The sequence below is a fragment of the Lagopus leucura genome, unplaced genomic scaffold, assembly GCF_019238085.1.
Source record: "Lagopus leucura isolate 7727_CA_CO unplaced genomic scaffold, USGS_WTPT01 Super-Scaffold_100001, whole genome shotgun sequence".
Classification (NCBI taxonomy): domain Eukaryota; kingdom Metazoa; phylum Chordata; class Aves; order Galliformes; family Phasianidae; genus Lagopus; species Lagopus leucura.
This window is the reverse complement of record NW_024962262.1, coordinates 4,633,042-4,760,467: the sequence shown is the minus strand read 5'-3', so window position 1 is coordinate 4,760,467 and position 127,426 is coordinate 4,633,042. Positions and strand designations below refer to the sequence as shown.

The window sequence follows — 127,426 nt, the reverse complement described above, 5'->3', positions numbered from 1 at the left end:
AGCTACAAAGGTTGGCTGCCCTACTTGCAGCAGGGGTTTAAAGCTTGGTGATCCTTGAGGTCACTTCCAACCCAAGCCGTTCTATGATTCTATGATTGTTTGTCCTGGTAGAGGAGCATCTACACTGGTGGCTGACCTTAGAGAACATACGCAATTTTGCAGAGACAATGAACAGAGCCAGTAATCCTCAATGTTATGGAGATACGACGGAGTAGATTTCATGCATACTGAATAATTATTTCAGGAGGAAGTTTCATTCCTAATTCTGGACACATGAACTGCATCTACACAAAAGGGCAGAGTTAAGGAAAAAATACCAACATGGTTGAGATTTAGAGGCATGTTGTCTTATAAATCAGTTCAACAAAAAATTACACACAGTGAAGAACTGAAGCTACCACCAAGATTTCAAGAAGAATAAAAAGTTATCAATGATTCAAAAAAGCATAATTATTTCCTATCATAATTGGTACTTTCCCATGTTAAAAATGCTACAAAAAAGTAAGTAATAGAACTGTAGGCAAGAGCTCTCAATCTTTTGAAGTATTTTATTGACTGCCAGCTTTGAGCTAACAGGAGAGCCCTGGTGGAGTATTTCTTTACTGTTCGTTAAGACTATAGCAGCACCCGAGAGCACAGCTCCCCCGGCAGTAGGCATGGCACAAACATAGAATTAGGGAAAAATGCTGCAACAAAATGGGTAAAGTGTCTAAAAGTGGGTAAAAAGATGAGAGCAGCACAGAGGTGAAATGATTTATCTGAGTTCACAGGGCACAGTAGCAGAATTGCAACCATAACTCAGATCTCCTCCCTCCCATGCCAAACATCACCCAGCCTACTCAAACATGAGGCAAAGGATGTCGGTGAAAATTAGGCTGTGTGGATCAGGGCTCTTGGGGTCATGCTAACTCTTCTTCCTTGCTGCTCCACCATTTGAAAAAAGCCACGTTTGGTGAATTGTAATGAACAAATAACCTTGCTCTGGAGGGTCTGCAGTTTCCATCCACATAACTTACTTTGCGGTTCTTCTGCCCAAGCTTCCCCTCAGCCTGTGCCATTTGATGTCTGCTGCCTTTGTGCAACTTTTGAAATTATAGCTTTAAAGCCCATAAGAGCAGCCCAGAAGGAAACAAACGGCAATTTTGCATTTTTCAAAGAGATGTTCTTACTCTACTCACAGCTGAGTTTTGGCTGCAGCTTGTGAGCAGAATAGTAAGTGAGAGATCCAGTCATGTATTTCCAGGACAATTTGTCTGGGTTCTGAGAGCCATAACTTTTCTCCTTTAGTTGCTTGGTTTTTTCCTATTCCTTTTCTGGTCAAGTATCTATTCACAGGTCAATACCATGTGTCTCTGAACTCCTGCTTTGGGACCAAAAGCCACCAAGAGGTGTTACGCCAGGATGAATAGACTTTGTGAGCCAAATATACTTCCTCCAGAATTTAGTCTACATTGACAAAATTCACACTGATTTCAGAAAGAATAACCCCAGAACTGTCCAAGTGATTACATGCATGTCAGAAGACAAATCCACCCTGCTAGAGAGCAGTCAGCTTTCAGCATACAGCCAAGAACCCAGAGCAAATCTGAGTTTGTGCCCCCCAGCCACAACCATTCGATGACTCTGTGAAGTCGTGTGGGATAGCAAGGCAATCCATACACATACTGCCTGGTTAGCCGGATGAAATCTCTTGCCAGAACGAGACATTAATTTGAGGCTCTTTCCTTTGTTTAAATACCAATTATCACAATTTCTCTTTTTAGAGATGTGTATTTACCGCAATTACAAGCATACTGGAGCTTTGGCGGCCACCATCTCTTCACCAAACTGGGCAGAAGTGTCTAAGAGATGAAAGCTGTACTGAGCAAACCTGTAGTAAGACAGATAGATAGGTAGGCACAACAATCCCACAAGCTTATTTTTTTTTTTTTTCCTTTAGGAAAACACATTAAAAATAAAAAAAATAAAAAATAGTAAAAAAGGTCATAGTTTGCACTTCTGAGTTCTTATCAGAGTTAATTAAACTGTTTTCAGATCTCAGTTCTTTACTTTGTACCAGGATAAAGCAATAGTAAACCATAGTTATCTTACGAATTAATTTTGAAGATTGATTGGCAGAAGATAAGCTATTGTGCAGAAACACGAGGAAAATCCTCCTGAATGTATTCTTTGTTTTCATTTTTGCTGAGTAGTTTTCAGAAAGATTCAAACTTTCCTCCCCTTTGCAGTCCAAGAAGCAGAGCGAAGGCTTTCCAGCAGAGCTACCCACCAAGTGCATCCTGTAGCTTACTCTCGTTTACTGAATTGGGAAAAAAAAAGCAACCAACCAAAGAACTAGCATGATGTGCTCTGCACTAAAAAGTCTTGATTATCGAGGCTGTCGTCAGGGGCATTTCACTTTGATCATCATTAGAGTGAGATTAAAAAAAAATAAATAGATCACCTTGGGAAAAAAATACATACAAAATCAGTCTGGTTGTAATGCGTTCCATAAAGCACTACTATTGGCAAGAAAACTCCAAAGGTAAAAACCAAACCAAACCAAACCAAAAAACCCAGCTCCTCTGTCCATAACATTTTTTTAACATTTACAAATTATTTCTGACTTAGCCACGCAGGGAGCCTACTTTCAACCCTCAATTTGAAAATCATGGAGGCTTTATAAAGTCTTCCACCTGCATCTCTTTTTTGCATCACGGTTCTTTATCCTCTAAAGGATGAAAACCCCGGCATATAAAAACTTTGTTAAGCTGTCACTATCAATAGGGTAAAAAAAAAATAATGGTTGACAAAGAAGAAACAAATTGCATCTTCGAATAAGTTTCCTTCATGCTCTTGTTAAAAGCTATAACCTCTGATGTTAACTAAATTTAACCCATTCTGACCCTGGCGCTGGCCCTTAACCTCTTCTTTATTCTGCTTCCTGTGGTTGCTGAAGAAAACTGGCCCAGCGCTTGGAAAAGCGCTCTCTGTTGCACACAAAGAGGCAGCCTTGCTGCTAGGCTGTCAGGAGGGATAGAATAGACGGGGAGGTCAGCACCTGTGCTGAGAAGCAGGTGACAGGGAACTGCCTGGACCATTCTAGGGCAAGTTGTAATAGTTTCTACCCTTTAAATATCGCACTGTAGTTTCGGGTATTCAAGGCAGCGAAGTTCACGTTTTCTTTGTGAATGCAGACTTTAAACAAATTAATCTATTGCTGTTCAACTGACTGTAAAATTAGTAGATTTACTGTTGCAAAAAAAAAAAAAAAAAAGGGAGAGCTTTCACTTCCACTTTAATAAGGTCACGGATGTGTCCTAGGCTGCCAACAAAAGCAGCTTTTAAAATCTTCGCAGCTGAACCCAGCAACTTGCAAAGGCTGTTGAACAATGTCTTAGATGTACAGTGGAAACTCCTCTCCCTACAGTCAAGACGTAAAACGAGGCATTTAAAAAACTTACAGCACTGGGTAGTTTTAACTTTAATTGTGCCTCGCCACAGGGACCTACAGGCTGGCTTTATGATTACCATTTTAATAAATTCAGCCAGCCTCGCTTTTCAGGGAGCAAAATCAGTTCCTTGCCTGGATTCTTTAAATCAGACTAAGCAATTTAATGACGGCATGCATCTTCAAAAGAATTGTTTTAATTCACAGAGTAGAGGCAGACTCTTGGAACCAAACAAAACTGTGGCTCTTTGGCTATTACATTCTGTGCAGGGCTCTGCTAGCAGTGGCCATTCTTACCACCCAACAGAATTTCTGGGATTACTTTTACTTCTTGCTGCCTTGTTAGAGTGAAAATAGAGAAGTGTCTGTATTAAGCAGCTTTCAAAAGCTGGAGATGTAAAGAGAGTAAGTGAGCTACTGCAGAACAAGGACCATGTACCTGTGGCTCACCCAGAATATCTGTATCCTTTAAGCATGCATTAACTCCAGTGTGTTCTGCAGTGTGTGGCAATGCTCAGCTCAGCACAAGGGAGTTTTTATCTGAGTTATGTGATAAAGTCTTCATAGAATCATAGAAGCCTGGGTTAAAAAGGAACTCAAAAATCATCTAGTTCCAACCCCCTGCTATGTGCAGGGTCACCAACCAGCAGACCAGGCTGCCCAGAGCCACATCCAGCCTGGCCTTGAATGCCTCCAGGGATGGAGCATCCACAGCCTCTTTGGGCAACCTGTTCCAGTGCGTCACCACCCTCTGTGTGGAAAACTTCCTCCTAATATCTAACCTAAACCTCCCCTGTCTCAGTTCAAAACAGTTCCCCTTTGTCCTATCACTATCTGCCCTTGGAAACAGCCATTCCCCCTCCTGTTTATATGCTCCCTTCAAGTACTGGAAGGCCACAATGAGGTCTCCTCAGAGCCTTCTCTTTTCCAAGCTAAACAAGCCCAGCTCCTCCAATCTTTCCTCATAGGAAAGCCCTCTGATCATCTTAGTAGCCCTCCTCTGGACCCATTCCAACAGCTCTGTGTCTTTCTTGTGCGGGGGCCCCAGACCTGGACACAGTACTGCACATGGGGCCTTACAAGAGCTGAGTAGAAGGGGACAATCCCTTCCTGCTGGCCACCCCTTTCTTAATGCAGCCCAGGATATAGTTGGCCTTCCGGGCTGCAGGCACACACTGGCTCATGTCCAGCTTCTCATCCATCAGGAAAGGTCTTTGGCCAAGGTCTTAGGCCAAGAGTTTCAGGTGTTGCATTAGCCCAACAGTATCAATAACTGCTTGGCACTTGAAAAGTTTTGCACTAGATGTTGGGAATCAGAGCTCCAGTTCAGGAGTAGGGGAGTACTGTGTCACCCCAGTTCACAGCCGCATCTTTGCTCTCTGCCAACTATAAGCACAGATCCAGCCCAACAGAGCAACCAGAACCAGCACACACCTTCTCAGGGACAACTGAACCTGTAGACCCCCAGAATTGGGCTAAGAATATGGAGGAAGCTTCGCAGTAGCATCCTAAGCATGTAAGGTAATACCCACACCCCCAGGTCACTGCTGCTCAGGGAATTGCTGCAGAAAGCAACAGTGCCTCAGAGCATTTCCCGTGTGAGGAAAGGCTGAGAGACCTGGGACTGTTCAGCCTGGAGAAGACTGAGGAGGATCTTATTAATGCTTATAAATATCACAGATTGCCTTGGCTTGGAAGGGACCTCAAGAATCATGAAGCTCCAACCCCCCTGCCAGCCACCAACCTCCCCATTTAATACTAGACCAGGCTGCCCAGGGCCCCCTCCAACCTGGCCTTGAACACCTCCAGGGATGTGGCATCCACAACCTCTCTGGGCAGCCTGTTCCAGCACCTCACCCCTCTCATAATAAAGAACTTCCCCCTGACATCCAGCCTAAACCTTCCCTCCCTCAACTTAAAACCGTATCAAAAAGACAGGAGTCAAGTGGCAGTGGCTATCTTCTCTGGAGATACTCAAAACCCATGCAGTCACTTTCCCATGCAACCTACAGCAGGGAACCTGCTTTAGCAGGGGGTCACAGTAGGTGATCTCCAGAGCTCCCTTCCAAGCCCTATGGCTCTGTGATTCTGAGGACAAGCAACCTCCTGCCGCCATCCCTGCTGCTTTTAAATGCTCTGGATTATCTACGTGTTGGTGCACGGACTGGCAGAACAGGCCTTGATTTGGCACGAAAGAAAAGAAAGCTTGAAACAGGGAGCGGGAATGCGAGCACTCTTTTGTAACACCGCCCAGCACGGCGCGGGCACCGAGGAGACCAACAACGCCGCACGGCGAGCCGGGTGCGTGCGCAGCCCTCGTGGGGCCGGGAGGGGGAGAAGGAGGAAGAGGAAAGGGAGGGGGAGGAAGAGGAAGGGGAAGGGAGGCCGGGCTCCACCCTCCCGGCCGGCCGGGGCAGGTAAGGGCGGCCCGCGGGGCGCTGCGGGCGCGGGGCGGGTCGGACGATGTGTTCCTTCGGAGCCGGGTTCCGCTGAGATAAATGCGGTTTTGGTGTTCTGTGCCCCAAGGGGCTTGCGGTGACAGCACGAGGGGGAGTGGCTTTAGGCTGAAGGAGGAGAGGTTTAGGTCAGGTTCCAGGGGAAATCTTTTCACTCAGAGGGCGGTGAGGCTGTGGGTGTCCCATCGCTGGCGGTGCTCAAGGCGAGGTTGGATGGGGACCTGGGCAGCCTGAGCTGGAGGGGGCTGGGTGGGCCATACGGTCACACAGAATCATTTGAGTTGGAGGAGATTTATCAAGGTCATCTGCGCCAACCCCCTGCAGTGGATGGGGGCACCTACAGCTAGATCATGTTGTCCACAGCTTCATCCAGCCTGACCTGGAGTGTCTCCAGGGATGGGGCAGCCACCTCCCGGGGCAACCTGTGCCAGTGCCTCACCACTCTGATTGTAAATAACTTTTTCCTTATAACCAATCTAAATCTTCCCTCTTTTCATTTGAAGCCATTCCCTCTTGTCTTATCACAACACACTCTGCTAAAGAGTCTGTCTCCTTCTTTCTTACAGCCCTCCCTTATATATCAAAAGGCCGCTCTCAGGTCTTCTTGGAGCCTTCTCTTCTCCAGGCTGAACAGCCCCATCTCTCTCAGCCTGCCCTCACAGGGATGTGTTCCATCCCTTGGGTCATTTCTGTGGCCCTCGTCTGGATGCACTCCAACAGCTCCATGTCTCTCCTGTACTGAGGACTCCACATCTGGATGCAGTACTCCAGGTGAGGCCTCACAGCACAGAGCAGAGGGGTAGGATCACTCCCTTGCCCTGCTGGCCACACTGCTTTGGATGCAGCCCAGGATACGGTTGGCTTTCTGGGCTCCAAGGGCACATTGCTGCTCGTGTCCCGCTTCCTATCCACTGGTACCTTCAAGTCCTTTTTGTCAAGGCTGTGCTCCATTCCTGCATCCGCCAGCTTGTACTGATGGCAGAAGTTGCCACAGCCCAGGTGCAAAAGATGTTGCACTTGGATTTATTGAACCTCAGGAGATTATCCTGAGCCCAGTGCTTGAGGTATCTCTGGATGACATCCTGTCCCTCGATGTGTTGACCACACCATAACATACAGCTTGGTATCATCTGCAAACTTACTGAGGGTGCACTCTTTATACTGATCTTTTTGCAGCTGTTAAAAAAAAACAACAGATGATTTCTGAAGTCTGTAACAAAATGAGAGGAATGGTCAGGCACTGCATGTTTTCCATTCCTTGTATTGCAGAAAAGCCTTACTGGTGCCTTTATTTTTTGCCTTTTTTCTGCACACTTTTGTCGGTATTTGAGAAAAAAATCTAATGATCATGATTTTTACCAGATGGTCTGGTGGAATGCCTACCATAAACTGTGCTTTCCAAACAATTCATGCTGCATAGGAGTATAGCTGTATGTAAGAAATTGTACTAGTTTTGACAACTGCAAAAAAAAACCTGCTCAGCTCATTGTAATTATGCCACCCTAAATTTAATGTTTGTGTAAAACTGAAAAAGGCAATAAACACTTAAAATGCCTGATAAAATAGGTGTATAATTAAGGTATTGTTTCAACTTTGGGCCATGGCTGAATGTGGAATTCAAGTTTAGAGACAGGAAGCCCTTTTTGCTTTTAGGTTATAGAAATAATGCTGGTGCTTCATCCATATAAAATCAAGTAACCATCTGGACTACTTGCATGAAATGATCACTGGAAAACTTGTCTGAGAAAGACACACAATTTGGGGTTAGCTTAATGAGAAGCAAGTTGCATGTATCCTAGGAAGAGTTTTCAGTGCTGCAATAAAACATACTGTCAAGTATGGTAGTGCTTGCTTTGTCCCACACCATGGTGAATATTGTGCATGTTAATCTTGTACTGTATGGTTAAAGCTTATGAAACTTGGCAGATGTTGGGGCGGCTGTTGATGGGCATTGCATGGATCACCATTTCATTCACTGAGTGACTGAGGCAGATCTGAAGCACCATGGCTTAAATAAAATGCTTCCCAAAGGTGCTGAAAGAAGTCCCAGTGTTGTGTATTTCATGAAAAAAAAAACCAAAAACCCTGCACTGAAAGTACACAGCTTTAAAAGTGAGACATGTCTTTTTATTTGACAGCGCTTCCTCCCATTTAACCACTGCCTAATCTCTGCACAGCTGTGTTACAGTAGATACTCACAAGGAGAAATGAGCTGGAAGTTTTGGAGTCTCTGAAAGGATTCAGGCTCAAATATTAAGATATTGAAGATAATGTCAACTCAATACATTTTCTTTCATTGTAAGATTTTCTCTCTGGATTAAAGCCCTCTATGTTACTGGAAAGCTCCTGTTGGTTGCTCGTTTTATAGAGTAACACTGCATCTTTTCCAAAGAGTGGTTTTAAGGATCGGGGCTTACTGAACCAGAGTTGGTCTTTCTGATAATGCTAACTAGAAGAATCTGACAGTTGGAGGTAACTTGTTTTCTTATTCTTCCTGTTCCTCAGAATGACTTCCTTTTGTGTGATGAAACTTTTATGCCAAACAACCAGAAGTGAGACTGGATATGCAAAACGATTCTGTGGTACTCTCCTGTCACGGACAACACAAAAGGGAGTTTTCCCTCCATTCTGGATGGTGGTACCTGACCCTAGAAAGACAAATGTGCTTGTTTTTGCTCAGCCATTTTGTACAGCTGAAAAATCTCACAAAGATCCTAAAAGGAAAGCAGCATTTGGAAGCGTTGGGCGAAGAATTCCGTATCGGATTTTGCACGTAATCAACCAGGATGGAGAGAGCTTAGGAGATATGCACCGAGCAGAGGCACTCAGACTGATGGATGAACATAACCTGAAACTGGTTCTGCTTCGTGAGAACGCAGAACCTCCTGTGTACAGACTGATGACTGGGCAACAGATTCATGAGGAGAAGCTGAAACGTGCAGAGAAAGAAAAAGCAAGTCCAAAAACAGGTACATACATTGTTAATGTTACAACACTGAGCACTTCGAAAAATGATGTATTAAAAGTGGTTTCAGCAGATTAAATCCTCTTACTTGCATTTGTGTAAATCCTGCAACGTCACTGCAGTCCATGCTATTAGGGATTTGCACTGGTGAAAATAAAATTTTGGATTAGTTTAGGCTTCTCCACAGAAGCCTACTATTGCCTTCTCAGGATTTACTACTTCGGCATCTGCTGGCTTTTTTTTTTTAAAGCTATTTTTATTTAAGTTAATACAGCTAGACTCTGGTTCTGTAAGGCTCACCGAATTTCTCTTTCACTAAGGCATAAATGACAGACACTTTTTACAACTCTGTGTACCACATACACAAACTTGCCTCCAGTGATCACAAACGGTGGTTGTGAAACTTTCTCTTCATAGCCTGCTGCTAGGAGGAAAAAGTCTGGAGCCCTTTCTTTTAGAGAGGAAGCAGGCTTTTTTTTTTTTTTTTAAGCCAATCTGCTCGAGCAGTTGAACAAATTGAGTTGGGCAAGGATATTTTAGAAGACATCTGACCTTGTTTGTTGACCTCAGGTTGAGGAAGGTATCTGTGCTCTGGGCAGAGTGCTCATTTTAGAGAGCGCACTGTGGTAGGGAGTTTTCTGTTCCAGAGACTACAAAAAGATCATGCACATGCTAACTAATTGAGAGAATTCTTAGGAAGAGGAAGGGAGCATAATTGTACTGTACTTCCAGCTGGATATTTTACTGTGCAAGAAAGCAGGCTTGAGATGAATAGATATTTATTTTTAAAGCTTTCACCTTCAGCTACATTATGTGCAAGATGTAGGAGTTTCCACACTAAGTCTCAAGTCCACATCCAATGCTTGCCTATTTATCTTTGTTAGACCTGCGTTGTGGGTGGTATGAACAAAACTGCAGTGAAAGCAAAAATACTTAAAGCACTCTGAACCTGAAGAGACTTCCGTGCGTGCTCTACACACGCAGTCTGTCTCCCCTTCAGAGCAGTGACTGAAATACCAATTACCCCTTCTAAGGTGAGAGTGCTATGTGCTGACACAGTGAGGCTGGGATACTCCGTGTATGAGAAAGCAGCATGGGAGAAAGGGAGTTAAGCAAAGCACTGGAGGCTGCTGAAAGAGAGCAGATAGATAGCTTCTCTCATGCTATGCTAACACAATCTTAGCTCTGTTTTAAACAGTGCTGGTTCAGAAGGAGTTATCCTTCTCTTCAGCTATTGCCAAGAATGACTTGGAGACCAAGACTAAACAGATAACACACTGGATTGAAAAGAAATACCATGTGAAAGTGACTATCCGACAGGGAAGAGACAGCAATACAGACACGGTAAGTGGACAGTCCATTTCATGAAATAGCTGTATTTGTATTTACTTCTCCCATGCCGTTCTGTCTTCTGATTTTAATGCATCACTTGGTTTTGATGTGAATGTCTGTGTCCCATGAAGTTAGCTGTCGCTTCACACAGTCCCATAGAGACAATTCAAGTACTATGCTCTATTAAGAATGCAGGCAGAATAGTGGGCTTCTTTGTAGCATCAGCTTATGAAGTGGGCTGTAAAATTGTCCCATCTGTACCTTAAGCCAGCTGAGATATTTTGCAGTAATGTTTATGAAATACTTTTACGTTTCAATTGGATAACTTAAATAGCTTACCTGTTCTTCTGAAATCACTACCGTAGAAAGCTACTGGAATTGTTTCAAAAGTGGCAAAGTAAATATCTATAAAGATTTTAGGGCTTCATGTCTTGTCATGTACGTAAATGGGGAGGGTTTGGGTTTTTTTTTGTTTGTTTTAAACCAAAACAGGATGAATTAGTAATTTAGCCTAAATATTAGGAAATGGCATAATCCTGATGACTTTCCTAAACCTCCTTTAATGAATAAAGAATAAGTGGTTGGGAAAAGACAAGCTGAAGTGTTCAAACCAAAACTAGCAAAACAGCCTGAAATATTTTTCTAACCATTGTTGTGCATTTTATTCTATTCTTGCCTCTTTTCAGTTCACGCTTTTTGATCAGATTTTGGAGGCTATATCTGACAAAGCCACTTATCTTTCCAAGCCTAAAGCCATTAAGGAAGGAACGAGTATGTGCATTCTGAGACACATGTCTGACAAAGAGTTGAAAGCATACCAGAAGATGGAAAAACAGAAAAACAGTATGGTAAAGAAAGATGAAAATGAAGAGCCAAAGTCAAGTGAGCTGCATTAATGACTTTATGAGGAGGTACAAACAATGCTATTACAAAAAGGACTATAAAATAAAGGTTTTTTGCTGGACATTACAGTGGTCATTTCATGAAGAAAATTTGCAGTTAACTTTTACTGCAGAGTCAGAATTTCAACAGTTGGCATTCCGTTTTCCATGGGCGGATCTGTTGTCGTGCATTCTGTCACAGCCACATCTTTTCCTGGCTGTGTTTTAGGGGGAATGTACCCACTCAGACGAGAGGCTAAGCTCCTCTTAGGGCGAGAACGCTTTGCCTGGCAGAAATAAGTACAGCATTAGTGACTTCACGTGTGTACAGCATAACAGTGGAGGTGCAGAAAAAAAGTAGGGAAAAGGCCAGCATGTTATTTACAAGACCTTCAGATAACAAAAATCTCCCAAATTAAGTAGATAGCTGGCTTGCTTTCCTACATTTCCACGTTCTAAAACACTTAATACTAACCCTCTCAACTGTATTTTGTCAACTCACAGGGGAGGACTTTAAGAGTATGACTTACTTTTAGCTTTTTCTTTTCAGGATCGTGGTGAACTGCGTGCCTTGCTAGGCTCTGCTACAGTTACAAAGAAGAAAAGAATGTTGTTATTTCAGATTATGCAGTTCAGGGTAGGACAGTGTGAAAATACATACCTTCATTGCAAATACTTTTCCACAGCCAGGATGATCACAAGAGAATGGTTTCAGCTCCTCGTGAAAAGAGAGGATATGGCTTTGAAGGTTGAACAGAGTTGTGTAAGTTCTGTCACATCCTTCTCGTGGGCAGCGGCAGACTTCTCTCTCTGCAGCATGTATTTTTTTATGCTGCTTCAGGTAATCTTTGCGTTTAAAAGTTTTAGAACACTCTGTACAAACAATTGGCTCTGAGTCAGGGAAGGAAAGAGAAGCAGAGTATAAGTTAACAGCTTCTTGCCAGGAGTTCAGAATTAAACCCTAGCAGTCCTCTAGAAGACAGCGAAAACTCACATGAACAGTAGGGAATGCAGAGACTAGAAAAGAATGTGAATTATCCAGATCCCAAATCCTACATTATGCAATTATTCATTAATTGAGTCACAAATCAAAGTTAGTATACTAACGTTTTCATCAGTCAAAAGTGACAACTATTTTGCCATTAAGTGCTAGTAAACAGTTGGTTTAGGCACAATGACAAAGTGAGTTCAGCAAGGCCTACTCTTCACATATGCATTTTGTTTCTTGTTGCTTGCTAATGCATATGAAGCTTACCTGCATGGCTTTCTTTATTATGTTTCAGAAGCTCAGTCCAAGTTTTTCCAATATACGAGCAGTTTTCTTGCTTGCACGCATAGCCTGTTAGGGACAACAGATGATTACAGTCACAAATGCTCTGGCAAACAGTCTAATTTTACAAGGGTGAACTGCATTTTCAGTGTTTGAAAATTAGAGGTAAGTATTCTTCATCTTCCTCCCCATACTAGGTAGGACAAAAGGCAATAGACACAAGTTAGAAGATGAGAAATTCCTAATGGGTTTTATGAAGAAACCTTTTTATCACTGACATGAGCTGTCCTGAGAGGCTGTGAAATCCTTGCCCCTGGAGACATTCATTACATGACTGCATGCAGCCCTGAGCAGCTTGGTCTAATGAAGCAGATTTAAACCAGATGACCTCCTTTCCAAGCTAAATGGCTTTATGGAACTCTACCTCCCCCTGTCTTAAGTAAAACATATATCCCACCAACCATACACTTTCAGTCAAATATATAACCATAATAATGTATTTCTGTCTAAATATTTGTATTCCAGGAACTTGACTATAAAGTAATGTTCCCAAGCCTAAAGACACTACCATTTTATCAAGCAGACAAGATGACTTTTAAATGAACCACAGAGACTTAATGCTATTTAAATACCAAGACTGAAAAGACCAAAGAACTATATGCAAGTCTTAAGAAAAGACCACAATATGAGTCACGGCTTTTGGGATACTCTTTCTAGACGCACATTTCCTTGCTTTCCAGTGTTAGTTCGTAACAAAAACAAAGTTAGCTGTCAAAGAATACTAAAAGAATGGATAGCAGTGTAGCAGAATAAGCTCAAACACCTACATGACCACCTACTGACAATTCTATTTAAATACCTCTCACGTGATAACAGTAAAAATGCTTCCGTGGTTTTTGCCAACGTTACATAAGAAACGTGCAGCAGAACTGGCAATTAATCTTCACTTGTAGACATCTAGGCTAGAGCCTTAACCATTAGCTGATCTTCTCTCCAGAAGATAGATTATTGACAAGGAAGCACTTCAGAAGTCAAAAATGACTTCTAGGGGAACTGAGCTGGGTTTAGCTGGCCAGAAATAAATACATTGTAACCTGAATGATGCAATGTCCTGAAACTGTAACCCAAATGGCAACTCAGAATGGTACTCTGGCTTTGCCTGTCTGAATCACTGGTCACAGAACACTTCCATCATCCACATGGGAAAGATTACCTTTTCCTTTGCCAAAACACAACTGAAGCAAAAAGAAAAACTGTGTTACCTTCATGTATCTTCTTGTGCCGCTTTAGACTATTTGGAGTAGAAAAATTCTTCCCACATCCTTCGTGATTACATCTAGGTAAAATTACACTGGTTTAACTTCTCTCATCGCACCTGCATAGTTTTTCTTCAAGTCACAAACAATTAAAGAGGGCAAAATAACCCAGACTTCCCTTGCCCAGAGATTTGTTCTGCTTCATCCCTTGTACTCATCTTCCTCCCTACATAAAGAGCTGTCCAGATACACAGAAGGTGGAAGCATCAGGTGACTTGTACAATTCTAGCAGCTAGAGCAGCCATGCAAGCATTTACGTTTGTGTTTCAGACACCTTCAATGTTTGTTTGTTTAATTTTTCCATGAACCTGTAATAAATACTAGGAAAAGTGCCCAGAGAGCTGAAATTACAGTGCACTGTGACTGCTGTTCACTAGCTAAAGAAGTGTACTGGCAACCATGACAGTATTCCTGCAAGTTTATTTTCAGGTTTTAAATGCCCCATCAATGAAAAGGTTGAGAGAAGGCACGTGTTTTCAACTGTAGTGTTTAAATTGTTGAAGTTCATCAGCAAAATTATCTACCTACTTGAAGGGCGGTTCATTGGTGTGCTGACACAGGTGAACTTTCAGTTGCTGATGTTTCCTGAAGGACTTGCCACAGCCTTCAAAGTTGCACTGTTTAGGAAATCAAGTTATTATCAGGCCAAATGACGACAGCCCAGTCCACCCATGCTGGCTGATATCCCAGTCACACGAACTCATGCGAATTCTGCATAACGAGCCCAGGTATGTCCTTAGGTACCACAAGAGGAGCTTGTCTAGCCTCACTCTGTAGCGCCAAAGGTCATCACTCACCGAATAGAGTTTCTGCTGATTTTCATGCTTGCGTTGAACGTGTTTCTTTAAGTTTGACTTTGTTCCAAACTTCTGATTGCATCCCTCAGCTGTGCACCTGCAAACAAAGCAACTTTTCCTCACCGCACACAAAGCACGTACCCCCATCACCGGGCAAGAGGACGACCAAGACAGCCGCGCTCACAACGCAAACAGTCTTTTTAAAGACATGAAAAGCTAGTGGGAAAGTCCCTATCGAAAGCCGCCGGAAGCCACGTAAGGGGGAGCTTCAGCAAAGCTCACGGCTTTGCTGCCGCCCCAGACGGCGGCCGACGCCCCTCGTCACGAATCGCGCACCGCAGGGGCGGCCCTGCCCGCTCCCACCAGGGCAACGCCGCAGACGGCCGAGGCCGGGCCTTACTCGAAGGGCCTTTCCCCGGAGTGCGTGAGGAAGTGCCGGGCGCGGTGGAAGTCCCTGGTGAAGCTCTTGCCGCAGCCCTCGTACTGGCAGACGTACGGCCTCTGAAAGAGACGCGGCGGCTCAGCAGCGGCGGCGGCCGCAGCTCCCGGTCCGCCCCCGGCCGGCACGCGGCCCTGCCCCGCTCACCGCGCCCGTGTGGCGGCAGAGGTGCGCGTCCAGCCGCCAGCCCTTGTTGAAGGCGGCATCGCAGCCGGGGAACGAGCAGATGAAAGAGCGGGCGGGGGCCGGGCTCCTGACGCCGCTGCCGGTGAGCGCGGGCGCGCTTCTGCCGCTGCCGCTGGCCGAGGGCGCGCTCCCGACGCTGCCGTTGCCACTGCCGACGGGCGCGGGCGCGCCCCCGACGCTGCTGCTGCCCCTGGGCGCGGGCTCGCTCCCCGCCGCGCCCTCCACGGCCATGCGGGAGGTCACGTGGCCGCGATTCCAACCCCGGGCACCGCAATGGCCGAGGCGGCGGCGCGCATGCGAGGTTTATCGAGGGCTGGGCCTCGGGGTGGAGAGGGCGGTACGCCGTCCTTACCTATAGGCTCGCGGCTCGGATGTCGGTGATCTCTCGGTCTGTGATTAAAACCGTTCCTCTAAGCCGCAGCAATCCAGGCAGCAGTTATTAAGCAGCAGTCTCAGGCAGGCTGGTGCTGGAGATACTCGTTTTCCTCTGTAGAGCTTCCCAGGAATGGGCCGTGCGTCCCTGTCAGGAGCTGAACGGGGTGGGCGGATGTTACCTACCTGGGCTCCTGCAAAGCCTTTGGCGTGGTCCCCCAACACGTCCTGATCTCTGCAATGGGGAGATGCAGGTTTGAGAAGTGGGCCGTTCGGTGGGTTAGGAATTGGTTGGAAGGTCACAAACTTTGAATTTTTTATTAGCAGAAATGTGACAATATTGCTGTGGCACATGTGGTTGTATGTGGTGATATGATCCATCGTTGCTCCTGTGGCCTAGTAGGTAGTGAAAGCAATGGTGTCATTGTCCCAGATGTAACCAATAAAACTATTTGTCTTTCTACAATGAAAGCTCACTGTACACCAACACTGTATTCAAACCTCTCTCACAGAATCCCAGAATGGCCTGGAGTTGAAAAAGACCTCAAAGATCATCTAGTTTCAACCCCCTGCTATGTGCAGGGTCGCCAACCACCAGACCAGGCTGCCCGGAGCCACATCCAGCCTGGCCTCGAATGCCTCCAGGTATGGGGCATCCACAGCCTCCTTGGCAACCTGTTCCAGTGTGTCACCACCCTCTGGGTGAAAAACTTCCTAATATCTAACCTAAAGCTCCCCTGTCTCAGTTTAAAACCATTTCCCCTTGTCCTATCAACCATTCCCCCTTCTCCTATTGAAAAAAAAACACACATTTGGTTGAAAAGGGCTTTTTTCATCGCTGGGACATGGATATTTGAAAGCATGGAAGCAATAAACTTGCTTTTTTCTTTATGTTCTCTGATAAGAAAATTCTCAATTTCCTGATCATTGCCAAGGTAGTAAGTAAGCTGGACTAGCAATATTTGGAAAGGTGAAAATAATGGATTGCAATCAAATATTTTGACTTCAGCAGTGTATGGATATTTGCAGCCAGCAAACTTAGAGGTCTGTGAGAAATCAGAACAAGTATTTCCTCCTAGATATTCCTTCATCTCACCTACAGCGTATTGCAGGAGGTGTTGCAGATAATTCACTGCTGGGCTATCAAAGCTCCATTTTGGTAATATGTGAACACATAGGAATGTTGAGGCTCACCCCCACAGGATGGATATTTCCATAGTTTTCTGCTGAGTGGATGTCAAAACATTATCCAGATGCTGAATGTGAATGCCTGGTTGGAACCACTGCATCCTTGAAAGGGAGATGATGAGGAGAAGCTTGCAGTGAAGCAGTTCTCCTTACATCTTCCTGTCAGGGCACTGACACAGTCTGAAAACCAGAGCAATCTGATTCCACATCTCAACGTTATGGCCATGAGTTAGTTGGAAGGCAGTTTATGGGAAATGTGACAACTCTTGGAGGCTATAGACTTGATGAGAGGCAGAGCTTGCATAATGCAAACAGAGCAGTGTATGCTGAGTGCTCAGTCAAACTCACGCTTCAGGAGCCTGACATTAGGAAATTAGCTACATCACAAAGTAAATTCTGATACTTGAAATGTCTTAAAAGTGATGGGATTAACTACTTTGACAGTCCAAAATGCAAAAGTGAAAATAAAGGTTCTTTGGGTGAACAGGTATGGGAAAGCTGAAGACATTATTAAATGTCACGCTAAACTGAGCTCTAAGTTGAAGTCATTTTAACTGTACAAATAAAATATAAATGTTACTTAATTTAAATGCATTAAACAGTATCCAAGTTGCTTAGTACCTTTTAAAATAATACATTTTCAATTGTTCTCACTTAGCTATGGATTTATGTACTGTAGAAAAGCAAGCCAGCCCTCTTTTCCTCCTCACAACAATATCGGTTTTATTCTGTTCTTCATCACAGCGTGGGCCCTTCCTCTTTTCCTAAATTAAAGCCTGTCCCACGGCTAAGGGAGAGCAGATGAAGTAGGTGTGAATTACGCAAACTGGATGCCAGAGGTAAACTGCAGTTAGGATAATGTGTCCTTGATCTCTCTGTTTACAGAATTATGGCTGGCTCCTAATGATGCCTGTGTCCTCAGGAGCCCTTTCTGGGGATTTCTGATCAGCACAAAAACATGCTAGGAGGAGGATGGAGTTAATCAGTTGGGCTTTCCTGCTGCTATATTCAGCCTAGCAAACTGACTCCAACAGATGTTTCTGCTTTTAGGCCATGAGGAACTTTACTGACTAGCTTTCCCTGTGTCAAGAAGCACGTCAAAGTATCAAAGACTTGGTTTCTGTAAGAGCGTTGTCTCTTCAGGTGATGATTTTTCTACCTCTGGCCTAGCAGATTTTAATGCATTTCTTGAGGGGCTGATTCCCCTGACAGAAGAAATAGAGGAAATCCTCATTACTCAATTTTCTCTCATCTGCAGGAGCCATGGGTTGCATTTCACTGAAGTTGCAGAGCAGAGCCGTGCAGAGCAGAGCTCAGAGCCCCCTGTTTCCAGCCAGCTTGCCATCAGTTGTCCCAACTTGCTGACTTTGTGGGGTAAGGGCCAGGCCTTGAACAAAACCCCTTGCACAGCCGTTAGACAAGACCAGATTAAAGCAAAATGGACCAGGTTTTCTTCTCAGTTGCACCACTGTATTTGAAATTGTGCCAGGACAACTCCAGGAAGCAGTTTCATGCCCAAACGAAGGACATCTCAGGGGGTATGAGGTTTTCCTGACTCATGGCATTGCTGATTTTCAAAGGGACACAATGTCTGGAATTGTGTCTGCCTGTCCTGCAAATGGTGCCTTTTTAAATCAGACACAGTTATTTGTACTCACTACACAGGCATCTCAAGGCATTGAGTTCCATGGGTCAATAAGGAAGGCAGTTATCTGTCCAACCAAAATTGCAGGTGCAAAATTGTGCCTGCAGCTACCCGTGGCCATAAAAACAGGCATCCTCTGAAGGCCGGTTGTAACAGAAGTGTTGCCACACAGCAGATGTGGGAGTCCTTCCTGCCCCAGTTGAGCCCTTGGGGCATTTCTGCAGCACGTAGTCTGTTTGCTTGGAGGAAGGGGAAAAACAATTTTCCCCATCCTCTATGGGATGACTGTTTTTGTGGACTCTGATGTTACTAAAACAATTGCTACTTCATGAATCATTAGTCTGACAGCGACATGTTATGCAGCTGTGCTTGTATGAAATCCCTGTTAACTATCTAAGTAAGCAAGTTTGCTTCCTTTCCTACTATGGATGCTGGTCGTGTGTCTTGTTGGACGCTGCTGTCCTGCAGACAGCCCTGCCAGCAGTTGTCCTTGCAAGGGTTGTCTCCTCGAAGCTGCTGATGTGAGGAAAGACTTGTTCCCCAAGGCCTGATTCAAATCCTTTTGAAATCAGGAGAGAGGTGCTCACAGTCTTTAATGGGTTTGTATTACATCCTCAGATAGTAACTTTTTCCGGGCAGGAATTTTGCTTCAAACGCTTCTTGAAGACATTTCAGAGATCTGTCAACTGATAAAATACCCAGCCTTAAACCAATACAAACAGTGGATCCCCAGAATATGCTGTGTTATGTTGTAGAATAAAGTTGTTTTTTATTTGTTTGTTTTTCTTGAAAAAGCAATAGCCTCATCTTCTTTCTTGTCCAGAATCAGACCCATGCTAGCTTTTCAGTTAGAGACATCCAAACCTGTATGCAGAAGCCCAACTTTGTCTCCCACCTAACAAAGAATGAAGAAAAGGCAGTTCTTCACTCTCTACTGATCTGCACCTGTAGATCACCTAGTAGATGTCCAAATTCCTCTTTCTTTGACTCAAATCTACTGGAGTGTAAGGGCTGCTTGAGGAGTCTGAGGTGAGGAAACTCCAAACTTCATCCTCAGTGGGGTTGTTTCATGCATATCTCAAAACGTGAGATTTTTTTACAACAATCATTTTATTCAAAGGTGTTAGCAAAAACACAATGAAAACCATGATACAAGCCCATTTTTCCATCCACCAGAGATTTACTTTCACTTTGTGTGGCTGCTGACCCTGCAAGCATGCAGCTGCTGATTTGGGATTGTGAAAAGAAAACTCTGTGAGTTTAGTGAAAGCAGATAGAGCCATCTAGTGACATGAGAAATGCATTCTTCATTTCACACAGTGGAAGACCTACAGACCCAAAGGTCAGCATTCACCACCAGCACACAGGAGAGCCCCTCTACCACATCTCCTGATGTTCATGCAGCCAGAGCTTTGCTTGGTTTCCAGCAGCCCAAAGCCAGCAAAGGTTTGGGGAGCTGGAGCAGGGAGGACAGTGCTGTGCAGTAATGGTGTGTCATCAGCAAGGTATGGCTTTGGGCCACAGAAAAGTGGGAGGAGTGTGGGGTGCCAGGATTGGGCAGAGCTTGGCTTCAGCTTCAAAGCATCCTGGCAGGATGGATTGGGCTCACATATTTCTTGGGAAAATGGATTTCCACAGAAATTGATTTTGAGCTGCTTGAACCAAACAAGGGAAAATTCGGGGCACTGGAAATACTACTTAGAAATGAAAGAGTGAAAATATCTGTTTTAAAACAAGGAAAGGTTTGAGTTTGGACTTAACATTTCCTCTGATCAAAGTGAAGCTCTAATAATTATCACTAACATCTTGGAAGATCTAGGTTTCTTGGCAGGGGAAACTAGTTTTTTCCTCTTCCCTTTTCCTTCTATCTTTGTCCAGCATAGTCCCCCATCTCCTCTGGAGAATTCACACCACTCAGTTCACTATCAGCCTAGCTAATTGCATTACTGCACTTCCCAGCAAATTGAGACCCAGAGCCCGCTGTTTTACAGTAAACTCCTTGGATGAAGGGATAAAGAGGTTTTTTCTTCGAAGGTTTTTCTTGCCAGCAATACATACTTTTGGTTTATACAGGGAAGATAAGGCAGCCAGGATAGCTTTTGTGTGAGCCTTCCCAAGCACAGTCCAGGTCTTGTAAAGCTTCTGGGAAGGAAGGCATTCTCCTTGTGGAGGCACAGAGGTGACACTGTTTGCCCCAGGGCAGAGAGAGACCAAATGCAGCTCTGTTCTGTGAATAAAGCTGAAATAAAGGCTGTCTGGGGGCCTGAATCCACAGTGCTGCTGACAAACTGCCGTATCCCCACCATAGAGCCCTCGAGCCAAGGTCTCCTCCTTACCCCATGAGGTTCTCCATACAGGACCTTCACCTTGTGCATGGGTGAGAAGTGGAAATCATTTTTAAAGGATTGAAATGGGTGCACCAGGGTGGTGTTTTCACAGCAAGAGGGTGGGAGCATGGCATGGGGATGGCTGAAGACACCGGGCTGGTACCAAGCAGTGAAGGAAGGAGAAGAGCTGCAGTTCTGGGAGAAGCTCTAGCTTCAAAGTTTGGTTTGACTTAGAGTGGAAACAAACACAACACTGTCTACATCACAGAACACCCCGAAGCAAAACCTTTTGTTTGGGATCAAACTACTTGTTCGGCTTTACCTCTGGTTTCTGATTTTCTTTTGAAAAAAAAAATAAAGAAGCCCAAATGTTCCTTTCCTTGTTACTGCAGATAGGCTTTATTTCTACCAGGTAATGCAGGTTTTTGGATGTTTCTGACCAGTTCTACTTACCAATTTGTTCAGACCCGCAGTCTCAGCCAGGAACTAGGCATCCCAGTCATTTTATACATTCCTAATTAGGTCAAGGTGTAATGACTGGATATAACTTGCTACTAGTATGATGGGTGTGAAAGGAAAATACAGACAATGCAGCCATCGATGGAACAAAAAATGTTTTCATCTAGGTTTATAGTTTAAAAGAAAAACTCTCTTCTGATGAAAACGACTCCCTGCTACACTTACCTGATTATGGTTGAGACTCTACCATTTAACTTTATTCATTTTGGTAGTAATTCCACTTGCCAGATGATCTTTCAGGTCCTTTCCAACCGAAGCCGTTCTGTGATTCTGTGATTCTATGAATGGATCCCACACACCTGGCTCTCTTACCATCCCACATGGCCAAGTCCTACCAAGACCTGCTAGTTTCAGCACTAGAGCCCCTCCAGGCTTTAACAACTACCTCCCCACGTGCTCCCTTCCCCCATGCAACTTCTGAAGCTCGTAGGTGGTTGCCCTGAAATTTTATGACAACAACTAGGGAAAAACAACTTTGGGAACTAAAACTGCCCAGCAAGACACAGCCTGCAGAGTGCTTTTTATGGCCCAGTACTCTCAGCGTTCCTGCCTTCATTTCCTAAATGCTCACAGCACTCCCTCTTTATTACAGGCCTGCACCCCCCCCACCGCTTGTGGCAGTGGGAACTGGCTCAGGTGTGATGAAGCAAATGGCTGGGGAAATGCAGAACAAGAGGGATGTTTTAAAAATGACATGAATTACTGCAGATGGGCTAGGCAGCAACTGGTATCTTTCACTTAGAGCCAGAGTCACTGGGGTTAATCCCCATTGCTTTGACAGGATACCAGTAGCTTTGTGATACTCCTTCTCCATGTGCAAGTTGAGACCAGGATCTAGCAGAGATGTGCTCCAAAGGTATGGTGTTGTACAGGCTCTACTAAACCCTAAAAGGTGAAGCATGGCCCTTTCTGATGTGTCCATTGATACAAAGTCACCAAAAATCACTTTATTTATCCCTGGGAGGAACCCTTCTGTGTCCTTCCAGAGCAGGACCATGCACTGCAGACTGCAAGCTGTAGCCATCCCAATGGCACTGACTGAATCATAGTAGCTCAGCTTCCAGCTGAACAATCTTGTCCCAGTCTGGCCATTTGCAAATTACCTATCTGCTCCAGACATGAGTCTGTTCTGCTTGAGTTCACAGATAACTTGGTAAGAGCATGCACCAGTCATAGAATCACAGAATCATCCAGACTGGGGATGATTCGTCCATCAGCCTGACCCACCAAGTCCCATCTCCCACCCTGTCTCTTAGTGCCACACCTATGTGTCATGTGCCTCTTCAGCAGGGATGAGGATTCCACCACTGCTCTGGGCAGCCCATTCCAATGCTTGACCACACTCTCCATGAAGAAATTCTTCCTTATGTCCAATCTTAACCCTCCGTGTCACAACTTAGGGCCTTTTGCTTTCATCCTATCACTTGTCGTATGAGAAAACACACCCTTGATAATGCCTTCCCAAACTCTGCATGCTGCACAACCAAAGGCCAGTCAGTAATATTTGCCTTTGAGCATAAAGGGAGGTGCAGAACCTCCTTGGCTATCTCATGCTGCCCACTGAATAACAGAATCACAGGATCACAGAATCACAGAATGGCCAGGGATGGAAGGAACGTCAAGGATCATAAGTCTCCAACCCCCTGCCATATGGAGGGCCACCAACCTCCACATTTAATACTAGACCGGGCTCTCCAGGGCCTTATCCAATGTGGCCTTGAACACCTCCAGGGATGGGGCATCCAGAATATCATAGAATATCCTGAGTTGGAAATGACCCATAAGAATCATCGAGTCTAACCCCAGCCCCACACAGCACCACCCATAATCAAACCCAATGTCTGAGAGCGCTGCCCAAGCACTCCCTGAACTCCAGCAGATCAGGGCCGTGCCCACTGCCCTGGGCATTCTGTTCCATGCCCACCACCTTCTGGGGAAGAACCTTGTCCTGATACCCAACCTGTAACCGTCCTTCCCCTTTTCTCTATGTATAAGCAACAGGAGTACTTTGTCCTCAGTCAGCAGTAATGCCTTGGATCGCAGAGCTGTGTGCAGCTGAGATGAACTGCAGGATGACAGCTGCAGAATGACTTCCCTGCAGGCATCCCATCAAACAACTGCTTTTTCCTGAACATTTTTCATGCAAGATCTCTGGGAAATGACTTTCCTACTGTTACAGGAGCACAGAGGGTCTGTGGTCTCTGGCTCTAAATAGCCCCAAGCCTGTTCACAGCTGAGGTCCATTTCCTCCTCTTTCCCTTGTCACAACACAGGAGCTAACGAGGGAGTGAAAACTGCCAGCCCTGGGCAGAGGCACCATGTAGCGTTGTCCCCTGGCTGCTGGGGCACAACAAGGCAATTTGCCTTCTTCCTCCTCTCCCCTTACCTGTAATTATGCTGGCTTTGTTCACCGCCCTCTGTTCTCCCCAGCCCTGTGATCTAGCAGCCGTTTCGGCTCTGCCACCTACAAGCACTTATTTGTTTGCACAGTTAGGAGCACTTGTTTTCTGCTCTTTTAGAACAAGGTAAACTGCAGGGAATTGACACTGATAATGTGCCTTGCTTGGAAAAAAACATGCTCTGAGAGGCTCAGGGCTGTGGGAACAGAGAGATTCCTCTCTGGGCTATACCCTGGGAGATGCCCATCTCCAACAGATTTAACTAGATATAAAGTTGTAGGGTGCGATATGGTCACTAAATTGTCTTCGGTAAGTGACTGCGCATTTGACTTTGGCACCTTTCTAGTGGTCTAAAAAGCAGTTGTAAGGAACCATAAAAAGTCATTACATATGCAGAACAATTGAACCTCCTCAGCATCTGTGGTAGGAAACACATCTGTCTTCTGTCTGCTCCTTTCCTCAATGTCTCCCTGAATCAAGTTTTAGAGGAGGGCTGTAAATATCCCTTTCTATTTGGATCCAGGAGTTAACAATACCCCCTGTGACCATAAACACAAGACAGTTCATTCAGGAAAGAGGTGCACTCAAGTAAGCAGAGATCTTTGTGACAGTTGCTGCCAGTATGGTCCACATGCACCGCTAATCACATTAGCGTGAGAGCACAGAGGTGGCCAGCAGACAGCGAAATAAAGAGGGAGAGAAAAGCAAGACTAATCTTGTTAAAAGGGAAGCAAAGATAGACGCTACTCTTACACAGAGGCTTATAACGTCCCCGCTTTCCCAGGGCTGGCATCACCTGGATGCTCTGGGCGCACTCAGGAAGGCCTCTCATGGTGCTGCTGAGGGCTCTTTGCCTACAGCTCTCGGCTCTTGGTTTCTGCGCAGGCGACCTCACGTCCTAACTGGAGAGAGTTTCCTTGTCCCCAGATGACCTTAAAAGCATTGGGAATATTTTTAAACCTTGAACACGATCATTTTCCAAACATAATTTTTAGTAGATGAAAGAAGCACCTAAGGAAGCACACCCCTGTGTGTTATCATTTCACCCTAGAGAGGCAATGTTTGGAGTTGCCCTCTACTTAAATTAAGTCTTTCATTCTGACTGTGTGAGGAAGATGCTCAGATTTTGCTGCGGCACATTTATTAACTTGGGGGGTCCCAAAGCACTCGCCAATTCCCACAACAAGGCATCAGTGCTTTGCACTTTGCATCCCCTAGCCAGGGTGCCCAAGAATCCTTCAAGAAGGATCCTTCAAGAAGGGGAGTTTCAATTGGATATCAGGAAAAGGCTCCCAGCAGGTGGTCAGGCGTGGAACAGGATCCCCAGGACAGTGATCATGGCACCAAGCTCATCAGAGTTTAAAGGAGCATTTGGACAACACTCTCAATCATATGATCTGATTTTTGGATGGTCCTGTGTGGAACCAGGAGTTGGACTTAGTGATCCTTGTGAATCTGTTCCAACTCTGGATGTTCTATGATTCTGCAATTTGGGCAATGCCCAAACCCATGAGCTTCTCATTCACTAGGCCAGATGTGATTTTTTGGGAAAAACTATTGTCCCTTTCTGAGAGAAACAACACAGGGCTGTTTGAGTGGCCCCCCTCCCACAGAGTGTAATGTTGAAGGGAAAATCATGCCTTGTTATCAGAAAGGTGCCTTAGCTTGGCTTTATACCCGTGGTTGTTTGATTAGTATCATCCTGCAGTGATGAGGGTGGAAAAACAAAGTGCTTGCATCAGCGGATTAGATGTGTGCTGCTGTGTATGCCCATGGCTCAGCAATTAATCAAACAGGGTAGGGAGGGAAGATTCAATGGGCAGGAGAAATCCCGAACAGAACATGTCCCTCAGGTTGCATTAGGTAGCAGGGAGAGATTAAGATGATTTTATTGTGCACTGGTTTCTGGAAAGGCTCAGTGAGCGACCTGGATAGAACCAGTGTTTCTGAGCTGCTGGGAGCAACCTATGGGCAGTGAACCAAAGCATGGGAAATGCAGAAAAAGGGATGGAGATGGCTGCAGACACTGGGTAGAGGGACAAAGGGAGAGAACACCATGTTTTTCTCTCTCTCTGTCTCTCCAGCCCTCAAATGCAATTTGCTCATCTCCTTGGCAGAGCCAACATATCGATCTTTCTTCGGGGCTCTGACCCTTTCATGCCTTCTCTGTTTGCAGAGTTATCTGCAGCATTCCGGCCTTCTCGCTGCTGCTCGAGGGCAGCAAACAGTTCAGATAAAATTGATCTGGCGGATACAAGGCAAGATGTGATGGAGAAACCTGGGGCACGGGGCCATTCCCTGCCCTCATGTAAGCTGGCTCATGTGGAGGGCCCTGGATGGCTCCAGGCAACACTCACAAAATGCAAACTGGGTTGTTATTATAAACATCTCTCCTCCTCATTCCCCAGGTCCAGCAGACCATGCTCAGAGGACTGCAGATCCTGTTCCAATGGTGTGTGGGAGCACGGCCCCAGCTGTGCTGTGCTTAGAGGAGGCAGTGAGGACTGTGAGAGGGAAGAACCCCAGTGCACCCAACGGCTCATAGGCAATGAGCCTATCCATCTCTTTCCTCCATCGCTTTGCAAACAGCCAAACCTGTGAGAATAGGATAAATCTGCAAGCACCAACACAAAACACAAAAACAAAGAGCCCCAAACTTGTGTTTTGACCATTCTAGGTGATAGTAGCTTCAAGAATCACTAAGGGAGAGCTCCATTTGCAGCAGCTGTGACCAGCTATTAACTCTCAGAGTCTGAATCAGCAAAGCCACTGGAGCAGCACAGCTGCTGGCAGAGCTGGTCATGGGGCTGCTGACTGGGATGAGGCTGACTCCCCCTTCTGAAAGGAATAAAACGTCTCTAAAGAAGTATAGGAGTCTTTCACTCAGACTTGTTTTCTGTGATTTAGAAGTGTCTTTTTTATGTACAATAATGACTGTATTTTCTATAGCAGTCTTCACCAGAGGAAATGTGTTTCCTGAGGTGTCAGCAAGCAGCGGTTTTGACCTCTGCTAGAGTGAGAGGGAGAGCAGTTTTAAAAGGGTCTTTGTGGAGCCAACTGGTCTTTGCCTACTCCTCAGCAACCTCCAGATATCTTTGGAGCCCTGCTACTGGAAATACAGGAGCATCATTACTAGAGGAAAGGGGAGAGGTAAGGACAATGCTTCCAGCTAGGGTGGGATCTGATCCAGATCACCGTAAATGGAGATACAAGTGACCGAGTATCATTTAATTCACATACCAAATCAAAGTGCACTTTATCACATTGGTAGGAGAGATGTAGATTGAATATAAGGAAAAAGTCTTTTATGGTAAGAGTGGTGAGGCACTGGCAAAAGTTGCTCAGAGAGGTGGTGGATGCCCCATCCCTGGAGACACTGAAGATCAGGCTGGATGGGGACCTGATAAACCTGATGGAGCTGCAGGTGTCCCTGTTCACTGCAGGCAGTTGGACCTGATGACCTCTGAAGGTTCTTTCCAACTCAAACAATTCTATGATTCTACATCAGCTCAAAAGCTTCAAGTTCCTTAATAATGCAATGCTCCTGAGTGTGCAGTTAGAGGATTTTGACTGTCCATGACCTCTCAGATGAGCATGTCAAATGCAGTCTGAAACAGGCTGCCACTCCTTTCCAGAGGAGCTGATGCTTGTGTGGTTATGAGGACAGTGAAGGACAGTCAGGTAATTCTGCAAGGCAACTCTCTTGACTGATTAAGAAGAGTAAGGAGAAGAAGAAAGAAGAGGAGGAGGAAAAAGAAAGAAGAGGAAATAAAGAGAAGAAAGAAGAAAAAGAAGAAGAAGAAGAAAGGAGAAAAAAAGAAAGAAGAAAGTAAAAGATGAAGAAAATTAAAAACAATAGCCTGGAGGAGCAAGGCCTGTGTTGGAGGTCTCCTTTCTTGAAGCAGACACTTTCTCTAGCCAGAAATGCATGCTTTTCTCTCCAGTTCATGCTTTTCTAGTGCTTCAGATAATTCTCTCTGCTTTTTCTGGTCTTTCTGGTTGTATATGTACACATACCTGCATCAAAATAACAATTTCTTCTTTGTATTTGCAATCAGAGCCAGTAAAAATCCTCTGCTTACACGGCTTGGTCCCTGAACAGCTTCTCAATACATATCTGTGTTTTGAGGCAGCTCCCATTGTTTCAGCTATCTTACTCTTGAAGAGCAGCTTGATTACATCTACCATATGTTGTGAGAAGGCAGCAGCTGCACTGACTATCTTCAACAGGTCTCCATGTTATCCTGTCTTACTAGACTGCTCAAGATACTGCAAGCATCCCTCAATGTACCCCAGGTGTCCCATTCCAGCACAAATGAAGGCTTGATGCTGCACTAAAAGCTTTTTGCTGCATTGCCCCGCAGTGATGCGGATGCTACTCAGTGACAGCAGTGCTGCTGTCAAATGGATCAGTGAATCAGGGCTGTGCTGATGTCCTCAAGGAACGCTTTTTATGATGGTCTGCTTTTGGAATTGCTACCAAAATACATTTGGGAAAAAGAAAATGAAGGATCAGTACTGTTTCACACTGAATCATGTGGCATTTCCCAAGTGGTCTGTGGCACATTAGCTGGTGAGTAATTGAAACTGTGATCTTCCTGCAGTCTTACTAAAACAGTAGTCAAAAATGTGTTAATTCACTGTGCTTAGTTTACTGTCCTTTCTGAGTGTATATTTACCAGTGTTTATTGTCTGAAAGCAAAGTAATTGCATGGTAGACATGTTGCTTTTCAGATCCTAGTGTGCCTTGGGCAAGTGGCTTGTGTTTGTAATGGTCCCACTGAAGGATCATGCATTTGACACAGCAAGCAGAGAACAAGGTCACCACATTTCATCCTGGGTGCAGCTCCTGGGGCTGCCAAGTGCCTTCATTCTCTACATCCTTCACTTGGATGCTGCCATGGCTGCTCTGACTATTTCAGGAGGCCCTGCTTCTGCAGTGTTTGCCGCCCCTGCCATGGGTGAGAGCTCCCTTCCCCATGTTGGGGTCAGCTTCACACACTTTTACACAGTTTTACATGCGTGCCAATGGCCAGGACAAGAGGGTGGGCTCTGCAATCTTCTCCAGAAGAAGACCTGGGCACACAGGGCAGGAAGGGAGCCACACTGCACCTTGCTAGCTGCTCAAATGGACATGACCCCATGCTGCCCTGGTGCACACAGTCTGAGCTGTGTTTTTGCATGGTACAGAAAGGACTGTGTTTGATTCCCAAGCACATGATGCATCTCTATGGAGGGAAATCAATACCATTAGTAGGGAAAAACCGTTTGGTTCTCACTGCCTCCCAGAACCAATCAATCTCAGCACGTAGTGTCATCCCATCCACTGACCAGATGGCAACATTTAGTGCCTACATTTTATAAACTTATGTATGGAAGAGAGGAAAGTGGGCTCTTAGATGACAGTCCTAAAAACTCAAACTCCCCATGTGTGTCATTGCCTCCTTTTGGTACCAGTCATCAGATTTCACTATGCAAGCTTGAAATCTCAGACAGAAACACTGAGATTGGGCAGATCTGGGCATAGCAACTACAATTTGTCACATGCTGAGAACTCAGGAAAGCTTTTCCTCTCTTGTAGAAAGCCGCAAAATCCAAAGACAGCCACACTCTTTCACTATCACAGATTAATGCTGCCCTTGTGATGAATCTGAAATTTCCTTTTGTAGCCAATGTCTTTGAATGACATTATTCGTACCAATAAAGGAAAATAATAAAAACCAGCAATGCTTCTGATACTTTCTCTCTTTACCCTAGCATGATGAAAAGTAGCTGCCATTTCCATAGCCAGCAAAGGGCTTTATAGAACTTAAATAAATCTGTGTTAACATTCAGAATCTGAAACTACTAAAATTATTTCATTATAAAAGAGGAAATCTAATCTTTCTTTTTCAAAAATCAGTTTAAAAGACTTCTTCCCAGTATAGAGGTAAGTTCTGCTCTTTTTAAACTGAAAGCTTGTGGTGCATTTTTTAAGCTTTCTGCACCTATGCTGTAAAATAACACCAATGTTGTAGTTCCCCTATATTCTTTTGAATGCTGTCTGCATCCTTCTGGCCACCTAGCTTTAAACTTTGCCATCCACTCTTGTGAAGGGCTTTCTGCGTGCAGACATCACCTTCCATTGCTTTTGTGCTTGTACTTGTTAACACAAAATTTTCATCAATGATATTTATGTGCCATTTTGCCAGGTGCTGTTTGGACAGATAATGAGAGCCATGCCCTGCCCATGTGCATAGATAACCAAGATTACTCAGTAAATACAACTTTCCTAAAGACTATGCAAACAGTTTGTGTTCCATGTTGTACTTCCCTCATTCTTCATTCCCCTTTTCTGGATTCACTGGTTCATTTTAAAGCCTTTCCATGCTGCTGTGACTGTCACCACGTTCCCCTCCTTTCTTCACCATTGACTATCATGTTAAACTGAATTGTTGAGCACAAAGCAAATCCCAGCCTGATAAGAAGCGATAACACAGCAAGCAGGTTTTGTGCCTCTTTCATAGGTTTCTTGATGTAGCTGATACAGCCTTCAGTTAGGTTTGGCTGTTTCCCTTGATTGGTCATTTGGTTATAATGCATTTCCAGTGCTCTGTCAGCTTAACAGGTCTGAATAGTGAGAAGGCAGTGGTAATAAAGCCAGACAGCTATCTCCTTTAATAGCAAACTCAGTCTTCCTTGAAAAGCACCAACTCATGATGAAAATAAGACAACATGTAGTAGAATGTTGTATCTATAGCATGGGAATATATTCCTTGGAGAGGCAACAAGTCAGAGTTTTCCTGCTGTGATAACATTTTCAGTAGAGCAAGAAATGACACATGACTTCTATGCAATCTCACCACACTGCTCCTACAGCATCCCTTGTTGACAGAGTCAGATATATGAACCAGAATAAGCTCTTGCTAACACACTCCAGTCCCAAAGGGTCTCACGTAGGTTTGAGCTGCAGGCTGCAAGCCTCTACAGGCAATGGGCATGTGCTGAGAGATGGCTGGGGCACCTACGAATGCCAGCTCTGATGGCAGACATTTATCTCAGTGCAATTGGATTGAAGTCATTCTGCCTTCATCAGATAGCAAATATTAGCCCTCTTTGTTCACTCAAGTTTCTCTGAATTCTTAGTGAGAAGTTACTCTGGATTCCAGCTCCAGCTTAATTTGATCTATCTAGCTCATCCACACCATCTAATAGGAAGTAAAATCACCATGGTTTCTTCCTATCACTGAATGATCAACGTAAAAAAAACCCTTTATCATTCTGCATAGCTCCACAGACCACAACCCCCACCTGAGATCAGCCTGCAGCCATGGCTTCTTCTGTCCATGGTCCATCTCTCAATGGATCGTAGTCAGGGGGGCTTCCAGGATAATTTTGCCTGTTTCAGAACAGTTAGGATTAGTACTGTTGAACCTGAAAGTAACTGTGAAGTTAGCTGAGTGCATGAATCACTGTTTCCATAGCTTTGCACCTGACTGCTATCAAGAGATGGGGACGTGTCCCCAGCCCAAGATAGGCCAGATATAACAGCTAAGGCCATTGAAGATGAAGTCAAGGACCATTACCGTGCTGTCTTTTCATGTGTGGTTGATGTGTAACATTCTTTACTCATGCAATATTAGCTTAAATGACTTCAGATAGCATTAAGCCAACTCACAGGGAGGGGTTGCTGCAGGCACTTTACAGGAAGAGAACCATGTCTTGTCTTCATGTCCCTGAAGTCTAAAAGCACCCAACTCTCTTTTGCTAAAGGACAGTGGAGATCTCCCATGGCAGGAAGTTTAGAGCAAGGAAAATAACGCGTTCTAAGAACACTGCCTGTATGAGCACTGCCTGTATGAGATGATCATCTCTCACATCCCCCTGAAATCTGGACCTGACCTGAGGGTCATCCTCAAGCACTTCTCTGCCAGGGGGTCTGCTTTTGTTCTACAAGGAATCTGGGAGCAGATAAACCAGTGGAAACTGCTGTACTGTGGACACAGAAATAATCTGCATTCCTACTTTAGGCAACAAATTGACTTTGATTGAGACTCCAACATTTTTTACACACTTATAAGAAACACTGTGAGCTGCCAACTCTGGTTTGGATCAGAAGATACAGATTTGTAGGGATGCCTGCATCTGGAGAACAGAAAAGGACTAAACGTGGACTTAGGATTAGGAAGACAAGAACCAAAACCTGTGCTGAAGCCAGCTGGGGCAGGCTGGCCAAAGTCAGGAGCTCCCCTTGGTGTAGGGATATAGGGAAAAGGTTTTGTACAACAAGGGTGGTCATGCAGAGAGGTGGATGCCCCATCCCTGGAGACACTCAGGGTCAGACTGGACGGGGCTCTGAGCACCTGATGGAGCTGTAGGTGTGCCTATTTGTTGCAGGAAGTTGGACTAGATGGCTTTTAAGGGTCCTTCCAACTCAAACAATTCTATGATTCTGTGATTCTGTGTCACTCCACTCCTCAGTATTGTCACACCAGGTCCCTCATGAGCAGCACGCCCTAATGGGGACTTCATTTAAAACATGCTAAGCACCCCTATTGCATAGCTGAGGGCAATTGTTCCAGAACACAGATCTCAGACATCTGGATCTCTCAGTCCCAAGCTTTAGAGAAACTGGGCAAAGGGTTGCATTAATCACATTTTCCAGCACCTCACCTCCTCTCTCACTGGGTTTCATTCACACAGCCCAGCCACCAGACACAACTATTTGTGGGGAGTGATGATCCTCAAGCCATGAAGTGGGACTAAAGAGATGAAAGTGCAGTCACTGGCTCTGCTACAGGTTCTCCCTAACACTTTGGGCAGGCCCTTTACATCTGCATTTATGTCTTGCTCTTGTGTGTAATGCATGAGAAAGGGGGGTGAGCAGAGCACCTATTTGACACAGCTGAAAGACTGCAATGCACGTAGGGAGAAAAGTGTAAGAACTTCAGTAAGGCATCTGAAGAATCTAATGAGATTCTAGATTAATTTGATGCATCTTATTTAGACAACTTCAGGAATAAGCCTGAAGAAGACTTAACTTTTGCTACAGTGGTGATTAACACTCTAATTAACCCCCATTAGAGCCACCTCCACCCTAGGCTTTGTAGGAAGGAGGTTTCAAGAGATGTTCTGAATTACAATTTAATATGATTTCCACGGGTGATGGAGTGAAGCCTTATTGGTGTTCCCTCTTTGCCCACTTCAAAACCAAAATATTCAGTGGGCATCCATTGGAGGGAGGCATGGTGGGGATCTTTTCTGTTGGGTACCGATTAGGAGCTGGTAACCTTCACATTTGTGCTGGAGGGGATAGGCAGCAGGTGTCAGCAGGGTGTGATCGAAGAGCTTTCACCCAAGAAGGAATTAATAACATCTGCTGCTTTCTTTCACACTTCTGGAAGGCTCACAATTGAACACTGATTGATGGCCATGGCTGATGACATGAGCAAACCCTTGTTGGCGCCGTCTCGGAGGCTAGTGCCTATTAATGAAAGAAAAAAGGAAGGAGGAAGGTGTCTTGCGGGGCTCACAACTCCCCTATCAGTGCTGGAAAGTCTAAGTGAGTGGCTTGTTTAGGGGGGTATATTTGCTGACAAAAGTCTGTGCAAACAAGGACCTTGGGAGAGCGTACAGGGAACAGCTGCTCTGTATCTGGGAAAGGTAAATGCAGTTTGCAGAACAAACTCACTCTAATTCAGGCAAATAGTGTTACAAGCACTGTAGCTGAAAAGAAAACATGTTTACTGGGATGTTAACATGGCTCATATCAAGTGCAAGGAAATGGGGAAAATGCCTGTGTCTGTGCGACTGCTGCCTGAAGCAAATAGTTCCTGCCAAGAACACGCTTCTGCATGAAGCTTCTTGCCTTGGCTGAACAGCCTTGGTACATGTGGGGGGGGGGCCGGGGAAGGGGAGGGGGCAGGGAAAGGTGCCCAGCACCTCCCAGAATCTGACCCTGCAGACCCAGTCTGAGTGCCAGCCTTGTGGTACTTGTATCTACAAAAACACACTTTTTGCTTTGGCTGCTCCTGAAAGTAGCCTCAGGCCACGCTCATCAGATGCACACTTACCTGCTGCTGTCGGCCTCATCAGCTGTTCTAATTAAGGGTTTTATTTCAATGCTGGTGATTCTGAGATCCCCAAGGTGGGTATAAGTGTGGCAGCAGAAACAAGGCTGCTCATGGCCCCAAGGGTGCACAGCACGACCAGCTTGTCATGGAAAATGCCCATGTCTTCCTCTCCCATTTCTCAGTGCCATAGAATCGTTGAAGCTGGAAAAGACCTCTCAGATCATCTAGTCCAACTGTCAACCCATCCCCCCCATACCTACTAACCACGTCCCTAAGTACCACATCCACAGTTCTTGAACACCCCCAGGGACAGGTACCCTACCAAATCCCTGGGCAGCCTGTTCCAATGCATTACTACTCTTTCAGAGGAGAAGTTTTTCCAGTATCCAACCTGAACTTCCTTTGGCACAACTTGAGGCTGTTACCTCTTGTCTTGAGTACCATTGTGTTGCTATTTAAAAGTAGTAATACTTTTTAAAAAACTTTTTTTTTTTTTTTTTTTTTAAGGTTTTATTAATTGCAGCATGTGTATCAAGCCCAGGAATTTCTGTAGATGCAGTGAAGCTCACTTCTGCTCTCAGCACCATGCAGGGCAACCCAGGGCTAGGTGGCTCCCATGCAGCAGCAGCTGCCATGCTCTGTTGGTTCTTGCAGACCGGTCACCATGATGGGACATGGCTGTGAAGCAGGTTGTTGGTTTCCTGACAGCTGCTTGAAGTCCAAGCCATGTGCCTCTTATTGGAGTGAAGAGTAATTAAATGGTCGTTTATGTGATGAGTGGGCTGGGAGTAGGAAGTGGGCAGCAGTAGGAAGGCATTGCCAGGGTAGATACGAACCATGTGAAGTACAGATTGCCCCGTGGCTGGTTCAGCTGTCACAGGAGCTAAACCTTGGGGTTATTACTAAAAGCAAACCTTTTCTGTAACTACCTGCATCCGGCATGCACTGAATTAGACAACTGTAACAGTGGCTGTGACCGGAGGGGGCTTTGGCTGCGTGGGTGACATCTGCTGTCCCCACGGGAGCCCTGCGCAGTGTCACAGCCCGTAAGGAGCTGGAAAACGGCTCGAATTGCCACGTTCAAGGCTTTTCGTGGACAACATCACCCTCAACCGACGGCTTCACGACACAGCGCTCATTGCTGCCACTCGGTCAGCAGCGATCTTCAGCCTCTTGGCGCGCTTTTATGGCTGTAGGTAATGCTGTGCTCATAAAACAATACTCGAGCTGGTGTAACTGCTTGTTTACCTATCCCAAGGTGAGAGCTGATAAATCCTTTTATATCTGTATGAAGAATGTGCGTGCCATGTCAGAAGCCCCTGTGTTTCTGACAAGAGGCCAAGAATGGGCTCCAAATGGAGCGATGCAGGAAATCTTCAGACATGAGCAGAGATTTGCTCCTCCCTAGTTGTGATTAAAACTCAGAGCTGTTCTTTCCATTGAAAATTCGTACCGGGTTGGAGCAAGTGAGCATGTGAAACAAACAGCCATGTTTTGTGCACAGGGGAAGTGCCATTGGTTCCAGAATTTGTTTCAAAATGGCAAAATAATGGTCATTTTCTTCGATGTTTTTTATCTTTTGAAGGGTATAAACTAATATTAACAAAAAACACGTGCTTAACTTCTAAAACAAATAAACCAGAAATAAAAACACCTCATCAACACGTTAAACTAAGCAGTGTTTAAACATCAAACAAAGAGCAAACATCACTTGCTCTTAAAAATGCTGTGATTTTTAAGCCTGTTCTGATTTAGGCATCTGGCCTATAACGTGTGCATGTTTGGGCAAGGTGAGGCTGCTGCACGAGGAGTGCTTTGGCATCCACACAGAGTAACATCACTCACAGCTGCTGCAGTATTTGCAGTGCCATACATGTAGATGGACTCTGCGGTACCACGTCTTTTTCAGTGCTGGCCATTACCAAAAGATGAGCACTTATCAGTTTCTCAGCCTCTCTTCCCACGAGTGTGACTCTCCATTCAATACAGCTGAGCACCACCTTGCTGCTGCTGTTCCTGTCCCCAAACCATCAGTCCTTGCCTTGCAATGCTCCGACCCTCCTGACTCAGAGCATCTGCAGCTGATGGAGCATCTCCCAGTAGCGTCCCCTGTGAATGGGGCCTGTTATCTGCCTTGAGCACCAGGAGAACTTTGTCTAAATCCAGTCCTTGAGGAATACTGCATTTTTACATCTCCACATTCTTTTTTATTCCTGCTTCACGCTCAATTCTCTGGCTCATAATTTCATCTGAGGTTTGGCATGCAGGCAGGTGCAACCTAATAGGCCTGAGGTTTCCCCAATCCTCCCACACCCTCTGAGCACCCTTGACTCAGCCTTCCTTCATTACACCTTCTGCAGATTTATTGGTCTCCATTGCTGCTGCTAAACCCATTTGTTTTGCCTCTGCAAGCTCTGTTATATCTTTTCCTAACCTAAATATCTCCAGATTGCCTCCATCTGATCTCCAGGAAGGCTTCCCTGTGCTCCAAAGCAGGCTGTTAGTTCGTTTATTACTCACTACTCCCCTGCAGTTAGCAGTCAGCACTCTAAACTGGAACACAGTAAGCCAGCATGGTGTGTTTTATATGTGATACAAATGAGTAATGGTATGTCTCATCTTGTGAAATAGAAAAAAAGTCCTTCAGGAGATATAAGAATGGCAATCATGCAGAAAACAATTTTTTCACACTGTTGACCATGCGGAAGAAGAGTGTTTAGTAGCTTTAATATCTGATGTCGAATGCTAGACTTGCTGAAGTTTGACGCAGATTATTTGCAGTGCTCTTCTCTGTTATGTCCTACAAGGAAAGCTCATGCATTTTGACATCCCATAAATTTTATTTTATTTTTTTTGTTGTTTTTTTTTTTTTCCACAGTAAGGTTTAGCTTATATGTCCTTTGGCAACGCTCTCACTTCTATCGTGTTCTGCTCACCTATCCCCAGTGACACCTTCTTGCCCAGAGACAATTTAGAGGTGCTTTAAAATCATTGCTTTTCAACTCCTTTGGAATTTAAAGCTGTATAAATGCCAGGGATTTTCAGTATATGTGAAAATCTTGGACATCTGCCAAGCCTTGATAAAACTGAATTGTGACTGGTTGGGATAGGAAAGAGATTACCATAGAAACATAGAGTTATCTGAGTTGGAAGGGACCCGTAAAGGTCGTCTTGTCCAACTCTACAGTTCAATCAGGTTGCTCAGCCCACCATCCAGCCTGACTTTGAATGCCTCCAAGGACAAGGCATTCACCATCTCACTGGGCAACTTGCTCCAGTGTCTCACCACCCTCAGTAAAGAATTTCTTCCTAATATCTAGTCTAAATCTACCCTCTTCCAATTCAAAACCATTTCGGTGAGTCATTTTTGACAGGTAGTTCCTAATAATGGTGCTCCGAGTGATGGAATATTGTTTGCTCCGGTTTTGCTCTGTCCAGTCCTTTGAAGCGTTTTCCATTCCTGCAGAGGAAGAGACTCTCCGGACGTGGGAATACTTCATCACCTGCCTTCAGGTCTGCTCTGGGATGAGCGCTGGTCCGGATGCCACCAGATGGAGCCCGTGGTCAGGAGAAACGAGGGCAGGCCGTGGCGAGGGGAGCGCGGGTATCCGAACAGCCGGCTGTGCGCATCCTGGGGGCTGCCTCAAGCCACGAGTGCTCTGGCTGGCACTGTCCTCCCGACCGGATCCCTTTGCTCTGCTTATAGAAAGGGACTCTAATTACAAACTCTTCTTACTGCTCTTAAGATATTCCGCATCTTTCTGCACTGCTCTTCCATTGCTGCTGTTAGGATCCAGACCAAGACGCTGGAGGGCGGTTGGCATTCCCTCAAAAACTTTGTTTTTCTAAGAAGGCAAGCACTTCTGCTGTCTTCTCTAGTCCTGAACAATTGTTTAATATTAAGTGATGTGGAAAAAATGTAATGATCTCCGTGTCTTCATTCCTCATGTCTCATTTATTTTGGATTAACACTCGGCTGTGGCAATTTTTGTTAGTCCTTATAAAATCAAACCAAAATCCAATGTTTCTGAGTTCTGTATTTTCATCATGGGTACCTTGAGGGGAAAAAAAGGACAGGGTTCAACAACTGCCCACAGGCTTTGCTCCTACCAGCAGAAATAACACGAGCATTATGGTAGATTGAGGAAAGAATTAGATCACATTTAGATTTGGTGTCCAGGTTTGGGTTCCCCAGCACCAGAAAGATATCAGCCAACCTATGATAGCACACCACTAATATGGTCCACCACGGTGCCACTGGCTTTGCTGGCGCGCACGTATCTGCAGGGAAAACCTCCTAGAGACCAGGAGGATGATTGAGTTCTGAAGTGCCCTTCTCTCTCCAGTGATGACTAAATATCTGAAGTTAGGTGATACAATCTCAGTGCAAGGTCAGTTGCTAAAGGTCTTGGAGGAATCTGCACAACACAGACTGAAAGAACCAAGTTTCTTGAGTATTTACCTGCTACTTGGACAACTCACTTGTTGGCAACCAACTGGTTTTCGGTTTTAAGCTTGCCTCAGTAAATGACCAGTTTGCCAGGCCTTTGTCATTGGTTTCCTGTAAAGTTAACCTACAAATAAGCTTTCATCATGGGTTACTCAATGCGTACAACTCGCCTATGTCTACACCATCTTCTTGCAGGTGATCCAATCATCATTTCAACAGTAATGTTTGTATTGACTTGAAGGAAATAATCATAGACTCATAGAATTGCTCAGGTTGGAAAAGACCTTAAAGATCATCGAGTCCAACCACAACCTAACCATCCTACCCTAACTCTAACAACCCTCTGCTAAATCATGTCCCTGAGCACCACATCCAAACGGTTTTTAAACCATTTAATAGGCTCCATAGGGAGCCTATCCCAGTGCTTAACAGCCATTTCTGTAACGAAATGCTTTCTGATATCCAACCTAAACTTACCCTGGCACAACTTGAGGCCATTTCCCCTCGTCCTGTCACCTATCACCAGTAAGAAGAGACCAACTCGCTCTCGCTGTAACACCTTTCAGATATTGGAAGAGAGCAGTAAGGTCCCCCCTCAGCCTCCTTTTCCCCAGACTAAACAGCCCAGTTCCTTCAGCCTCTCCTCATAGGGCATATTCTCCAAGCCCTTCACAAGCCTTGTTGCCCTTCTTTGGACCTGCTCCAGCACCTCCATGTCCTTTCTGTACTGAGGTGCCCAAAACTGAACACAGCACTCGAGGTGAGGCCTCACCAGTGCCGAGTACAGGGGCAGGATGACTTCCCTAGTCCTGCTCACCACACCATTCCTGATCCAAGCCAGGATGCCATTGGCCTTCTTGGCCACCTGGGCACACTGCTGGCTCATGTTCAGCCGACTGTCCATCAGTGCACCAAGGTCCCTTTCCATCAGGCAGCTTTCCAGCCACTCTTCCCAGGTCTGTTAAATGTCTCACTTGGGTCAGATCTTAATGGAAATAGACTCTGTAGACCAATAGCATCCTATAAGGCTCGTGCACAGCACTGTAAAAGAAAAGAGCATAATCAGCAGTTCCTGCCCTGTGGTTTGCATCTGGGAGCCTTGCTGGCTGGTGCTGTAATGCTGAAGCAGCCATGGAAGCTGATATTTCCTGCTCCCTGGGCTCAGCCCTGTTACTCAGCTAGGCAGTGTATGTAATCACTTGTTTTCAAAAGTGGAAGCTGAGGAGGCTTGGCAGCGCAGGAAATGTAAGCTTATAAATACAGCTACAGTTGCCAAGCTGAAGCAAAGGAAACATACAGCTGCCTTCTCTAACACAGTTGCTATCTTTTAGACTCTTACACCCCATAACACAGCTCTTGTTGGCCGTAATGGTGACAACTGTAGAAGAAAATAAGCACCCTAACGTCTTCCTCACTACATGTGCAACCCACAGAAATGGAGACTAAAGATCATAGAGTCATAGAATCATAGAATTATAGAATCATAGAATGGCTTACGTTGGAAGGGACCTTTTTAATATCACCCTGCCCTCAGCCCCTGCCATGGACAGGATTGCAGCCCACCAGATCAGGCTGCCAGGGCCCCATTCAACCTGGCCTGGAATACCTGCAGGGTTGGAGTATCCACAAACTCTCTGGGCATCCTGTGCCAGTGCCTCACTGCTCTCTGAGCACAAAATTTCCTGCTAACATCTGAACTAAACCTCCTCTCTTCTTTTTTTTAAAGCTATTCCTTGTCCTATCCAAAAAGCCCGCCCTCTCCTGCTTGTAAGCTCACAAGATTTTAAACACCATTTTGATCTCAGGGACATAAAATATGCAGCGATGCTTTTGTTACTATCAAAGAACCCAGCATTCTCCAAAGTTCAAACAGTTCAAAAGCTGTTTGCATGATGTGATTACCTCAAGAAGATTTCAAAAATTTAAAATAATATAAAGAAAATATATTCTTTCTTCTTTTATTCTGCTTAGTTTGCTCTCCTTGCAGCATCTCCGCCCCAACTGGGTGCAGAAAAAAGTGACATTTGGGCAGAGGCATTTAAGAGATCATTTTGTAAGAGTCTCTACCATGGGTTATATTTGATAAGAGAAGAATTGCCTGAAAGTCAGTGACCTTTAGTGTAATAAAGGAGCAGGATAACAAGGATCAAAATCTAAATCCTGAGAACCCACAGGGAGCATGGCTGGTGATGAGCATTGGCAGAGGACCCTCTTGCAACTGTGTGTTACCAATGATTTTGCCACATGAGCATCTTTTCTGTGCTGCCTCATTTCTCTCAGTCAAAGCATCACCAGTGTTGGTGGCATAGAGCTGCACTGGCTCTGTACGATGCCCAGCATGCTGGCCAAAGACAGAAGATAAATACAGGTGCTCTCTGCTTCCTTAGAGACACCTGTAGCATAATTGCCTGTGTCAGCATTTGTCTGAAAACTGGTTGCCCAACATGCCTGCCTCAAGCCAGGGTAAGAGGAAGGGAGAGGAAGGGAGAGGAAGGAAAAGATTCTTTAGAAGCAGTTAAGATACCCATAAGACAGTAGCCACACTACCACTGTAAACCTTGGTCTACAGTTTTCAAGACAGGGCAGTAAAACCTTCTAAAAACAGGAGCTCAGTGTCCTTTAGAAAAAAAAACAAAACAAACAAACAAAAAAAACCCAACCATACAAAACCTCCCTGAGTTATTTTAGAAACCTGAATAGCACCACATAAATACATTTGCCTCCTCTCAAAGGCAGGTCACAGCAGCCTTCATTATCAGAGGCCAGAATGGAAACAACATGAAAATAAATCCTTCCAAAGTTTGCTCTCATTAGCACATTTGGCATATTTAAACACAAACACCATCTGTGTTTATCATGAAACGTAGCAATGCTGTCCGATCTCGTGGAGACATCAGTGTTTATAGAGCGTTACAGTAAGGGGAACATGCAATGCTTCCTCAGAAACTGAGCTTATTTTAAATTATTTGCTCAGACAGCAAATGCTTGTGGAGGCAGAAGGTGCTTTTGCCAAGGAAAGGATTCCCATGGCAGATAAACAAAGCCTCCAGCCTTGCTCTGATGGCAGCTCCTTCTAGCAACCACAAGGAGGAAAATAGCAGGGAAGAGCTGCAGCAATGAATCAAGCTGTAAAGCGATGCTGCCAATGATGGCCTCGTCACAAACTTTTCTGTCCACCATTATTTAGCTAAACACAGGCAATTGGAGTCCTCTCATTGAGAGAAATTGTCCCGTGGGTCTGGATCCAGGGTGTGAGCCATCAACATGCCCTCTGTGGAAGCAAAGCCAGCAGCCACCTGAAACTCAAACCCATGGGTAGCAAAGGATCCATCTTCACACCGCAGCATCGGGACCACAGGGTTTGGTTCTCCCTTGGTGACACTCACAGTTTGGACAGACTCCTCATATCAGGGTCTCCGTGTGTGGTTTGATTCACCACGTGAAAGAGCTGCTTGAACGATCTTGCAAAATGTCAAGTAGAAGTAAATATGTGAAGATACAAGATCTTTGAAGATTAAAAAAAATTACATAGGCATCCAAAATATGTTACATCACCTAAAGCTGAACAGCCTGGAACAATATCTGATCAGGAGTTGGACTCGGTGATCCGTGTGGGTCTCTTCCAGCTCGGGATATTCTATGATTCTAAGGTCACCACTGCTCCAACAGCACTAGCCCAAAACCAGTGAGGGTAATGAAGATGAGCACTGATATTCAGAGCAGAATTTGGCTCATCATCTCTCTTCTTGCAGACGTGACACTGAGTGGTCTGATGTGTAACAGAAATATACTGAACCATGCAAGGACATTTCAATTAAAAACTAAAATGAAAGCAAAAGCCACACATTAGTGTTAATTCGTTCAGTTCCAAACTGATCAGCTCATGAGAATTGGAAGCACAAAAGTTAGCAAAACTACAGGCAGCAGTTTCACCATATCAACTCTCTCATCTAAAATACATTTCCACTGTTTATTTTCAATTTTCCTTTTCTTAATTTCCTCTCATTTACCATTATTATGCTGCCAGCAGGGTTGCCTAAGCAATTTTTCTTTATCAGTGATGTTTACTCTCCTCAGATATCTACAGACTGTTTTCACTTCTGCCCACACAGCGCTGTTTCTTTGACAAACTCTATTTGTGTTCAGGACTCACCAGTCAGTATCCCTGGTCTTCTCCCAGTGTTGTTGCTTTATCCTGGACTCTGGGTGGTGGTGGCAGACCCAAGGCAGCAGAGCAGAGCAGCTAAGGGACCAAAGACAACCAGTCAGCATGTTAAGCACTTTGGCCCACAGCCAGAGAAGCAATTTTCAGCCTGTGCTTAACTTTAAGCACATGAATAATCCTATTTGTTTTACAGAGATTACACATGCCCTTAAAATGAAGCCTTGCTCTGATGCTGCAGTGCTGGAGCAGGACCAGAGTGCTCTGCCTATTCTGCATCAAGCCTATTAGAAAGGCAATTTTCACCTGTTCTTCTATAACAAAATGCATGTGTGAATGGCATTCCAAGCATGTTTTCTTGCAGGTGTTTCTGATTTGCTGCCCACCATCACTCTTGTATCTCCAGGTGCACGCTTCTGTGCTTCTCCTCCCAACAGAAGTTTGGGGTCTATGTGTATTCCAAGCACTGGCTCAGACTCTTCAAAGCTAAGCAACATTTTTTGTTATCTCCTATCCATATTAAAAAGAGCAGTTGGAAAACTGGGGGAAAAGAAGATACCTTTGGCAGTGGGGTTGCTCTGAGAAGTATGACTAGTGCTAGAAATATGGGTGAAGAGGTCCAAGTAGCTGGCAGGAAGCTGGGAAGTGTGGGACTGCATTTCTCAGAGGGTTCTGCTGTGGCACTGGATTATATTGTGCAAACTTCAAAAGTTTTTCCAGTGGTTGAGGAAGCCCTCATTTCCCTCTCCCAAAGGGTTTCCCTGGTATCCACGAAGATGTTAGCCACCTCTTGTCTGCACAGAGCTATTGCACAGGATCTCTTATTTCACTTTTACTTAACCATTTATTTTTGTGAAGCTCGTGAGAAGTGAGCTCTGAGACACATTGGCTCACATTAATTACTATCTGATAGTGTAGAATTAAGGAGGAATGCCTCATACATACTCTCCTGCATAAGCCGTGGCACTGCAAGCATCCCATCTCTGTAGCAAGCTAGGCTGAAAACATATTTGTTTGAGAAAACAAGGATTTACACCAAGGTAATTGATGAGTTATGAAGAGCTGTGCTATGCTAATCCCATTCTGGTTCCTTTCAACTAAACACCTCTGACAAAACCAGGGAGATCTAAGGTGCTAAGTGCCCATAAAGGCCGATCCATCTAAGTGTGGACTGAAGGGGTGTAACATTAGTTCTATAGATCTACTCTTTGGGCCACATTCCTGATGAAAACACGCAACAAAGATCTAAGCCTGTTTGCATGCAGTGGTACAGCACTGGTGAGGCAGATGTAGGCAGCGGTTCCAAGCAGCACAGGTTGAAGACATGACATCTGTGATATGAGGGAGAAACAGTATCAGTATGTTTGAATTCTAGGAGATCATGAGCAGTTGCAGTGCTCACTACAGGCTTCATATGCTCTAGTTAGACAGTGTTTCTATCAGGCATATTTTATTGTGAATTGAAACATCATAAGTCTCATGTATTTGAGAAAGAAAGCCAAAAAGGTTTATTTCTAGTGGGCTCCTACTGTTTCTTTGTTATCAGAACAGGTTTTCTCTGTAACAGGTTTTCTCTGTCTTTAGAGAAACCCAGTGTGAGGAGAGCACAGAAGAAGAATGGATCCAAGTGACTGCAACCTAATGTGTTAACTGAACACGTTCAGAGCATCGCCTTTAGCCTTTGAGTGCAAGTGGCACAGCACAGCTTGCATCTACTTGGCTAATGTGAACTCACCCACAACTGAAGTGTAGATCCTACCGTTTGTTGGGTCTATGCATCCTTTGGGTCTACTGGGAATAGTCCTTGGTCTCCACTGTTCCTTAACTGTGCCTAGAAATTCACTGCATAGAAAAGTAGCTGCCAGAGTCCAAAACCATGCAGGGAATGTGTTGATAAGCATCTAATCAGTACAGCTACATGCTGTGGTCAAAGCTCACATCTTGTTCCTGGCTAGTTTACTTGCACAGATGCAGCCAGAGACCAAAAGGCTGCCCGTAAGGAAATGTGCTGGAAACTGTCTACGATGATAGTAAGAGAGTGTGAAGCCATAGCTGGAGTGACAGGCCAAGCCACCACCCCCTACATTTCATATGATCTGCTGAGAGGCGAGGAGTTGTCAGGTGGGGTGGAGTATGAAGAGTGGAGGAGAAACAGCCATGCATACAAGGGCTAGGTGGATCGGCCATGCACAGGGGCTGGATGGGCCACTTTAAGGAAAAAAACATCCTCTGGCTCAGATCCCAAACCCTCAAATCTCCTCTGAAGCAAGGCGCCCTCACAGCACTGCACATGCCTTACATATTTTTTTCCCCTCAAGGAAGATGTTTACGATGATTAATGAATTATGAAGGTCAACTTTTGGGTCTTCAGCTAGCACCGCGCTCCAAAGAAAACAAACTCCAGAAGAGTTCCAGATAAAAGTGTCATAGCAAATGCATCCAGTTTATTTATGATTATGCTCACAATGGACGTATCATGTCCATTCTTTAAATAAACAGAATTCAGACTGTGAAACACTGCGATTTTCTATCTTAAAACATTTGCTGCCTATTTCTTAAGGATCATTTAGGTAAAACTGGAGCATGTCCTGACCAGTATCCATTTTCTGGAAATTGCTTAAACATTCTTTAAAAATGCAGAAAACTGCGCCTTCACCACCCAAGAAAAACCTCAAGCTAAAACAAATGAAGCTGGGTAGTCTCTAACTGAGAGAAATTCAATAAATCTATACAGCATGTGAACTGTGTTGGTATGTGAGATGGAAAGCTTGTTGACAGAAGACAGAAAAGTTAATGGTAAGTCTGCAGAAGTCCAACAAATGACACAGCTATTTCAGTAGTGTGACTTTTCTAATGACATGCCCATTGAATAAACAACTCGCCTGCATCCTCCCCCACAACTGAAGATGCCCTGGACAGGAATTTCCCTCTGTCTGTCCCACTAGATGGATAAGAATTGATATCCTGGAAGAAACTTCTTTTTCATGCCAAGTTTCAAGAAGCACTAGTAATATCCACACGACAACTTACCCATGAGATGTGATCCTTGTCAAGCATTCATATGAAGTCTGACATGTAACCTTCTCTCTGTCGACAAGAAGCCAACTGCACTTTGATGTCCAGTGTTTTCCTACAGGCAGCATTAGACCTCTTGTAGTCTGGCTTCTTTGGGGCTTTTATTTTCGTAGCTATTTTCTCCTGTCTTGTGAGGAAGTCAGAGAACAAAGACAAACTCAGTCTTAAAGGTTCAGCTGCTGAAGTACTCATGGAAAGTTCTCTATAGCATTTATTGCTGCTTCCTTTCTTCCTGTTCCTCAGCCCATTGCCGCCTTAGTATCCCTCTGGACAATTATATACCCAGCCACAGTTTGTTTAAGCTACACTTATCTAACGTGAAGGATGCAGCTGAAGTCATAAGAACCTCCAATGAACTTTTACTAAGCTGCTGCCATACAAGATGCAGATACATTCATTAATAGTAACTATTAGTTTTCTAGAAGAAAAGTCCAGTGGCTCCAAATGCATACTGGAAACACAGCTGGCCTTCATGAGTACCTGTCTTTAACTCCTGTTATAGATACCATGATATAACCCATCACCTGTGCCTCTTTTGCTGGTTTTTGGTATATCCACTCCATGAGTAGAGCCTGTAAAAGACTGTGAGTTTTGAATTAAAGTTGCCATAGACTATAGTTTGCCTCTTACAAAACTAGCACAGCTCACTGGAGACTAATCTCCTCACAGACCTGAGGAAAAGAGAAGAAATAAGTGCCAGAGCTATAACAAAATGGTTGGCTTGCAAGAGAGGCTTAAGAAAGACATATGAGGAATTTGATAAGGCCACAAATGGGAAAAGCCTTCCCAGCCACCCTTTCTCCTCTTAAATGATAACCACACAATCCCAGAAACGAGCAACCCAGTGTCAAATCTCTAGGATATGCCTTTGAACAACTTCAGAGCCATGGATCTTCTTTATGGCTACTCACATTTGAGCTCACTACGCAGCTCGTGAGTCAGCCAAGAGGATGTACTTCCTGGAGCCTTCATATAGGACCCTTCTGGCTTTGTGCTCAAAGGTTTTGTGTAGCATAGTATGTATGCAAAGAATAAACTTAGAGCCAGATTGTTTTAGATTTATTTAGGGAAATGAAATGCACATCTTTGAAGCACCCAGAATCCATAGCTTCTCTTTGCACTTAGTGGTTTTGATCTCAGCTCTGTGGATTCCTTGGCCTTATCCAGCACTTAACCATTTAATTGAGACACAACAGGCTTCTTCCTTGCTATGCTGGAAGAGACAGCTGTATGCCAAACACTCTTATTCCAGTAGATGAATAGAATTTGTTGCTTGGTCAGCCAGCCAGCCACATGTGCAAGCTAGAAACATCTGGTTTCACATCGGTGATTGACAGAACTTCTTCCTAGGTAGCATTGACTCCATAGTCACCACACTGTATGCCCTCACTGCTGCTGAGCTGTGTCAGAACACAGGCACAGTGACCTCTGGGCATCACTCCAAACACTTCATATCTTGGAAACAGCTGCACTGAGAGCTGTGTCTTGAAAAGCATCATCCCGGATCTTCTGTTGTCTAGATTTGGAATCAGTGAAAATGTGCTGGTCCTACTGAAGTTCCTTTTCTCTAGCTCTTTTATGGCTGACAGGAGGTAAAATCCAGACTATAATGCACAATGACATGCTTGATTATATTAGCTACTATGCTTTCAGGCCCTGATATGTTACTCCTTCTGTTATTCAGGGAGATTTTAAATTATCATCCAAAATGCCTGAATATTCTTAATTCTAGGAAAAGAAGGGCCTCCTCCTCGTGCAGGCACAAATGAGCCATTCCTGTAAGGCAGAAGGAAGGGAAATCTTGGCAGGATTGTTGTCTTCTCTGCTTTACAGAGAGCAAGAAGTCGGAATGATCCAGAAAGCCTTACAGCAATTCTCGTGTGAGCTGCAGACTATCAGGGAAGAGAGGTTGCTGTGTCTTCCAGGAGTCACTGGAAATGAAATTCCCTTGTTGGAGGATCTTCAGCAGCCTCCCATCTGGCAGACTCAGGACTTCCTGGCAGCAAAAGCAATAGTCTGTTCGTGTGGCTTCTGTCTCACCTGTGAGGAGAAATTACTGGCCCTCCCTCAGTGTTTTTTTTTTGTTTGTTTGTTTGGGTTTTTTTTGTGATGGAAGTTGTGTTACAGAGTAGATCAAAGTCAGGAAGCCTGAGCCCTTGCATTCCTCAGATGCAAAGCAGTGTTACTGCATAGACCAACACAGGGATCAATGCTTCCCTTCCTGTAGTCTCACTCCGTGGGCTGACATCATCAAACCATGCCCACAACAAAGTGAACATTCCTGTGAGGGTTAACCAAAAAGGTGAGAGAGTAGGCTGGGCACAACAGCTGGCCTTGTCAAAAAGAACCTTCCAAAAAATCCTCAAGTGAAATGGAAATACAACATCTCGATAACAAAATCAAGACAGATTTTTTTTCAGGCTCATCTGGTTTTACAGGATAGGAAGTATTTGCTGTGCTCTGATTCAGTTAAATAATGATCTGTACCAGCTGCCACAAACTGGCTGAGTTCACCTCTTTGATTCAGTTATGCCTACGCACGCTGCAGTCAGCATCCTTCTGCGCACAGCCATCTTCAGAAAGTTTCTTTCTCCCGTGGGGGAGCTCACATGGGCACTGCTGCTCTGCCCATAGTATGGAGAAAGCACAGATTTCCACAGGCAACAGCCATGGCTTGCAGTTAAGTCTCACTTACAAACTCATCTTTGCTCTGACAGCTTTCTAGCTCAGTCACTGCCTGTACTGCCGGGGGTTGCTTGCTTTCAGCCTATTACCACAAAAATTCCTCTTTTCAAGATTTTCATCCTGTTCTGTTCTTTGTAGACCCTTAGCTGATGGATTGCCGCCTCTTTCAAAAGTGACATAAACTTCCCCAGGGCATCTTTCACCCACAGAGATGTTCATCACATGCAGACAGCCCTCTTCTTTGCTCCTGGAAACAGGATCTCTTAAATGAAGGTTGGTACCAGCAGATACTGCTGGCCCTGGACACAAAGAGCAGCTGCAGGCAGGGGTCATTTCAATTTACTAGGTAGGCTCAGCCATCTAGGCAGGACAATGACATTACTACTGTCAAGACCTATCTATTTTGGGTCTTCTTGCCCAGGTCCCTGTGACATGGTACTGTGAGTAACTGTTGCACTTTGGAAACATTCTGGCCAAATTCACCAACACTGAAGTGGCTTGGGAGGGTCACTGATGATTTAAATTGCGTTTTCCAGTTATGAGTTAGGATGTCTTTTACAAACCTTCAAGGAGAAGGCAGCAAATAACTCCAGCTTCTGGCCTCCTTTTGTTCTTGATTTTAACAGCCCTTGTCCTAATTATAATCATTTGCCATGTGGTTTTAAAGCAATTATGAATTGACTGTAATGCATGCAGATTACTGATCTCTTTGTGATGCACAAAATTCATTCACTCTGCCAGCAATTTCAGACACTGAACTTCAGCTTGTGACTCACAGCTTTGCGTAAATGATTCTACAGCAAAATCTGTGAAATAGTAAAGCTTCGGTAAACAGTTTTCTCTAACAGATTCTTCAGTGTTATTACTCCTTATAAGGACACTTTGCCAGAGGAAAAGAAAACACTCCCACACAAACACGGATAATTAAACTGGAAACTGTTTATGAGGTAGGTTATTGTTTTATACACGAGCAGATATTCATTGAAAATTACACTTAGTTACAGAACAAAAATGAAAAGAAATGAAATCACATGGACAGAGGTGTGCTAGAGAAGCCGAGATCCAAACCTCGCCAAGAGTCGCTGGGACTCCTCCTGAGGTGATGTATGAGGAGTGATGCAGCTCAGCAGCGGTGGATGGAGGATGAAGCCCAGGAAAAGAGTCTGTCAAACTCAGAACATTACTTAAAGATTAGAGGCCTCTCCAAATTCAGAGGCTGTCAACAAACCAGGCCAAGTCAGCCAAAGCAATTACTGGCTTTGCTTTGCTATCAGTAAAATAGAGGGAGTAATTGTGTGACTGCCTCCCAAACACTGGAGTTGTTAGCAAACAGTGAAATAGTGCCATTTTAGCTCTCCACAATCAAGATCTTGCCACAGCACAATAATGGAGAGGAAACACAGAAGCCACTTGGAAAAGAAAAATACTACAGCATGAGTGAAGCCTTCATAGCACAGAGGTCCATCCGAAACAGGGCTCCATGACTAAGATAGAGAGGAGCAACAGCTTGGTAATGCACAGCCCTACAACTCTGTCTCCTCAAAGTCCAGGATGCCCCAGAGATGTTCGCCACAGCTCTTCACCCATACAGCTCCTTATGCAGCAGGACTGTGCACACTGCATGCCTGCACCATCACTCAGCTTGCCCTGAGCACAGGCAGACCTGAGCAGGAGGCAGCAGCACTTGGGCCCTTGCCACACACCCCAGAGCGAAGCAGAAAGGTGGTCCACAGGAGCTCCTGTTTTGTTAAACCCAAGAAGGTGTCCAGGAAAGAGAAGGGGCTACAGAGATGGGGAAGGCTCTGGAGGGCAAGGTGTGTGAGAAGCAGCTGAAGCCCTGTTGTGCTCAGCCCAGAGCAGGGCAGGCTGAGGGGAGCCTGATGGCGGCTGCAGCTCCTCACAGGGAGCGGAGGGCAGCGCTGAGCTCTGGGAAAGGCATAGAGCTGCGTCAGGGGAGAGGGCTGGGGGTTAGGTTTTATCAAGCCAAAGTCAATGGCGTTCATCCCTTCTCCACTGGGAAGGAGGAGTAAGATGAGAAACAGTCGATGTGAATTCTCTAAAACCATTGGATGGATCTTAAGTAATCCTCGCGTAATATTTTCTTCTGTTCACGAGAGATTTTTCAGCAGTGAGCTGATTTTGTCAGGCTCCACTGCCCAAAATGCAGAGCTGGAAGTGACAAACCCAGTTCAAACCCTAATCCCTTCTTCAGAGCCTCAGGCACTGTCTTCAGTGTGTTCCTCAGGAACTGGGACTTGGAGGGTTTTTGGAAGGTTTAGCTCCCAGCAGCCAGTATAACCAGGATGAGCAACTCTTCTGGGTGGAAAAAGCCCTTTGCCTTCTTTCTTTCTTTCTTTTATTTTATTTTATTTTTTTTTTGTATCATCTACTTAGGTTTTCCTTTTTTCCCCACTCCATCCTTTTTGTACTTCCACTATAAAAAGGAGAGCAGTGATGCTTTGCCCACCTCTGTGACATACTTTGGATGACTAAGAAGCAGCATGTAATTTTATGGCTTAAAAGGTGAAGAGGGAAGGGCAGAGATATTGTACTTAAAGCTGTAATTGTGTGTAAATACTTGTAAATATCAAAGCCACCTTTGGGAGCAACTGTGTAATGGCTTTTCTTGCTATATTCCATTTGTCCAGTACAACATAATGGCTAAATCAATGTAAAGTGTCATGTCTTTCTTTTTTCTGCTCTCCCTAGGGCTATTCTTTTCAGTTATGTATGTTCAGCTTCGATCCCCAGAAAAATCAATGCAGATTCAGTTGTTCTAAAAAAAAATCCACAAAAAAAACACCAAAAAAAATCACACACAAAACCCACCAAGCTATACATTTAAAGCATTTTCTGTCATCTTCGCGTGCATTAAGTAATCCTTCTCTCCTTCAGGGTGCCTCAGAGAGTGCCCTGCTCAGCAGGCTCTTCTGAAATGAGCAATAGCATGAAAATAGGTATATACTTCATGGTTTTAAAGATTTTTCTTGGATCTAATTCTTAACTGTAATCAGTTAATTTTTACTGGTAGTCTCATGAAAGAGTCATAATAACTTTGTTCTTTACTGTTTCCAAAAAATAAAGGCTATTAAAAAAAGAAAAGAAAAGAAAAGCTGACCTGTGTATCCATGCTCTGACATTCTCTTTGTGACAAACTGACTTTCTTGTTCACTTTTACGTACAGCTGTGAACACAACAGAGGTGTTCATGTTCATGATGTCAGTGACTGCAAGAAGACACAGCCGAGCTATCAGGCTGCATGTGGGAGTAATCTGAAAATAATAAAAAATGAGAAAGCACATTAAGCGTAACCTTAAACTTATCTTTGTCTATACAAATATAAATCTTTGCAGAAGACACAAAAATGTATTTGTAATAAAACTTTCATTTTGGAACTTAGGTCTTCATAGTAGCACTTATCTCCTGTGCGACTTTCTGTGCTTTGTAAAGGTCAGGTACCTCAATTCAGCAAAATTATGCTTCTCAAAAGGCTTGAGAAGTGTAAGATTTTCTGCTTTTTCAGAGAACGAATTTTAGAAATGATGCAGTGCCATCAGAGCACAGCTCTGCGGAGTGCGTCGTGATCTCTAGGGTGAAGGCATTGCTCTGCATTGTAGCTCAGGGTCCAGCTTCTCAGCCAAGCAGGCAGGGAAGTGGAGCCATGCTGGGTGACCACAGCAATTCCCTACAGGTTTGAAAGGTACTTGCTCCAATTTTGCCAGCTCCTGAGTTGACTGGATGTTGGAAAGGCAAAACATCCATTTAGGAATGTCAGAAACTCAACAAACATAAGATAAATGCTATGAGCAGCACCTTCCCCAGAGCCCCTTGATCTACTCCTTTAATTACTCTTCCTATGGGTTGTTTGGAGGTTTGGGAGATTTTGCTTGGAAACAGCAGCAGAAAGGGGCAGGTTGAACAATTCTTCCAGTTACTTGACTGCTTAGGAGAAGGGAGGAAAGAAGCCAAATCCTCCAGCAGTGTGTGGGTATATGGGCATATCAACTACGTTATGACCCACATTAACACATGGTATGTTTGTGACAGCTCTGAGCACAAAACCCTGTGCCGGCACCCTCGGTCCCACAGCACTGAATGCAGTGCCCGTATGGGGTGTGCTGGGGTGTGATGAGAGGAAAACAACGTGTGGCACTGCTTTTTGAAAACAGCAACAAAAAGCTCCATTTATCTGCAGCTGCTTGACAAGTGATGTCGTCAAGAGTCTGTTTCACTGCTTTAAGTGGAAAATGTTTGTGCCAAGCAGCCTCCCCCAATGCATGTGTAAGGATGCAATGCTGAGGATGGAAAGTGCCAGGAACTGAGCACACCCCCATAGCTGTGGTCACTGATGCCATCATCAGCACTTGCTCTTGGCAGCGAGTGATTCAGCAGAGGACAGCACAGAGGAGCTCTGGAACTGAAGATTTTCCTCAAACCACTCATCCTATGTGATATCCTGGCAGGGCTCCTGTGGTGGGCAGATGAATAAAGAAATTAGGCTAAAAGACAAGTGATGTTTGCCTCTGCTGGGAAGCAGTAGTGAAATGGCCCACAGCAGCATTTCCCAGCTTAGACCACTCTCTCTCCCAGCTTCACTGGCTCAGCTGTGCAACCAAGCATTTGCAGTCACACTTCTGAAACCCTGAGCACCAAAAACCCTCTATCCAGCTGCATCCTGATTGGTGCCCACAAAGCAATCCAGGAGAAGATGAAAGTTAACCCAACAAGTTACTCATATTCTCTCCTCACCTGACCCATAGAAATTTCTGGAGGGCAAAGTGAAGCAGCTGGGATGTGGGGGCTTGCAGGCGCTCCAGATAGAAAAGGAAAAGTTGGGTCTCCACAGGCATGTAACCCTGCCCTGACAAAAATAAGTAGCAGCCATGTGTCAGGGATGCCTCTGGAGGAAGGGGCAAGCACTCACGAGGTTTATGAATCTTACTGAAGGCTGTCTGATGCTTCTGAAGGAAGAAATAAATATCAGCCGGCACTTACAGACTATACTGGGAGATGTGCAGGCCAGAACTGGAAGGTCCAAGGGAAGCTGGCACTCACTAAAACCACACATCCCAACTGAGCAACTGTGGCCTCGTGGAGGATGCCCTGATGACCCTGTGCAGTCATGGAGGCTTCTAGACACTGCCTTCTCCAATGCCTTTGCATAGGAAGAGTAAGGGAGGGGTGACGAGAGGACAGGCACTTTGCTTTCCACTGTGGCCAGGCACCAATGGGCTACCACAGCAGGGTCAAACCCAATTACCTGCTGATCTCATTCATCTCCTTCCCCAGGAAGAAAAGCCATTAGCGTCCCACCCTAATAATCTCACGCTGGGGAAGGACACAGGAACAAGGTGAGGTCCTGCAGCCCTCTGTGGGCACCAGAGTTTTATTTTCAGCAGGCCTAGAGCCAGTGCCTCTGCTTGGTGGAAAGTTCATGAGAAAGTGTTGTGCATACTTTTAAAACGACAACATCACACAAAGAAATGTATTATTAAGACTGCCCCTCTGCTGCCATATTTTGCACAGCAACAAAATTTAATGGAATGTAGGCAGGAAGGTTCAATCTCTGTGTCCATACCAGAAACATCCATCTCTGATATTGTGCTCCAAAATCATTAAATAGGAGGCAACGCTTTCGGAGCAGCCTTCATAAGACTTACTGAGCATTACCAATTTCTGCTGAGGCTTTATCCTGCTAGCTCTGGTGTAAGAGCCTCCCCTGGCTGCTCCCATGTCACAGATCCCTGTGGTGCTCATTGAGGTGATTTTAGAAACAGGACTACTGCTCACATTCCACCAAGCCAAGGCTCATGCTCACAAGGTTTCTTCTTCCTGCAGGTTTCCTTCTTTGGCTGCTTCTGGCTCTCCCAATAGAGTGCAGCCCTCTGCCATGTTTTGATGGGTAGTGTCAAGAGCCCGATTCAGATCATAGATGCTGCTAGTAGCAGTTTGCTCAAGCATCCAAGCACAACCCCAGGAAGACTGAACAAAGCTGTCGAAGTCCTCAGTGAGCAACATTTGCTCTGAGCATAAGGGATGAATCAAGCATCTCAGTAATCCTGGAGAAGTGCAACAGGAAAACAAGCAGGGTGATGTAACCAGCCATTCCTTTCCCAAAGCACAGCAGAAATTATTGCATGTCTCTGCTGAGATTTCTCAATGGGGAGGATGCCAGGACCAACCTTGGCCTGTCCCATTGCCTTTCCAGCCTCCACCTCCTCCTCTGGGTCATCACTAACAAAGTGAGGAGCATGCAGCACTGCTCACCCTTCTTGATCAGGATCAGGTCAGGAAAAGGCTCCTGAATTCCTTGCCTACCCTTCTTTAACCTGAAGCCACTGCACCACAAAGCTGCTGATTAGAAAGGCCTTAAAGAGAGATGCTGGTGTATCATCAGGGTGCGGGGTGATCACCAAAGATGTGCAATTTAATGGGAGAAAATGCTGGGTTCTGTATCTGGGGAGGTATACCTGAGTGTATGTAGCTTGGGGAGGGGCAGCTGGGGTTGAGGGAAAGGGTCTGCACCAGAGGGCAGTGGGCATAGAACAGCCTGCTCAGGGCAGTGGGCACAGCCCCAAGTGCTGGAGCTCAAGGATGATTTGGACAGCACTCTCAGACACAGGGACTGGATTTGGGGTGGTGCTCTTTGGAGCCAGAGGTTGGACTCAGTGATCCATGGGCCTTTCCTTTATGTACAGAAATGCTGCGAAAGGAGAAAATCACCACGAGCCATCCTCTCTCCTTCAGACCTCTGTCTTCTCATCAGTGGAATGATTTAAAAATCGTACGATTTGAAAAATAAGCTGTGGTGCTGAAGGATGCCTTCTCATTCTCTGAGCCTTGGGGTCACATTAGATCACAGCTCATCACTTATCTTTTCAAGCATGAAGGCTAGAAATGTTCCATGAATGACAGCAGAGATTCATCTCAAGCGGGCAGTGTTCTTAAGTAAAAGTCACATCACGAGACTTACACTGGGAACACAAAAATATATGATGTTAGAAATAATTTAGAGTGATGAATGAGGAAGGAAATCTGGCTTGCCTTTGTGGAAGCTTTGTATTGAGGAAAACTGTATTTTCCTGAGAGCAGGTAACAGTGGATGCACATTTTCACTATTCAGGCAGGAGAGACACTGCAAATGTCTGTCAGTAATAAATCTCTCAGGCAGCTGGCTGGCAGATAAATTATGCAGAGATTATGGCCAGGAACAGAAAGGAAAAAATACAGGGATTCTGAGTTTCCTTTCATTTTGGGCAAGCTTTCTGCCAGGAGTTTGCTGCCCCAGAGTTTCTCTGGGACAAAAACAGGTGCTAACAAACTGCAGGAGGTCTCTCCACATTTACCAGTTTTAAATGCTGTGTAAGTGCTATACACTATTGTACAGCAAGTTATGTCATAAGGTCTGTAACTTCCTTGTTTGACTGCATCCCTATATACGTACAACATTCACCCAATGATAGAGACATCATCTTTCTCTCACACTTTGTAGTGAGCAAAATACCAGCCAAAAATGAGATCCCACCTTACCCATGGTTTTATAGCAAATTCAGAGTTTTCACTGGGAACTAAATCAAAGCATAGAATCCCCACATTTTAACACTTCCAGAAACCACTGTAGAAGTGCAGTGAAGCTGGAGGTTGCACAGGGTCACCAAGGAATGTTAGAAGGTGTGGAGCTTTTGGGGTTTGTTTTGCACTTACCACATCTGGCCTCGGTTAACTGGGGCAGATATAATTGCCACATGCATGACTTGAGGTGTCAGTGAGCATCCAGATTGTTGGCTGCCAGACCTGAACTGCAGGTGGGCTTGGGAAGAGAGGTAGTGTGTGTACATGCCAGCTTGTTTATACTTATGCTTACAGTGCCACTATATGCTTATAGTATAGAGTCTTTCAGACCTGGGATGCTCTCCCAGATCTGATTAGATGTCACTGTTTTTCTTGGTGAAGAGCCACTGAGTGCTGCTGCTTTCTAGGAAGAGAATGGTGGTACTGAAGGTGGAGGTAGCTCTTCCCCTTGTGTGATGGTGACACTTGAAGGTGCAATGGGGACCTGAGGCAGCTCTGTATATCAGGCTGACTCACCCCAGAGCAGCTCCCCTATTGAGCAGAGAGAGGATATGAAAAATGGGAGATCTGGGGAAGGCTCCTGGGGACCTGGCCTTGGAGAAAGGAGTTGAAAGGGGTAGAGACACACAGATGAACAAAGTAGGCAGTACACAGAAGAGATCAGAAAATTAGGTCTGAGTAGCACTCAGGAATTCATCCAGCTTTGTCAGCTTCAGAACAGCTATTTTTGACACCTTTTATTTTTTCTTGCTTGCTTGTTTCTTTGTTTATTGGTATGCATTTCTAGACTAGCCTTAAAATTCTGGAGGGTGAGATCTTATGGGAATACTGGAATCCTCTTCCATAGTTAACTTTTTTATTCTCATCAAGAATATTTCCAAATCCTCAGCCTAAACCCCTGTGCTGCAGCTTAAATGTAAAGAAGGGATGACAAGCCCCAGAGGGAGAAGCTGAGGTGCAAAAATGCCTGAAGGTAGGAGCATTAAGCTTGTGGCTTTCACAAATGAAATAGGATCTGAGCTGACAGATAAGCCCATCTGAAGGCTTGGGAGGCCAGATAATAGTAACCATGGCTGAAAGCAGGTTGTGTGTGTGTGAAAATGAGCACTCATGAGAAGACAGTGTCCTTGTTTGCTTGTTGTGAATTGAAGCACAGAACAAGTTTACAGCAAACAGAATTATGGGAAAGAAATGAAAAGGGGCATGCAAACGTTGTTTATTCATTCTGGGATGAAATCAGGAAGGCAACAGCCCAGTCGGAGCTAAGACTGGTGGGGACAAAGGGAAATATAAAGGGATGTTATACACGCCAGCAGCAAGAGGCATTTTGGAGAAACTGTAGGTCTACTGAAGTGTAGGAGAGACAACCCAATGGCAGATGACAAGCAAAAGGCCAGAGTATTCAATGCCCTTCTTGCATAAGTTTTCATTGGCAAAGGCTCTTCATGTGTCCAAAATGATTTGTGAAGGAGAGCGATGACAAACAGCAGGAGCAACAAGTGAGGGTCTACCAAGAGAAGCCACAAGTTATTCACATCCATGGGACAAGATGGAATTCAGCAAAGGATGCTGATGTGACTACATGGCTGCTGCCCATCTTCAGAAGCTCACAAGGACAGCTTGGACAACTGGACGCTTTGTAAAAACTCAGTAAGTATAGGTTGGATGAATAAACTGTTAGATAAACGGAACATCAGATGGACCGTTAGGTCAAAGAATAATAATCAATGTTGTGATGGGCCATCTGGCTGCCAGTAATGAACAGAGGACCCCAGGGAATGACACAAGAGCTGATATTGTTCAGTATTTCCATCAGTCACCAAGCTGGTGACACAGAGGTCACTTTCAGCGCATTTATAGATGGTAACAGATTAGAAGCAATGAGTTCCATCTCCATTTGGCAGAGATGGCAGAGCTTCACTCCAGAAGGGCCTTGAGAAACTTGGGATCTGGTGACTGAATTAACAGGATGGTAAAGATAAGGGAGGGCACAAAAAGCAAAGGGTGGAACGCAGTGTTATGTGCATGGAAGTGCCAATTTCCTGCAGTGTTTTCCCCTCACCATGCAAGAGGATGATGCAGGCAGCAAGACAGCTCATTACCCAGGTTAAAATGACTCAGTTCTGCTTCAGATCTTGCTTCTATTTCACCAGCTTTTGCATCTGAGCCTCCCATTAACAAAAGTAAATGGACTCTAACATCTTCTAAGCAAGCTTGCTCAGAGATCCCTGAAACAATCAAAGGATGGGGAAAACAATCCATTGCATGTTATGCATGGCTTCTTGGAATTTTAGATATATTAGGCAATACCTCTATTTATTTATTGAAATTAGCCTAATTGCATGCATATTTATTGTCTGCTGTTCCTTAGTATCTGGGCAAATCAAAGCAGACTCTTTCACTACAGAGACAGCAATTTTGCATATAAAGTATGGGCAGTTTTACATCAGACTAATAATACTATTCCGTTATTCAGAACCGGAGTTAAAATTAGCAAGCATCTCAACAACCAGATGCATATTTTATCTTCAAGGTACAAGCCCAAATTAGCACCAGCCCCTGCCTCCTACCAAAAGCCCACAAATCTCAGTGGGCTCTTCTATGCCAAGATCACTGACATGAGACAGGCACATCCTATTTTAGTATTAGAGGTACTCCAGGGGTTATCCTCCATCTGCATCCATTTGCTCTGTGTTGGAAAAAATATCAAATCTCCAAAGCTGACCTTTTATATTGCCTTTTAAGAAGAAATAAGGTCTGCAATTGCTGGTTCCTATTTCAGTGAAAATGCAGCCAAACCCACTTGCCTGGGTTCACCCCAGAAGCACCAGTTGTGTCTCAAAGCTGTCCTTAACAACACAACACAGCCAAGAGCTGGGAAGCCCCTTGCACAGAGAAGGCACTCTGTCTCAGTCTCACACTAAGCCCGAGCCTTTATTTTTGTTGCATGAAAACCACAGAACAGTCCTTTAGCAGGTCTTTTTCTCCCAGCAGCTGAAAGCAACCCACCCACTTTCACCCAAACCAGCCTGATCACATCCGTTCTGAGGTGCCTGCAACACATCCCCAGCTGCTGCGAATCCTAGGGACTGCCAATGCAGAGCTGCTGTTGCTGTGATTTCTCCATCATATCTGCATTCCTTGGGCTCTTGCCAGTTCTGCCTCCCGGAATTAAGGATCTATCGTCTTCATTTTAGAAAAGATGTGTGTGGCAAATCTGCCTGCTGAGCGTGGTTTAGCTGAAACCTTTTCCTAAAGGCTTCTAGAAGGCTTTGCAATAGGCAGAACCTTTGTGGTCCTGATGTGGGGTTTGTTTGCGATGGGACAGGGGATATCAGCTGCAGGAAGGGTGCTGTGATCCACCTAACAAGCAGGGCTCGGCTTCCTCTTCCCATAGCTGAGCTGATCTGAGCAGCAATATTTGCTGATACTGGCTTAACATCGTGAGAGGAGATGCAATGTTTACCATGACCATTTGCAACCCGAGCAAAGGATGTTTTCAGTAATGGGAAAAGAGCCAAATATCTCACAAGAGAAATATTCTAGCTCTAAGAATTTATTACCACTTCCCAGTAACGTGGGCTGAACTATTAAATAACCTTGTGCAATTTTCTGGACAGATACATATTAATGGGAGTGTTGTGCACAGATCAAGGGTGAAACACTGTTCACCAAGCCTAGGCCTGTGGGCAAAGCCCTTTGGCCCAATGCTTATTCAGCAAAGGACAGGGGGTGCTGGGGGCTGCAGCAGTTCACAGCATCACACACCGTGAGGCCTCTGTCTCTTATGGATTGTTATCATTGGTCCAGAGAGTGCAGCAATTATTGTGCCAACTTTTCTACATTGCTTTTCAGCTGTAAATGAAATATTGTTGGTCAGTGTGGCAGGTACTCAGTTTCTATACCTTCTTTTTTGTCTGTACCTTCTTTTTTAGTGTGGCAAAATGGAATATAGCTGCTTGTGCTCCACAATATGCACCAGCATAGCAAGCCACGATATGTACTTAGATATCTGATCCTGCTTCTTTCAGTCAGGAGCAATAAGCAATGAATCTGGTGAGAAAAAATCATAGACCAATTATCTCAAAACCTTTTTCAATAAAAAGAAATCAATTTCTCCCCCCTCCTTTTTTTTTTAGCTACATGGAGAGAGGAAAGCGGATTAAGAGCAAGGCTGAGAATCAGTGGGGCTTTTTGGAAGCCTGAATTGTCACCAATTATCCAAAACTGAAGCTGATCTGCTATTTTGTAAGCTGTGCTCTAACTCATAACCAACTTTTTGGGACTGTCATTCTGGACATATCTCTGCTGGATGGTCCATACAAGCCTTGGCCATTTCTGCTCCTCAGCCAAAGCTGGTACTCAGTTCTTGCCTATAGGGTCAGAGTGGTCCTTCTTGCCCGTGGTCCTTCTCATCCATGGTCCCTCATCAAAACACACCACAGAAACACAGTATGAATGTGCAGCACTGAACACCAAATGTGCCAAGAGGCAGTGAGGAACAGCTTAGGTCCAGATTGCTGAACCAGGGCAGAAGGAAAGGGGAACCTCCATGAAGCTACATGTATGTAGCATCACCTTGGGATTTGTGGCTCCTGAATGGAATCACGCAGAGCAGGTTGGTGGCATCAGCTATTCTAAAATTTGTGAAGTCTTAAAGCATTGATGGGTGATTTAATTTCTGGGAGATATCTAGACAAAATAGCCCGACAGGTGGAGATGCTGATGTAGTAGCAGCCATAATAGTGCATGATTCCACTTCTGAAAACTCACTCATGCTTCCTACTGGGGGAAATTGCTGTGATTCTGCTCCATTGCGGAGGCAGTGGGAGGAAGGAGAGAGATTCATCCTTCCTTCTGATCACAAAGAAAGGCCAGGCCATGCCCTGCCATTTTCCTGAAGCCACAAGGGCTGGGAAAGCGGCTGCCTCCTGACCAAGCTGCCCTCAGTACCACGACCACATCCTCAGCTCTTAGGAGCAACAGACACCAAGGTCATTGCCCATTGCTCTTCCTCACTCTTGGACAACTGCAGTGAGAGGCAAGTCCTCAGACAACACCAAGACTTAGCATGTTGTATGGACACATAGATATTCCTCCAGTTTCAAGACAGTGAAGTTCCCCTTCAGATTTCCCTGTCAATGTGTGTCCTGTGCACTGTCATCAGCCCCACTAGGGCAGTGTCTTTCCCACTAAGCACATACTGCTACTTCCAAGCCCCCAGGTCAGAGTCCTGGACCTGGCAGAGCACATGTTATGGTGAATAAATCTTTCCAGTGTATTCCAAGAAGTACTTTCACTCGTCCAGACTGTCACCGTGCTTTTCACTTGCCATTCCCAGTTTAGGTCTAACCCTGCCTGTCTCCAACTGCCTCCCTTCAGCCCTCCTGTTTCCTCTGTAGGGCCCATATTGCACACATGCCCTGGGAAGGGTGTGGGGTGATCAACCCCTTTGCAGAGTTCTCTGTGTATGCCCAGCAAGCCTTCCCCTGCACGGATTGCTCCACTTCCACATTTTCCACTCGGCATGGAGCAGTTTTATTTTTACCAACACATCACACATACTTCAGAGCCACATTTGAAGTGCAAAGCCCACGTTCTGTGCTTAGACAGCCAGCAAACTGTTACTGAAAAACACTCTGATTGGTGTAGGGCTTACGTAAAATCAGAGTATATAGTCTGACCTGTTTCCAAATGGCTAGGAAATGGCCCTGGAGAGGATAGAGATGCGATTCCCTCTAAAGGAGCTATTTTCTCTAATGGAGCCCACACACCAGTCCCCCCAATTGCATTTCTCCAGAGAAAGCAGCAGCAGTCCCACACACACATCCATTGCAGATTGCTCATCTTCATCCCATGGCAACGTGTGGCAGAGCCCCTCCTGCTCAGCACTGGGGCCTGGGGCACTGTGGGATGGGACTACAATGCAGCAGATCAGAAATCAGCATGCTGCTAAGTGCATGTCATTGCTCAGCTGATTGTAGGTGCAGGAAGGAGGAAAGATGATAACTGGAATTATTACAGTCTTATCTTTTCATGTTTAATATGGCTTTTTTTTGCTTTTCCTTTTTTCTCCTAAGGCTGGCTGAGCATTTTATACGGGCGTTACATCAGCACCATGCCCATCTTACAAGCAGAAAACCAATGCCTAAAGAACTCACTTGAGCAGAGTACAGCAGCAAACCCCAGCCCACAAGAGAGCAGAACCAAACCTCCCGGCAAATGCAAATCCCCTTCTCCAACCATCTCCATTCAGTTGCTATGCAGCCCTTTCTCTCTTTTTCTTCTTCTTCTTTTTTTTTTTTTTTTTTGGTAAAAATAACCCATCACAAACAAAAGAGAACGAGAAGGAAACCGCACGCTCCAAAATACTTACGTCCATACCGTTGGCATTAGTACAAAAATAAAGATTTTTTTTATTATTTATTCACTAGCTTACAAAAATATAAAGTCTGTGGCATCCCCCCTAGACCCCCGGCAGCAGCTCTATTTGACTCTGGGCGACAGCGCCTGCTTGAAGCGTCTCTTCAGGTCCTGCATGTTGGGGGAGCGCGGCCGCGGGATGACGGTCGGGCGGCGGCGCTCGGCGTGCTGCAGCTTGCTGACCTCCCGGCACAGGTACTGGAACACCTCGCAGACGCCCTGCAAGCTCTCGCTGGTGGAGATCTCAAGGAAGAGGCTGCCCAGTTCGTTGGCCAACTGCAGCCCCTCTTTGGCCTGCACCTGCCTGGCGTGGAGGAGGTCCGCTTTGTTCCCCACCACGACGATGGGGATTCGGGCGTCGGGATGGAGCTGACGGATGTGCTGGTGGAGGGGACGGACCGCCTGGTAGCTGCCGGGGTCTGTGATGGAGTAGACCACAAGAAAGCCCTCTGCCCACTTCATGCACCTCAACAGCGCGTCCGGTGCCTGCACACAGTCCTCCTGTACCTGTAGAGGGACACAGCCAGGGCTTGGCACAAGACTTGGCATGGGGCTGGGAGCACCCGGCCCAGCACAGAGCCCTGCTAAGGGGGTTGAGCTGTGTCCTGGGGGGACTCGGGCCAGCTGTTTCCTTTTTAGGAAACAGACGCTCATAAGCTGAGCTCTTGAGTGGCAGAGAATGGACCGCAGCTGAGCAAAGCACAGCGCAGGGCATCCCTTGAGCGAAGTGCGGCTCAGTGGGTAGCAGGAAAAAGGGCTGAAAGCCAAATCTGCCCAAAACACGGCTTCGTGACCCTGTACAATTCAAGGGTTCTGAGCCGTACATTCCGGCCAGCGAGGATGACCACTGGGAACCTCTGTGACCCCCCTCCCCCCCCCAAAGATTTTCGACCCCCCGCTCCCCGATCCTCGCGGGTCTGGGCCGGAGCCGCCCGTACCTGGAGGCAGCCCGGCGTGTCCTGGATGTGCACGGCCACCTGCTCCCCGTCCAGCCGCACCAGGCGAGAGTACAGGCTGCCCGTGTTGGGCTCGTAGTCCCCGATGAAGCGCTTGGTCAGGAACCGCACGATCAGCGCTGAAACAGAGCGGCCGCGTTAGGACGGAGGGATAGGGAGCACAGGGGCGGACGGAGGGACGGACAGCCCGCACTCACCGCTCTTGCCGACGCCGCGGGCCCCCAGCACTGCCAGCCGCAGCTCGGCGCCGGGCGGCCCCGGGGAACACTCGGCGATGGGAGCCAGCAGGAAGGGCTGGGACATGCCCGGCAGGCGCATGGGGCCCGGCTCGTCCCCGCTCAGCTCGGCAGCGCCCGTCTCGGCCCCCGCCGCCCGCTTTTAAAGGCACCGCCGGCACCGCCCCGCAGCCGCCCCCGGCAGCACCGCGCCGCCCACCGCCTCCCCGCGGCACCACGCGCCGAGCGCTCCCGGATCGCGGCGGATCCCGGTTTGCGTCCGCCCGTCCCCGTAGCGCCCGGTGGGCGCGGACCCCAAGGATGCTGGGGAAGCCTGGGCAGCGATGGGCCCGGAGAGGCTTTGGGGTCTCGGTGGGTTTGTAGGGTGTGGCTCCAGCCCAAGTGGTGACGGAATCACAGAATCATAGAATATCTTGAGTTGGAATGGATTTACAAGGATCATCGAGCTCAGCTCCTGGTTCCCACAGGTCCTGCATTATGTGTCACCTCGCAGCTGGGCTCTCGAGTCATTACAAGGGAAACAATTTAGTCTTTTATCTCAGTTATGCATCTGGATGCATCCCTCCGGTGTCAAAATCCCAAAGCCTGAAGCCCCAGCCTTGCAGATCACGAACCATCAAGCTTCAAACACTCCACTTGACCCTGGGGTTTGAAATAAGCTTAATAAGAAATAAAGTTTCTGAGGAAAGTTGATCCACGCCAGGCCTGAGGTCACAGTCCAACAGGTAAATGAGCTTCGAATCCACTAACAGCTCAAATCCCTGTGTGAACCATTGCCTTGGTATCCCCAACACCACCCCTCCAACACAACACTTTGCAAGGATAGAAGTCTTGACAAGTTGAATAGTTCATTCAAGGGATGCTCCATTTTTATTGCTGTCAGAGAGATAACACAAGCCAGCAGGAAAAAGCACAGAGGATGGCACTTCTTCACATGCCAGGCACTGCTGTCACCTTCCTCCCTCCGAGAGCACAACGTACACAACTACAAATCACACTGTTCTTGACTTTCTCTCATCCTCCCTTCTACATTCTCCCTAAGCCCAAGCAAGTGCCCAGATGCCATGTCTGCTCAGCACTTTTTTGGGAACTTCCAGTGACTCAAGAGCTCAGGAGAAGGCTGCCAGAGCAACACCACCCACCCCGTTCCGCCATCACAGAGGCGCTCCCAAGATAAGCCAACCCCTGGCACCATTGGGATGAGAATGGGGAGGGCTCCCTGCACCCCACAGCACCAACTGGCCCCCAAAACCCACACTCTAGCCCATTTAAATTCTCCCTTTGTGGCTCAGAAACTCCACCTGGTAACACCACCACTGTTCTGTACTGAAGGGTTATGTGTGATTCCCAGCAGTTAACATCATCAGTTAAAGCAGTCTGTCGAAGTTTGTTATTGTTTGTATTACTCCAGTGTCCAAGAACCCCTACAGGAGCATCAAGGCCATTTTTAGCCCCAGATTGCTTCTGAAATCTCTCCATCAACACTCCCCATCATGCAGTTTCCCTTTCATAAACAAGGTTTCTCCTCTATCACTAAAAGCTTTTGGTTTCCAGAGGTTCATGCTATTGTCATCTGCTCCCATTGTCATGCACCACCACTTGTCTCTGGCCTTGTGCACGCTGCAAACACAGCCTATTTTTAAACATTTCTTTATAGAAGAGCTATCAGGGTACATCCAGCATGCCCTTGAAAGAACAGCATTAAAATGAGTCCATTCCAAGCAGAAGATTGCCAGGTGCTGAGCTGTGAGAGCAGCAGCACTAAACATCATCCCCATAACTTGAGCTCCTCTTGCTCCTGGCCAGTTGCAGAGCTCAGGGTGTCCTGCCCAATGCCCACACCCCAAAGGACAAGGGGTGACAGTCACACACTGATGTGACTGAACAAACCAAGGCAGAACACACCGTGAAGCAACTCCTTGCCATGGCCGAAGCCGTTTGGGCTCAGGTTGTTCACATGGCAGCTCAGATCAGCAATGACCACAGAGCAAGCCCCCCTTTGGACATACGGGCTTCAAAGCCATTCCAAGGAATCTCCTTCTCAGCTGCAAACCCTACTTGGTAGCACCAGTCTGTACTGCTCTGCACAAGTTGTCCCATACTGCCAACCCTACAGTCTCTGTAAGGCCTTTCATACAAAGACCATTCAGCCCAAGTTGTATTCCCGCCCCAAGCCCTTCTGGCCTTGAGCACCTCCGGGAATGGCAGCTACAAGCCCTGGGCTTGGCTGGCAGGGGATCTTGAGGATGTTGTCTTGATGTTGTCTTGATGATGTGGGGCAATGAGCAGCAGCCACAAAGCTTCCCTATGTGCAGGAACACTATTGAGAACCTCTGTTGTGAGCTAGCATGCGTGCATTGCGCCCCCATGAGTTTCCAGTCCACATTTGAGTGTGGCTTTGCCTCCCATTTCTAATCCTCATTGGTCTGCGGCTGGCCAGTTTGCAAAATGCAGTTTGCAGTCTGCAAAATGGTGACTGACAGCTCAAGAGCTACCACCCAAAGCCAGACAGCAGAAAATGGAATCAGGAGCTTCACCCAGAGCTTGGCAGTTTCTGGGTTCCTGAGCTGTACAGGTGCTGAGCACAGGAGCTGCACCCCTAGACAGTGCTTGAGCCAGGACAGTTATGAGTGCATGAAATCTACCAGCTGCAACCTGATTCTTAAACAGGCATAGGTACCTTTTTCCCATAAAGGCAAATTTGCAGCCCCAGAGTGCCAACACACAGTGGGGAACACCAGCAGCACTCCTTAATCATAAGGCACTTCCCATACAAATGGCAAGCCCAGCTGAACTGTGCCCTTCCTCACACACCACGAATTACAGGCGCCCTCCGCACCTCAAGGTTTCTGCAAAGGCCCACAGGAGGACCTGTGTCAGGACAGCCAAGATCACATCCTCTGACAGGTGTGCTCACACAGCTCTCTGCACCCTCTGGACCAGCTGGGGCCATCCCGACACAGTACCCATGCAGGATACCATCCTTCAGATTATGATGCTGAGGCACAGACTGGATCAAGGACAAGACAACGTATGTCAGCATTTCTTTCTATCACTAAGCCGGAAGACTACAGAAGCATTCATTTGTATGCCCTTGTGGCAGCTGCCTACCTGCCTACCCCCAGGAATGTGAGATGTCTGCACTTTCCTTGTTCCTCAGGCACAGATTCTCTTCCCCAGTCCTTTCTGCCCTTTCACTGACCGTTCCCACTCACACAATGCATTACCATGCATCACACTGCCTACAAAGCCCCCAAGAAACCTCAGATCTTGGCACGAGTGATGCACGAGATGAAGGTGACAGCTCAGGTTTTCCTGTGTCTGAGTATTCAGCAGAGGAGGAAGGGAACCAGCTGCAGTAGTTCAAGGCAGTAAGGACTGACACACCTCAGCCCTCACCTCTGAATTAGGCTGCCTGGAATGCACAGCACCACACAGAAGCATAACAGCTTGTGCTGGTCCATGAGCACTCCACTCTCCACCTGTTGTACAAGGGTAATGTGACCACCAGCTCCAGAATGGTAAGTCTGAATTGTCTGCAAAACTGAAATTGCACTAGCTCAACTATCAAATCTATAGCTTCGCAACCTTCTCCAGGAAGTTTTCCAAAATCATTGTGGAACAGAACAAAATTCACAGAAGTCTGTTAGGATAAGCAGCTGCAGCTGCCACACAAAGCTGCATGGCTTTGCTGGGTAGGCACAGCCGTCAGGATAGCTAACTGCTGATCACAGCAAGTGGGTCTAATCCATAGCAGCCCAGCAGTAACCAGAAGGCAGCACCTACAAACACATGACAAGGTTAAGCCTTTGCCAGTCTGTCCTTCCAAACATCCCAGCAAACCTAAAAAGGCTCTCTTCTCTCGCAAACCCAGTTTCATTTTCCATCACTTCTGGGAATGCAGATGAAGGAAAGCACGCCCTCCTGCTCTTCCCAGCCCACACAGATTTCAAACAGACACTCATGATCAGCTATTGCCTGCACAGCAACCTTCGAAATCACCAAGATGAAGTGGAAAACTCCAGAAACACAGCTCCCATAAAACTTGGTTTAAAACTACCCAACACTTATTCATGGCTGATAATGTCCCCATCAGGATGATACAGCAAATCCACTCCCGTCTTCACAGTAAAGTATAAAATAACTCACAAAAGCATGCATCAGGGGGAAAACAGATGGGAATACCATCCCCAAAGAGCATTCCCATTAATGCATCTCATTTAACTCTTACAAACATAAAGCCTAATGGAAAATGCCCACCTTACAAGTCAAACATTTATTTCAGATTGCTGTGGAAGCTCCCAAGCCAAATAAGCTGATAACAGTCTACAGTTTAATATACATATCCCACTGCTCCAAGACAAATGCATTTGCTCATAAAAGCTGAGTGCATAAACACCAGCAAAAGTTAGCAGTCCGCATGCTTCCTTCAGGTGAAGGCAGCATACTCCACATCTAACATGCAATGTCAAAGTACCACACTGCCATTCTTCATCAGCACATGAACAGGTAAGACTTGTCCCATCTTCATCAAGGCACTTTAAGCAGATTCTTCTAAACTATTTAAGAATGCATATTGACTCTGGGATGCCCTAAAAACCCTTTTACTGGCTACAGTGGTGAAACAACCGTCTTCCCATAGCCATTTCTCAAGAAGTGCTTTGAAAAAAACATTTCCCCAATTATTCCTTGGTATTAAACTGAGGCCCTTCAGCCAAAAGCTTCTATTGATGGTATCTGAAACCAGCTGTTTTCCCATTAAAAGAAAACCTTAACCTTAAGAGACACCGTACAGTTCTTGCTATTTGCTCTCAGTTCGCCGGTGAAATTATTCCATGTCCTCTCATATTACCTCACTAGGTAATCAAAGGAGGATGATCATCATTGAGCAATAGCAAATGTCAGCATCCCCAAGGTTTATGGTCTACATAAATGACTAAACTGATGAGCAAAAGGCGCCGGTTTTTAACAACCAAGCACTATGTAATGTAAGCTAAAGAAATAAGCTTAGAAAAAGTTTTCTAATAATCTCTTTAAAAAAAACTGCAAAGGAATCAGCCACAATCACATACACTTGTCCAAAAACAGATCTTTATTTTTCCAACATGCATTACGCCATGAATTCATAGGGAATTGGCTCCAGCAGCTCTGGGTCCTTCCCATTAGTCCTCACAAAGTGTGCTTCTCTTGGTGGAGCAGGCTGTAAACAGAAACAGAAAGAACTCAGGGCACAAAAGCTCAAAAGAAACCTTACACAGAAGTTCTGTTGACAAATTTAATGTATTATTATACAAACATCACAGGAATTCTCTCTCTAAAATCTGCTTCAAATACTAGCTGTAAGAAAAGGAGTCTGCTATCAGATTTGACTTTTGCTGCTGAATGAAGACAACAATTCATCTGCAAGTTACTAATCCAATTCAACAAAAAGTACCCTGTAGTTCCAGAAGCAATAGCTACTACCTTCCCTCTGAAGTCCAGTCATTCACTTTTAACAGTTTCTGCTGCAGCTAAATTCAACTAAACCAGAGACAACATCACTCTTCTAGAAACTGGCCACAGCTTCTGCTGCTGATTAGCAACCCTCTAGTAGCAATGCCTGAACAGGAAGCCTTTGCTCATAGGTAAAGGCATCAGTTTCATCCAGGAACAGTACAGTTCTGTTCAGCCAACAAGCATATCAGACAGCTCAGATGGAGACATGCTGCATGCTGTCACTATACTCTAAAAGAAGGAACCTCCTACAAAAGGAATAGAAACAAGTGAGGGCAGCTACAGACACCTCCAACACCATCTGCCATAGACCTGGATTTCAGCTCCATTAACATGTTTTGTTGGTGGTGCTTGTCTTTTTAAACAGACAAAAAGTTCTGTTTACAGCCTAATGCTTTGTTGTTGTGCAAGACAACATTTTAGTCAATTGATTTGGCTCTAGGTGGCTTTTAGTTTCATGCTTTACTCTGCTTTTCTTTTTAGCCAATTGCATCAAAAATGTTACCAACTACAATGAAAACATTACCTGACGTTTCAGTTGAACCCAAATGCCTTTTTCTTTTGCTTCCTTTTTCTTCTTTTCATTCTCCTTCACACGCTGCAGAAAGCTGTCTCTGCTCTTGGAATGCTTGATATGCTCAATACGCACATTAATTCTCTTGGCAAGAATCTTACCCCTAAGAAAAACGTATCAGCTTTTAATGCACTGCACTTGAAAAACAGTCCTTTCAAAGGTAGTTTTATGGCATTTACGTAAGTCATCCTATAAGCTCAACTGCAGATCATTCTTCTTCAAATGAAAATCACTCAGAATACATTCCTGCAGATGTAAATTGGATAGTATTTATGTAAGTGAAAGCTTATTAGCATACGATAACATGCTGGCAATTTAGGATTAAGTTGCTGGAGAAGAAGTAACCTTAACCTTATACTATACAAACAAGTTAACTATTACCAGTGTACTTCAGTCTCACTCTTGAAAAAAGCAGCATCTTTTTCTGGCAGAAGTGTGTGGAAAATCAGATGAATACAGCTGGATACGACCACAAAATAGTATTTGCAAGTCTTCAGTATAAATGCGAATCAGGTGAAAATCCTCATTATGTAATTACGTCATTAAGTGCTGCTCAGAAGAATAAAGAACTGTTCCCTCTGACAGGATCCAAGACAAATGACCTCCATTTGCCTGGGTTTTAAAAGGACATATACTTTACCCACCTTGAATGACCAATCAAGACAAAAAAGTGTCTAACTGGCAAAGTGAAAGGAGGGTGCCACTACACATCAACTCCCCCCAGAACAAAACTTTTTACACTAAGAATTTTTGTTACTTACTTAACTTTCTTGTTAACAATAACACCCACAGCGTGTTGAGTAACATTATACACCCTTCCAGTCTTGCCATGGTAACACTTGTGAGGCATACCTTGTTGAACTGTACCCATACCCTGTTAAAACAAGAATGAAGGCAGAGCTTTACAAGTTTTGGCTTAAAAACATTAAAGCAATGCCAGGGGCTTTTATTTCACAAGTTATTTAAACAGAAATATCAAATTATTCCAGACTTAAACGTGCTCCTTTTTGTTCATACCTTTGAATTTATTGCTACACATGTTACACCTAGAAACTATTAAATTCTTCTGTGATCATTCCAGTTGCTTTCAGTGCCGGTGAAATGATTTGATCACTTTGCTTTCAGCAAGCAATCATAGGAGACAATCATCATCAAGCTCCAGAATGTCAAGAAGCAGTAATTTTGAATGGCGTAGTTCTGCAACAGTCAGCCCCATAAACTACATGCCAGCTTCTCTGTGGCTGTTATAATTTGGTGTTTCAAACTGAAACTAAAGGATTCAATAAAGCAGGAATTTTCAGCAAAACACTTTCAGAGCTGACACAACACATTTCGGAAAGTACAGGGCACGCCATTTAAAATCAACTAGAAAATAATTAATGGGAAATGATACTGCATAAATTATGCAGCATAAACTATGGCTCTTCTCAACAGAGCACGCAGATCAGGCAAAAGTGAGTAACTACTAGAATGACAGCTGTGCAAGCAATGCCAGTAGGCAAAATGCAACAAGTATTAGATATGGCATATTTCACTCACCTTTTTTCAGCTGAACTGACAGTTCACAGTCTAATATATATTATACATATAAAAATAGGTGATGCTGAAGCATTAATATTGGCTCTACAGCATTGCTGTTCCTGCACTACTTTGAAAGTAAGAAGCAGATATTTGTATTGACACACGACACAAATAACAGAAAGGCAACCACAAAAAAAAACCAAACTAGAAAGTGATGACACTGCTTCAGGTATTTTTAATCACACTGCATCACAGAAAGTACCTTGATATCAACTATATCGCCTTTCTTGTAGATGCGCATATAAGTAGCCAGAGGGACAACTCCTGTTGAGAGATACAGATGTGGATACTATGAAGCTCACATTTCACACTCAAAAACATAGGAAAAGAGAGGAAAAGAGAAAACAGATCACACATTTTAAAATCTTTAATTAAAAAAACCACCTCAAACTCAGAATTAAATCTCAAGAAGGTAAAACAGAAATCAAACTTCTTTTAAGCAGTAATTATCTCTTCATATACTTCAGATTAAAAACCAAACCAGCAATAGCTTTATATTTATTTACTATATCACTAAGAATGGCTGCTATCATGGCTCATTGCTAAGAGGCAAACTGTATGTTTTAAGTAAAAATAAAGTTTTAGGTCTTGTCTTCACCTTCAAATTCATTTTCAAGTGATGACTGCTTGACCTCAGAATGCTAATACATAAGTTGTAAGAGCTGCAAGTTTACTTTCATATCTTTCTGTGGATTTCTGGTCTAAAGTGTCAGATATCCTTTGATTTAATCTGTCAGTTCTATTACTACCTGGGGATTGCAGACACCCAACAGGTCAGTAACTTAAAACTGTAGTGCTCTCACTACAATACTCACCATGTTTGCGAAAGGGTCTCGAGAACATATAACGAGTTCCCCTCCTCTTTCCCTTTGTGTTCGTCATTTTCGCTGATTACTGTAAAAATGAATGCAAATTAATCAGGACGACTGGTTCATTCACTTAACATGTGACCAACGATATGTCCAGGAAATTCAGAAAAATTAAACTCTTAGACCTGATCAGAATATACTGATACCACTTCCAAATGGCAGGGTCAAAACAAATAACATTACTAGACACTGAAAGAAAAAAATATCCAGGATCTACATAAGATTGTAATAGAGGCTACATGGGATGTTAGCTAGTCACCTAGCCCTGCTTTCTTCTCAAAACTGACAGCAAACGTTGCTCAGGGCTTTGCCTGGTCCTTCTGAAACCCTTTAGGAATGAAGGTAAACTACAGCACAGTCTCCCTGCACAGCTTATTTGGAGGCCTGATCCGATGACAAAAACGTGTCTCCCCGCATCCAGCTGGAACTGCTCTCACTTTGACCTATGCCACTCATCACAGCATCACCTGAGTCAGAAGGGAGCCTTAAAGGCGCTCTGGTCCAACTCCCTGCAGTGAACAGGGACACCTACAGCTCCATCAAGCGCTCGGAGCCCCGTCCAACCTGACCTTGAATGTGCCCAGGGATGGGGCACCCATCGCAGTTCTGGGCAACCCCAGTGCCTCGCCATTCTTACTGTACAACTTTTTCCTTATACCCAACCCAAAGATCCCATATGTTAGTTTGAAACCATTTTCCCTCATCCTATCGCAACAGGTCCTGAAAAGAGTCGATCCTGCCTTTTCCATAGCCCTTCTAACCCTCTTTCCCCTCCGCAGCCTTCCGGCCCGGCGCGCCGCCTCACACCGCGCCCCGCAGGCCGCGGCCTCCCCGCTCCCCCAGAGATCCCCCACCGCGGGGCTCTGCCGTCCCCATGCCGAGCCAGCCACCCCACCGCCAACACGGCCCCTCCAGCCGCCTCCCCGGAGCCGCGGAGCCACCTGAAAGCGCCCACCACGCTTCAGCTCGGCTCTGCCTGCACTCACAAGATGGCGGCGCGGGCGGAAAGGAAAGAGGCGGCGCCGCGGCCGCCCTTAACAGCGGGGCCTCGGCGGGGCTGCCCGCCCTGCGCCTGACAGAAAGCGTGTGGCGGGCTGCCTGCCTGCCTGCCTGCCTGCCTGCCTGCCTTCCTGGTTGTTGCTTAAAGCAATAAATAAAAATATATTTGATCCGCTTACTAACTTCACAGCTATTCTGACGTTGTCCTACAAAAAGTGGGCCTAAGCCCTTTCTGTCAACATTTACAGTGAGTTTAATATTCATGGCCGCAATGGCTGTGGAGGATGAGGTGCGCTGTCAGGTTCTACCCGCAGAACTAGTTGGCGGAGCGTGTTCTGACACAGAGGGGCCCTGTCTGTGCACAAAATCCATTAAACTGTTGTAGTTGGAAACACACGGACTGTATTCCAGCTCCACACTATGAGAAAAACCCAACTTGATACCTCTGATACCTGTGCAAGGCAAATGTGTGCCATTCAATAAGCATTCAGCCCAGGTGCCAGGAAGCGGTCCTGGTTTGGGTGAAGAAATGCATCGGCAACAGAGAGAGATGTCGGGAAGGACATCAAGCAGAATGAAGACAGGAGGCCAAATCCAATCCTAAGGCATTATTGAATGAAGAAAGATCACTATTTTCAGTGAGCTGAACTCCTTGCCCTTGCCAGTGATTTTCATAAAGGATACATTTCCACATCAAGCAGGAAAGAACGAGAAAGAAACTCCACATGTTGAAACGGATTTCAGCATACAGAGTGTGTAAGCATAATTCATAAAGGAGCAGCAACTGTGGACTGGATTGATCTCTGCTTTACTTGGGATCCAATCAGACTTTCAGGATTTGTTATGGTTTTTTTTCCCCTGAATAAATGGTGTGATGGGTTTATTTGAAATTTCAATAATGTTCTCATTTCTAACATTTATTTTGATGCTCAACATTTCAAAGAAACAGTTATATTTCAGAATTTGTTACCATAGATCATTTACTAGGCAAGCAGGCAAGCAGATATAGGGGAGATCTACAGCTCTGTATCTTGACTGCATGTGCTCCCCCCACTGCCCTGATTCATCTCCTCAGAAACCTAGCCTGAACTGCAGGTTCAAACTGCAGTTGTAGGATGCTAATTCCAGTTTCTCCTATACTGTACATTAAGAAGCTGGTTCTGCTTGAGAAACGTAACATCCTCAAGATCAGGCTGAACATGAGTGGCAACGCCCAGCTTAGCATGAAGATCTAAAATCCAATGAAGATCACAGGCTGGTGCTCTACCCATTGCTGTACTTTGGAAATCTCTCTACGTGCTGATAAGACTGAATTTCTGTCCTTGTCTTGCTGACTTGAAGGTAGAGCAAATTTGAAAAGTGCTGGCGAAAGGAGCTTGAAAGGTAGGACCCATTCAAAGTGAGGGGTGTGAAGACTAGGTAAACATGAATTTATTTTTCAAAGTGGAAAACATGCCGGAAAAACATGTTCAGTCACCAAGTTCCCACAGTCAGGATTCTGATATCGTCTTTGGGAGAGTCCCATTTTCTTTTCTTTTCTTTTCTTTTCTTTTCTTTTCTTTTCTTTTCTTTTCTTTTCTTTTCTTTTCTTTTCTTCTCTTCTCTTCTCTTCTCTTCTCTTCTCTTCTCTTCTCTTCTCTTCTCTTCTCTTCTCTTCTCTTCTCTTCTCTTCTCTTCTCTTTCTCTTCTCTTTCTCTTCTCTTTTTTTCCTGACACTTCCTTGCAGCATCTGCCTGAACAACAGCTCTCTCTAAAGAATAAATGAGCTATGATGATTCTGCTTGTGGGGTTGCCAGGAAATCTTTACTGAATTTCTAAATGCACAGTGGGATCTAGCTTGTTCTTAATCTCAGAGGACCAAATAGTACAAAGATCTGGAGTGTGACATCCATTTCTGTGAGGTTATTAATCAGAGATGTGTAAAGAATTTAAATAAATGAGAGTTTGTGAAGTGCTTTGATGTGAAAAATATATTCCACTTCAGTAGAGTGTAGATTTCCCATGTGTCTACATAACATATTCTTTATATGAAAAACAAACAAAACAGAAAACAAACAAAAGCAGCTGATTATAGCTGGAGCAAAAATTTTAAAAATAACTGAGATCAGGTGTCAAATAAAGAATATAAAAATTTGCAGTTGTAATGTGATGGAAAGGCAAACCCAAGAGTTTAAAAGGGAAATCAAGATTATGAAATTGATTGTTTACCACATAGCAGGCTCCCATCCACAGAAGTGCTGCATTTACCTTGCACTATTGATCAAAAAGATACTGTTCAAAGTTATGTGTAAGTGCTGAAGTTGATCCTGTCATTCTAGTGTTCTCTCCTTTCAAAAAGATCCTCTTAAATGGCATCTCAAGGTCATATTTTGTTCCCTTTCACAGGTCTCTTTAGCACCTCAATGATTCTGGTTCTAACAGCCTTCTTATTTCCAGTAATCTGTCCAATTCCTCCACGAAACCCATTCTGTAAATATTAAAAGCCAGAGCCTAGTTTCCCAGAGTTTAAGTCAATAACATTTGTACTGAAGCAACCAGTTGCCTCCAAAGAACATGACTGTACAGACAAACTCCTTGAACGGCTCGCTGCGGAGTTGCCTAAGCGCTAACATCAGTGTAATAACTGAGCTGCATCACCAGTGAAGCATTTCATAGAGAGAGGGACACAAAACAGTGAGAGTGTGCCCTTGAGAGAAAAGGAAAGGCAAGATACAAAGACCAAAAATTGTGATGAGGCCAGCACATCACACATTGGAGAAGGTTTTCTGTACATTGCTGCTTCTTGTACATTACTTGCTAATTCAAAATGGTACTAGACAGAGGTAGACAGGAATCCAAACAAAATATTTTACCATTATCTCATAAAATCTGCATAAAATATGAAATACTGAACAAATTCTGTCATTCAGGGGCTTATTTGAATAACATGGCATTCTATGTATATCTATACATGCAATAACTGCATTATTGACCATTAAGAATCATTTGGAACATAATCATTAGGAACATGCACGGAGCTTGTTGTGTAACTGAGACCAGCTTTTCATGGGTACCAAAGAGTATAGTCCATTTATCAAACTTCATTTGAAAAGCAATTAGTGACCCTTTCCTCTCTTACTAGTGGAGTGGCTTCTCAGAAAACCAGTTTCATTAATGCAGTTTTTTTTTCTCAAACTTCTCCTAAGTGCTGCTGTGTTTTTGAGGTCACCTATCTCTGTGTAACCTCCTCTGAGCCCAACCCATCTAATCAGGAACAAACAACACCTCATGTTGTTAGCATCAGCTTCACTGTGTACGTAGTTCTGAGTAAAGGTGACTAGCCACTCATGGTAATCACCAGCTCTGCCAGCCAGATACTATCTACTGTTCTGTTGTAGAGGAAACTGACCTGCTGCCAGCAGTAAATCTGCATAATGTGGGAATTTTTGCTGGCATGCTTTTTTGATAATGTACTGAAGTATATAAGGTATTGAAACATATAATTAATTCTAAATTATTATTTTTTCTTAATCTAATTTTTCACAGTTGCTCTTAAACCCTTCCCAACCCTCTGCAGCAGCCACTGACTACAATTTGGGAAGCAAGGAGCTTAATGGTTGGAATCACACTGCTGTTTTCTGTTTGTTTATGTCTGAACTGTTATGAACTTATCCTGAAGAATAAAGATGTTTGCCCTGACTTTTTTTCTGTAATTATTAATACACAAGAATGCTGTTCCCCTTACACCTCTGTTCCTCTAGGCTACATAATCCAGGCTCTTGGAGCCTCCAAATGCACAGCAAGCTCCACAGATTTGCTGCTATTCCCACTCATTGCTCTTGAGTATCAGCGATCCGAACTGTAAAAACAGTCCAGCTATCTTACAGTACACTAATTATTTCTGAGACATTTGCTCTTTTTATCGAATCCATTAAATATGAAGCCCCAGGGGCTGATTATTTATTTATTTATTTATTTGGCCCTAAGTGTTTCAGTTATTGCTCTTAACTTGATAACTGAGAACTAAGAGACAGTTTTTTAATCTAACTCCCATGCAGTGGCAGACCTCCTGGTGACTGCAGTGGCACCAAGTCAGTTCTTAAATAGTAATGATTTTGCTTAGAAAAAACTCTCGGTGTCTTTAAAGATTTTTTTTTTCTGTAAGGAATAAACAGGCATGGACAGAATTGACTATTAGTCAGTGTAATATGGATTGGCCAAAGCAAAACAAGTACACTCTAGGAAAAAATTCAGGCTGGCTGGTAGGGGCCAGTCTTAGTTACCCTTTTTCTTATCTGATTTCTAGCGTGTGACTGTTTTATTCACTATAAAGTATAACGGAGTATATTTAACAGAGCACAACCTACGGCCATTATTTTTTTTTAAGACAGGCTTAACTTTGGAGGGAAAAGAGATTCAGCTTTACATAGATCTAAATATGCAGCTGAAATGTAATACCTGACATCTGAAGTGTAATACGTGACACGGAGCATCGTATATAAGAACAGTTTATTGTAATGGCCTACTGAGTTTGAACTGATGAAATCTCAATGAAACTGCATTATAAAAACAAGTGTGGTGTGTTGTTTTCTTTTGTTTCATGACAATTCTCAGATGAGCTTGAGCATGATACATAATTGTTGAATGTGGTCAAATCATTGGAGGACAGAACTGCTATTGAGAGGGACTGACAGAGACTGGAGAAATGGAATGACAGGGACACTGAGGTTGAGGATAGACAAATGGAAAGTCCTGCTCTTAGATTTTAATAATCCAGTGCAACAGAACAGGCTGAGAGCTGACTTCATGGAAAGTCGCTTTGCTGAGAAGCACACACAAGATGAGGAGGCAATCCAAGACAGCCAGCATGGCTTCACCAAGGGCAGATCATGCCTGACCAATCTGGTGGCCTTCTGTGATGGAGTGACAGCACTGGTGGACAAAGGGAAGGCAACTGGTCTTGTGCAAAGCCTTTGACATGCTCCCACACCACATCCTTATCTCTAAATTGGAGAGCTATGGGTTTGAAGGCTGGACTGTCGGGTGAACAAACAATTGGTTTGATGGTTGTAGCCAGAGGTGTTGTTGTCAACAGCTCTATGTTGAGATGGAGGCCGGTCACAAGTGGTGTCCCCCAGGCGTCCATCTTGGGAACAGTGCTCTTCAACATCTTGATCAATGACAAAGGCAGTGGGATTTGAGCGTACCCTCAGCAAGTTTGCTGATGACTCTAAGCTGAGTGTTGCAGTTGACACAATAGAAGGAAAGGATGCCATCTCGAGAGAGCTGAAGAATCTCAAAATGGGCACATAAAGATCTAATAAGGTTTAACACATCCAAGTGCAAGGTGTTGGGTCAAAGCAATCCCAGATATGAGTACAGACTGGAAGAAGTACACACTGAGAGCAACCCTGTGGAGAAGGATTTGGAGATCCTAATGGATGAAAAGATGGACATGAGCCATCAGTGAGTGTTTGCAGCCTAGACGGCCAGCAGTATCCTGGGCTGCTGTCCAGGCCTGGGGCCTCCAGTACAGAAGGGACACAGAGCAGTTGGAGCCCACCCAGAGGAGGGACACAAAGGCGATCAAAAGGCTGAAGTAGTTTGTGAAGATAGATTGAGAGACTTGGGCTTGTTTAGCTTGGAGAAGAAAAGGCTGCAGGCAGAATCCGTTGCAGCATTTGAGTAAATGAAAGGAGCTTACAAGCAGGAGGGGACCAACTGTTTACACGGTCCGATAGTGACAGGACAAGAGGGAATGGCTTTAAAGTAAAACGGGAAATTTAGCTTAGATGTTAAGAATACATTTTTTACTAAGGTGTTGAGGCAATACAACAGGCTGCCCAGAGAGGATGTGGATGCTCCACCTCTGGAGGCATTCAGGGCCAGGTTGGATGGGATCCTGGGCAGCCTGATATAGTGGTTGGCAACCTGGCCCATGGCAGAGGGGCTGGAACTAGTTGAGCTTTAAGGTCCACTCCAAGCTAAGCCGTTCTATGATTCTATAATTAATTCCATGAAAAACATCTGAGGATCCTGTCAGACAACAGCAGTGTGCCCTTGCTGCAAACTCACCTACATCCATGACTATTGACCAGCACAAAAAGGATCTATTTATCTCTGTTTTGGCACTTGTGAGACCACATCTTGAGTACTGTGTCCAGTTCTGGCCTCCCCAGGATGCAAAGATGAAGATATACAGGAGCAAGCCCAGCAGAAAGCCAGTAAGACATTAATGGACTGAAGCATAGGGACATAGGAGAAGTTGAGAGGGCTAGCTTTGTTCAGCTAGCAAAGAAGGCAGAGGGGATCTTCTATATCTGTTTTCCACTGTGTGATGGGAGAATACAGGGAAGGTGGAGCCAGAGACCTCCTGAGGTGCACAGTAGAGGATGAGAGGCAACGGACACAAGTTAGAATATGGAAAATTTCTGACTCAAAATAATGAAAACATTTCTATAGTAAAGGTGGTACAAAACTGAGCTAAATTGCTAAGAGAGTTGGTGAAATTTACACTCTTGGAGCTATTTAAAACTTGACTGGACATGGCCCTGAGCAATCTGATCTAGCTGCATTTGTTTTTGCTGAGTATTGGACTTACAACTTCCATAGATAGCAGAGATTGCATTAGTCTATGATTCCAACTTTGTAACACTGATAAAGTAAAAATGTTTATGGAGTACTCTTCTATTTTATAAGCACTCTGTGAATTTGTATTGGTTTATTGGCATCCAAGGTAGCCATTTGTATTTCTCTTTAATTGTTCTAAACAGAGTCCCTAACATCATTGTCTTTAATTGCTTATGAAATGGCAAACAATCTTGCTGGAGGAAAGGGCCTTATAACATATTTCTAGTTTTATTTCAAGTAATGTTTTCTATTTAGTCTTAGCTGAATTCCAGTAAGCATAAATTCTTTCTTCAAAATACACCACATAAAATTCACTTTTCTGTATGAGTACATAAAGACAGTTGAATGATATTCATTTTAAGTGCTACCAAATGCTCTTTTTAATAATGTATGAAGTAACCAGAATTATTGCAAAGTCAAGTGCTGAGCTGATTGTTGTGAGTCTCTCAGCAAATGTCTTCTTGTAGTTGTACGTATCTTCAGATGAGTAAAGAAAATCCTCTTCTGCCTTCATAGATTCTTCTTGAAAGAAAAGAAGAATCAAATACAGAAATAACAGGAGTAAAAAATGCTGTTCTCTGCATTAAGGCATTTCACATATGATTACAGTTCCACTTATACTTTTTCCTAGGTGCTTTTGCAGAGTTGAAATTTGTGCCATGTATGCATTAGCCTTCATTGAGTGATTTCCTTTTTGCAGCCAGCCTCCTTTCCGCAATGGGAAATGATTCTTAACATTTGCAGTCCCAGATGTGTCAGTTTCTTAAATCATTAATCCAAAACAAAATCAATGATACCACAAAATACAGCAGAATAGTTGCATTAAAAAAAAAAAAAAAAAAAAAAAAAAAAAAGTGTGTTTTATTTTCATAGTGTTTTGAACATTTTCAGTATTCTATTATCACATCTTTCAGTTTTCTAGCTTATTGAGCTAGGAACTCATGTAATCTTCATCACCTTACTCCAGGGACTGGGATCTATGAAGGGAACTACCAGATATCACAAGGCTTATGATAACAATTAGAGTTGGCTACGCTCTGACGACCCCTGTCATTGAGACAACATCTGTTCTCAACAAATATGTACAGCCAGAAAAGAACAAAGTAATGATGAGTCAAGGAGAAGTGAAACTGAGAATTAACAAAGGATAAGCTTGACCAGTCTATGACCAACCAAAAATAACCTTGACCAACTTTCCCATATGTATAATGGGAATAATAGCACATATTTAAGAAGCACATACTTATGTTAAAGATCAGTCCATTAATATCTGTGAAATGCTATGGAGATCTTAATGGAATATGCAAAACAGTAACGTGAGCTAAACAGCATCTGTGCTGTTCTAAGGCAGCCACAGCCAACCTGTGAGGAAGAAGCAGTGCAGGAAAAGGGGCAAAATTGGGTAAAGGAAAAGAAGGGCAAATGGCAAGAAATGCTGTAGGGGGGCAGAGAGAAATGAAATTGCAGGAGAAATGGATTGAGGCAATGAGGTCATTAAGGACAAAGAGGTGATGCCTGGGTTACTGCACTGTAAAGGCACAGGGTGCTAATACACACAAAATTAAGCACTGTCAGTTCTGATATACATGCAACAATCGATCTTATATTTTTCTTTGTATTTTCTTTATATTTTTCTTTGCAAACCTAAATTATAAGTATAACCAGATGGCAGCATTTAACTGACCGTGTGCAGGTAAAGAGGGGAACTGTGGGTCTTCCAGGGTGTAAATCTATCAAGAGAAAAAAATTAAAATCACTTTACTTCTATATTGCTGACAAAGAGAGCATTGTTTAAGAACTGATTGCAACACACACTTGAATAATTGCATTAGATCAGTGGAAACACAAAATATTGCTAACTGCGACATATGTTTCTATTAAAACAGAAATAATGAACCACCCATTAGTTTAATGAAAAACACAGACTATTAACAGTAAATGCTCTTTAACAACTTGATTATCTCCAGAAAGCTGTTTTGAGTAATTTTTCCACCCCCTATTGATCATTTTTTCCACTACGTGCTTTTCCACTATCTGCTATGTGCATGCTGTTTTACATATTCCTCCTCAGTTCCTTTTGCATCTTGGTACTGTAACGAACTGATTAGTGGAGGAGGCTGAGGGCTGAAATGGCACAAAGACTCTTTACCTGGGGGCTGCCTGTTGTCATGCTGTGCGTCAATGTTGTTATAACATGACAGCTGATCTTGCTTTTGGAGAAATGCTGCAGAGATCACAAAAATACCGTCTTGCTGACTGTAGCAGGGAAGCTTTGCCAGGTGTTCTGGTAGAGAACACATGCACTGAAGAAGGATCCTATACCTCACTTCTAGTAATAGATTTTCCAAGATAGGTTTAGCACACACATGAACTGTCATTGACTTCCAAGGTTTTTGTTCCATAGAGAGTGAGCTGATAACAATGGCTCCTCTAGTGCATGTGTCAAGGATCAAATCCATTACCTTTTTAAGAAATCAATAATAGTATTTCATTACAATATTAAACTACCCCATTTTTAAATAGTGGCCCTGTTTCTCGAAAGAAACCTGCAGAGGCCTCTGCAGCTGTTCAGAACAGTATCAAAAAGCGTACAGTTACTGTTTTAACGCCCAGTTTGTGTCCTTTCATCCCATCAAGATCACTGGGACCCAAAATATACAGATTTCTCTTGCAGTATATGACAGTGTTTTTCAAAAGAATTTACTGCTATATAAAAGGGCAATTTTTCTAAGCAGAACCCCAACTTTTTTGAGTCTAGAGACTGTTGTTTTCAGTACAATTGAATTCTTCTATTTTATAGTCTTATAGGACAACTGTCTTAACTGATGTGTGTTTTAAGTGCTGTTGATAGAAATTTTTATTCAGTTCAGTAGCATTTTTAATTTATTGTATTTACTTTCCCTTCTAAACTTTAAACTTTTCGGATGCTGAAAATCCTCTGTATAATAAAAGGTGAATTATTTACCAGCTGCATATGTAGCAAGGTGATCCATATGAGTTCAGCTGCGAAAAAGGCAAGTATTAAAGTAAATTCATCTGTGAACTCTGCAAGAAACAAATATTACGCTCTGCTTAAAAACAAAGCCACACTGATTGAGGAAAGCTTTGGTTTCTGAAATAAGGTATAAATCAACATGAGCCAAACTTACTCTGCGTGAGAACTCCCCTTCACCTATCTTTTCCTGTTTACAAAATTTGTCTAATAATTCTCATATATGTCTAATAATTTCTCATATTTATTTGTAAAATATTCCGATATTTATTGATGAAAAGTGGTAAGGAATAAAATAATATTTATCTTAAGTACAAGCTTAATTTTCATAAATTTTATAGTCTTCCATCATTGTATAGTTTTCTGTGAGAAGAATTTCTTGATGCCTTGTTTATAAGTGAGATTGAAGTTCTTATTTTTAAACAATGAATAAAATGTGTTGTCTCACCTGTTGAAATGCTTGCCTGAGTCCTCCCATGTTCAGTCTGACAACCATCACTCCCTGCCATGGCTCCCAGACAGCTTGTACAGCTGTCCTGAACAAAGCCTGATTTCCTGGAAATGTACTAGAACCATAATTTACAAATACTAATTTACTAATATAGATATTGAAGTATTTTCAGTCAGTCCAAGATGATTTGATATAACAGCACTTTTGAAATATATTTCTCATCAGTGTCCCTTGTTCTCAAGAAGAATCCATTTTCACTTACATAATGTGTTAAGTTTCCAATTCTGTGTAATTTGCATTCTGCTTCGGGTTTTCTTGGAATTATGGAATAGAAATTGTGGAAAAAATCTTTCATGTCCCACTCAATTACCTTGTAGCATAAGTCCTGTAATACTTGTTGCCTATAAGTTAAAGTGTATATTTAGAGCAGGGCTGGTTACTCCACCATGAGGATGGTGGATGACCTTCACTGGGCTATGTGTCAATCAAAATCCAGCTGGTGAATTCACGTGGTCTTTTTGCAAGAGCTATCTGGATCAAAAATTATGAGTTTCCAAAGCAAATAAAGAAGTATACACACAAAGCAGCCTTCTGACTTGAGAGCCAACTCTGCTGTGAGCAGGAGGTTGGGCCAGAGACCTCCAGAGGTCCCTTCCAACCAGAAATATCCTATTATTTTATGGCCCTATTATGCTATGATCTTTTGGTCACACTACATACTAGTCCAACAACAGATGCAATCTGTCTGCATTCAGATACTGCAGCAACAGCCTGACTGGCTGGTGGTTTGACTTGTTAGCAGAGTGGAGAAAGAGATTCATGGGACCAGTCCTGTTGACAAGCAACACTAATAAAAGCCTGATGTTCCTCAGACTCAGCAAAGCCTCCTATTGTTGCAGAGATGAAACAGGCACAAACATACCTGAACTGCGCTGATCTTCAGTTTTAAAATCTAGCCTACCCACTCACCTTTGAGTAAGCTGGGCTGCTGCCAAACCATGGGATTATGAAACAAGGAGAGGCACAGGGTGAGTGGCAGCAGTTCACACTTGTTATGTTTTCTCTTGCTCCTCTGTATCGATTGGTGCCTCTACACATTTGGATTATAAAATCTTCAGAAGACAGAATGGATTTTCTCTCAATGTCTTACATAGAGTCTACTTAGGCAAAGGACTTTGGCCTCTGATTTTTGTTTCTAGGTATCATGGTCATTCAAATATTTTGTAACAGCTACACAGTGTGAGAGACTTTAGAGGCAGATAAATGACTTGGCCACTTTGAACTCTTAATTTCTTTTCATTTACCACTCCATAACACAGCTCACATCTGCAGGCGTGACCTGTTCACCATATCTTTAAGAAGCTCTGCTTGTGCCTATACTAAAACATTTGACTAGAATGAATTTACCATGCAATATAGATCTTATGATAACCCTGACCTTAATTTCCCATTTAGTCACTGTTTTTCTCTTCTTTAGATCATATAAATTTTGCTTTCCTGTTGCTGAAAACAAATACTATTTGTTTTCCTCATTATTAGGATGGACAATTCTCATGCTCTCTTGCCAGCTCTCCAATCAGAGCTGCTGAATAAGCTGAAGTCTTCTCTCTAAAGCACAGGGTGTGTAGTCTACTGCTATCTTCCTGTGGTCGTCTCAGGATCACAGACACCTTTCCTCAGTCACTGCAGCAAAGGCTTTGGTGACCAAGACACCGACTGCCACCCACATCCCATGGTTCTGCCTTGCTGGCATGGCAGATCCAGCTGCAATCACCTGTGGCTGGCCCATCCAGTATCAATAAATCATCTGCACCTTTCAGAAATCTTGACTGCTTGCATTGTGATTGTTGTGCTTATAGCAGATGTCAGGTAGGATGAAATCCCTCATCAGTCTGGGATCTAAGTCTCCCTCAAATTCCTTACAGAAGACTTAATTTGCCTGATGAAGTGATCTGTAACAAACTCCCACCACGTCATACTTGCAGAGCGCTAGTTTCTCCTGCTTGCTTCCCAGTCTGTAGGCGTTTGTGTGCATACCCTTGAGGTGGGTGGCCTCTCACACACCCTATTTCATCATTCCTGAGGTCTCTTATTCCCAACATGCATGCTGCACCATTTTCTTACTGCCCTTGACTACTGTTTCTTCTCTTCCCTCTGTGTTGCCATCTCCCTTCCCTGTTCTTATCTGAAAGTTCTCCTAAGGCTGGCAAAGATGCTTGTCTCGCTTCATCAGGTGGACTTGTCTCTCCTTGAGGATACAAGATAGAACTGATGTCTTCTCTCAGACAGGGTTTGTTACTGTAATGATCTATATGCACTACCAGAACTTGTAACTGCTCTCAGAGCTCATTCTCCACAAATGTGAGTGTGTGTACACACCCACACACAATCCTGGTCTACCCTATCTATATTGGTTAAAAAGAAAAGGATAGGAGAGGAGAGGAGAGGAGAGGAGAGGAGAGGAGAGGAGAGGAGAGGAAAAGAAACTTAAAATTCTTTTTGCCCTAAGGGCTTAGTCATGACAATTAAGTGATGGTGTCCAATCTCTGCATGATTTCAATTTGATCACAATGCAGCATCTCAGTTTACACACTGTTGCTGTTTTCAATACGCCTGTACTAATTCAACATCTTTCCAGCTCCTCTGCTTAGTCTCCAGCCACAATTAGCCTCATACCTGTCAGATACAGGCCAGCATAGCCATGTATCCCCCCACGTTTTTTAAATGTAGATCAATATTGCACAATATTTAAATTTTCTCTTGGTGTGATCTGCTCTGTGTTTCCAACTATATTCTGCCCTATAATTTATAGACAGATAGAAACTTCAAGACAATCTCTGGCTTTCCATGACTGCCTTTCAAGATTCCTTCAGTTCTCTATGGCCTTCACAGTTTCACTCAAAGTCACATAATTGGTTGCAAACTGAATTATATCTCAACTAATTGTACAAACTTCTGCAGTAGTGAAATAACATTTTGCAGTTTTGTGCCATATTGTCCTTCTGCTATCTCTGAGCACTTTGTTCTCCTGGGGTTATACAGGAGTATGTCCTGCAGCGTGGCTGACTAATACTTAAAGCAGTCCTCCTACAAATTTATCTTGCAGCTTTGAATTTCAGTAGATGAACTGCTGGATATCTGATGGCTTGATGTGTCTAGCTGGTCAAATATCCTTTCTTGCTTTTTTTTTTTTCCTCATAGATGGCCAATCCACTTCTTTTGTTTCTATTTCTCATTCTCTTGATGCTGTCCTCCCCCATTGTTTCTGTGGCAACATTTACAGAACGCAGTCATCCAAGAAGCACTCATTTTCTCAAATACTATACTTTTGAAATATACACTTCTAGACCACAGCTGTTATATAAAAGCTCAAGAATATTTCACGTTTCAATAAAGAGTTCAGACATAAAAACTTTTTAAAGTCACATTTTTTATGCTTTAGCTGAAGGAAAACTTATTCTTTATTCCCATTAACTTAGTTGCTAAGGAATGTTTACTTCTGAGGATCATGGAACCATAGAATCACAAAACAACAAATTTGGAAGGGACCCACAGGAACATGGAGTCCAACCCCTGGCTCCAAACAGGACCACCCAAAATCAATCCCTGTGTCTGAGAGCTCTGTCCAAACACTCCCTGAGCTCCAGTGCTCGGGGCTGTGCCCACAGCCCTGGGCACGCTGTTCCGTGCCCACTGCCCTCTGGCGCAGACCCTTTCCCTAATATCCAATCTGAAAAATGGATCATAATTTGGTTTTATAGATATTAATGTATGTTTTTTATGGTGAAAGTATGTCTTTACGACCTAGGTCGCCTTATGCATTATGATTTGTAATGCATCTCAATCTGCTCCGTGCTTCCATATATGCAAAAAGACAGGGTGGAACATGGCTAACGTAGACATAAACATCTTGAACGACTCATCCAGATTGCTGCTGCAGTGCACAGAAGAAGAAACACGTCGAGGAGATGATTCATCTCATCCCTAAGCAGACACCTTGAGCGGCTGATGCAAGCATCGACTCTACGGGTCAACTTTATTTTGGAAATAACAGAGGCCAGGGGAGTCGGTGCTAGACTCGGTGAAACCTCGGGGCCATTAATCCAGAGACAGCGCGAGGGAAGCAGAGAGAGCCGGAAACGCCCGGAAAAGAAAAACTCGCAGCGCCCAGACACAGCCCTCACGCCCCACCGCTCCACGCACACCGAGGCACGACGCCCACGCCTCAGGCGGCCGAGGCCCCGCCCCGCGCATGCGTGCCCTGCGGCGCTCGGCGCGGCGGGAGCCGGCTCGGGGGCGGGGCCGGGCGGCGGGCCGGGAGGCGGCCGGTGACCCGGCGGAGCGAGGGCCCGGCGTGGGGCGGGGCGGGCTCGCGTGGGCGAGGCTGCGAGGCGCCGAGTCGTGAGTCGTTCGTACGGCCGTTGGGGGCCCGCCGGGCTGCGGGAGTCCCGCGGTGGGTGCCGGCGGGGGCGGTACGCTCTGCCCTCCTCATCCCCTCCTACTCTCGCTCGGCCCGGCCCGGCCCGGCCCCGCTCGGCGCTGTGATTGGGCGGAAGATGGCGCTGGGCGGATGGAAATCCTAATGACGGTCTCCAAAATCGCCTCCATCTGTACCATGGTGAGTGAGCGACTAAGGGACCGCGCCGTTCGGAGGGGTCCGCGGGGCGGGTGGTGGGGCAGAACCGCGCTCCGTGGGTGGGGATCGGGGCCAGCGCAGTTAATCGGCTTTGGGAGGCTGCACCCAGGGGAAGGGCAGAGCTCGGGGGCTTTCCGACGGAGGCGCTCAGGACAGGGTCTCGTCGGGAGCCGCCCGTGCCTGCCCATCCCGGGCCGCGGAGCCGCGTGCCGGTGCTGCGCGGGGCCGTCCCGCTGTGCGCCGTCCGGCAGCGCGCGCTGGGACTCGTGGGCACCGCGCCGCGTCCTGAGGGGCTCCGGGCTGCGGCGGCCCTTGCGCTGCTGCCACGGGGGCGGGAGGAGAGAGCGGAGGGGAAAAATAGCCTCTGCCTTTGGTTGTTCTGTTGCTGGGTTGGCGTTGTAACGTGCCGTGATTTTGAGCAGTGGAAAATGCTGATGGGTGCGTTCTGGACGCCGATTTATGATTTTCATAAAGCTTACCGCAGAGAGGCTTCGGTGTCTCCAGCGGGCATTGCAGAGGTGGCCCGAGAGAATGTGGAGGTGGCTCAGGTGGGCGCCCCCCGGCTGGAGCAGCTCTCTTTGCGACGTGGGAGATGACAGCTTCTCATCTGAACTCCAAGGGTCCGATTCCCTGAATGCAGGAGCTGTACGCCAAGGTTTTTGTATGGCCAAATGAAGGAACAGCAGTTCTCGTTCTCTGGAGCGGTTACATTTCAAACTAGACTGTGATTGATCCTTGAGCCTTTACCCACAGCTGCCTGCTGGACATTCTGTCATCGTAGACTCAGTGCCAGTCCCTTGATTTAGGCCCAGTATGGGACTTCACTTCTCTACTTGTAACAGTATGAAAGCTGTAGGTGTGGATCACCCAGGCATATGGTTGAAAATTTCCTGTGTGTGTAGTTGTTGGTAATGGTGTTTTGTCACTGGCATACAAATCAGTACCTGAACAATTTTTTTTCAACTAAAAACCTCGCAATTAATCGTCTGTACCCATGAAGCCGAAATTCTGATGTCAGTGAGGTATTCCTTGTCCAATTGTAATTGTGTATTCTGAGGTGGATAGACCCCAAGCATGAGATTTTTCCTGTGCCTTTTCTGGTGCTTAAGATTTAGTGGTACTGCAGGAGAGAGGACAGCTGGCTCAGGATACCCCCTGTAAAAGTTTAGCAGTTCTTAATATAGGAATTGGCTGTTTCAGTGAAGGTAGCATGGAGAGGTACTTGATATTTACATAGGAATTGTTGAGAACGATGTGGTTATGGCCAGGCAGATCTTTTAAATGTTAAGGAAGTCATAATAATCATGTGTAAGCATTAATTTTGCAGAAACAAGAATATAAATGCTGAGTAATGCTTTCTTTTTTCTTTTTTTTTTCTTTTTCTGGCAATTCTTAGTGACAAGCTACCATTTGATAAACTCTCAGACAAGTTTCTGAAGATTCTCAGAACATTTCCTTGCCTTTTCCCCATGCCTTTTCCCTTCCAATGGAAGAATTCTCAGGTTGATTCTCACCTGACGTCTGGCTAGTACAAAACCAGCAGCAGGCAATTTTTGCCACAAGATGGTTTGTGCATTCACAAACCTAACACATGTTGTGTGCTGGTGGCCTGTAACAGACCTATCTGGAGCCACGCTGAATAATCTCTTCGATCTCAGTCCTTCATTTCATGACTTTCTTTTTTGTATCCAAATTCAAGTTTTCACTGCTGCTTACTCACTTAAATACAATGCACCCTTTTCTCTGAAGCTCTGAATATTGAAAAGTAATAAGGTGGATTTTCCAGCACTGGCCAATGGGGTATGATAAAGAGTGATGTCAGGCCACAGTGCCTTTTGAGATGATGTTGCAGAAGCACATTCTGTCTACAAAATGATTTTTTTTTTCTTCATTAGTTCATGCTGCATCTATACTCCAGTGTTTATATCAGTAGTACTGCAGGTCTTCCTATTCTATCCCTTCAGGGTTCTTTGGATTTCTTTTCCCTATATCACCACTCCTGTGCTGTAGTAAGCCTTAATTACAAAGCTCAAGATTGCAGAAAGGGACTGGAAAACAACTTTTCTCTTGTGTGGCTTATGTGCTGCACTGTTCTTTTTGCCAAATGGGCAAGGGTATGGGTGATTGGGTTGGTTGGTTTGTTTAAATGTCTTTGTAGTAGAAGTAGATCCTGGCATTTTACCCTCATCCATGCATTCAGCTGCAAAACAACTCTTAGATGTCTGAATGATAGGAGGTTTTATGCATGGTTGGGAAATGGTAAAATAACCTGTGCAACTTGCAACAGAGATATGTCCCAAGCTATACTCATGTAAAATTAGGGCTGAATACAGTCCTTCTGACTTTGCTTCTGCTGTCTAGAGTCCAGCAAATGCTTAGCAGTCATAGAAAGGTATCAAGTCTTCTAGTAGCTGGAGTAGAGAGGATAGACTAAAAGCTATGGAGGTGTCCATCTCAGACGTACAGAAGGAAGTTACGATAAGGTACTGGTAACTGGTAACAAGTACCAGTAGAGCTGGTACTTGTTTTTCAGTGTTTCTTCTAGAAATTTGTTGGTTATGTTAGCACAACCTGAAAAACCATAGTGAAATTTAGATGTGATGCTAATCCACCAGCTGTAGTATTAGACATGAAAATCTTTTGCTTAGTGTTTCAGGCATTTATTTAATTGTTCCCTACTAGTTTAGCATCTCATATGCAGGGTCAGCGTACTTGGCTAGTATTACTGTAGAAAGTCCTCAGTGACTAATTCAGATTTCAAAAAATGCCATCAAACACACAGTCTGTAGCTAAATGTAGTTTTAATGATGCAATAGTGTGTTCTGCCTGAGGAGTTTGTGTGTTTCTTACAGTAGAAATTTTTGGTTTTAGGTTTATTTTTGAATGCACTGTGTGCACGCACCAGTCATGCTGAATCGTTGCCTACCATCCTTTTCCTGCCTCTCTCCTTACCTCACAGAATCACAGAATTGTAGGGGTTGGAAGGGACCTCCAGAGATCATCGAGTCCAACCCCCCTGCCAAAGCAGGTTCCCTACAGTAGGTCACACAGGTAGGCATCCAGGCAGGTCTTGAACATCTCCAGAGAAGGAGACTCCACCACCTCCCTGGGCAGCCTGTTCCACTGCTCCGTCACCCTCACTGTAAAGGGGTACCTCCCGGTACCCTTCTGCCTGTTTCAGTCACATTTGACAAGAATGAAGAGGTCTTGTAGATGCTAATGTTAATACAAGCATGTGGGGCTGGAGGCTGCTGAGAGGAAACAGGCAGAGCTTAGGGAAGGCAGCAGTGCAACCTGCCACAGATGTCACAATGGAGAGGTTTTATTAAACACTTAATTGTAGGCAGAGTTTATAGTAAACTTTGAGATAGGTTTGCATGTATGGGTTTCATTACTGCTCAGGGAACTTATCTGTTTACAGTAGGTTTTTCAAACCTAATTGTGAAATCTGCACTTAATGCAAATTGATGTTTGCCAGGGCTTGAACTCAGACGGAATGGCTGTTATGTACTTGCTCTTGTTCCTTTAGTTTGCACTCTACTCTCAAGCACAAATTGTGATACTTAGACAGTAATCAATTATCAGTTTTTACAGATTCTGCAGGAAAGCATAAGGAAGACTCAAGCTCAAAGGAGTGATAATTGAGAGCTGCAGCAAGGAAAAACATCGCTTCAAAGTGAGGAGGTAGCAGAAAAGAAAGCAAGAGGGTGAGAGAGCTGACACAGGGAAAACAGCAGCATTGTGGTGCTCCTTTATCCAGCTGACTGACTTGCTTATGTAGCACGGCTGGCAAGGAGGAGCATGTGCTGCGTCTCAGCCATGCCATTTCACTTTGGCATGGTGACCTGAATCTGCCTTCATCAGTGGACTGGAGTGTTCTGGCGCGTGTTCTGTTTTCATGATTCTGTTACACTCACTTTTCACAGAATCACAGAACTGTAGGGGTTGGAAGGGACCTCCAGAGATCATCGAGTCCAACCTCCCTGCCAAAGCAGGTTCCCTACAGCAGGTCGCACAGGTAGGCATCCAGGCAGGTCTTGAACATCTCCAGAGAAGGAGACTCCACAACCTCCCTGGGCAGCCTGTTCCTTTTGGAACAGTCTTTTTGTTCACTTTTGGAGAAGTGTGTGTTAGACAGTTAGTTCAAGAGCCTGTACCACTGCAGGGAGCTTCACTCATTGGTTGGAGTTGCAATAAGGAGAATTTTTCATAATTATTGTGACATGATTGTGGCATTTGTCATCGTCATTTTTGTAGGTGCAACATGTTGCAATATAGTAATAAAAAAATATAGCTACACATTTGCTGCTTAAAATGCTGGGTTTGGGGCAGTGCCTAAAATGCACTAATTACTTTGGACACGTTTGACTCTAAATGTAACTAAAAATTCATATAAAACAAACATGAAATACAAGACATGAAGAAGAAAGCACTGAAACTGTATAGCTGCAAAGCAGTATTTGTCACAGCACAGAATTTCTTAGTTGGCTCACTACTTGAATAATTTCAATTATAGAAATGTGCCTGTGTCATTTGACTTACATGTGAACATTCATTTATTGGGTTCTAAGCACAAAGAAACAATGAATACCTACTTGGACTCTAGTCTTGCCAGCAGTGAATTTTTAGCTGTGTCAGTGGGACCAGCTGATCCCATTACTGCACAAGGGTTGATTATTCTAATGATCATTTATGTGGGCTTTGTTACTTTTTAAATTGGCAAAGCAAGTGATTTGCATCAAGACTTGTAGGAATGACTTTGTAAGAATGTGGTAGAAGGATGTCTGTCCCTTAATTAAGATTGTTTACATTTCTCTAGTGTATCTGTTGAAGGAAGGAAGAGTATAGAAGGCCCAGGTAGGGGTCAACTTTTGTTTTCCTGGTTTAGGAAGTTTCTAAAAGTAAAATGCTTTTAACAAATGTTGTATTTCAAATCAGATCTGTTTGATCTTTCAGTCTTAAAAAAACATGAAGAAGAAAACCCACTTAACCCTAGATAAGTTTTGTAGCATATAACCGTAATGGTTTAGTGTATTAGCATAAATACATCAAAGTCATGTGTCAATATAAATGTACCAGAGCAGAAGAGCACTTTCACCATTTTTCATAACTTCATGAAGTTTTAGTGAGTCTGTGGAAATAGGGAAAACAGCATTTATTTTCATGAAACAGCAATTTTTGTGGGTTAAAAGTGTATTTTAAACACTGCATAGTGTGCTGTTTATTAACAAATATGTTACTGTACTTTTTCTCCCTCTGTGTTGTGGGTGATCTGGTAAGTGGTTTTCTTGTTTGTTTTTTGAAGGTGAGTATAATGCTTCTGAGTGCTTGTACTTTCTAGGCAGTGAAAGATTTCTCACGTCACCATCAAATCCTCTTTTTAAATTCATTTCACAGACTTCCTGTCTCGTCCATGGGTGTAATTCAACCTTTCACTGTAAGTCTGTGAAGGTAGTGCTCTTGACCTTTAGGGATCCTGCTTAGCAAGCGCCATGATGAGATGTGTTGTGGTGCTGCTGGTAAAAGCCTTCTGATCAGAGGAAGTGGAAGCAAAATCACCAGCTATTGTAAACAGCGTTTTCTCAGGAATGTTCTGGAATTATAGAAGATAAATAAAACTGAGACTGCCGTCACCATTTCTTTTGTTTTGTGGTATGATTTCCTTCCATATTTCCTTCCGAGGGTAATTGACAACATCCATTTTGCATGGGGTAGCAGCTTGAGGAGAATTGCATCTTTCTGTGTTTTTTGGATCTAGTCAGTGGAAGACCAAGTATAGAGCCCCGATTCATTGAGTCTCAGGTTCATATTTGTCAGTAATTTATCTTTGCCTTGAGTGTTCAAAACAGAAGGAAGTATGACTGTCTGTCCAGCTGCTGTGAAGGAAAATACAATGTCTGTGCTTAGGCTGAAAAAAATTGGTGTAGTAGCAAAAAGCAAATGTGAAGGTAATTTTGTGCTGTACTGTTGTCGTCTTTGCCCATGCAGGGATGTTTCACTTTGTGCTCATTAAGAAAACATTCTGTCTGGGCTGCATGCAATTAGAGTACACAGGACTATATCTTAAGCCAATTAGTGAAGAAAAATAATGCTACAAGTATTTCAAAAGTATGAAACTATCCAAACTAGAAGATGAAGTTGTGCCCTACTGAAGCATGCTCTTTTGCAGATAAATGAACACTGAGTATCACTGAAGCACACTCAGCATATTTCACTTCTTCCTGGGCCGGAAACCATATCCTAAGAAATGTTTTTTCATTTTGGTTTGGTTTGAAATAACAGATACAGTTTGTATTTGATTTAATGTAGCTATAGTGTTTGTTTTAAGCCTGGCTTCTGTAAGTACACAGAAAAGTACAAGTTTACATATTCTAATAAAAGGTGGTTTGAAGAATGGAGTTTTGTATTTCATCTTTCATGGAAGATTCCATCAGTCACAGTGCACTAATTGATACAGGCTATGGAATTCTGAACTGAGTGCCTTCAGTTGTGGCACAGACAAGGAAATGTCTTCAAATACTTCTGGGGGGAGAGTGAAAGCTCTGTTATAAATGAATGCTTATACTCTGATTTTTATTTGTAAGTGAGTTAATTTTATAGCTGTAATGTTTTCTTCTTGTTGAGAAAACCATTATTCCTGGATACTGAATTCCTCACTTTCAGTGCCCTTCAGTCACTGTGATGCATTTTTCTTCAAGCTCACTAATGTGTTACTAAGTAATATTTCAGAAATTTGGCTTACATTTGTGTATGTAACATTAGTTATGTCAGACGCCTTCAGTCTGTGTTGTTTCTTGGGAAGGTGAAGGGCATTGCAGGGAAGGTTCTAGCATGTGTTAAGGGAGAAAGACATCTAGAGAACTTTGGCAAATACAAATTCTGTTGTAAGAAATTTCTTTTTAAAATTATGATTATTTTTTACTAAGGAAACTTGCATCTCAGTAAGATAACAATTAAAACTGTTAACAGCAAACTGCTGAAAAGGTGGCCTACTGTGTTATCAACTGATTTTTCATCTAGGAAGGGATAGATCAGCACCCTCTATAGTAGGACTAACACCAGTTTAATCTTCAAAGCATGTTAGGCTGGTTGAGTCAAGTCAGTAGAGAAATGCTGCCTGCTAGATTGGATGATAATAAGGCAGGACACTTCAAAAGCACTGTTGTTTGCCTGCTTGCTGACTTGTTTTTAGACAGTATTGTCATGTAGGATAGCTATTTTTTTCACTTGTATTTCTTCCTTTAAAAGCGTTAGGTACCTTTACATTATTTCTAGCTTAGGTTAGGTGTGTGTGCTTCTAAATTGATTCTTCCATCCATTTAAATTTTACCATATGTTGGTTTGCATCTTTGAGTCGTTAGCTGTTAGTTGGTCTCAGTAGTAATTCTATGTGTGGTGCCCCAGCAGTGAGACCACTGGGGCAGCAAGAAAGGGCAATAATAAACGTGAAAGTAATAGTTAGCAACACCATTGCTTCAGCAAGGTGGGTGACTTTTCACAGTGCCTGCATAGTGGCGTAGTGCAGTTTATCTTTGCGGTTATCAGCCAGTACACACACCACTTGACATTTGTTTCATTATGTAACTGGCTTCTTCCCTGTTTGTTGTAGTTCTTTGTTCTACATGGAAATAATCACAGAGTTTAAGAGGTCAGTATTTTGGTATTTTCAAACATCCATTGCATCATGGTGTTATTTTCCACATGGGCTCTTAACAAGTGCTTCACATAGTCTGATTCAGATGAAGTTAAGTTATGGTGTTACTTCCTGTTCCAGTGATGAACTGTAGGACAGCAAGTTAGATGCATGTTAAGATTTCATATTATGTTCTCACATGCCTTACTTGCTGAAGTTTTCACTGTAAAGCTGTGTTGCGTGTAGTGTTCTGTATGCCTGTATAATTGTCACTGTCTTGGAAGATGGGTGATGTGAAGCAGTGTTTGGTGATGTGTAGGTGTTTATAGGTGCTGACATGATGATATATAGGTGGTGGTGGGCTCCATCAGGAGAGGGGTGGTCAGCAGGGACAGGGAGGTGATTGTCCCTCTCTACTTGGCTCTTGTGAGGCCCCATCTGGAGTACTGTGTCCAGGTGTGGAGCCCTCAGTACAAGAAAGACATAGAGATTTTGGAAAGGGTCCAGAGGAGGGCGACTAAGATGATCAGGGGGCTGGAGCACCTCCCCTATGAGGACAGGCTGAGGGAGTTGGGCTTGTTCAGCCTGGAGAAGAGAAGGTTGCGGGGTGACCTCATTGCAGCCTATCAATACCTGAAGGGAACCTACACCCAGGAGGGGAGTAAACTCTTCAAAAGGGCTGACAACAGCAGGACTAGGGGAAATGGATCCAAGTTGAAGGAGGGAAGATTTAGGTTGGATGTTAGGGGGAAGTTCTTTACAAGGAGAGTGGTTAGGCCCTGGAACGGGCTGCCCAGGGAGGTTGTGGATGCCCCGTCCTTGGACGTGTTCAAGGCCAGGTTGGATGGGGTCCTGGGCAACCTGATCTAAATGTGTATGTTTGGTGGCCCTGCTAAGCAGGGGGGTTGGAACTACATGATCCTTGAGGTCCCTTCCAACCCGGGTGATTCTGTGATTCTGTGGTGATACAAAGATACGAATACAATGCAAAAAATGGGTAAATACCAGTAGTACGGTGTTATTAGCTTTTACTGCTTGTTGTTTTTGTGCCTCTGAAACAGACTGCCTGGGCAGCAGCAGTTTGAGCACTGACGCAGGCTGCCCAGAGGTTGGATATTAGGAGAAACTTTTTCTCTCAAAGGGTGGTCAGGCACTGGAATGGCTGCCCAGGGAGGTGGTGGAGTTGCCGTCCCTGGCAGTGTTCAAGAGGCGCCTGGATGAGGAGCTACGAGAGATGGTTTAGTAGCTTGTGGCACTGATAGGAATGGGAGGGTGGTTGGACTAGATGATCTTGCAGGTCGTTTCCAACCTTGTGATTCTGTGATTCAGAGGCTGTGGAGACACCTTCCTGGAGGTCTTGCAAAGGCACCTGGATGTGACCCTGCTCTGGGTGCCCCTGCTGGAGCAGGGCTTAGGCCAGGCGGACCCAGAGGCCGTTCCAGTCCCAACTGTGCTGTGATTCTGTTTGTTCCCACGTCTGGGCTCACGTGGGGAAACCAGCCTCCTGTACTAACTGAAGTTGGTGTTCCCATCTCTCATCTGCACAGAGCTAAGCTGCTCTATGGGAGACTGAGTGTCTATTGTGTGAGTTGCTCAGTGCACCCCAAAAAGTAGAAAATCATTTTGGGGATTTTCCCGTGTCCAAGTTAGATGGCAGAGGAAGAGCTTTTATACTCAGTCACAGCCGTCTTTGAGTAAAATCTCCTGATCCCAATTCCTGTCTTTCATGGCAGATATAACGAGGTGCGACTCTTCTTGTGCTTTACTCCTCTGCTGACCTCTTGTCCAAAAGATGTTATGATACTGCAATAGTTGGTACTGCAGTGCTTTCCCTCTGCATCTGTATTTGCAAAATGGGAGGATCAGCTGGGGCTGATAGTGCTTACCATAACAATTCCCAAGAAACCTTTCAGAGGGAGGGATACTTAGATATTACAATAGTTGTTATGTGTCAGATGTGAGTGTGTGGTTTAACATACTTTCAAGCTCCTGCTGCATACTGTGTCCTGCCTTTGCAACTAACGCGCTGTGCACAGTTTAAATTATTTATTTGTGGGAAGGAATAACATCCTTTATGACAGACAAAAGCAGAGCTGTAGAGGAAAGTCTGAATAGCTTGTGGGGTTTTGTATTGGTTTAAAACATCCGTGCTGGTTTGTACTGATAAAACATTCATAAACAACTGCATTGAAATTAGTAATGTCATCCTCTGAAATTCATGTGAAAGTCTGAACACTGAATGAAATAGCCTTGAATAATGAGAGAACTGTATTGTTAATATACGCATATCTTAGCATATTTTACTTACTAGGGAGATGTTTATTGTGCTAGAAATCTAAATATAATGTTCTGGTCTGTACAAACAGAAACATCAAAGTCTCGATCACAATATTCTCCCTTCCAAAGCTAGAGTAAAGCAGCCACTCCACCCTTTAAAAACAGACAATTTCCTAAAAACCTGTTCTAGAATTCATGTATTTTTTATGAAGTAGAGATTTGAGCAATAGGATAAATGGCCTCCTCACTTCCTTTTTTTCTGATTTGTTTGTAAATAATGTCCACCTTGCCAGAACTCAGGGGTGGATTTCAGTAAGGCTGCAAAAAAAAATACAGGCATTCAGTAGTCATGGAGTGCTATAATCTCAAATGAGATCTTATATCCCTTACCACTAACATTGCCATTTGAGAGCAGCTGTGAAATCTTAAGAGCTGTTTTTAATGCTGCTTATGATTTTGATTCAGTTTTATTGCTACAAAGTCCGTGGCCATTTGCTATATCTTTAATGTAAGGAAAGATACAGTTGGGAAGGAGTCACACCTGTTTTTAGGATACTTTGCTGTGTACTATGTGCTATTTTTTTATTTACTTAGGCCTGACTTCACACTGGAACATGCTCAAATGTTAGTTTGATAGGAGGTGTGTATGTATGTATGTAGACAGAGAGTGATGTTGTATGCAACGTAAGTGATACAGGATTGGATACATTTGATTTTCACTAAAGGCAATCAGTGTAAGACCTGCAGAAAGATGTTTATTCTTTGAATGTTCCAGAGAATAGAATTTTTTATCACAGAATCACAGAATCACAGAATTGTAGGGGTTGGAAGGGACCTCCAGAGATCATCGAGTCCAACCCCCCTGCCAAAGCAGGTTCCCTACAGCAGGTCGCACAGGTAGGCATCCAGGCAGGTCTTGAACATCTCCAGAGAAGGAGACTCCACCACCTCCCTGGGCAGCCTGTTCCAGTGCTCCGTCACCTCACTGTAAAGAAGTTCTTGCGCACGTTTGTGCGGAACTTCCTGTGCTGCAGTTTCCGGCCATTTCCCCTTGTCCTGTCTCCACACACTGCTGAAAAGAGTCTAGCTTTGCCACTCTGTCCTCCACACCTTAGGTATTTATAGACCTGGATAAAGTTCCCTTTCAGTCTAATTTTCTCAAGGCTGAACAGACCCAGTTCACTCAGCCTTTCTTCATAGGGGAGATGCTCCAGGCCCTTCACCATCTTCGTGGCCCTCCGCTGGAGTCTTTCCAAGAGATCCCTGTCTTTTTTGTACTGGGGAGCCCAGAACTGTCTAAATAACAATGAAAACAAATTCTGCATGCATTGAAATCCACTTTTCATTGCACCAGTTGCATCAGTTGAAAGCAAAGGGTAACCAAAGATACTTTGTCTGACTTCTTGGAGCATCATAACTAACAGAGCTGCTGGGCAGCATCTGCAGCATTTCTATTGCAGGCCAGTGCTAGCTGAACTATGCTATCCTTTAATTTTACAGAAGTCAAGGTCTGTAAAAAAAAATGCTCTGAGTAGTTTGTATTTTCACAGCAAGTGGAGCAGCCCCGTGTCTTTGCTTTCTGTGAATGGTCTGCATTTCTTAACTTTTGTGAGATATGTTGCAGTGTGTGAATTCACTCCTGGAGTGTAGCTCACCGTTTGGCCTTGCATCACCTGCTTTGAGATCCTACATTAATGTGGTTGCTGCTGAGGAAGCTGCACTTTGAAACTAATGAACACAGTACACCAAAACTGTTTAATTCCATTTAAAAATACGTAAAAATGGTGCAACTTCGAGATGTTTTTGAACAGAATGTATCTGGAACCCTGTATCTCTAGGGCGTTTTGGACTATATTTAAATAACTTTCTGGTGGTGAGAGAGTGCTAGATGCGCTTATTGTAAGCATGTAGGTATTATGTTATGGCACACAAGACTTGCTGGGTGACGTATCTGCTTTTGGATCTGTATGAAATGGCTTTGTGGCCAATCTAAACATGCTGAGAGAACAGAACTCAAAGGACTGGTTTTCCTGCATTCGCGGCTAATATTATCTTGCCTGTATGCTTGCCTTTGGATTAAGAAACAGGTTAATTAAACATGCTTAGTTAATTTGCCATGTATGATTGATGGATTGGATCACAAACTCCACTGCCTCCACCCTTCAGGCTTCTGGCAGGAGAGTGTTTCATCCATTCTCTCCAATTTCTTTTTGTTTTTCTATGTTCTGACTAGAGGGATTGCTTCAGCATGCCTGAGTTCAGCAAAACCCCAGTCTAAATTTCTTTTCTGAGATCCAAATTTACAGGTCTGGTGTTAACAAGGCCTACAGCTGTGACCAGTATTTGTGTGTGTGTGTGTGTGTGTGTGTGTGTAGTCAAAGTAAATCAATGATTGCTTGGGGATAAATGCCTTTGACTGAACTAACTGTACAGTATACATATGTGAGAATCAAGATTGAAATGTCATGTGAAATGCGTAATTATACCTCAGTGCACATGTTCTGACAAAACATCTGGTTCTTGAAGAGTGGCTTGTTTCCCCACATGTGTGCTGTGGTCAGACTCATAGTTGTGACTGTGTTATAGATGCCTGCAGTGCGTGTGAGCTGCCACTCCTAGCTGTACATGCTTGTCTTAAAATCTTTGGAGGAAAGGCATCTATCTTTACAAAAAAACCTCACTTAATTTTTTTTTTCTCAACTGATTAACCTCACTGTGTGCATAGTTGCAACATTAATGTTTTACTGCTTTTGATTTCCTAGGGCGCCAATGCCTCAGCTTTGGAGAAAGAGATTGGTCCAGAACAATTTCCAGTCAATGAACACTATTTTGGTTTAGTTAATGTAAGTTTCAGTTCCTAATTCTATTGCTTTGAAATGTTGTAGCTGGATTGGTTAGATCACAAGATTGCCCCTGAGTGAGTAGTTAAAAAGCTGAACGATGCAGTCATTGAATATACATTTTGAAATGTATTTAAATATTCAGCATATTTGTTAAAATATCTCAATGAAATAATAGTTGAAATTCAGCTGATCATTTATTTCACTTCACTTTTTACAGGGTAATTATGAAGCCCTTTCTTGCAATTAAACTGTGACTTAAAAAAATAAAAAGCTATTTGGAATATACTGTTTGTAGTTGGTAATATGCCAACTTAAGTGGATAAATACAGTACAGGAAAAAATCTGTGAAACCGTTGGTGATATTAAGTCTTCACATCTGCCATTTTTATTGAGATGTTAAGAAATACTGAACCTGAAGGGGAAAGCAAGTGTGGAAAATCATATGAAATGGTTCAATTTGATTATTGGTTTTCAGGAATAATTTAAAATGTAATTTCTGGTGTTACCCATGGAAAATGTATCTTGTTAGAAATTGTATGATTCTGTCTGAAATTAATTACTAAATATTTTATTTGGGGATATGTTGGAAAGTACATACAAAAACAAGGTTGATTTAACATGATCTGTCATCTTGCTTTTTGTAGTGAAACTAATTACTTGTAATGCTGTCCTGCTGCTACAACACATCTCTGCCTCTAGGTTCTTAGTACTGACGTGGTCTAGGAGTCTAAAATCCTGGTATATGCTGTACAGTCATTAAACAGTCTTACTGATAAGCTGACTTAGATGCAGCTCAGCTGTCATGACTTCAATTAGTCATTTTTTCCATTCTCGTGGAAGTTGAAATAGTGCATTTTCTCTTAAAAGAGAAGTATGACTGAAGTATGGACCAGATGAGCAGATGGTGAGGTGGATTTGGAACTGGCTGAGTGACTGGGTTTAGAGGTTGTCGGTCAGTGGCACAGTCTGGTTGAAGGCCAGTAAAGAACAGAATACCCCAGGGATAGAGACTGGATCCAGTCATGTTCAATGTCTTCATTAACAACCTGGATGATGGGATAGAATGCACCCTCAGTAAATGCACAGATGATGTGAAACTGGGGGAAATGCTGACTTGCTGGAGAGCTGTGCAGCCATCCAGAGGAACTTCAGCAGGTCTGGAGAGGGCCTGACAGGAACCGCATGGAGGCTTTGTGCAGGGTCCTTTTCCAGGCTCCAGGATGTGCTGGGGGCGCCCAGCTGGAGAGTGACACTCTTGAAAAAGGCCTGGAGTTCTTGGTGGACACCGAGTTGAACAGTAGGTGAAGTAGGCCATTAGTATTCTTGGCTTTATTAGGGAGAGCACAGCCAGCAAATCAAGACCCTCCTCATCTACTTTGGTGAGGCTGAAGCTGGAGCACTCTGTCCAGTTCAGGGCCCTCTATGTTGCCAAGAGGACAGATTGACAGTTAGCACTGGGCAATATTGGTAGGACAAAAGGCAGCAGGGACACATTGTCTGGCACACAGGTGTGTGAGAGAGAAGTATCTGAGAAGCAGGCAGCACTTGCAGCCATCCAGAGAGGCCTAGGCAGGCTGAAGCAGTGGGCCCAGGAGAACCTCATGACATTGAACAAAGCCATGTGCACCTGGATTGTGTCAGCCCTCACTGTCAATACAAGCTGGGGATGAAAGCATTGAACACAGGACTTCAGAGTGCTGGTGGATGGCAAGCTGGACATGAGCAGTGCGCCCTCGCAGCCCAGAAAGACAACCATATCCTGGGCTGCATCCACAGCAGCATGGCCAGCAGGGAGAGGGAGTGATCCTGACCGTACACTGCGTTGGTGAGGCCTCACCTGGAGTCCAGATGTGGAATCCTCAGTACAGGAGGGACGTGGAGCTGTTGGAGTGCATCCAGAGGAGGGCCACAAAAGTAATCTGAGAAATGAAGACCTGATAACAGCCTTTCAGAATATGAAGGGGAGCTATAAGAAAGAAGGAGAAAGACTCATTGAAAAGTCTTTTTATTAATTCTTGTTGTCCTTTTATTAATTTATTTCAGTGCATTTTGAGTGTTCTATAAGCTGTATTTCGTATTTCTTTTTTTCTTCAATTTTTTAACATAAACAATGTCCTTGCTAGCTTTCTGATTAACTTGCATAGTACTCCTGTTTGTCACTGAACTGGGAGAGAGCTGAAAAGAGGAGCTTTCCTTTTACTCCAAAGATATAAAGTCTTTTGTCCTTTTTCTCTGTTGATAGAACCTGTTCTTAATGAATTGTGAAGGGGAGAGTTTTCTTATAATTTCATGCCTCTATTTGCTAATATTTCATATAAAAAATAAGAACATTATTTTCATATGTTGGAGGAGGTGCGTAGTAGGTATGTGCTTCAATTTGCTGTGTGAGTGACTGCTGCTGAAAGGTTAGATTACTTGCTGACAGCCTTATAAAGAATTTTGTCACTTTGTGTTAGATAATGGGTTTTCCTGCAGGAGGGCTGTATAAAATGAGTGAGTTTTCACTGACAATTCATGTTGCCTTCACAGAAGTGATGGGGAAGTTTGTCACATTGGGATGGGTTAGAGACAGCATCAGTGATGGCAAGACTTGAGGGAAGCTGTGCCTGGGACCTGGAAAGTCAGGGGAAGAGGAATGCGCGGTGTTCTGACAAAAGGAGTTGTGGATGCTCTTAGAGCTGTCTCTGCACCATTTCAATTCAGTGACCTACCTCATTAAAAATGCCCATGGTCAGTTCTTTTCCTTCCCACCTCTGTTTGAGACTTAATACCTCTGACATAGCTTCATATTCTCAATAAGCCATGGTTCACTTTTAAGAAAACTCCAGAAAGGCAGTTCTGTCACCTAAAATGAGAACTGAAAACATAAGAGCAGGTTAAAGGAGTTACTTCTGATGTTGATCACAGCTAATAAGACGTGGAGAAACCAATTTCTGAGGTGCCTGAGAAGGTCTCTTCTCACAGTATAAAGTCATGCTGTACCTATTCTGTACTCTTGTATAGATGAATAGATGTGATATATGGATAGCTATTTTTACCTGGGCTGCTGTGAAATTGGTGGTATTTGTTTTGAGCCGGGTTAATGCATAATTCTGTTAATAAATTTACAGGAAGATAAAATTATAGCGTTGATCAAATTCACTACTTTTTTGTTGTTGTCATATTTGCATACAACATACTTCTTACTCTGTGGTAAAGCACATTTCTGTTTTGTGATCTTAAAAGTAAAGAAGAAATGACTTACAGAAAATTTGCTCATGTGGATTTTTTTGTGCTTTGAATTAAATGTTATTCCCTCACAGTAACAGTGCAAACTAATAAATCTCTCTCTTATTTTTATAGTTTGGGAATACATGCTACTGCAATTCAGTTCTTCAGGCACTTTATTTTTGTCGTCCATTTCGAGACAAAGTCTTAGCATACAAAAGTCAACCAAGAAAAAAAGAGAATCTCCTTACATGCTTAGCTGACCTCTTCCACAGCATAGCCACCCAGAAGAAAAAAGTTGGAGTTATACCTCCCAAGAAATTTATAACAAGATTACGAAAAGAAAATGGTAACTTCTTTTTTTTCTTGTGTAATATAGCATGTATGACTTAGTTCTGAAGTTGAAATGGTGGCATATCTACATATTATGGATGAAAAGTGTTCCTTGTGCTGTAGTGTGAAGTAGAGGTAACCTTAGAATAAGAGTGTAACCTTGGAGCTGTCCAGAAAGAATCATCGTTTCTCTTTGTGTATAACTGAGTCTTCTGTCAGTGTCTGCTTCTGAAATTGCATGCTAGTTTTGTCTAAGAACTGTATTTTCATAATCAGAATTCACTCTAAAGCTTTTATTTTTGTTCTTAAAAGATTGTTATGATTTGAATGTGGTGAGCAGTCTGCCAAATTGACTGTATGGAATGCACATCGAGGCATCCCTGCTATAATCTAGCTTAAAATCCTATAAATTTTAAGTTGTTAGGTTTTGGGTTGTTTTTTTTTTTTTTTTTTTTTTTTGCATTTCTTATGTTGATTTACTTCTTAAATAATTAATGCATTTTAAAATCAATAAGCAGTTTTATCTAACTTCTTAATGTAATAAATATCCCAAATTTTTAGAGTTTTCCAGAGATTTTTAATGTTTCTTATAAAAAAAAAAAAAAAAAGATTCTTATCTCTGACCTGTGCAGAATAGGAAACTCATTCAGTTCTGTAGTGAGTTTACTTGAATGTCATTGCATTTCAATGTGTTTGTAGAAATAATCCATTATTCTTTCACTATTTAATCAATGAATGTTAACTGTGTAGAGAATGGTTCAAATGGAAAGTAGAAAGTAGATCACAGGAACAGTTACTTTTTTTCTATTAATAAAGTTGTTTGTAATGCTCAGTTATTTAATGACACTCAAATTCTAAGCAGGAGAAGGCAATATTGGAAAATATTCTGTAGAGAGATCAGATGTGAAAGTTCACCTCTTGTTTGCTTTTTTTGTCTCTAGCTGATGATACTCTTACCTCTTCTATAGAATGAAATGGGTAATTTTTTTTTGAGCAGTGATAACGTGGACATCATATATGCTTTTACTTGCTCATTGTAAAGGTGTACAATTTTGAGCTTTAGAGAAGAGTTAGTTGCAGAAAGTATCGGATAGGTTGGCACTGCATACCTAAATTCTCTTCCAGTAAGCATCCAGCTGTACCAGGGCAATGACTGAAAACATAATCTCCACGTATTCCACTTTACAGTGCTGCTGTTCAGTCTTTGTTTTCTAAGCCTGAATCCAACATACATCTATTAATTACCTTGAAGCTTAACAGACTGGGAAGCAGCTACTGGCTTGAGGTCAGCTGAAGGTATACTGTTATGTTTGCTTAAATTTCTTCTAATCATAAAATGAACCAACTGAGTAGATATCCGTAAGAGATCTGTTATGTGGCATGGTGAAGAATCTGTGTTTAACAGAAGTGAAGAAGTTTGTGAAGAAACCCGAGTGTTTAACCTCAGGAGATTTGCAGCCTTGATGTACTTGATTAAATAAAGATTTCGTAGGTGGTTAGATTCAGAGTTGAACTTTTCCTTCTCAAAAATAGTGCTGTAGGTGTTCATTAAATAACCTACTTGATTCATATGCTTGGCTGCTTCATTGCAGCTCTCCAGATGATACAGATTAGCATCACCTTCTCTTGAACTTGCTAGTAATTCAGGTTTTTATGTATTTCAATTCGACGTTTACTTCTGGATGCAATCAAATGATGGCAAAGCTATGAAGTAGTCCCTGGATGCACTTCTAAACTTAAACTTCACTGAGGACTTTTTTTTTATGTTCATCTTTCCAATCCTGGAAACTGTCCCTCCAGTGAAGGCCTGTCTCTTTTAGTCTCTTAATATTCTTGCACTAAAAGGAAATTGGATGTTATAGTTTTTGGCAATTGGAGCAATTGCTAAAAAGACATCTGTGATATTAGCCCATTGTATAGAATGCTTTTCAAATTGGCAGGTAAATTTGCTTGCTAAGAACTCCTGGTCAGAAAGGGAAAAGTGACTGTTAGTAAATCAAGTTCAGTGCCATTCGTTTTTCTTAGTCCTATAAAAAAGGATTTGTCGACTCAAATGATGTCTCAGTTTATTGAAGTCCACTGAAATATGTGCCAGTGATACTATTTGCTGTCAGCTGAGTGAATCCTATGACAACTATGCTTAGAAATGTCAACAAACAACTGTTTGTGCATACTTTTATTATACATTATATATTATCCAGAAACAGAAATGTTCAAATCATTCCTTTGCTTGTAGTTTGTGTTAATTATGCGATAGAATATATAAACCACTGAAATATTTCCTGTTCCAAGTTCATTTGTGAAAATATCAACGTCTAATGCCATTTGAAATGCCCTTTGTTATCCAAGACATTGGTCTAAGCTTGTCAGAAGTAGAATACCCCTGTTGGAGATCCAAATCCTTATGGACTGACTTCTGGAGTATGGTCCAAAACAAGCTATAAAATTTCGGGCAGCACTGTATGTGCACCAGTGTTTCAGAAGCAGAGTAATGGCCAAGTTTTCTTGCAGAATGGCTTACTTTTCTGGTAATTCTCATCAGCTATTTACAAGAATGTAAGCTATGTCTTTCTCCACCCCTGAGAATTGTTGGCTTAATAAATGAAGTCCTGATTTTGGTGGTGCTTTTACACAAATCACAGATGATTCAAACCCGAAACAAAGACTAATTCTGAAATTTTCCTTTTCTAAAAAAACTTGTTTATAGTATAGCACTAACCAATTCATTTTTAAAATATCCTGTTTCTTTTTTTTTTTTTTTTTAATCTTACAGAGCTTTTTGATAACTACATGCAGCAGGATGCACACGAGTTCTTAAACTACCTGTTAAATACAATTGCGGATATCTTGCAAGAGGAAAGAAAACAAGAGAAGCAAAATGGTCGCTTACCCAATGGCAATATTGATAATGAAAATAACAGCCCACCAGACCCAACGTGGGTTCATGAAATCTTTCAGGGAACGTTAACAAATGAAACCAGATGTCTTACGTGTGAAACTGTAAGTCCGTATTTCCTTCATAAAGCAAATTCTTCACATTACAGAACTTCGTTGCATGATTCATTTGTCTCAACAGACTGGTAGATTAGATTCATTTCTTTCCTCAGATATCTTACATCTGTATGAATGGTTTTGTTTTTAATTTGCCACTGAGAAATTTCCAGCAGCAGGTGCATGATTTGTATAAAAAAAGGTATTGATCATTATTAGGAAAATCCCAGTTGAATTTTGTTTGTGTAGTCATAACTTCAAAATTGAGATTAGAGAAGTCTAAGTTGATGTATTTGTAGGAGCAGTGAAGCCTGCTGCACAGGGCTGGGGAGTTTTTCTCCAAAGTGATGTCTTAAAGACTTAATGTCATATTTAGTCGTGCATTCCAGAAATAAACATTCTGAATCAGTTTCCATAGACTTCTAGTTGTGAAATTTAAATCCATTGAAATCATAGCACTGTTGTTTCCTCTTAAATGTCTGTCTACAGAAATTCTTTTCTTACTGGACCATGAGAAATAAGCTTCTTTTTTAAGTGAGCTGTGCTAAAATTTTCTTGGAGAATAGTTCTACAGTAGAAGAAATAAGCTATTCTGGAGAAAAACTTATAATTGAATTTTGCCTGCTTCAGAAAAAGCAGCACAATATGAAAATTACAGTAATTCTCTCATGGTCTGTGCCCTTAGATATTGTAAAAAGCTAAATGACTATATTTTTTGTGTGACTCTCTATACCTATTTGCCTTAATTACATAATGCACATATTTCAGCAATGGAAAGGAGGAATTAGTCAGACGAAAACTATATACTTGTATTTTTTCTGTCTTCTGGAAATATCATCTTTCTGATGTGGGGAAAAAAAAATCAACAAAAAAAAGTTTCCTAATGTGATATGTAATGCAACTGCAGACTTCAATAGATCCTGATATTTTGAGTAATTTAAGTGCTGATTTCTGCCTACCACCTTTTATTTCTGGTTTATGCTCCCTAGTTATTACTTCATGGCAACTGCAAATTACTTTTCTTTAGTTCTTGTACTGATTTTTTTCTATTTACTTATCATAAAATATGTCTTTAGTTTAGTCTCTTAATAGGACTGATGTCATTACCATTCCTCACTGTGGCATCATGAATTATTGCTGTCAGGATTTTGATCTACGTGCAGTCTTAACACACTCTAAAAATGCTGAAGAATTCTTTGCCAGCATTATTTTGTTAGTTACTGGACCTATCACAATTCTGAGCCTTCCTAATATTGCTTGGTTCTGTTTTTCTGTTAGCTGTTGCTGAATGGGATATGCCACATCTGCTCAAAGCTGGCTAGTTGAATTTTAAAGAATATCACAAGAAGAAGAATATCAGAATATCATAAATTTTCTTCTGTATTCCTAGCCCTAATAATCTGGAATAATAATCTACTAAGCATATCAGCTTCTGTCTGATTAAAACACAGTGAACTGAAAATAGGCACTTAGAAAGAAACACACTTAGACATAGCAAGTATGTAATACCAGTGTGAATAAACACAGTGAACACAAATGACTCTTTAATGCTTATTGAAGGTGTTGGCGGTTAGATTTCAAAGTGTAACTTAAAATGCTATACAGCAGGTTATGCAACAAGAAGTGAGTTAGTGCTTCTTAATGATAAGATAATAACCTTAGTTTTTGTTGGTTTTTTACTTAAATGTGCAATTTAATGCAAACTGAGATATGTTTTGTTTTTCTATTTTACTTCCAAATAGGAATGATCATCTTCTAACCATTCAAAACAGTGCAATCTTTCTAAAAACTGACAGAGCAAGAATTCATTGTAATTTTGGTTGTCCTGATTATAGAAAAGAGTTTCTTTCCAGGATGCACGGACTCATTAGCCCTTTTATTTAACTGGCTATTCTAGAAATTTATCCTCAGTTTAAACATGGAATATAGTGGAATATAAAAAAAAAAAAACCAACTGATTTGTCTTGGATCAAGTTACACTAAACAAGTTAGAAATCTGATTGTAAATTGTCTTTATGTTCTCTAGAGGTGATATCCTGTTATGATTCCTTCCCCTTCTGTGGTAAAGATATGAAATATGACGGAGTGCATATTACCTTTTTATTGTGGGTAGTTGATGGGAAAAAAATATGTAGAAGTTCATTGATTTTTTATGGTGTTCTCCTCAAAATTTCAGGAAGTTGTATCAGAGAACCAGAAAATAATGTTACTAACAAAGGGGAAACAGTCTTGGCCCAAAAACATTGGGTCAAAATGATGATGGTTTTCTTTTTCAGCAGTTGGTTTTATTCTCATTTTCATGTAACTCTCCATGATAGAAAGTTGTTATACTTCAGACTGAGGGGTAACATTAAGGAAAATCTCATGGTCTCTCTTACAGGAGCAGTATGGAGACTTATCTATGTCCTGCTCTCTCTTCTTCTCTCTCAATAAATCATGCCCTTCCTTTCAGCTTCACTGAAAAATAGTTTCTATCTTAGCATATATGGGAGTCTACAACTGCAAAAGTCTTTTTTGTGCGTGAGGTAATGCATATTGCTAAGTGAAATTCCAAACCAAAAGTAATACTTTTTTTTGTGGTAGCATTCTGAGTTTTGTCTGTGGCACTGGCCATCAGGCTACAGGTGAGCAATCTGTGCAAAATTACATCCAGGATGTGAGAACAAGGCTTGGTCCCTTTAACTAGAATCATAGAATGGCCTGTGTTGAAAAGGACCTCAAACGTCATCTAGTTTCAACCCCCTGCTATGTGCAGGGTCACCAACCACCAGACCAGGCTGCCCAGAGCCACATCCAGCCTGGTCTTGAATGCCTCCAGGGATGGGGCATCCACAGCCTCCTTGGGCAACCTGTTCCAGTGCGTCACCACCCTCTGTGTGGAAAAACTTCCTCCTAGTATCTAACCTAAACCTCCCCTGTCTCAGTTTAAAACCATTCCCCCTTATCCTATCACTATCACCCTCGTAAATAGCTGTTCCGCCTCCTGTTTATACGCTCCCTTCAAATACTGGAAGGCCACAGTGAGGTTTCATTGGAGCCTTCTCTTCTCCCAGTTAAACAAGCCCAGTTCCCTCAACCTTTCCTCATAGGAGAAGTGCTCCAGCCCTCTGAACATCTTAGTGGCCCTCCTCTGGACCCATTCCAACAGTTCTGGATCTTTCTTGTGCTTGGAGCCCCAGGCCTGAATGCAGTATTGCAGATATGTTGGAACTCCAGGTATAGATTGTTGGAATGCCTGAATTCTACATCACTATTCAGCTGCATATATTGTGTTAGGAGAACTCATGAGGGTTTTTCAATAGACTGGGACTTCATTCTGCAAATGATGAGGTTTTCTGACCATGTCCATCTTCATTTTACATCCTGTATATAGTTGGAATACGTAGCATAGAAGATAAGATTACTTTAGTCTGAGGATTTGATGTTTACTGGAAATAAATACATGATTTATAAGAAAATAGTAATGTTTATTGGAAATAGAACCTCTGGAGAGAAAGGGGGCATGGTTAGAATTGGAGGTTAATTTTAATTTTTTTTTGGTAAAACTATGTGAGTAAATTGGCAGTTCAGATACTGGTGGCTGAAAAAACTTAAAAACAAAGAATAGCAATTTCTGAACTATGAATATAGATGGAAAAAATGCACTTGATAAACCATAGAATGGCTTTTCATGATCTGAAATGCACAACAGCCAGTTGTTGTGCTGACTTTCATTTTCTCCTGCCTTTGCCAGTGGGAAAAGGGGGAGAAGTGGGGTGTGAGGAAGGGGGGCGGAGGGGGAGAGAGTGGAATTTGTGGTATGAAATAAAACCTACTTACTGAAAAAGAGAAGGAGGCGAGAAATAATAATAATGTTACATATGTATGTGTATATTTGTGTATATACACACACACACGATTGCTCACCTGCTGACTGATAGCCAGCCAGTCCTCAAGCAGAAACTGCAACCCTCTGGCTAATCCCCCCTCCTCAGTTTTGTAGCTTTTTTTTCACATGGTGTCTTATGGTATGGAATATTCTTCTGGCCCGTTGAGGTCAGCTGCCCTAGTTGTGTCCCCTTCCCCTAGGATTTCCACTAGACTCCTTTGCCTACCACTCTCAAGTTTGGTAGTTCTGAAAGTGATGTTTGCAGTGGGTTATTTTGAAACATGGCTCATCTCCATGCTCCTAAACTGTAGTACTTCCCTGGAGATGGGAAACACACAACCCGCTGAAGATGCGGGAGGCTTCTTTTCCCATCCAAAAAGCATCTTGAAAAATTTCTGGAAGTCTAAACTTAAACATTTAAATTATATTATAGACCTGATGCATACTGGTGTAGCAATCCATTTTCTGTGTGTGCACTTATTCTTGGAAATTTGTCTATAGAAGAGTGGGAGGAATTTTTCCCCAGTCCTCTCACAGATATTAGCAGAAGATTCTAACTCAACTCCATTTTGTTTCGCCAGTTATGTTAGTTCTCAGTAGTTGTCTTGACCAGCTGTGTTTTTGTTCTTCATGTATGCTGCCCTTAGCAACTGTGCCCTTCTCGTCTCTTGAGTCAGAGAACAAGTTTTCAGTACTGCAACCAGGCATGTTTTCTGAAAACATTCACCTTTGTATGTAGGAGTCATAAAAGGCAGTAGACATTCTCACCAGCAACACTGAATATCTCAAGGTACAAAAGGGAAAGACTACCAGATGCTAAAGGAGAGGCACTAGCTATTTCATGAATGTTTTAATAACGTTGCTGATTATCAGGACCACTATGGATTTCATCCATCACCATTTTTCAGGATTTGTGATGAAATTTCTTCTTTGATTACATTTACATTTAGTCTGGGGTAGAGGAAGCTGAAGGGAGACCTTATTGCTCCCTTCCAATGCCTGAAAGATGCTTACAGAGAAAACGGGGTTGGTCTCTTCTCACTGGTGACAGGTGACAGGACGAGGGGAAATGGCCTCTTCTGGCCTGCCTAAATCAGGGGAGGTTTAGGTTGGATATCAGGAAACACTTCTTTACAGAAAGGGTTGTGAAGCACTGGCATAGGCTGCCCAGGGAGGTGGTTGAGTCACCATCCCTGGATGTATTTAAAAACCGTTGTGGTGCTCTGGGACATGATTTAGCAGAGGGTTGTTAGAATTAGGGTAGGATGGTTAGGTTGTGGTTGGACTTGGTGGTCTTTAAGGTCTTTTCCAGCATGAACAATTAAATGATTCTACTTCCTTGGGCACATGTACATTTCCCTCTTTCTGAACAAAATTAGAAACAGAGATCTTGCAAGTGTCTGTCATGCTAAGACATTTCACTTGTAACAAGTTTTGGGAAACCATTATAAGGTAGAAGATATATTCTGTCAGGAGTGAAACTGGTAAAGAGTTGAATGAGTTTAACAGGTTTTAATCTGCTCTATTTTTTTTTCCCTGCAGATAAGCAGCAAAGATGAAGACTTCTTAGATCTTTCTGTTGATGTAGAACAAAATACTTCAATTACTCATTGCTTAAGGTAGATGCAAAAATCTGAACTATATTTTACCTGTCTTTTTTTGACCTTGAAAGAAGGAAGTAAAATTAAAAGCTCATGGACATTTGACTTAGCAAATTTTAGTTTGTGTAAGCTTACTAAAATGATGGGGCTTTTTTGCATACGTTTATACATATATTTTAGGTAAGAAGCTAGTATCTCTATAATGTTTTTTTTTTTCTTTCAGGGGTTTCAGCAATACAGAAACTCTGTGCAGTGAATACAAGTATTACTGTGAAGAATGCCGCAGTAAGCAAGAAGCACATAAAAGGTAGGTTAGATCAGAAGGAAGAACAATGCAAGTATTTTCATGAAAATACTCGTGTTTCTGCGTGTGTCTGTGTGTGTATGAGGCAGGAGGAGAAAGTGCTTTCTCTCCGAAATGTTCTCACTCTTCTTCCTCTAAAGTGTCAGTTGGTTATGTTTCTCTTACTTCAGTTCAGTGAGCCTCCTTTTGTAAGTAATGAGAATCTATCGAGAGTGTTCTGGGAGGCCTTTGATCATTATTTATTTTTCTCATTCTAAAAGTAATATTCTTAAGGCCAAAAATAAGATAAAAAGAGAAGTTGGGCTATGAGTGATGAAGGAAGAATTGCTGATAATGATGAAATTTCACTGATTTTTTATGGGACTCTTTGCATTTCTGTTCCTCTGAATAACTAAATCATTTTTACCGTTGCTGCAAGAAACGGTTTGATAATTCTGACTGAATTGGTGAAAGGTCTTACGCTTGTAACATTACTTTCTGAGTTTTTAATTAGCTGTGGTAAACATCTGTATGGCAGTGCTCATGGAAAGCATTGGAAGTTCCGTGGAAATCTGGAGTTCATTTGTGTAAAATATTTCTTGTCTGTCTAATATTTAATTTAGTCTTGTTTACATCTTTGAAAAAAACCTCTTGATTCTATGTACTGTGCTGTATTTTTTTTTTAATCTGAGAAAGGATTTGTCTGTGCATAGATGAGTTGAAGGGATAGGAACATGGAGCTGGGGACATGCTGTACTGGTTATACCACCGGTTCTTGTTTGTGAGTTTACCATAGATTTAACATGTGGCTTTTGGCATGTTTCATTTGCAAAGTCTGCATTCATATGTTGCTTAAGCTTACTAATTGAGGTGTACGAGGGTGGTTGCGAACTAAGGTCTGTCCTGTTGTTTTCTGTTGCCCTAGCTCTTTTTCTTTGTGGGAGGTAACATGATCCCTAACCATTAATAAGTTGTGTTGACATAAGCCTGCACTGTAGGCATGGACATACTGGCAAAACACAGCCTTTTCTTGTTTTCAATGTGACTGGTTTTACTGCAGTCACAATTTTCTTCCATCTCTATAGCATAATGTTTATCCATCATAGTGTCTTCTCAACTAGCAAAGGTGACTTTCTTCTCTGTTGAAAAAGCTCCTACTATCAAACACAGTTCTTTTATTAAAAGAGGACTTTAATTTTGCAAAAAGAATCAGAGCAGAAATTATATCCATATATCAGTAATAAAAAGTAACTGTGCTTCTGCCATCTGTCAGCCTTTCTCCAGCATTTTTCATTTCCTAGTTTCCTTGCAGACAAAGGAGAAAAATTGAGTCTAGCAGGGTTTCCACAGCTACTATCAAGTCTGTTTTTAATGAGAAAAAGGGAAGGAAGGATTTTGTCCACAGTCCCTTATCTCTTGAAAAAGAATTATGCTGTACAAACATATTTACTGACATTGCAAAAATGCAGTCTTAGTAGACGCATCTGAAACCTTCATTGGGCTGTACTGTTGACACTTTGGAGCTACTTTGATGGCTCAAGGCAGTTTGATAAAATTACGTGCGGGCAAATTTATCTCCCAGAGAATTTAAGTCTCTGTTGCCATGTCAGCTATGGTTTACTGATGTGAATTTGTAGGCACTGATGCAAAATTTCACTCCCTCAAACTAAGGGAAAGGGGCCAGCAAGCCATCAATAAAATTAGGTTATCACTTTCAGGCTTTGACTTCAATAAAATAATGCTGCAATGTTTGTACAAAATTACTGTGCTAGAGCTTAGCATTATCTTGTCTTGGCAGCATAAGGTGTGGGGAATAACAGTGTGCTGTCTGTATCTCTTGGTAGTGTTAAATGAAGGGCTTGATGTGAAAACTTGAAGTAGTATAAATGTGACAAAGTAGTACTGCCTTTTCTAAAACGCTTGTTTGACTTGACTGGTTTAATGGGAAATTGAACTGTAACAGAATCTTTGGAACAACTTTGTTGCAGTATCTCCACTGTATACTAAGTGGTGTTTAGGTTTGCTTTAGGAAACTCAGGAAAGCTATAGGGAGGTATGTCTAAAATTCTCTGTGTTTGTTTAACTCTGATAGGTAGCTAAACTCCACCACGTTGTGCTCCTGTTCCTTTTCCTCGGGACACGGGGGGGAAATATGTTGAATAATTTCATGGTAGAGATAAGGGAGATCAGGCAAAAGGCACTCAGCACAAGGAATATTGGTGTAATTTATTGCTTACTGCTAACACAATTGCACACGGACGAGAGCAGTGAGAAACTAAAGCCAAGCTACAAACACTTTCCCCTATCCACCCTCTCCTACCTCCTTCCCCCAGGGCAGCATGGGGCTGAGGTCAGTCCATAATGTCAGTCTGTGCTGCTCCACTGTGGTCACTCTCTGCCCTGCTCCATGCATGCTCCTCCTCCCATGGATGTCATTCTTCCCAAACTGATCCCACATGGGCTTCCCACAGGCTCTAGCTCTCCAAGCACTGCCCCTCTAATACAACTCCAGTTTTAGTTTAGCAGTGCAGGACAAATTCAGTATTTGTTACATGGATGGTGATGATTTGAGCACCTTATTAATACTTGCAACATTTTTTTAAAGACTTAACTGTGTAAGTTACTTGTTTGTTAATATCAGCAGAATTGTTTGCCTCAATACTGGAAATATTGGTTTTTGTTTGCTTGTTTTTTCAGGATGAAAGTAAAAAAACTGCCTATGATTCTGGCTCTCCATTTGAAGAGATTTAAATATATGGATCAGCTGCACAGATACACAAAACTCTCTTACAGAGTAGTTTTTCCTTTAGAGCTTCGTTTATTTAACACCTCAGGAGATGCCACCAATCCTGACAGAATGTATGACCTCGTTGCTGTGGTAGTTCATTGTGGAAGGTAATAACAGTATATTTTGTAGGAGATTTTTGTATAAAAGCTGAAGTGTTTTCTATTTTTTTTAATGAAGAAAAAAAAAGAAAGAAAGAAACACACAAAATCACATAGCTAATAGCATTTAAAGATCTCTTAAAAATTTCTTAGAAAAGAAAGCATTGTGAGGAGGTGCTACTAATCCAGACAGAATACATGGCCTTGTTGCCACCACAGTTCACTTTGGAAAGTAGTAACAGTGTATTCATATGAGTATTTATGTGAGCCTAACTATATCAAAAGAAAAATGAAACGTATCCCATATCATATAACTCTAATAACAGATTCTCCCTAATCCAGACCTACAAATTCTTTGAGTGTTGTTAACAGGTTAAGGCAGTTCCAGAGCTGCATTAAATACTTGTTCACTTTCAATTGCGTGGTTCAGGTAAGTGCATCATTTCCTTATCTGAAATCTGCTTAACAATCAGGGTGCTCTTAGAGTTCTTTGTTCATGTTGCAGTTATGGAGAATTTTCTTGTCTGCCCTAAACTGAAGAGCAGTGCATTATCACAGAGTTCACAGAATCGTAGGGGTTGGAAGGGACCTCCAGAGATCATCGAGTCCAACCCCCCTGCCAAAGCAGGTTCCCTACAGCAGGTCGCACAGGTAGGCATCCAGGCAGGTCTTGAACATCTCCAGAGAAGGAGACTCCACCACCTCCCTGGGCAGCCTGTTCCAGTGCTCCGTCACCTCACTGTAAAGAAGTTCTTGCGCACATTTGTGCGGAACTGCCTGTGCTGCAGTTTCTGGCCATTTCCCCTTGTCCTGTCTCCACACACTGCTGAAAAGAGTCTAGCTTTGCCACTCTGTCCTCCACACCTTAGGTATTTATAGACCTGGATAAAGTTCCCTTTCAGTCTAATTTTCTCAAGGGTGAACAGACCCAGTTCACTCAGCCTTTCCTCATAGGAGAGATGCTCCAGGCCCTTCACCATCTTTGTGGCCCTCCGCTGGAGTCTTTCCAAGAGATCCCTGTCTTTTTTGTACTGGGGAGCCCAGAACTGGACGCAGTACTCCAGATGAGGCCTTACCAGGGCAGAGTAGAGGGGGAGGATCACCTCCCTCAACCTGCTGGCCACGCTCTGTTTAATGCACCCCAGGATGCCATTGGCCCTCTTGGCCACAAGGGCACACTGCTGGCTCATGGCCAACCTGTCGTCCACCAGGACACCCAGGTCCCTCTCTGCAGAGCTCCTCTCCAGCAGGTCATCCCCCAACCTGTACTGGTGCATGGAATTATTCCTCCCCAGATGCAAGACTCTACACTTGCTTTTGTTAAACCTCATCCGGTTTTTTTCTGCCCAGCTCTCCAGCCTGTCCAGGTCTCGCTGAATTGCAGCACAGCCTTCAGGCGTGTCAGCCAATCCTCCCAACTTCGTATCATCAGCAAACTTGCTGAGGGTGGCCACTATCCCCTCATCAAGGTCATTGATGAAGATGTTGAACAAGACCAGACCCAGCACAGACCCCTGAGGAACTCTTCTGGTTACAGGTCTCCAAGCAGACTCTGCACCACTGACGACGACGCTCTGCGCTCGGCCAGTCAGCCAGTTCTCAACCTACCTCACTGTCCACTCATCTATCCCACACTTCCTCAGCTTTCTTATAAGGATGTCGTGGGGGACAGCATCAAATGCCTTGCTGAAATCAAGGTAGACTACATCCACTGCTCTCCCCCCATCCACCCAGCCAGAGACAACATCATAGCAGGCTACCAGGTTGGTCAAGCACGACCTCCCCCTGGTGAACCCTTGCTGACTACCCCGATAACTTTCTTTTCTTCCAGTTGTCTGGAGATGGCATCCAGCACCAGCTGTTCCATCACCTTTCCAGGGACAGAGGTGAGGCTGACTGGCCTGTAATTACCTGGATCTTCCTTCTTGCCCTTTTTGAAGACCAGAGTGACATTGGCTAACCTCCAGTCTTCAGGCACATCCCCCATTCTCCAAGATCTCTCAGAGGTGACAGAGAGCAATTCAGCAATCACCTCTGCCAGCTCCCTCAGCACCCGTGGATGCATCCCATCGGGTACACTGATGTTGCCTAGGTGCTCTCAGACCACCTCTTCCGTGACTAGAGGGAAGACTTCCATTCCCCAGATCCTCTCACTAACCTCCAGGGTCTGGGATTCCTGAGGGAGAGTTTTTTCACTGAAGACAGAAGCAAAGAAGGCATTCAGTATCTCCGCCTTCTCAGCATCCCCTGTTACCAGAACACCCCTCTCACTTGGTAGGGGAGCTACATTCTCCCTAGTCTTTCTTTTACTGTTAACATACTTAAAGAAGCCTTTTTTATTATCCTTTATCACCTTTGCCAGATTCAGTTCCAGGTGGGCTTTAGCCTTCCTCGTTTCATCCCTGCAGACCCTGACAACATTTCTATACTCTTCCCAAGTAGTCAGACCCTTTTTCCCATTGCATGGACCTTCTTCTTCCCTTTGAGTTTGTGCATGCTCATCCTTGCTCATCCACACAGGTCTCCTGCCACCCTTTCCTGTTTTCTTGCTCACAGGGACACACTGATCCTGAAGAAGAGCTGTTTAAATGTTGACCAGCTCTCACAGGCCCCCTTAATATATAGGCCCCCTCTAATATATAATATAGTTGTAATATAATTATATTATTTTAATTATATAACTATAGCTGTTTCAGTTTAAATTGGAAACCCTTTCATTGCTGTAAGGATTTTTCAATCTCCCAAATTATTAGTTTAACTTAGTTGTTTTTTTCTTTATTTTTTCCTTAACATTCAAACAGATAAAGAGATATCATATTGAGACTGTAGTTGAACTATGTGTTTTTCTTTATGAAGATTGTGAAATTCTTTGGGATTTATTCAATCATTATGAAGCATTAGAATAATTTATTTATTTCACATCTCTATTTCTATTTTATTTCCCTTCATTTATGTCTTCATGCCTGGGCTGCATAGTCCTTAATTTTATGTATAAAACATAGGTATGTAAGGTGTTGCTGAGAAAACTGTTTGAGTTGGTGGAAAAAAGGAAAAGAAACATCCAAACAGAAATTATATGGTAGCCCATTTAATTAGTGTTAAATGCTACTTACTACAAGGAAAAAAAGCCACACGCTTTAGTGAAATATATTTGTACATTTGTGTGTGTTGTGATCTGAATTCTTCTTTAATTGTATTTTACAGTGGCCCTAACAGAGGACATTATATTGCAATAGTGAAGAGTCACGATTTTTGGTTGCTTTTTGATGATGATATTGTTGAGGTAAGCTTTGTGTAACCCTGGATTTTTTTCACATACTTATCAGAGCACTTGCACGCCTGTTTGCTGCTCGATGACATAGAAGACATTATCATGCTAATGCCCATTCCAAATGAGAAAGAACTGTGAGTGTGGAGCTACACTTTACAATTTGACTGTACAACAATTTGAATTGTTTCACTTTTTATAACTTCTTAAAATAAACTTATTTATTGCCAGTGTCTTTCACCTTCATTTGGTAAGCTGTTCCTTTGGCCAGAGTATGTGGCAAATAGTGCACAGGTGAACTGATTTTACCATTATGAGAGTATACAATTTCTTGGCACAAGATGTTTATTCATAGTATGAGTACATATATTCAATGTCTGATCTATTGGGCTGCATCAGTCTGGTAGTGTTAGATGGAGTGACCTAGATGGTTTCAGAAAAAAATGGAACAAGAGTCAAAGTAAACTGAAACCTGTCAGATTGCAATGTAAAATCTAGAAGATAATCCTTGAAAAATCTTTTGCTTATGATATTGTTGCTAATGTTAGCCATGCTTCTAGGAATTCAAGAATTCCTAACAAGTTAATAAATAAATAAATAGCTTTTAACTAATCATAGAATCATAGAATGGCCTGGATTGAAAAGGACCTCAAAGATCATCTGGTTTCAACCCCCAGCTATGTGCAGGGTCACCAACCACCAGACCAGGCTGCCCAGAGCCACATCCAGCCTGGCCTTGAATGCCTCCAGGGATGGAGCATCCACAGCCTCCTTGGGCAACCTGTTCCAGTGTGTGTGAAAAACTTCCTCCTAATATCTAACCTGAGCCTCCCCTGTCTCAGTTTAAAACCATTCCCCCTTATCCTATCACTGTCCATTTTCTTCAACAGTCTTGACATTGTCAGCTTTTTTTTTGTCAGTTACCTTTTATTCTTTACTGAGGGAAAGAACAGTCACTGTTTTAGATTGTTTCTGCTTTTTGCTTGTTCTGTCATCTTTTTCTCCACTTTGTCCTTGCTTACGCAGCAACAGAAGTATGATTATGCTGTCCAAATCCTTTATTAAATTTAATTAAGCCTGTACAATGAATAATTTTCATTCTTCCTTACAATATACAAAACTGCATAATTAAAAACAAGGAAAATGAGCGAGACAGGTATTAGACTTACAGTGTTAATTGGCAGAGCAAGTCAAGGGTAGTAAGAATTTCTTATCACCAAGCCACATTATGGATTGTTTTTCACATAGTAAATGCCAAACATGGAAATATGCAGGGTTGCTGGGGAAAGTTAAAAAGGATTGCTTGTATGTCTTATCAAGATGCACTGTAAATTGAAATACCTTGATAAGGTCAAAAGTTCACTTTCCTCCAGGGAAAAAAGAAGCTGCTGTGGTAGATCTCATATAATTTCACAAAGTGCAGTCTTTCCAATTCCAGAGCAGTAACACCTGGAATTTCTTGTGTTTTTTTCCTTTATTTTTTCCCTCTGAGCCCTTCTAAGGAGGAAGGAAAGAATCTTTTCTTTTCTCTTCCCAGATCTTAACCATCTTGCTGTCTGTTATTCCCATGACAAGTTGGAATAACTTGCTCCTTCCTGAGAAAGATTCCCATTCTTACAATGGAAATGAGGTTAAATAAAGTCTAAGTGAAGGAAGATTTACCTTTCAGCCTTTTTGTTGTTTGTAGCCTAATTGCCCTTGGCATAGAACGTCAAGATAGCTTGCTTTTAGTTTGTTTCATATGCTAAGGTGATGAAAATCAGCATATACTCTTTGCACTTTACAGATATTTAAAATCTTTCCACAAAAATTGAATGAAGAACTGAGGAAAAAGTTAACCTTCATTCTCTGAGCTCTGATTTTTCTCATCTGCAGTTGATCAGCTTCCAGTGTTTAGGGTTAAAAATGATAAGTTGTACATACATTCTAGATAGTGAATTAAACATCTCAGCACAATATTGTTATTTTTTAAATTATTCCATGTGAAACCTGTGCAAGCAGTGCACCTCTGGTTGCGTTCATAGGTTCACCTAATCCTTAAAAGTGAACACGCATATGTGCATAACCTGTGTATCTGCTACCATCTGTGCAGCTGATGACAGATAGGAAACTAAACTTTAATGAATTGTAAGAGTTATTTGGATTTCAGAACTGTATCTAGTACGTGGAAGTTCTTTGAAAATAGTTTCTAGAGTGGAACTTAATGTGATGTATGTTATGCAAGATGTTCTTACATTAAGGGTTTGGTATTTTACATACAGAAAATTGATGCGCAAGCGATTGAAGAATTCTACGGGTTGACGTCAGACATCTCAAAGAACTCTGAGTCTGGTTACATCCTCTTCTATCAGTCTCGGGATTGAGGGGGAGTTACAGTGAAGAGAGATTGTTACGCCTCGCATCTTCTCTATCTTGGATTGGAGCAAGCACTGCAAGAAAGGAAGCTGGAAGCTCCAGGGGCAGTAGCACAGTTTGCACACAGCTAAGCAAAGAACTTGGGATTTTTAAGACCTTTGTATCATTTTCATTTTATTTGCTCAGGTATCATGCTGACTGCACATCTCCACTGCATCTCATAAGCAAAAAAGAGATACCAGCCACTCTTGCAGGAGCTTTCTGTTAGGATGTACTGTCTCCAAATACTGGTCCTAATTCAAAGCCTATTAAGGTCACTGGAAAACCTTTCATGGAATTCAGTGGAATTTGAATCAGATTCTAGCAGCACTGCCAGATTGGTGCAATAGGAGCATTAGAGATCTCTATTTTATATAGACTTCATATGTAAGAGGTAAAGGACTCTATGTAAACTGAATTTCCTGTGCTTAATTTTGAAAGAACGAGGCTGGAACGTTACTGTGTAAGCAAAAAGATATATCTGGGCCCAATTGCCTTCTTGATAGTAGTAGTTTAACCGAAGATACAAACTGGTGTCAGGGAGGCAAATTATGTTTTGCTTCTCTGAAGAAGCTTACGTTATTTATAATGTATGATCGGGAACAATCAGTCAAGATTATGGCTTTTAGTCTCCGTATGGGGAAAGGTTTGGTTTGTAATAGTATATGTTTATTTATAAATTATTGTTACTTAGGATCTTGTTACTTAGAATCTCCTTTATTCTAGCTGGTATTGGGGATTTTATATATTAATTTGAATTAAAACTAATTATGTTTAAATGTTTAAAGAAAAAAAAAAGCTGATATAAAGTCTAAAAGCAATGCCTGCAATGTCTTTAAAAATGAGTAACATAGAGAGATTTCCTTCTGGAGGAACTGGTATCTAAGTGGGGTACGTTTATTAAATCAGAATATTATCTTTCCATTAATGTGTAAAAAGTGATCAAAATAATACATAGAAGACTTTAATGAATGCATATCACAAGAAAAAGGTGGTGCGGTGGTGGTATACCAGTCTTGATAGTTTTTCAGTTGTTTGTTAATGTCTTGTGCTCTAAGCAGTTTGGAACCATTCTCAGAATATCATTCCCTCTCCTAAAAATGGATCCACTTATGTTACTTATGTTGGTCACGTGGGTGACTGTTTCAAAAACCACTCAACGTCTCAAGTACAAATTGTGTCTAAGCAATAAAAAGAAATAGGCTTAGAATTTCATGAGACTGGAGATATACTACAAATTCCTTTAAAAGTAGTATAAAGAAGAGGATTTTTCACCCCTAGGGTGAAAAATTCTGAAACCAACTGCTTATACTTCACTTTAGGTTTATGAAATAGCATTAAGAATTAAATCTTGACAAAACACCTGATCTGTAATAAATGTGAACTACTGTGATTCGACATTCTTCCTCTTAACAGTACTTTGTCTGTCAGTAGCTGAATGTAACTTCTGGAAAGTCGGGGGATATTCATTCCTGATGATGGCAATCAAGTTTCGGATGTCCTTGTCTCCCTTCTTCAGCTAGTGATTTCTACCTTATTGTAGTTTTCTAAGGTCATTTTATTGATACTGTTGCAAACTTTAAAAAGAATGTCTCCTGTCTGCTGCTATAACTATTTACTTACCTGTATCTTTTAGCTCAGGAAATGACTTCACCTATTCGCTCAGTTGAACTAATCTTTAACAGGGTCACTGAATAAATTGGGCTATTTAGCAACTGTCATACTGTAACAAACTGCTTTTGTAAAACGCAAAGTTTCTAAAGCCCTGGTTAGGCTAGAACACTTTTATATAAAATCATTTATAGTGATCAAACTGTCCAAGAACCAGCATTGCAAAGTAAAGCTTCAATATTGTGGGGGATGCAGAAAATACGATTGGATTTTTCTTAAGGAATTAAAATAGTTTTAAAACCTTTTTTCAGCTTTCTGTGGGAAAAGGGCTAACGGGTGAGGCAGTTGATTAATGCTGCACATTAAAGGATGAAGTCCTTTGCATACTAAAGGTACAGTATTGTAAAAGAACTAAAGAACTGTCGTGTTTCTTTTTTACTAATTGATAAATGTTTGGTCCTTCTTTTTTTGTGGCGTAGCTCAAAGCTGAGGCTAGTTGCTAAATACTTTATACCCTAACAAAATGTAAAACACTTGTGTTTTATTCACTGGTTTTACTTCTGCAACTTATTTTTGTAAGACACTGACTTTTATTTTGTGTAGGGTTTTTGAGATAGTATTCCAAATTACATATTTCACTTTGCTTTTTTTTTTTTTTTTTTTTTTTTTCCAGCAGAAATAATTGTAATTTCTCAATTAAACTATTATCAGAAACTGCAACTTTGTTAGAAAAAGTAAAGAAGCAGGGAAGTGCAAAAGATAACTGTTTGGTATGTAAAGCAGTATGGAATTATTTCTTGACTATAATACAGGGGGGAGTGTGGGAAAGTTGTCAGTTGTTGTAAATGGTGGAAATGATTTGCTGTGTCACTATGTAAAATGTTAATTGGGACTACGGTCCTCTATTTTGTATATTGGAACAAAAACTAATATGAAATAAAATATGTTCTCTAAAGGTAAGTACTGCACCCTTTGCAGAGCCCTCATGGTCAGTCTGCTGTCTTCTGTGCTTTTCAGTGTTTCACACCCTCAGTATCTGGAGTGTCCTGTGTTAGGCTGACAGCCCTGAGCTGTGGGAGGAACGTGTTTAAATGCAGTGCCTTTTATATCTCAGTTTGCTGTTACAAAAGTAGTTCTGTGGCAATTACATTTTTCATAATGTAGTTCTCTAGAATTGGTTTTTAAGTCGATTGTTGGTTTCTGAGTTAGAGAGGAAGTATTTTGGAATACTGTTCTTCCTGATTTCCATTTCTTCTAAAAATCAGAACTTTATATATAAAGAGTGCATCCAAGTTACCTAACGGATTGCCACTTTGTGGGAGTGGAAGCTGAAGGAATGAAAAGTCAGAGTATTTACAGAGCTAGCATAAGAGAGAAGTGACTGACCAAAGAACTGGAACTCAGCATCAGAACTAGAAATGCTCCTGATGACAATATCCAGTGTGATTTGGTTTCAAGTCATTTTCCACTTGGGAACTCTACTGTTTGTAATGAATAGACATACTATTTACAAACAGATCGTACCCTGCTGTATTTGAAGTCGTGATTATTACATCCGTGGCCTTTCACTGTGTGGAACAGGGACTTAATCATTCACACACATACCTTAACATTGAACTGTGTTGTCAGAAGTTTGTCACGTATCAGGTTGCATATCTTTAGGTGAAATTCAGATGTTAGCACATGGGGATTTTATACCATTTCAGATCTGCTGTCATACCTTTAGTCATCTGCATGGACTGGCAGCCAGACCACAAGACCTACAGAAGGTCTGCATCCTCCTGGAGCAGCAGCTCAAAGCTGACCAGGACATGCTGGCTTGCTCCCCATGTCTCTGTCTCAGCGTTTCCACACGCAGCATTGCATTTGCACTTCTTGGTGCATATACGTGTATAACTTTACATTACTTTGGTACTTTTTTTTGTGGTGATGTTTGTAAACCTGAAGTATGTGAAGCCACTGGTTGCTTTCACTATTAAAATGAAATTTATCTTATGTTATTTGGCCTGGTCTCTCAGCTGTGGGTCCAAGATGACCAGTGAAAGCATCTTTTTGAAAGAAATTTTGATATGTGAAATCTTCAGTTTTCATTTAGCAAAACTTAATTTGCTTTATTTCAAGATAAGTAGGTACGTATGCAACTTTTCTTCTGGAAGTTTAAATAATCCAGATGCAGATAATCCAGATGCAGCTTGTTTGCTCTCCTAGAGTGGTTTTACAGTCTAAGTTGTTCAGTTTTTCCCCTCATGTTTGTCTGGATTGGTTTGAAGATTATACATCTAAAATCAGTCTTTGCTTTCCCTCTTGATGTGAACATTTCATGGGCTCTAACTTGTGAGGCTTTCAAAGCCCTCTAACTTCTCACAGAACGACGTGAGATGTATAATACATTAGTCTCTTTACATGCAAGCCTCCAGATACTCAGTTATTACTGGAATTAATATTCTCCATCATCTGTACTCAAGGGCTGTCCATTTTGCTGAATCCTTGCTTCTGATTGATTGTTACAAGTGAGCTATGCAGGTCAGCTGCCATGCAAACAAACAGTGGCTTCATCTTTTAAATACAGAGATCTCTGAAATCTGTTTCCAGTTTTATTAATAGAGTCTGACGGGGCAGAAATAACTTTGTTTGGTCTGTATTCAAAACATTCGCAATGTGGTCTGCCTCTTTGTGAAGTAAGCCAAACCTCACAATGCACTATCATGGTTGATGAGTTCTTTTTGGGGGAGCTTGTTTAAGAACGTGTTGGATATATAAGGAAGATTGCAGATAACATCAGCGTTAAAAGGAACTGCATAATATTTTTCTTCCCAGAAGCTCAAATGAATTGTATTCTTCCTTTTCCTCTAATGGCTTGTGATTGGCTCTACATAAGAGATTTTAAGGAATCAGATAAACGCAGAGATGCTGCCTGCCAGCTCTTTGTATAGAATTCCTGATGGCAACATCAGGGAGCTTTAATTACAGGAGGATCATATCTGCATTCCACAGGTTATGTGAACCAGGAGAGAGGTTGCCTAGCACGGATCTTGCAGAGAATGTGGAGAGGAACTTTACAATTACTTATGAAAATACTAGATTTAAAAAAAATAAAATAAAAATAAAATTTAAAACAAAAAAAACCTAAAAGGTAAAATACTACATTTGATATGGATTTCTAATGTTTTGGGGAGTTAGGGTGTGTTCAAAACACTGTGCCATACTCTGGGCTCTTCTTCCTTATTAGAGAATTGTGCTTTTTTTTGTGTGTATGTTTTATTTGTTCTTTAGGTCTGCTAAATAAGTGAACTCCATTTCAAAGTGGAGTCCAATGCTTAACATTTCTTGCATTGAAAAGAGCTGGAGCTGTTTTGTCTGTCCCTTTCTGGTGAAAGTTCTCTTCAAATGCAGACGTATTTGGAGTCATGGCATTGAATAAATGCCACAATTTTGAATTACCTTTCATTGTATTTTTAAAGAAATTCTGGAAGCCATTCTGTTTTTCTCCCTACCATTGTTACGGAACCTGAAACATATTTAGAAAATGAATTTTTTTTTTTTTAATAGAAAATACCTTCAGATTATTTTAGAGATTGCTTGAGTTCAGCATGGCAATATTACAATATTGTTAGAATGAGCAAAAGAACCATTAGGAGCCAGATACCGAGGAGAGAGAATACAGTGGCACTACCAAACACAGTGCTAATAGGACCCAGGTTTTGCTAAGATACATTTCCACAGAATCATAGAACAGAATCGCTCAGGTTGGAAAGGACCTTAAAGATCACTGAGTCCAACCATGACCTAACCATGCTACCCTAACTAACAACCTTCTGCTAAGACATGTTCCTGAGCAGAACAGCACAGAAAAGTTTGGGTTGGAAAGGACCTTTAAGATCGTCTAATTCCAACTACCTGCTATAGGCAGGGACACCTTCCCCTAGACCAGGTTCCTCAAAGCCCAAACCAACCTGACCTTGAACATTTCCAGGGAGAAGGCATTTGCAACCTCTTCCCATATTCACACTAAGAATTTCTTCCCTCATGTCTAGTCTAAATCTACCCTCTTCCACGTAAAAGCCATTACCCTTTGTCCTGTTGCTATGTGCCCTTATAAAAAGTCTTCACGAACTTTCATTAAGGCCCCCTCCAGATACTGGAAGGCCACTATAAGGTCCCCTTGGAGCGAAAAAGGGAGCTGAATTAAGTTCTAGTGAAAAAGGAGGCTGAAAGGAGCTCTAGCAAAAGAGATGAAAGAAGCTCTAGCAAGAAAGCTGAAAGGAGCTCTAGGGAAAGAGAGCTAAAAGAAGCTTTAATGGAAAAGGGAGCTGAAGGAAGCTCTAGTGAAAGAGAGGTGAAAGTGAGAGAGCTGGAAGAAGTTGTAGCAAAGAAGGGAGGTGAAGGATGCTCTAGCGAAAGAGCTGAAGGAAGCTCTGGTGAAAGAGCTGAAAGGAGCTCTGGCAAAAAAGGGAGCTGTAAAGCTAGCGAGACAGAACTGAAAGAAACTTGAGAAAGCTGAAACAAACTAGCAAAAGGGAGCTGAAGGAAGCTCTACAAGAAAGGGAGCTTAAAGAAGCTCTATCGGGAAAAAACAAACAAACAAACAAACTGAAAGAAGCTCTAGCAAAAGAAGGGAGCTGAAAGAAGCCTTAGCGAAAGAGTGCTGAAAGGAACTAGTGGAAAAGGGACCTGAAGGAAACTTGAGCAAGAGAGCTGAATGAAGCTCTAGCAAAAAAAAGGGAGCTGAAAGAAACTCTAGCAAAAAAGGAAGCAGAAGGAAGCTCTAGCAGAAGAAGGAAGCTGAAAGAAGCTCTAGCAAAAGGAGAAACTGAAAGGAGCTCTAGCAAAGAGGAGATAAAGGAAGCTCTAGCAAAAGAGCTGAAAGAAGCTCTAGCAAGAGAGTTGAAAGAAG

General features: G+C 43.1%; 5 protein-coding genes and 2 non-coding genes across 10 annotated transcripts; 2 read left to right on the top strand and 5 right to left on the bottom strand.

Annotated features, from left to right (window-relative positions):
• Positions 1-5,809: 5,809 nt before the first annotated feature.
• Positions 5,810-11,147, top strand: MTIF3 (mitochondrial translational initiation factor 3). 2 transcript variants are annotated; one of them, XM_042868055.1, is made up of 4 exons: positions 5,810-5,847; positions 8,392-8,855; positions 10,050-10,195; positions 10,870-11,147. In XM_042868055.1, exons 2-4 carry the CDS (start codon positions 8,393-8,395, stop codon positions 11,077-11,079), a joined length of 819 nt encoding a protein of 272 aa, XP_042723989.1. In that variant the 5' UTR covers positions 5,810-5,847; position 8,392; the 3' UTR covers positions 11,080-11,147. The 2 variants fall into 2 exon arrangements, with proteins under 2 accessions (XP_042723989.1, XP_042723987.1); XM_042868053.1 differs by lacking the exon at positions 5,810-5,847 and adding an exon at positions 6,615-6,657.
• Positions 11,062-15,303, bottom strand: GTF3A (general transcription factor IIIA). The gene is made up of 9 exons (XM_042868052.1): positions 15,034-15,303; positions 14,848-14,948; positions 14,448-14,544; positions 14,179-14,267; positions 13,597-13,670; positions 12,320-12,403; positions 11,726-11,955; positions 11,595-11,648; positions 11,062-11,351 (listed from the first exon to the last, which is right to left on the bottom strand). Exons 1-9 carry the CDS (start codon positions 15,301-15,303, stop codon positions 11,190-11,192), a joined length of 1,161 nt encoding a protein of 386 aa, XP_042723986.1. The 3' UTR covers positions 11,062-11,189.
• Positions 15,304-61,909: 46,606 nt separating this feature from the next.
• On the bottom strand, positions 61,910-63,237 carry RASL11A (RAS like family 11 member A). Its single transcript, XM_042867687.1, has 3 exons — positions 63,095-63,237; positions 62,880-63,016; positions 61,910-62,448 (listed from the first exon to the last, which is right to left on the bottom strand). The coding sequence occupies exons 1-3, from the start codon at positions 63,213-63,215 to the stop codon at positions 62,005-62,007; spliced, it is 702 nt and encodes a 233-aa protein (XP_042723621.1). The 5' UTR covers positions 63,216-63,237; the 3' UTR covers positions 61,910-62,004.
• Positions 63,238-68,202: 4,965 nt separating this feature from the next.
• On the bottom strand, positions 68,203-72,688 carry RPL21 (ribosomal protein L21). The gene is made up of 6 exons (XM_042867688.1): positions 72,592-72,688; positions 71,597-71,675; positions 70,984-71,045; positions 69,962-70,074; positions 69,153-69,303; positions 68,203-68,333 (listed from the first exon to the last, which is right to left on the bottom strand). The coding sequence occupies exons 2-6, from the start codon at positions 71,661-71,663 to the stop codon at positions 68,244-68,246; spliced, it is 483 nt and encodes a 160-aa protein (XP_042723622.1). The 5' UTR covers positions 71,664-71,675; positions 72,592-72,688; the 3' UTR covers positions 68,203-68,243.
• Positions 69,768-69,900, bottom strand: LOC122178442. Its single transcript, XR_006178334.1, has one exon. It is a non-coding gene; the product is annotated as a small nucleolar RNA SNORA27 (small nucleolar RNA).
• LOC122178437 lies at positions 70,283-70,358 on the bottom strand. Its single transcript, XR_006178329.1, has one exon. It is a non-coding gene; the product is annotated as a small nucleolar RNA SNORD102 (small nucleolar RNA).
• Positions 72,689-87,173: 14,485 nt separating the features above from the next.
• Positions 87,174-123,201, top strand: USP12 (ubiquitin specific peptidase 12). Of its 3 annotated transcripts, XM_042867689.1 has the most exons (9): positions 87,174-87,319; positions 100,010-100,090; positions 103,433-103,646; positions 106,404-106,630; positions 112,032-112,108; positions 112,314-112,397; positions 115,071-115,268; positions 118,464-118,542; positions 120,789-123,201. In XM_042867689.1, exons 1-9 carry the CDS (start codon positions 87,272-87,274, stop codon positions 120,888-120,890), a joined length of 1,110 nt encoding a protein of 369 aa, XP_042723623.1. In that variant the 5' UTR covers positions 87,174-87,271; the 3' UTR covers positions 120,891-123,201. The 3 variants fall into 3 exon arrangements, 2 of the variants coding, with proteins under 2 accessions (XP_042723623.1, XP_042723624.1); XR_006178191.1 differs by lacking the exons at positions 118,464-118,542; positions 120,789-123,201 and adding an exon at positions 116,797-116,879 and having other exon boundaries at positions 115,071-115,910; XM_042867690.1 differs by lacking the exons at positions 87,174-87,319; positions 100,010-100,090 and adding an exon at positions 102,634-102,820.
• The last annotated feature ends 4,225 nt before the right edge of the window (positions 123,202-127,426 follow it).

Excerpts from the sequence above, each read along its gene's own strand:
- MTIF3 (XM_042868053.1), top strand. Across the intron at positions 8,856-10,049 it reads AAAAGCAAGTCCAAAAACAG|TGCTGGTTCAGAAGGAGTTA; the intron begins GTACATACATTG and ends TGTTTTAAACAG. Across the intron at positions 10,196-10,869 it reads GAGACAGCAATACAGACACG|TTCACGCTTTTTGATCAGAT; the intron begins GTAAGTGGACAG and ends GCCTCTTTTCAG.
- GTF3A (XM_042868052.1), bottom strand. The coding sequence starts at position 15,303 with ATGGCCGTGGAGGGCGCGGCGGGGAGCGAGCCCGCGCCCAGGGGCAGC. Across the intron at positions 12,404-13,596 it reads GCACAAGAAGATACATGAAG|GCTATGCGTGCAAGCAAGAA; the intron begins GTAACACAGTTT and ends TGTCCCTAACAG. Across the intron at positions 11,649-11,725 it reads GAAAAGTATTTGCAATGAAG|CAGAGCCTAGCAAGGCACGC; the intron begins GTATGTATTTTC and ends TTGTAACTGTAG.
- RASL11A (XM_042867687.1), bottom strand. The coding sequence starts at position 63,215 with ATGCGCCTGCCGGGCATGTCCCAGCCCTTCCTGCTGGCTCCCATCGCC. Across the intron at positions 63,017-63,094 it reads CCGCGGCGTCGGCAAGAGCG|CGCTGATCGTGCGGTTCCTG; the intron begins GTGAGTGCGGGC and ends GCTCTGTTTCAG. Across the intron at positions 62,449-62,879 it reads ACACGCCGGGCTGCCTCCAG|GTACAGGAGGACTGTGTGCA; the intron begins GTACGGGCGGCT and ends GTCCCTCTACAG.
- RPL21 (XM_042867688.1), bottom strand. The coding sequence starts at position 71,663 with ATGACGAACACAAAGGGAAAGAGGAGGGGAACTCGTTATATGTTCTCG. Across the intron at positions 70,075-70,983 it reads GCGATATAGTTGATATCAAG|GGTATGGGTACAGTTCAACA; the intron begins GTACTTTCTGTG and ends TTGTTTTAACAG. Across the intron at positions 68,334-69,152 it reads GGGTTCAACTGAAACGTCAG|CCTGCTCCACCAAGAGAAGC; the intron begins GTAATGTTTTCA and ends TTCTGTTTACAG.
- USP12 (XM_042867689.1), top strand. The coding sequence starts at position 87,272 with ATGGAAATCCTAATGACGGTCTCCAAAATCGCCTCCATCTGTACCATG. Across the intron at positions 100,091-103,432 it reads ACTATTTTGGTTTAGTTAAT|TTTGGGAATACATGCTACTG; the intron begins GTAAGTTTCAGT and ends TTATTTTTATAG. Across the intron at positions 106,631-112,031 it reads GATGTCTTACGTGTGAAACT|ATAAGCAGCAAAGATGAAGA; the intron begins GTAAGTCCGTAT and ends TTTTCCCTGCAG.